This window comes from Zeus faber, assembly GCF_960531495.2.
Source record: "Zeus faber genome assembly, chromosome: 5".
NCBI classification, from domain to species: Eukaryota; Metazoa; Chordata; class Actinopteri; order Zeiformes; family Zeidae; genus Zeus; species Zeus faber.
This window is the reverse complement of record NC_137192.1, coordinates 5,068,845-5,186,431: the sequence shown is the minus strand read 5'-3', so window position 1 is coordinate 5,186,431 and position 117,587 is coordinate 5,068,845. Positions and strand designations below refer to the sequence as shown.

Below are 117,587 nucleotides of genomic sequence, written 5' to 3'. Positions count from 1 at the left end.
CAGAGAGAGAGAGAGAGAGAGCGAGAGAGAGAGAGGAGGGTGGGGGCAATGCCTGCAGACCTGCAGGCCAAAACACACTGACCCTGCTGTCCCTCACATGGGCTTAAAGGATACACTGTTCCCCCATGTCCTGCTCTACCACCACCACCCTCACCACCTTGCCCCCCCCACACACACACACTCCTTCCTCCATTGCTCTACCACTCTTTCACCATCCAATCTGCATGACCCTTACCCCTGTGTTCACCCTTAGCAAGTGTATTGTGCCTGACGGTACAGATGGGTGGGGGTGGAGGGTGGTGTACTAGCTGTATCACCGGCCAAGTATTTGATGAAATAAAGCTATAGAGTGTAGATGTACAGATACAGTAGTTTGTACGACCTTAAATCCTTGTTAACTGTCCACTTAGTATCCTTGTGTTTGTCCCATAAACTACGGAAAGAAATTGGCGTCGTGTCTGCGACATCACCCTTTGGTTTCTGAATAGAGGATTTGAAGCCCCAAATTTGGGTTTACACACACCGCCCTCTTAGCAGGAAAGGGAGCCGGGGGAACATTCTAAATTTGGGCAGGAGTCTTGGTGTGCTGAGGTGGAGAATGAAACCACCAGACAGTCAGAGGAAGGAAGAAACATGCCCACCTTGCTCAAATGTGAATGAGAGACCTTTCAATCAAGACAACCGTGCCCCCAGATATACACATCTTTAAGCTTTAATATCCTCACATTGCAACGAGAATTTTCATCATCACAGTGAAGACATCCATTGGAAGAAGAAAACTTTTAACTTTGATTAGTGAGAAGTTTATCCATATCACCCCGGAATCAGCAATGACTCCCGAAGGAGGCGGGGTAGAAGACGAGGCATTTAACTGCTCTTTAGTCTCGTAGAGTATAATGTAGTATCATCTAATACACACAAACAGCATAACATATTGTGAAGGGATTAACCTGTTTGAGGCAAAATACTCAATAGCGATTCTCCACTATCCACTGGTAGTAGAGGCAGTAACACTGAAAGTGTCTTTATGCTAATCTTTTGTTTTTGTAAAGAAAGTTTGAATGGGATTGTGTGAATGGATGAGGGATGCAAACCAGAAAAAAACGTCTACAAATGAGGCGTCGCCTGCGGAGCTAGTGCTGTCATACAGGCCTCTTTATGCAGCCAAGCCCTCCTACCCTACTTGCTTTGCTGCCTGCTTGCTTGCTTGCTGCATTGCCGTGCTCCCTCCACCTCCCCTGCGTCCACCTGTTGGACTCTACTTTTCTATCCAATGGGGGATGTGAGTTTCTACCCACATGTACAGATTTAGGGAAGGAGACAAAGTCATTGGGGCAGTGGAGCGCTGACATGGCGAGGATTTTATTCAGCTTGGAAACAGAAAGTCTCGCTGGCACAACAGGAAGGTAAACTAAAAGACATTAACAGAGTTCATATGTTGTGATTGTGCACTGGACCAAAGCTGTTTACGCGTCCTACGCCTCAGCCTCCCCACTGAAAGACAGAACAACATATATAAGAAGACTCACCCAGCCGAGTCAGACTAAAGAGGCTGATTGGGCAGACGGGAAAAGCTGCACCGCCACGGCCATGTCAGCCCCGTCCCCCGCAGACATGGCTTTACCACGCCCCCCTCACCTGTCACAGAGGGATTCAAGCTCAAAGATCCTTTTAAAGGGAATCTACGAGTCTGTCAGAAATATCTGTTGTCCTTAAAAGCACATTCAAGTCCAGTCATCTAATTACTGGGAGGGATCATTTTCAAATCAGGCTGGCTGGCCACAATAGGGGTGCCAAGACCAATGATTTGAAGGACATTCATAGACTTTATATTTTTATTTTAGGCAGGGCAAATTATTTGTTTAGCCTTAAAGACATTACATGTCAAGCCAAGTTGAGTCTACTAGTCATATTTAGCCCAAAAAATTATATCAATGAAGGACGCGTCAACGCCTAAATATTTTTGCTTTCATTGTAATACATTTTTTTGCCTTCAATTTGTGTCTCTTTGGATTGAATCAGTTTCAGGAGGTTAATGTTGGAACTGCTAAACACTTATAGCAGTATGTACATATGCAACATATAGCAGTATGTACTCATTTAGCAGGAAGAGTGTGTGTGTGTGTGTGTGCAACGATATGGTGTTTCGTTTTTAAAAGCCCAGCGATTCAGACCAGGCGTGTGTGTGTGTGTGTGTGTGTGTGTGTGCGTGTGTGTGTGTCTGTATGTGTGTGTGTGCGTGTGTGTGTGTGTGTGTGTGTGTGTGTGTGTGTGTGTGTGTGTGTGTGTGTGTGTCTGTGTGTGTGTGTGTTGATTTAAGAGAGCAACATGGAGGAAGAACCTCTCAAGAAGTCTCTGAGTTGCCAGGAGAATCCCAGCCGGCTCATTTTGCGGAGCGGCGAGGTCGGGGGGGGGGGGGGGGTTGATAGAAAGTGAGAGAGGAAGGGAGGGAGAGTGAGAAACAGAGGGAAGTGAGGTGGGAGCCGCTCACCTCGAAGGACCGCCATTGTGCCTGCTTCGCCATGGTGACTTCCCCTATCTTTTTAGTGTCTTCACTTTGACCCTTCTGTTTAAGGTCACATCCTGTCCATTCTTAGCTTCCTGCTGGTTGCCACTTGCTGGGTTAGGGTTAGGGGTGTAAGTTGGTGTTACATGGGGGGGTTAAGGTGTATAGAAAGTGAGTGTGTGTGTATACATGGATGGGAATGTGTGTGTATGTGTGTGTGTGTGTGTGTATGTGTGCGTGCGTACTCACATGTATGCGTGTATGAGCATCCATGCCTTTTAATATACATTATTTGTGTGTGAGCAGTTATTTTAGGCACAGGCACCACACTAGTTTATTTTTAGTCCTGAAAGACGTGTGTGTGTGTGTGTGTGTGTGTGTGTGTGTGTGTGTGTGTGTGTGTGTGTGTGTGTGTGTGTGTGTGTGTGTGTGTGTGTGTGTGTGTGTGTGTGTGTTCTTGGCAGTGGGATGGTGAGCGAGGTTAGGAGGTTGTGGTGAGTTTGTGTGCTCAGGGACTCTGGTGTGAAAGAGCAGTTCAGAGTGCCCCTGGAGAGAGAAAAAGAGAGAAAGACAGAGAGAGGTACAGAGAGAGAGAGGGCGAGAGAGAGAGAGAGCGAGAGAGAGGTTTAGAGTCAGAGAGAGAAAGACACGAGGGGGTTAGAGCAAGAGAGAGTATTTGGAAGTTTAATTTAGAAGTACAGGGCTCTTAACACAAACAAGCACGCACGCACGCACGCATGCATGTACGCACGCGCACGCACGCACACACACACACACACACACACACACACACACACACACACACACACACACACACAACACACACACACACACACACACACACACACACACACACACACACACACACACACATGTTCCTACCCCAAGCTTTCCGGATCCGTCTTTCCACAACTCATCCCTCTCTTCTCCAGCCCTCTCAGCCACTCCATAAAACTCTGGCCATCCATCGTTTGGGTAAACCTCATCCGTGGCCCTCTCTGCCACTCTGGCCCTTTGCTCGCCATGTCGACTAGAAACAAGGTCCTCTCACAGATCCACAGACAAAACACCCATGTGTGGCAGCGGTGCTGGGGGCTACATCTCAACATTCAACATTTAAAGACAAAAACCAAAGGGGCAAAAAAAGACTGACATAACTCCATCCATTAATACTTGAGTCTTCGGGGCAATGTTGTGGTGTTTTGGAGCATGTGGGGGTTCTCACCGGGGTTCTGCGGTTGGGTTTGAGCCCGGTGGCTGTGGCGTGGTCCGCGGCGCTTAGTGCTGTGGCCGTTGGGGGGTCCTGGGCCCCACAGGGGTGTTACAGGGGCCGGGTAGTGGCGCCCGCTCTTAGTGGCTTCTGGCTTCTCTGGTGGAGAGGCCCCGAAGCCACCCCTTCTATCTTTCGTGGCTGCAAGGCGGGGTGCTAGGGGCTTTGCAGCCGTACAGACACCCTGTAGGGCCGCAGAACTCAGGCGTGGCTTAGGGGCCTTTCCGCTGCTTGGAGGCGCAACAATACACCGACCACACACAATACACCTTGTACTCCAGAACCAAGTGGGACAAGTCCCGTACACTCACCAGTGGACACTTCACACGCACACACATCACACATTCTCACACACACACAAACAGCGGGCCTCATCACAGGCGCGCACACACCACCAGCACCTGCTTTGAACACACCCCCAACACCCTCCTGGTTACATCCTTTTCCTTTCCTCCCTCTCCACTCCCATTTACTGTCAAAACTATGACAGGAAGAAGCCACGTGCCGAATTGCTGTTCCAGTTTTCCTGGACTTAATTAACTGTTTTTTCGAAACACGTCTGATGTTTATTTTTTTTCCATGTAAATGTTGTTGTTTGTTTCTATGTTTATGTTTTTTCATGTACATAGTGTTGTTTGGTTCTATGTTTATTTGTTTCACCCGTGGTGATTCTCCTCCTTTTGGAGTTGTGATTAGTTGTTTACAGACCAAAACATGGTAAGATCGTTCTCCAAAGAAGGGGATTGGTGGCAGTTCTGTACAACAAAAACCTGCTCTCTTGTCATCCTACAGGTCATCCACAGGACAGAGTTATTGCAGCAGTTCTTGACGATTTAAGAATTAATAAAGAGTTGCATTGCAGGTTGAGAACTTGAACTCCACTTGCAGGCTAACTCTGTCCCAGATGCAATAGTATACAAATACTCTGTGTTGTATGTCCAGCATGCTGACCCCACAGGTTTAAAAAAAATAAATAAATAAACAAAAGCGCCAATGCATCATAGTGGAATACAGTATGAGGAATGTGCCCTGTGAGTTATTCACAGGTTTGAAAAAAAGTATTGAGTCTGAGTCTGACGAGGGTGACAGTCATAATTTGATTTCAGGGTTTACAATTTCTTACAACACTGACGGATTACTAAACAAAAGGTCACGCAGAGCTCCCTTTACCCTGGCAAACTAAAATACAAAGTTTTGCACCACTCTTAATAGTGAAATTGCACAGATTCAGACGACACCTATCCTAGTGTGAGTATTGTTGATGTGAGAGTCACTATTGATTTAAAAGCCATGATGGTGGCCAAAGTAGAATTGTATAGAATTGTCCATATTCCAGATATACATGTTTCTTGTTTATCTCTCGCTTCCCGATCCTCCCTGGGTCTATCTTGCCGTTGGTCCGTGGTAGTGGGCAGGATTTGGTTCTGACAGGATATTGTTCCAAGAGCGAGCGCTCTCTCGGGGTTGGGAGATAAATCCAGGTAAACCGTTGGAATGCCATCGGTATGCTGTGTGATAAATCTCTGTGGCACTGCCTTGCCAGAGGGCACACACACATACACACACACACACACACACACACACACACACACACACACACACACACACACACACACACGTTCAAAGTCAAGTTCAAAACAACACCATAAGATTCTAGAGGTTGGCCTGGGATAAGATCGGGCTGCACGGGAGGAAGAGTTCTCCATCAGATTCTATCGGACTGTTTCGTTATCCTTTTTCATAATGGCTGTTTTTGTTGCTATATAGTGATAAATCTGGCCCAGACCGCCCTTTAGCTGGTGTCAGTTTCACTCCTCATCCAACACAGATTTATGCACTGAAGAGCTGCCCTGAGGGTCTTGCAGAGAGAGAGAGAAAAAGAGAGTGTGTGTGTGTGTGTGTGTGTGTGTGTGTGTGTGTGTGTGTGTGTGTATGTGTGTGTATGTGGCAGGTGGGTTATGGGTGGTCCCGGGTTGTCAGGGGCATGCAACACGGCAAGGAAAGATAGACTCTCTGTCAAACTCTCATGAAAGTGAAGTTTACTCGCAATAATCAAAGTGCTCTCCTTTTCAAACTTGGCATACCTATCATACCTTCGACACATTAGGCCCAACCTTATTTTGCATGAAGCACACACCATCCTTAACACAATGGGCTTGCGGACATTTTATTATACAAAGGCGACCTCTTGTGGTGAAACTGGTGGTTAGCGACAGTGTTTTACTGGATATATATAATAAATACAAATACAAATGGCAAAAGATGAATAACTACTTCAAACAGCAAATCTTTTTTTTAATGCAAAAAAATAGAAAGATAAATATATTTCTCCATTCACAAATATATAATGTACTGTTTGCGTTGCATCGTGTAAATGATGGCAAATAAATGTAGCATAATTTAAATGTGATTAAAGATAATTGTATATATTTTTGTCACTTTATCATTTAAATGACTGAACATGGATTTAAATGGTTGATTCAAGTGTGGATCCGTTTACATTCGTATTTGTGGTTTGTGACCTGTGGATGCAGAGTTGATTTTGGAGTGGAGTGGACTGTCATTGTGGGGTTGGAGTGGAAGCACGGAGTGGATCCTGGAGTGGAGGGTACTCTCACTGTGGGGTTGGAGTGGAAGCACGGAGTGGATCTAGAATGATCTCATCATTGGGTTGAAATGGATGCACGAATGCATCCCGGAGAGTGTCGTACAGAGCCGCTAAGGAAGGCAGGTGCAAAGAAAAATGAAAAGAAAAGGTACATGGACCTCCAGCTCCATTTCTAGTCATTTTGCAGCTCTGGGCAATCTGTCAATGGGGCCGGGGTAAGAGTGAGTGAGGAAGTGTTCCCGTTACGCACAGTGTTTTGCTTCATTCCATAAGCAAATGGAGCAGCATGGCGGAGTGCAGATCACAGGCGCCCGCGTTGGTAGGCCTGTGATATGCACTCTTCAGTGCGCACATCGCGGGTCCACCGAGGACATGTTCCTCATGAATATGCATTTCTTGCCCAGACAATCCATTACCTCGATGCCCATTCACACAAAATATATATATTTTTTTTTAAACGCGGCATCAAGGGCAAGTGGGCTGGTGCTTGCTCCCCTGCACGTGCCTGGTGTCTTGTTTACAAAGATATATACCCGTCAGACAACTGATAACTAAATATGCATCTCTATTAGCGTAGCAGCTTTCCAACACAGGAGCCCGGCCTGGCCGCACTGGACCCTGATAGGGCCAGCCACGCAACCAGAACACATCCATCATGCCCCGCATATCCCAACAAACATATTATGTACCGACGCAATAATAATAATACCACATCTCCCCTTTCTAGAGAACAAAGGGTAGACTGCCTTTGTCTCATCAGACCTTAGAGGATTATTCTGCCTCTGTTGTTTAAAAGTCTGTTCCTAACCAAATCCTGGAAGGAAGATCAAGAACAGTGTTATTATGGGCACTTTAATGATTATTCAATCTAAGATACCTAAGCAATTACTATTTCTTAAATTCTCACAGTTTTACTCAAAACTATTCCCCCTAAACACTTTTTTTTTTTTTTTTTTTTCATAGAACAGTACCCGTAGCAAACCTAGGTGGAAATTAGGTTAGCTATAATGTTCTGTTTAGTACTTATTGTGCATAATCTCTGGGTGTGTTGCAAAGACATTTCACTGAATATATGTATGAACGTATGTATATGTATGTGACATATAAACCTCTTGAATCTTGAATATTGAACCCTGTAGCCTTTTCTTTCCACCAGTTACATTGTTTTTTTTACATTTTTTTTCAGTTCATAGGTTAAGCCTACTAGGTTTAACTATGGCTCTCCCTGACCTAGTTCTGAGAGTGGAAGCAGGTGAGACTTGTGATACCACAGCAGGTGACATGTGAGCCTGCTTAGGAGTTGGCTCTGGCATTTGTTGCTCTGTCTCGTGCATGTGTGTATAGAGGTATCAGGTGCTGGTGGTTGCATCTCACCAAAAGAAATGTTTCTGGAGCACAGAGTCCAGATGACTTTGTGTCAGTTACCCATACTCGTTCTCCTGGTGAAAAGACACTGACAGTTTTGGCACGGAGACACCTATTGTTTTCAGCATATGACCTCCCCTTCTCCTTTTCCTTCCAAGTGAATGCAATGTAATCAGGCAGTGCAGGGTCCAGCTGAGAGTTGGCACTGTGGGGCAAAGCTCATGAGAAGCTGAGCCCGGCTGTTACCACTCTGGAGAGGTGTGGCTCTTTAAGCGAGTAGATTCAGGTAGTGGTCTCCTGCCTTTTTCAGGAGGTTTTTTAAGGTCTGGGCTGCCCGTTCCTCTTTTCTGTTACTCTGCGGAAACCTCAGGCTGCTGGTGCCAGTGTCTGAACCCATATGAAGCTACAAAGGAAGGGAAGGGTTGCCCAGAAAACCGTGGCCGGTTATCCGACATCAGGACCTCCAGATTGCCATGGCGTAGTGTAGTGTAGATTAGCTAGCATGTTTTTATGCATCGCTGACGGTATTACAAGCCGTGTCTCCTTCAGCAGTAAGGCATCTTTCACTGTGAGTATAGCCTGCTCTGGCCAGTAGCTTTTCAGCACAGGCTCCTGTTTTGCGTGCGCTGGCCATCTGTGCACACCGTCATGACACGTCAATAGACACTGTCAGCTTTGGCTGCTGTCTCAGGTTTTCCATGTATGTGGAACTGACAGGTACGCTTTCCATGACACATTCCATGTAAATGTTGGTGCTCTCAATTGGCTCCTGTTCTCCTGTGGACATGTGCAATTTCACAGGTGAGCGCAAAAGAGTGTTCGCTGTCCAAAGTGACATCCCTGGCACGTGCACAATGGAGTACGTGAAGCGTATCAGCCTCATTCTGAAGCCCCAGAGCCTCCTTCTCTAACTGCGTGTACCATTGTTCAGCTGGAGTAAGCGACCGCGACGCATAAGCCACAGGCTTCCATTCTTCCTCCCACCTCTGAAGAAGGAGGCCTCCCAAGCCATACGATGATGCATCAGCAGACACTTTGGTGTCTCTGTTTGGGTCATAGATGCCCAGCGCAGGAGGAGAAGACATTGCTTTCTTCAGTATTTTAAACGCCATCGCCTGGTCCGCATCCCAGACCCAGCAGTTCTTTCCCAGCTGGTTGACCGTCACGAGAAAACTCCTCAACTGGCCAACATTTGTGGGCTTCTTCATCTCCACGATGGCCTCTGTCTTCCTTGGGTCAGGGCAGATGCCCGCAGTCGTGAAGATGTGACCCAAGAAGACCACCGCGCTCTTGGAGAGTTCACACTTGTCCATAATTAGAGTGATGCCTGCTTTTTCCTGTCTTTGAAACATAGCATGGAGTTGAGCGTCATGCTCTGCCTGGTCCTGCCCCCACACCAATAGATCAGCAATCATCGTTTGAGCAAGGAGTCGGATGGCATTGTGAACAGTTCACACCACACCCTCATCACTCAGGGGAGCGTGCTATGATTTTCCCCCAATTTGGGACTTTGCTTGGCGATCTCCAAATACCTGTTGGTGAGTGGAAAATCAGGCCAGAATCACATAATCTAAGCTTGGCATTAACTCTTACTGATTGAACTTGCTCACCAATCTCTTTCCTTTTCCTTCCAGACAGACTATTTCCATCTCGATTTAGTTTTACAGAACTTCTGACACCATGTTGTGTTTGCAAAGATTTATGCGAGTGAGACAACTCTTAACTAAATATGCAACTATTTGTAGAATAGCAGCTCTCCAGCACAGTAAGCCCTGCCTGGCCACGCTGAATCCTTAATGGGTCAGCCGCACAATCCTAAGACATGCCATCATGCCCCATTATCCCAAACTAGTGTCAACATATTATGTACCAACATATAATAATACCACAGAGAGGGACTCTCACTGTGAGGTTGTAGTGGAGGCACAGGGTGGACCTACAGTAGAGTGATCTCACTGTTGGGTTGGAATGGATGCAAAGAATGGATTCTGGAGTGGAGGTGACTCTCATTGTGACGTTGTAGTGCATGCACAGAGTGGATCCTGGAGTGGACTCTGTGGAGTAGGAGTTGAAGCACGGATTAGATCCTGAAGTGGAGGGGACTCTCACTGTGGAGTTGGAGTGGAGGCACGGTGTGGATCCTGGAGTGGAGGGGACTCTCACTTTGGGGTTGGTGTGGATACAGGGAGTGGATCATGGAGTGGACTCTCACTATGGGTTGGAGTGGAATCAGGGAGTGGTACCTGGAGTGGATCCTGGAGTGGAGAGGACTCTTACTGTGGGGTTGAGTGGAAGCACAGCGGGGATCCGGGAGTGGAGGGGACTCTCACTGTGGATGCGAGTAGATCCTGGGGTGGACTCTCACTGTTGGTTGGAGTGGAATCAGGGAGTGGATCCTGGAGTGGAGAGAACTCTTACTGTGGTGTTCGGTGGAAGCACAGCGTGATTCTTGGAGTGGAGGGGACTCTCACTGTGGGGTTGTGTGGGTGCACGGAGTGGGGTTGGAGTGGAAGCACGGAGTGGATCCTAGCGTGGAGGGGACTTTCACTATAGAGCTAGAGAGGATGCACGAGAGGATGCTGGAATGGAATCGACTCTTACTATGGTGGACAAAGTTATGAACCAAACACAAACGTAGCATGGCGTGGTACGTCTCAAGTTCCGCCACAGTGACAGTCAAGTCCACTCCACGATCCAGTCCAGGATCCACTCCAATACCCCTTTCCTGCCTCAATGTGATATGTGTCACAAAACACGAATAAAAATGCAACCAATCCACATTTGTGAGATCATATCAACGGCGAGAGGATGCAACGGAGCAGGATGCAACCTGCCATAAAAGCCCAAAAAGACAAAGAAGAAGAAGATGACGATGACGATTACAATGATGATGATGATGATGATGATGATGATGATTATGATGAATCAATAAAAACCCCAAAAGAAGGTAAAGAAGGGGACGGTGACACAACGTTACAATTGGACGCGAGCTGCCAAACACCCAAGAAAAAGAAGAAGAAGAAGACAACAAAGAAAAAGAAGAAAAGTTGTAAGTAATAAAACATATAATATATTTAATCACCTACAAATGATGCAACATTTATTTGTAAAATGGTTTACACAACAGAATGAAGACATATACTTGTGGATGGAGAACGTTATGTATGTTTCTGTTTTTTGCATTTAAAATTATTTTTATTTGCGGATTGTAGTATTTTTTCCATTTGTATTTATTTATATTCCTGTTTTTATTGATATTGAAGATAATGTATTTATTTATATTCCTGTTTTTCCTGTTTATATTCCTGTTTTTATTAATATTGAAGATAATGTATTTATTTATTTATTTGAATTGTATTTGGCGTAAAAAAAACTCATTCTGTGAATTGTGAGCCAGAGCCAATTTCATGGGAAGCCACATAAGCTTGCACCACTAAAGGTTTAAAAATTATTTGAACAAATTTCTCAAGTATCGGGGGTAGGAACTGTTCTCACGGCGGAACGTTGCGCGTAGCTCCTGTTTCTAGTCGGATTTGTTTACTGCGGACACCGTCGGAGCAGCTGTTACCAACAGCTGTTGGCTAGCAACATTGCTAGCTAACGTACCGCTGCACCACTGGCTGTTTTCCATCTACCACTAACGAAAGGTGCGCGTACAACACGAGATAAATGGAGGGGTAACTAAGCAGGTTTACTCAAAAAACTGAAGCAACCGTTAGCATTTGACATTTTAGATAGTTACCTACTAAACGGTGGCCATGACGGTGTATGCATTTGAAAACCGATTTAAGTAAGCCTTGTATAGTTATTCATTCAAATGGAACGGTATACATCTATATCAGTATTTAATATACTTAACGCCGGCCAGTATCACTGGCCGGCGCCGCACTCAATAGCACTCAGTAGCACTCAATATTACTCAATTAATATTTCAAAGTTGTTTTACTCTTTAAGCCTTTACCCATTATCTTTGCATCCTGGTACGCGCAATATATGTACGTGATTTTATTTTATGCATCTGAATGTGAATAATTTATACAATGGTTTATTGTTAATTATAAGTTTTATTGAGTATTGCAAATGTTCTATTTTTTAATTTGTTGAAATTTGTTACATATTGCGCCCCCCCCCAAAAAAAAGATTTTATTGTATTACATTATTATTATTATTATTATTATTATTATTATTATTAATATGAACTATTTTCTATCTGTCTACTCACAATCCAGAGTATACCGCACTGGATTCAATGTGTTATCTTCTTTCAATGGGCTTTTGTTGTCTTCGCTTAAATGGTTGGAAAAAGAAAATAGCTTATGGGATAGAGGTGTCACGCCACTGAAGTTTTGCCTAACTACTCGTTGCAGTATTGGCCGACTTCAAAACTCTGGCCATGGAGCCTGCGTGCCGTAAAGACAAGCCAAAGCTGAACTCCACTCCCACCAGAGGGGACCGAGCCAAGCAGAAATCTGCTCAACAGGAGCTGAAGCAGCGACAGAGGGTGGAGGTGACATTACTATCACATTACTACTATGACATAACATGCCTTACCCGTGACTGTTTGTTTTGTTTCTTTAAATGTGCTGTATATCCAATTTTTCTTCAACAGATTTATGCCCTGAACAAGGTGATGACGGAGTTGGAGCAACAGCAATTTGAGGCCTTTTGCAAACAGATGCAGTCTCAAGGAGAATGAGAGGCCTACACCCCATCCTGCTTTGTGCCCTGCCCTGCCCGGGCCAGGACCAGGACCTGGTACCGTGTACAAGTACACCCTGTATGCAACACACACAACCAGTGATCGGTTCTTCTCAAGCCTCAAGAAAAACAAACAGTATTTTACTCCTGTAAACACAGTAATGACTTAGATCCCCCCGAATCATCCCTAGCGTGTTTAATAATTGTATTTCTTTCTGTATCAGACAATCAGCCACCAAAAACACATGCATAACTATGCCCCTTATGTTTCACTGACTAAGCAATCAGATTCTGTATGCGGTGTAACTTGTTGCTAAGGACAGGTGTTACTGGTCTTTACTTGCTTTTTTATTTTTGGAAAAACTACAGAGTTTACTCAGCCTGTTGAGTCACGCGTTACAAAAACATTTTCAAAGCAAAATTCACCTTAAAAGTGGTCGTCCCTCTGCGTGTACATAAGTGCCTTGTTCAAGGGCGTGAGAGAGAGAGAGAGAGAGAGAGAGAGAGAGAGAGAGAGAGAGAGAGAGAGAGAGAGAGAGAGAGAGAGAGAGAGAGAGAGAGAGAGAGAGAGAGAGAGAGAGAGAGAGAGAGAGAGAGAGAGAGAGAGAGAGAGAGAGAGAGAGAGAGAGAGAGACCACTGCTCACTATTTATCATGGGATGTCATTAATACTTGAACAAAACATGTTAAGTCACCGTCAATGGTGCTCACATTCCAAACTATCTTGTAGGTGGATTATGGAAGCAATGCCAAGTGGTCATGTACTTCGCTGAATATTGCATTTTGCTGTTACAATATGTGGTACAAACAAGCAGTTTTCAAACGTAAGCAGCCTAAATGTTCATGTGCTGGGTGCTGCAAGCGTCTGATGTGTCATTTAATCAGTGTGCAGCTACACCATTTTAATTTCAGTAAAGTTTCTAGTGATTTCTAAATGTTTGCGTTTTGTATTTTTTTTAACTTAACTCAGATTAGTAATATGGATTTACATGACAACACAACAGGAAATGAAGATGATTAACATGGCCACTTCTATTTCTGAATGTCTATGCCTCAGCTATATACAAAAATACATTCCACATTCTCTCAAACATATTAAAACTCATTCTCTTGTGAAATCTGCATCCTCCACACAACCTTCACAACATGCCGCTGAAACCAGATAATGAATGTGACCCCGGAAAACAAAAGAGGAATATCTGAATTTCTAACATTCTATATGTACAAGTTTCTCCTTGCATTCCAAGTCAGAATCTATTGTGGGAAAGGAAATGGAGATCTTCAGTATGCTTTTGGGTCTAGTCACAATTTGCTGCCACTGTCCTGCTGCAGTCAGCAGTTAGTTTATGCAGGGCTTAGGATAAAGGGCAAGTCCCCAGACACTTACTTCACCAGTAACCAACAGTGTGTCAGTTTTTCCACATAATTCGGAGGTAATTACATAGTAAATATAAGTATGAAGCTATGTGAATGTAATTGCAGTAGCAGGAATTGTAATTGCATGTAGTCCTTCACAGCAATGCTCATATTACTGAGGTTGGCGCGCGCATATATATATATATATATATATATATATATATTTATATTCATACATACATACACACACACACACACACACACACAACTCACAAAAAGTTAGGGATATTTGGCTTTCGGCTGAAATTTATGGAAAATGTAAAAAGTTCAAGCTACAGTGATATTATATCATGGGAGTAGGGCATTTAAGTAGAAGCATGCAATGATGATTTCCTCATCTCAACCAATGTATTGAAACAAAAGCCAACAACAGTGGTGGGTATACCACAACAAAAAATGTCAATGTCTCAATAACTTGCCATGTGCCCTTGAGCATCAATTACAGCTTGACAACCACGTCTCATGCTGTTCACAAGTCGACTTATTGTCTGCTGAGGCATGGAACCCCACTATTCTTGAAGGGCAGCCCTCAGGTCATTGAGGTTCTGGGGCACAGAGTTACGAGCCTCTACACAGCGATTCAGCTGATCCCATAGGTTTTCTATGGGATTCAGGTCTGGAGAAAGTGCAGGCCACTCCATTTGAGGTGCCCCAGTCTCCAGCAGCCGTTCCCTAATGATGCGACCTCGATGAGCTGGAGCATTGTTGTCCATGAAGATGTAATTAGGCCTGTGTTGTTCATGCAGGGGCACAATGACTGGATTAATGATGTTATTCAGGTAGTATGGTCTTGTTGCTGTACCATTCACATAGTCTAGGGCAGTTCTGTATTGACTAGACACACCTGCCCACACTGTAACACCACCACCACCAAAGGCTTGTCTGGTGACAACAGTGGCTGATGCATAGCGCTCTCCTTGACGTCTCCAACATCGTTGGCGGCCATCATTTCTGCTCAACGTGAATCGACTTTCATCAGAGAACAGCACTGTGGTCCACTGGTCCCTCGTCCAGCGTCAATGCTCCCTGGCCCATGCAAGACGATGATGCCTGTGCCTGGTGGTGTGGTCAGGTACCCTTGCAGGTCGTCTAGCACGCAGACCACGCTGATGTAAACGGTTTCGAATGGTCTGACGTGACACTTGGGTGCCTCTCACCTCCCTTAAATGTGCCTGGAGTTGAGTGGCATTCATCATCCGGTTCCGCAGGGCACTGTTCACAATGAAGCTGTCATCAGTGTGGGATGTGGCCAAAGGACGTCCACTTCTATGCCTTTCTGTGACTCTTCCAGTCTCTCTCTCTGTTGCAAGCTGCTGATGACACTCTGACACTCTAAGCTCAGTGGCCACTTCCCTCTGAGAACATCCTGTTTGAAGCCTCACAATGGCGAGGTACTGTTGATCAGTTGTTAGGTGTCGTCTTGGTCTCATGATGTCAAAATGTGAACAGCATGATGAAGAGGACTGTTTAAATACCAATTCTAATTGAACCAGGAAATGAATTGGTGGATTCCTGGATCAAACACCTGTTGTGAATTTTGCCGTTCAGCTCCTTGTTAGAGAACAGCAAGTTGTGCAAAAAGTACTGAAACATTGAACAGTTGGACATGTGCATTCAAAAGTTTAGAGAAGGTCAAATTAAGTTCACCTGTAAAGGTTATAGTGCATTTTAGGTTCATCCTGAAATTTCACCCGAAAGCCGAATATCCCTAACTTTTTGTTAGGAGTGTATATATATACATATACACACACATACATACATACATACATACATACATACATACATACATACATACATACATGTACACACACAAACATACACACATACACACATATAGATGTATATATACACACACACCTAAATTAAATAACATTGCTCATCTTATTCTAATTGCATCTGTCAAGGGGTGGTATGTATTAGGCATCAAGTGAACAGTGAGTTCTTGAAGTTGATGTGTTGGAAGGAGGAAAAATGGACAAGTGTAAGGATCTGAGCGACTTTGACAAGGGACAAATTGTGATGGCTACACTACTGGGTCAGAGCATCTACAAAACGACAGGTCTTGTGTGGTCTTCCTGGTATGTAGTGGTTAGTACCCACCAAAAGTGGTCCAAGGAAGGACAATCAGTGAACCGGTGACAGGGTCATGGGCGCCCATGAGCTCACTGATGTGCGTGCTGAGCAAAGGCCCGTCTGGTCTGATCCCACAGAAGAGCTACTGTAGCACAAATTGTTCAAAAAGTTAATGTTGGCTATGATAGAAAGATCTCAGAACACACAGTGCATCACAGCTTGCTGTGTTTGGGGCTGTGTAGCCCCAGACCGGTCAGAGTGCCTGTGCTGACCACTGTCCACCACCGAAAATGCCAACAAGGGGCATGTCAGCGTCAGAACTGGACCACGGAGAAATGGAAGAAGAGGCCTGGTGTGATGAATCACATTTTCTTCTAAATCATGTGGATGGCCGGGATTAGGATCCGATCTGATCAAGCATCTGTGTGTGTGTGTGTGTGTGTGTGTGTGTGTGTGTGTGTGTGTGTGTGTGTGTGTGTGTGTGTGTGTGTGTGTGTGTGTGTGTGTGTGTGTGTGTGTGTGTGTGTGTGTGTGTGTACACAACATGAGATCCTTGACATTCACAGATTCAGAAACATCAGATTGAACTTGCTCAATAATTGAGTGGTTAATTGAATTTATTAAGTGTATTTGTCAGGTTGATCATCTAATTTTATTATTTGGTCATTGTAATGTTTAATTCAAATAATGAACCACTCTATTACTTACAAGGCAGTGCACCCCTCCCCAACACCTCCCTCTCCCCAAAAGAAACCCAAACAAACTGTAATGCTACTTAAAAATAGCTCACTAGCAGTAGTAGTTAGCAGAATTTAATCATTATAGCAGAAGCTGTAACCTTTTAAGAAAACTGTAACCATGCAAGTAAAGCCCTTAGGGGATGCACAGTACAGTAGTGGTGTGCAGTTTCATCAGATAATCAGAGAATGAAGGTGGTTATTGCATGGTAGGTAATTAGTCATGCATATTAGCAGTTTGATTTCCACAGTAGGTTCTGACTGAATCACTTGGGTAAGTAGAATATTTATTTTAACTTACCGGGCCTCCTTACTTACCAAAGGTGATCCTTCACCACCTTTGGTCCCTCCCATTCTGACCCCTTCTTTACCACCCCTCACCCCACCATCACTGCTTATGCTTCTCCTTCCTGCCTTTCTTCCTTTCTTCCCTTAAACATTTGCTCAGACGTCCAAAGTGACTAAGCTCCCTGTGACTCGCACCCCAAACGATCCGTCCCAGTACTTGGTGTCTTGTCCCCCATGCTCGAAGGAGATGAACCGCAGTCCGGGGCCGTAGTCTGAGAAGGTGTAGCTCACCTGGAGTTAAAAACACAAACAAAAATCCCAGTTCATTTGTTCAGTGCACAGGTCAAGTGTGTGTGTGTGTGTGTGTGTGTGTGTGTGTGTGTGTGTGTGTGTGTGTGTGTGTGTGTGTGTGTGTGTGTGTGTGTGTGTGTGTGTGTGTGTGTGTGTGTGTGGGTCTGTGTTTGTCTGTACCCGTTTCCACGAGCAGTCGTCCGAGTCGGGGTCGAGAGTCACTGGGTCGGGTTTGAACTCCTGCAGTACTTCCTGGTTTTCGTCCAGCAGACGCACAGTTATTTGGTAGGTGCAGCCGCAGTCGGTTCTCCCGCAGTACCTGTGAGGTAAGGCAAGCTAACAGCTAACCAAAAGTCACATGGAGGCACGGTGGAGGCTCCCTCCCTCCTTCTCACCCACTGCCGCAAACGTCTTATCTCACCAGTCTTCCGCGGTGACGGGGGGCTCCCCATCCAACTCCTCGGGGTTGAAGTCCTCCGCCAGCAAATCAATTACCTGTCTCTTGAGGCACAGCCTGTCGGAAGTATATGAGGCATTTGGCATGAGCCATTTGTTTTTGCGCCATCCTCTTACGATGAATCACCCTTAAGCGCTGCATACTCACTCGAAGGAGGTTGCAAAATACTTGGCGATGCCCTCGTCACAGAAGTCATGGCCGCAGTCTCCCGGCAAGTCCTCCACCTTCCACTGGCTCCCACCATTTTCCGTCAGCTCCCAGAACTCCAACTGTTCTACGAGGGGGCAAGCACCAACTTAAGCCATTTCCAAGCACATGATTGTGTTATGGTATGGAATTTAGGGGAAAAATGTTTCAATAGTAAATTCTGCTGTTGTCAGCCTTGTATTGGACCAGGAATTCAAGCTTCAAGTAACTACAAGAATGCAAGAATGAAGAATACAACAACACACCATCATACCTTCGCCACTGGGATTCTTTAACAGGTTCCTAGCCATGGCTGCTCAGAAATGAGAGAAGGGCCTGGAAAAGAAGACACATTGGCTGGCCTCAATGCTCTCCCCTATCCACTGTTTCAATAAAGCTATCCGACCACCCCAAACCAATGGGGTTGGTCCGGAGTTGTTCTATTTTCTAAGCCTCTGGTCCGCTGGCACACAGCCATTATTCCTGATATATCAGACTAGCACAGACAAGGGTGTGTGTGTGCCTGTGTGTGTGTGTGCGTGTGTGTGTGTGTGTGTGTGTGTGTGTGTGTGTGTGTCCAAACCACTTGTTTAAGCCCAGTTGCCCAGTTACCAGTTTGAAAGACCCACCCCCCCTCCCCCATTTGGCCTTTTCAACTGGCCTCTTATTATTTGGCACTTGATAGTTACGCAGTCCACTAGAAACAGCATGAATTTATTCTTGAAAGTACAAGTAGTGACCAGGAGTAATGGGGACAAACTTCAGTTTTTATTCTTCAGATTGTCATTTGCGTGTCCACACAGTGAAATTGTTTCACAGTTCTCATGGATCACAATGGATTTCACAGAACAACTCACAGGTCAATTCTTTGTAGTATTTCACACTGAAGCCAACATATCACCTTTGAGACTTACGGCAATGTCGTATGTAACTATGAGCTGTGAAGCAAATTGCCCTTAAGACATTTAAGTGTTACTCTACTACAATACTCATCCCTTGATATATGTAGAAACAGTGCTGCTCAACCCAAGCTCCTGTAACTCTGCAGAATTGCACATTAACCAAAACACTAATGCCCTTGTCTGCTGACTCACAGCATAAAGGGGGGGGGGGGGGGGGTATGGAGGGCAATGCTGAATAGGAGGCATCACAGAGAAAGAACCAATAATGGATCAGCAGCAAAAAAAAAAGCACACTACAAAAAAAACACAATAATTAACTGGCAATGGAAAACCACGGCATCCTTTTTTGATCACATTAACACACAGAGGTCAGACCATTTAGAGGAAGTTTGTGTGCTTGGATCCATCCTTGCTGAGTCTTACTGTCTGCACCCCGTCCTTCAAATAAGCCAAATTCAAACAGCTGAGTCATACTGTAGGTCTGTTTCAGACTCTAGGACTGGGGAAAAAAACACCCCCTTAACGGATGCACAAGGAGTATTTTTATAGTTTAACACAAAACATTATTAATTTAAATTTTACTCACGAAGAAATAGCACAGTCCTTGGTGTGTCTGTTCCCTTCCCTGTGCCTCTGACACTTGAGCGCTTCTGCTGCGTGAGCGCCCCTAGGACGAGGTGCTTTATATAGTGGCACACACACACAGGGGTGGGTGGGGAGTGGCAGGGGGTTGGGGGGCAGAGTGAGGGAGAGAACGAGAGGGAGAGGGAGAGTATAAACCCAGCACAACTCAGCAGAGCTACGTATGCACGCACTCAGCACAATGTCAGCTCCAAACACATCAAACATACAAACACACTTTGTGGCAGACGGACGGGATGCATTGAGAGAACATTTTTAAAAGTGTTGATGTCTTTGCACCAAAGCTTTCACCTCTGTCATTCTATGAAGATTGAGCCGACCATCATTCAAACAATCCCCTTTCCAGAATATACAAACCTTTATTAAAAACACTACACTTTACCTACCGAGGAATGGGAAAGAGACCTTGCTGTTTCCACAGATATCAACCTGTGGAAGCTTATTTGTGACAACACCTTTTATTGGTAAGCGTTAGGGTTAGGGCAATTCCAAAATGCAATAAGGTTCTGCACAGAGCTCATATAACGGAACACACAATGTTCAAAATGGGTTTTGTGGCTAAAGACGGTTGTTCTGACTGTTCCCTTTATACTAATACCATTTGGCTCTGCCCACCTATCCAAAAATTCTGGACCAACGTCACAGTTCTAACAGACACCGCTTGGTGCCACTTAGACACATCATCAATCTTTATTTGTCACCCAGCACACCACACTACAACACGTGTGTGTGCAAGCATGTGTTGTAGTGTGGTGTGCTGTGTGACAAATAAAGATTGTTCATTCGTTCATTCATTCAGTGATGTGACCTGGGACCATCGGGTGTTTCGAGTCTTTCAACATCATACACCCTCCTCCAGGGGACCCAGCCGGGGTGATCAGGTCCTGGCTTGTGTCTAAGTAGCATGTGTCCACGGATCACCCCTCTTGATCCACAGCCATCTGGACGCCTTTCTGCAGCATCTGTAATGTTTCTGATGGCTCTTCTGATGTGCAGTCCCTTCACTCCCAGCATCTTCAGTGCTCTGATGAGTGACTGGCTAACAAAACCTCTGCACCCAACCTCGATGGGGTTGCACCAGGTCCACATCCCCTGCTTTGGCAATCGCCTGCCAGCTCCTCATACTTGGCCCTCTTCCTCTCAAAGGCCTCTTTCATCCGGTCTTCCCAGGGGACAGTCTACTCCAGCAGGACTACTTGCTTTGTGGTTTCTCACACCAGGACCATGTCTGGCCTGAGTGTGGTCGCTGCAGTGTTTTCCGGGAACTTGAGTTAAGAACAAGAAGCTATCAACCCTTCTGGGTCACAGCATTCCAGTCTCCCTGACTGTATGTCTCCTCAGTGACCTCTCCTCAGTTGACCCACCACTTAAACACCACCAATCCATTTAGATCTCCTTAACAATTGCCAAGAAATATATAATATAACTCAATTGGAAAAACAGATAATCTCACCACATCTCAATGGTTACATTTATTAATATATTAATTATGATAATAAATAATAATATATTGATCTGGTTGCGCTTTGCCTATCTCTCCCAGTGCCAAAACTCATACTCAGTACATACAGTACGTTCAGGGCTCGCAACCGAGTGAGGCGTCCTGTAGACTGTGGATGGGTGAGCCTCGCTCTTTTGCGCAGGGCATGGATGGGTATGGGGGTCGGCATGGGGGTCGGTCTGTTGGCGCAGGACTTGGCTCTGGGCCTGCAGTCCGTGCCTGGTGCCCGTGGCTGCTCATGGGAGTGGGTTGTTTGGGGATGGTAGCTCAGGAGGTAGAGCTGGTCGTCTAGTAACTAAAGGTTGCTGGTTCGATCCCAGGCTCCTCCTGCTAGCATGCTGTAGTGTCCTTGAGCTAGACACTTAACCCCTTATTGCTCCTGATGGCTGCGTCCGTCGGTGTTTGAATAATTGTAAGTCGCTTTGGATAAAAGCGTCTGCTAAATGCAATGTAATGTAATGTGTGCGCCTCGGGGGTGCAGGGTCTCCTTGTGCCTCCTGGGACTGAGTTATGCTCCTAGTGGTCGACGCTGGGGTTGCTCCGCAGGCTTCCGGCTTCTTTGGGGGCCGGTTGGTATTCTGTGGCTGCAGGGCAGGGTGCTTGTGGCTTTCCTGCAGCCGTGGGGTGTCTGTAAGCTGTGGGACTCTGAGGTGGCTTTGGGGCCTTTTCCGCTGCTTGGAGGTGCCACGACATCATACCCTCAGCCGTAATAATGCTGACAGTATGCTCGTGAGGTGTCACAGTATGCTGGTGAGGTCGGCGATAGTGGCGCCGCCCCTAGCGGTCGCCTGCGCCGGCGCTCCGGTTTCTTTCTTACTCTTTAGTATTTTTTTCCTTTTTTATCACAATGTTCGCCAGAAAAACATCAACAATTAACTCATACGGCCGCTATGCACTCATGGATATAAAAATTTCCCTAAACGAACAACTTTGGGACTTTTTATCCGTGGGAGCAGAGTGGCCGGCGGAAATCCTACGCGGGAACACTCGCAACAACAACAAAAATGGAGTCGCTGTTCCACGAGCCGGCCCACGGAGGAAGCACCGAGGTAAACAAGGCGGCATTCGGGTCAGAATGAGGACGCAACCTTACCGTCCACCTCTGCCAAGCATCCTTCTTGCGAACGTCCAGTCCCTGGAGAACAAGATGGATGAACTTCGAGCGAGGATTCAATTCCAGCGTGACACGAGGAACTGTTGCGTCCTCTGCCTGACGGAAACATGGCTGACCCCACTGGTGCCGGATGAAGCCATACGTCCAGCCGAGGCCTTCTCCGTGTTCCGCGGCGACAGAACGGGAGAGTCGGGGAAATCCAAAGGTGGAGGCGTCTGCCTAATGGTAAACAACCGCTGGTGTAACGCCAACAACACCAAATTCCTCTCCCACTCCTGCTCGCCGAACCTGGAACAGCTGACCATACTATGCCGTCCATTTTATCTCCCCCGGGAATTCAGCACGGTCATCATTACAGCCGTTTATATCCCACCGCAAGCGGACACCGACGCAGCTCTGTCGGTTCTGTACGATGTGCTGTACGACGCGGCTGTGGTGGTGACTGGGGACTTTAACAGGGCCAACCTGAAAAAAGTTCTGCCGAATTTCCACCAACACATCACGTGTGCCACCAGGGGAGACGGAACTCTGGACCATTGTTACACTCCTTACAAGAACGGATACAAGCCCGTGTCGCTCCCTGCTTTCGGGAAATCAGATCACGCCGCGATCTCGCTGCTTCCTGTTTACAGGCCTCTGATCGCGCGGGATCTGGTGATGACGAGGGAAGTGAAGCGGTGGACGGACCAATCAGAGGCTGCGCTTCAGGACGCTCTGACTGACGTAGACTGGGACGTGTTCCAAGCGAGTTCAAGTGACGTCAGCGAGTTTACGGAGGTTGTAGTAAGTTTTGTAACTACGCTCGCGGATGAAATCGTTCCCACGGTGAAAGTTCGGATATTTCCAAACCAGAAACCATGGGTTGATAAATCCATCCGCTGCGCTCTGAATGCGCGCACGGCCGCTTACAACGACGGACTTGTATCTGGTAACATGGACAATTACAAAGCGGCGTCGTACAATCTGCGGAGGGCGGTGAGGGACGCTAAACGGACGTACAGAGACACCGTGGAGCTGCAGATGGAGCGGGGGGACACAAGACGCTTGTGGGAGGGGCTGCGAACAATAACTAACTACAAGAGCAGCTCCTCCCCAGCCACGAGTGTGGACGCCTCCCTGGCCAACCAACTGAACTCCTTTTATGCGCGGTTCGAGTCTGGCAGCAGCACCGCAAGCTCGCCGGCTAATTGGAGTTACACCACTGGGGACGAGCGCGCACTCTCAGTGTCCGTGCACGAGGTCAGGAGGGCTTTGATGCGGGTGAACACCAGGAAAGCTGCGGGCCCAGACGGCATATCTGGACGAGTACTGAAGACCTGTGCTAACCAGCTAGCTCCGGTGTTCACCACAATATTCAACATCTCCCTGGCTGAATCAGTGGTCCCGTCCTGCTTCAAGAGGTCCACCGTCGTTCCTGTCCCGAAGATCGCCTCTCCAACCTGCCTGAATGACTACCGTCCGGTGGCCCTCACCTCGGTGGTCATGAAGTGTTTCGAGAGGCTGATTAAGGATTACATCTGCGCCTCCCTCCCCCGCACCTTGGACCCGTTGCAGTTCGCGTACCGGCAGAACAGATCCACGGATGACGCGGTCTCCCAGGTACTGCACACCACGCTCACGCACCTGGATGGCCAGAAGGGGGCCTATGTGAGAATGCTGTTCATTGATTATAGTTCAGCTTTCAACACCATAGTCCCCACCAGACTGGCTGTCAAGTTGTTGGAGCTAGGATTGAATGGTCCGCTGTGCACCTGGATCCTGGACTTCCTCACAGGCCGCCCCCAGGTGGTCAAGGTGGGGAAGTACATGTCAAGCTCCCTCACCCTGAATACAGGATCCCCCCAGGGTTGCGTCCTCAGCCCCCTACTGTACTCCCTGTACACACACGACTGTGTGGCCAGGTCCAGCTCCAACACCATCATCAAGTTTGCTGACGACACCGTGGTCGTGGGCCTGATCACCGACTGCGATGAGAAGGCCTAATATGAGGAGGTGGCTGACCTGTCATTCTGGTGCCAGGACAACAGCCTCCACCTGAACGTCAGCAAAACCAAGGAGCTGATTGTGGACTTTAGGCGTGGATCACAATCGAGGACGCACGCGCCGTTGTGGATTAATGGGACTTCTGTCGATAGGGTGAGCAGCTTCAGATATCTGGGAGTCCACATCACAGAGGACTTAACATGGACTGTTCACACAGACACTCTGGTGAGAAAGGCGAGGCAGCGTCTCTACCACCTCAGGCAGCTGAGGAAATTCCGGGTCTCGGTGAGGATCCTCAAGTCCTTCTACTCTGGAGCAGTGGAGAGCATCCTGACAGGCAACATCACTGCCTGGTTTGGGAACTGTACTGCCCAGGACAAGCGGGCCCTGCAGAGGGTGGTGCGTTCAGCTGAACGTACCACTGGAACTACCCTCCCCCCCTTGCAGGAGTTATACACCAGGAGGTGTAGTAGCAGAGCCCGTAGGATCATGAAGGATCCTCATCACCCCAACAACGGACTGTTTCAGCTGCTGCGGTCAGGCAAGCGCCTCCGCAGTCACGCAGCGAGAACAGAGAGACTGAGACGGAGTTTCTTCCCTCAAGCCATCAGAACTGTCAATGCTGACCTCACCAGGGGTCCTAACTGAGCCATGCACTAGGCTCCACTACCTACTGTACTGTATGTAGCATACTGTACCGCATACTGTATCACTGTTCAGGGTTGTTCGTGATGCCGTATTGCTGCGCCGTACTGTTGTATACTGTGCTGTATTATCCCAAACACTACCTCACACTATTCACATTCACATGCCACTTTAATTCACATGCCACTTTAAATGCACATATCTGTATATACATAGCCATATTCCTTCAACCTATTCCATTTTATTTCAATTTATTTTTTATTGTATTTTATTCTATATATTTTTTATCTTATTCTATAAGTATTCCACTTACTGTATTACGTTTTAGGAGTCAGTTAGTCGGTCTATTAGAAAGGAATTTTCTACTTTTTATTTTATTTTATTTTTGTACTTTTTCCTAGGACTTCTTGTGTGCTATCACCGGGTGCGTTGCATTACATTTCACTGCATATATGTATGGAAGTATGTATATGTATGTGACAAATAAAAATCTTGAATCTTGAATCTTGAATCTTGGAATGTATGGCGTCCCAAGACAGTACCCATTGTATAAGTTAATTATTAACAGACGGTGCCAGGGTTCTCAAGAGAAAGAGAGAGCCCATTGTCAGGGGTCCCGGTGATAAGGGAGGTGAAATGTGAACGGTGACCTATTTTGGGGAATCAGATGGTCAACGTTGTCTCTGGTTAAGCATAAAAGCACCCGCCCGAGTTTCATTCAACAGAGAATCCATCCGGCTCGGTTCTCTCCTGGACGTCCTAGGATTATTTTACTCAAGTGAGCGTCAGCGGTCACTTCTTCTTCATCAACACATCAAATTCATCAAGAAACTACAAAGTGGCGTCACAAACAGGATCTGTTGGTCCTCACCTGTCGATGCTGCCTGCTCCAGCGAAATACCACATCTCAGGGTGAGTGTTTCCTCACAAAATTGAGCTGTGTGTGGTTCTTGAAGCGGTAGTGTTTTGTGCAGATAGGCTGCACTGACAAGAGTAGATTGTGCGGAGATGGAGATGATGTGTTGATGTGTGAAGTGAGTTTCCATCTAAATTGGGGTTTATTAAGTTGTAAAAGACATAAATAAAGGGAATAAGAATAATAAATGAAGAAAAAGAGAATTAAGTTGAAATAGAGAATAGAGACGAGGGAAATAAAAGATGAAGTTAAAAGTAAAAGTGAAAGGTTAAAAGATGTAGAGAAAGTTAAAGTTAAAAATGAATTGTAGAATGGCAGAACGAGTAGCCAAAAGTTATTTAAATAATCATGCAAGATTATTGAAGACAGGGCCCGTATCTCGTTAAACAGTAAGACGTGTACATAAAATGCTGTGTGAAAGTTGGCCAAATGAAAATATAATATAGTCAAATCTAGGTAGGAAAAACAAAAGGAAATAACCCTGGCCAGGGGAATTGGCTAAATATAAAATGATATGAATGAAGATGAAAAAGATGAAAGTAAAGTCAAAAAGAGATAAAAGTTAAAAGCCTAAAAGTAAGATGAAAAAGATGAAAAGTGAAGTAAAAAGAGTTACAAGTTAGAGGCTTAAAAGATGAAAAATAAAGTTTGAGAAAAAAATGGGGAAAAGCAGGGCTGAACCAACCTAGGAGAATGAGTGAAAATTGAACATGCATGCTGAAAGAATCTGATTAAAAAGATAATTTGTTAAAAGTTTGGCCAAAGTGAAAATTTAAAAGTCTGGCCAAAGTGAAAATCTTGATGAAATTAGAAAAGTATACTTGAGTCGACATTAAAGTATAAAGTTAAGCACTGTTGAAGTTTTTGGATAATCCGATGTCTTTTTCCTTTTGGTGTGTGAGTGTGCCTGTATGTGTGTGTGAGTGTGCCGCGGCTAAAGAGGTGTGAAGAGTTTTGTGTATTGTTTGTGTATATGTATAAATGATATATAGAATACATGGGTTATTAAATAGGAATACATACGTATGTGGTGAGCAGTTAAATAAGACATAAAAAAAAATTTCTTGGCCCTTTAGTGATAAATTTATATGAACCTGTTTACGGACTTTGTAAAGTTGATAATAAAGATTTAAGGACATTTGATAAATATATATGAGCCTTTCTTTAAGGACGTTTGATAAATATATATGAGCATTTTTCCTTCAAGGACGTTTTGTACATTTGATAAAGGATATGAATCTTCACAGGACTTTATATATTTGATAACAAAATGAGCCTTCTTGAGAGAAGTACTAGAGTCACCAGAAACAGTCTGCCTACACATGCATGTACACATTAAATAGAAGGAAAAGCTGGGTTTTTGATTCAAGAGAAGAGGTTTTGTGTTTCGGCTGCTGAGTGAAAGGAACCAGCTTTGATTTATGACTGTGCGTGGCTGCATTAGGCTGGGCTGTTCCACAATGTGCCACAATGTGTCTGAATTGGATCATCCAAGGAGCAGATGACAAGACATCTGGCAGTTCTTCACAGACACCGGGAGCTTGCGGATGACAACGCATAGAAATTCTGAATCCCGTGAATCAGGCCAGTGCAGTTTATTCACAAACTCTTTTCAATAGACACCTGCATTTACCTGAATGTGTGTACATCTAGTTATAACCTGCATAGGCTTACAGTAGTTATTTTTCTTATATTGCGTTTGCAATTAGTTAGTAAGAGACTTTGCAACAGACTGACTACTCAAGGCATTCGCCTAATTAATGGAGTATTATTGATTTGATTGAAGATTCCACCCGGTCACATTCCAACTCTGACAGGTCCCATGCGTGAGTTGTTTGTGGATTTTGTTGACGTGATAAGACCAATAGGAGGTAAAAGATACATGTTAGTCGTCGTGGATAGATTTTCACGGGGGACTGAAGCATGTCCAACAAAGCGTAAAGATGCTCAGTCAGTTGCCAAGTTCTTGTGTCGTGAGGTCATAAGCAGGTGGGGACTTCCAGATCACATATCCTCAGATAATGGGAAAGAGTTTGTGAATAAAACAGTAAAATTAATTCTGCAAAAATTGGGAATTAAACAATGTCTAGGAGCTGTTTATCATCTGCAAAGCCAAAGTGTTTGTGAAATGAATGGTGTGCTGAAAATCGCATTGTTAAAATCTGTCAGCATGCTGTGTAGTTAAGAGCTTACACTAGTAGAGAAATATCTATTCTGAATATTTAATTCTGTCATATACTCAAATCTATTTTTAACTGGAAGAATGCATGGACAAAGGGGGGGAAAGGAAAATGTTAATCATATATTGGAATGATGTTGAAATGTAATGCAAAAGTGAAATTATTATACTGTATTTGATTTGTGTGCAAGATACGGCGGGTGAATTTTTCTTTCAGAACCAGTCAGAGGGTGGCTGTGTCAAGAGATCCTAACAGCCTAATGGACTTGAACACTCAAACATGGACATTCAAAAATGGAGGATGAAAACGGACGACGCACCCTGAATGAGGACATAATGATCAGGAGTGTCGAGTGAAATAGCATTGAAGATTGATGATGTTAAACAGCAACAGTTCAATACATACATATGTGTTATGCAGGTTTTTTATAATATTGGAGTTTGTTTATTACAATGTAACCTGTATTATGGATGGGAAGTCTGTGCTCTACAGTAGATGTTTTTAGCAAGACATATTACTTTGATTTAGTATTGTTTTCTTTGAAGTTTTCTGTAACAGGGTGAAATGAATATATTGGGACCTCAGGTGTTTTCTTTTTCTGCGGGGTTTTGAGGGACATTGATGATAGGCAGGGAAAAGTTCACTGTAAGGTCGGATGGGTCGACCAGCCTGACTTTGGACAACATTTTTGATTTATTTCTGAGGTTCTGAAGGTATGCATTTACGTATATGTAACAGCAGGACTTGGCTCCGGGCCTGCAGTCCGTGCCTGGTGCCCGTGGCGCCACAACATCATACCCTCAGCCGTAATAATGCTGACAGTATGCTGGTGAGGTGTCTTAGGATGTATGGCGTCCCAAGACAGTACTCATTGTATAAGTTAATTATTAACAGACGGTGCCAGGGTTCTCAAGAGAAAGAGAGAGCCCATTGTCAGGGGTCCCGGTGATAAGGGAGGTGAAATGTGAACGGTGACCTATTTTGGGGAATCAGATGGTCAACGTTGTCTCTGGTTAAGCATAAAAGCACCTGCCCGAGTTCTATTCGACAGAGAATCCATCCGGCTTGGTTCTCTCCTGGACGTCCTAGGCAAGTCTGGTCTGATGCTGTTCTTTTGTAATCAACCTATTATTTTACTCAAGTCAGCGTCAGCGGTCACTCCTTCTTTATCAACACATCAAATTCATCAAGAAACTACACTGGGCATACAACACAGTATTTGTATGCTATTGCATCTAGGACAGTCTGCAAATGGAGTTCAAGTTCTCAACCTGCAATGCAACTCTTTATTAATTCTTAAATCATCAAGAACAGCTGCAATAACTCTGTCCTGTGGACGACCTGTAGGATGACAAGAGCACAGTTTTTGTTGTACAGAGTCTGTCTTTGTGTCGGTCTGGTACAACAACCTTTGGGATTTTTTTGTATATGTTCTCACTATTTGGTTGTGTTATTTGTAACTTAGCTTTAACTGTTCTCACAATTTATTTTGTTTCAGTTCTCTTGAAAATATTTTTTTATCCTTATCTCCTTTTATTTTTTAAGTGTGTTGAATCACATGTATTATAATGTACTTTCAATAAATTCAACTTGATTTCCTAGTTCTTTGAAAACAGTTTTGGACTAGGTTTATTGAATTGGCTACTAATACTATGAGTGATCAATCTCCTTCCTGGATTTTGTCCACCATCCAACCATTACATGCATCCAGCAATGCACGTATTTACCCTCTCAGGGGAAATTATATGTTCATTCAGTATTCAGGATATATACGTACATTAAAAGAGATACCATTAATGACAATAAACTAATAGAAAATGAAACACAAACTACAGTTATTTTTGATAGGGCAGGCACAAGAAGGCACTACACAGTAGGCCCAAAAAATATGAAATTTACCACTTTTGTGAATGTGAGATCATCCCATTTACTAAGAAAAGGTCAACTCAAAATACATATTGGGTCGTCAAAGCATCAACCTCAAACCCTCAGCCTCCTGAGGGTTTGAGGTTGAAGAATGAATCTTCAACTGTAGAAGAATCTTCAACTGTACTACGTAAAAACCAAAATCTCTATGTGAAAGATACTTGCAGTGCCATCACTGACCAGACGGGGGTAGTAGCGATCTAGTTGTTTCCATTATTAAAGTTTAGAAAGGTTTAAAAAAAATGTGTAGTTGTAGTTCGATAATGTGAACCTAAACAGCTTGTAGGCCTTTGTAAGTAAAAGAGATGATATATAATAAAAGTGGCCACTATGTGCTGAATACTATCTCATGACCGTATGTATATGTATGTGACAAATAATCTCTCGAACTTGAACTTGCCTCTTGATTTTACCTCCCACATCCTGCCAAGATGCTTCAGTGACGCTGAAAGGGTCCAGTACAAATTAATGAGGAATCCATTCGTGAAATTTAGCTCACGAAAATAATAAGGGCAATCACAGAGACCATGTACGACTTCCTGACGAGACACCACTTCCCGTGCACAGCTAGGACTAGGCCTACAGTATTTCACAATTTCCCACCCCCCAAGAAACTTGATGTGTGGGGTTTCCTGTTTACAAGTTTCGATTGAATTAATAGGTACCATCCATTCCAAAGTTACACAGTGCAGCTATAAACTAAGGGCAAGGGCTTCTAAATACAGAATCAATTCTCATGATCTCCACTACAATGTATAATGTGGCGTAGTATAGTAGTATATTTACTGTGTGATTACTGGTGCATTAATGACATTTCAGCTGAGTGTATAAAATTAGGATTTATTTTGGGTCACAAGGGCTGTGGGACGCAATGCCATGAATACAATACATACACACATTACACCATAAACAAAAATAACCTCCCAATATGGGAGAGGAATAAATTCAAGTTAAATATTGTATTTTCATCTAGATTTTCCTGCAGAAAAGATACCGGGACAACATTGCCAACAATCAAAAGGAAGCGGCGTTGTACATAAATAACGTGTGGTGTAGAGATTAATCAGAAAAAGCAAACATTCCAGAAACGTCCTTAAACTGGGATTGAAGCTGATTCGGTACAGGGGAGGGGAATCTGGAATATTGGCTCCAAAATCCTTCTCTCACTTTGTGGATGTAAAACAAACAAAACAAACAGCACCTAAGTTGTACCTGTAGATACCTGGCCCCTGAACACATTTCTTTGGCATTGTAGTGCAGTGCTAGATATCAAATATTCCAGTGGTAGCCAGACCCATAATTGTCCCTTCATTTAATGGGTTGCCTCCTTTTTCATGAAAAAAACAAGCTGTCCCGTTGTTGGAAATGGGGAACGACTTTCCAGTTTCCCTGTGGAACAGCTGCAGTTTTGAGCCTAGGCCTCGGAAGACGCTTGCGGCCTTAGCTGGGCCTTCTCCATGGTGGTACCATAGGGATCCGCCCTCTTGAAGAAGCCCATCTGAAGAGAGAGCGAGTCAGGTTAGTCTTCACACAGAAAGATCACACTGACCAGAAGGCTATATTGTAAGTAATCAAATGGCTATCATATTTGTTATCATATCCCAGCGTTACTATAGGTGAAGCAGGCTGGTGATTGAAAGTTTGGGTCATGACCCAACCCAGCGGTATTCAAATCTTTTTGCCAAGCCCAGCTCTCTAGGATTTCAGAAAATGTGTCTTATGCAAACTATCATAGTTCATAGTAATCCAGGTCGAGCAGTCACGCTCATTTGTGACTTTTATTGCCTATTTACGCAGGCTAACGGGGGCACGACAAAAAAAAAAAAAAAAAGAAAATTCAAAATTTGATTGTGAGAATTAATAAACTATCCTATTGGATTATGAAACTTGACATAAACATATTCCATGGAGTGTAATTACTCATTAAAATATATATTAAAGGCCTACTTTTTAAACTTTCAATTTTTTTAATCTTTCATATTGTCGCACGCCCTTAGCAATTCCTCCGAGCCCCATTGGGGGGCCGCGCCACACAGTTTGACTATCACCAGCGTTGCCAGATAATTGTCCGACAAATACGATCATTTAGCCCATAAAAGTGAAACATCCGTGTAAGGATTATTGTTGAAAAGAGATTTTTGGAAATGACATTATATAGAATTTCATTAAGTAACTTCACTGTAATTAAGCTACTTCACTTAGTTACAAAAAGTTAAACCCTTGTATACAAGGAATCATGGAATTTTAAGCAACTAAAAAAGCAAAGCTTTTCAAAGCATCTAAGGGCACTTTGATGGGGGTGTGTGCATGTGCAAGCTACCTTGTACAGCAGGTAAATGAGCAGTGCCAGTAGTAGGAGACCAGCTAGGATGGCCAAGATGATGATCCACACTGGAACAGAGTACTGGTTATCGGGCTTGTTCCACAACACGGTGCTCGTAACCTGAACAGTAAAAAAAAAAATAATAATAATAACATAAATAATATTTCTTCTCATGACGGCACATTTACCTTCAACTTCTGTTAAACCATTGTCAACAAGATATTGCAAATAATCTGGCTGACACAGAGTTTGTGGGAATGATTGATTGTGGGATTCATCTGTCTGGAAAAAAAATCATAGACTTTGCCTTTTTGAATCCAGACGGTTTTACTTTAGGAGAGATGGAATAAGGCATGTTCTCCACCCTGTAGTGAACAGAGCACTCCAGAACGTATTGCTTGTAGGCCCTCTGTGGAGAAACATTACAGAAAGAATGGATTCAGTGGATGAGCAGTTGAGTGTGTTACCTGTGGAAACTAGAAGAGGGCGCTATGGTTAAAGAAAACGATAGAACACAACGTACACTGCAAACACCCTTCCACTCTTAACCAGTTCTTGATTCAGTTAAGAGCAGTTAAATTCCTGACTCAGGAATCTGCGCACACAAGCACCAATTACCCAAAAACGAGTGACACAACAGATGACAAACAGAGCAATGATTTGCCGATTTTTCCTGCAAAGAAAATGTCCAAAAAGGCGACTTTTTTTTAAACTTGAATAACAAAAAAAGCCTGGGGTTGAGCTCATGTTCCATCTAAACAGTCCAGGTCTTCAACGTCCTTGGACTCTGGACTGGGTATTAGCATTTGCTAGTATTAGCTCCAGTCTGTCGCTTTCTCCGACAGGCTCACCTCCATGAAGGTTTCGGCCCACAGCCTGGAACGCACCGTCAGGATCACGCTGGCTCCTCGCTCCAGCTGCCCCACACTGCAGCGCAGGCGCCAGCATTCCACCGTGGAACACGACTGCAGTTCGATAAAGAGTCAGACACAGCACGGGGGTGCGGGGGTTGGTCACTGTTTAACGCCACATATACTGTATTAAGTGTCATGTGCTCTGATCGCACACAGAGAGAGGGATGGTGAAAATGGAAGAATTGCTGAGCTGCATAGTGTGAGGGTATGACATGTCCTACGAGTTCAAAATAACATTTTAGGTTTCATAGGGAAATAACCAAGGTGTTCTGAGAGGGCCCCGGGATGATGGGAATAGCAATGAAAGGTTCGGCTGATTTTTGAGACTGAGACGTTCTTGATGAGTCACTCATTAAAAACATTTGTACAATTTTCCAACTGATTCCGTTGGTACAGTGAGGGAGAAATGCCTTTTGAGAGACACTTGGGTCTCAAAGGACTTTAGTAGAGTAAATGTACTTCTCACAGGAATTATTTAATGCGATAATAAATTACATACATTTAAATATTTGTTCATAACAAGGGAATCGGTAGCAGCTTAGATAGGGGCTGGCTTTTGTCAACATGGTTCAAAAAGTAAGGAATATAAACAAGTCGTTGGGAATAGGATCACACTGCTGCTTTCCAAAGCACAGCATCATATAATGCCATTTCAGAAAACTTTATTTAATCTCTTAATTCTTAAACAGTTCTACAAGCGTGCCCAGCAGGTCACTATAGCAATAGTATTTAAAATAAAATTCCCCACTTAATTTTTTGTCTTAAAAGACATTAATACATTTTACTGAATATTTATTCTGTATATAAGATTCAAATGACCATTTTAGGTTAAAGGGAGGAGGTTAAAAAACTGCCAATCTTCATAAGAGCACGAATATGGTTAGAAAGTGCAAAGCTTACTTCACACGAATATGACAAACGTCAAGATCAAACCGGAAGCCCATTTATTCCTACGGAGAGTTGGATTCTGCATGCGAAAAGCTATGACCCGCTGCAATGTGGAATTTCCGCACCTGATCAAGGGTCCACGAGCCAGGAGGAATGTTTGGTACGACTAGAAGTGACGTTGGTAAAGTTTTTTAGTGGAACTGGGCTTACAACTTAGTAAATAAGTCTGATGGGCCTACTAACACATAAACTGTGAAATAAGACAACTCAGTTTATTGTGAGCTGTCTGTTTCAGAAAATGTGCCTTAAACGAGCCATTCAGCTTTGTGTCTCAGTACGACGTAACATTGAGACACATTAGAATTTCAACTGCCCTCCATCTGATTAACTCCACCCATGGCTGGAGCGCGACTGGACCCACTAGCATTGAAGCTCTGTTGGCTGCAGAGACCACCATACATCTTTGAAAAGAGAGAGGAATTAAAACTATCCATGACAAAACTACAGATGGAAATGTAAGTATTTAATACATAATTCTGCTGTGTGTGTGTGTGTGTGTGTGTGTGTGTGTGTGTGTGTGTGTGTGTGTGTGTGTGTGTGTGTGTGTGTGTGTGTGTGTGTGTGTGTGTGTTCACAGAACCCGGAACTTGAGCTTAAACCTTAAGCTTAAATACAAGAGCAGCTCCTCTTCAGCCACGAGTGTGGATGTCTCCCTAGCAAACGAACTGAACTCCTTTTATGCACAGTTTGAGTCTGGCAACAGCACTGCTAGCTCGCCAGCTAATTGGAGTTACACCTCTAGGGATGAGCGCGCACTCTCAGTGTCAGTGCACAAGGTCAGGAATGCTCTCATCACTGGTTCCGTCCTACTTCAAGAAGTCCACTGTCGTTCCTGTCCCGAGGATCGCCTCTCTTGCCTGCCTGAATGACTACCATCTGGTGGCCCTCACCTCGGTGGTCATGAAGTGTTTCCAGAGGCTGATTAAGGATTATATCTGCGCCTCCCTCCCCCGCACCTTGGACCCGTTGCAGTTTGCGTACCAGCAGAACAAATCCACGGATGACGCGGTTTCCCAGGTACTGTACACCATGCTCACCCACCTGGATTTGCTGGAAGGGGGCCTCTGTGAAATTGCTGTTCATCGATTACAGTTCAGCTTTCAACACCATAGTCCTCACCAGATTGGCTGTCAAGCTGAAGGAGCTCGGACTGAATACTCCGCTGTGCGCCTGGATCCTGGACTTCCTCTCAGCCCGGCCCCAGGTGGTTAGGGTGGGGAGGCACATGTCCAGCTCCCTCACCCTGAATACAGGATCCCCCCAGGGTTAGGGTTAGGGTTAGGGTTAGGGTTAGGGTTAGGGTCCAACACCATTATCAAGTTTGCTGACGACACCGTTGTCGTGGGCCTGATCACCGACTGCGATGAGAAGGCCTACCGCCAGGAGGTGGATGACCTGTCACTCTGGTGCCAGGACAACAGCCTACACCTGAACGTCAGCAAAACTATGGAGCCGATTGGGGACTTTAGGCAAGGATTACAATCGAGGATGCACACGCCCTTGGTGATTAATGGGACTCCTGTCGACAGGGTGAGCAGCCTCAAGTACCTGGGAGTCCACATCACAGAGGACTTAACATGGACTTTACAAACAGACACTCTGGTGAGAGAGGCGAGGCAGCGTCTTTACCATCTCAGGCAGCTGAGGAAATTCCGGGTCTCGGTGAGGATCCTCAAGTCCTTCTACTCTGGAGCAGTGGAGAGCATCCTGACAGGCAACATCACTGCCTGGTTTAGGAACTGTACTGCCCAGGACAGGCGGACCCTGCAGAGGGTGTTGGGTTCAGCTGAACGTACCACTGGAACTACCCTCCCCTCACTGCAGGAGTTATACACCAGGAGGTGTAGTAGCAGAGCCCGCAGGATCATGAAGGATCCTCATCACCCCAACAACAGACTGTTCCAGCTGCTGTGGTCAGGAAAGCGCCTCCGCAGTCACACAGCGAGAACAGAGAGACTGAGACGGAGTTTTTTCCCGCAAGCCATAAGAACTGTCAATGCTGAACTCACCAGGGGCCCTCACTGAGCCACACACATCGGCTCCACTACCTTCTGTACTGTATGTAGCATACTGTACCGCATACTGTGTCACTGTTCAGGGTTGTTCGGTGTTACCGTATTGCTGCGCCGTACTGTTGTATACTGTGCTGTATTATCCCACAAACACTATCTCATTTTATTCACATGCCACTTTAATGCACATATCTGTATATACATAATTGCCTATCCCATATACATAAGTCTATTTCCTTTATCTATTCCATTTTATTTTATTTTATTTTATTCTATATATTTTTATTTTATTCTATAAGTATTCGACTTACTGTCCTTTTTCCTAGGACATATTGTGTGTAATCACCGGGTGCGTTCCATTACATTTCACTGCCTATATGTATGGCCCCGAACTAGGGGCATGGCTGCTCATTTACCTTTAAAGCTACACACACAGAAAACAGACGGTTTTGGACTACTACGCGATAAAGCAAACTACGGCCCACGGGCCAGATGTTGTTTAATCCGGCCTGCGACGCATTTACATGAACAACAATCCTATAATATATTTAAATTTGTAGTATTCATTTCACTGTTATTTTCCTGTAATACTTAATGGTACCACCATTGCCGGGCTTTCTCTGATGTCAAGTCACTCTTCTTCACTTTACCTGATCGTCACGTATGCATCACCCATAACAAAATAAGCGGACAAAAAAAGCGCAAAATTGACAGCGAGTGTCAGGTTTTCAGCAAAGATTGGACTGCAAAATATTTTTTTACTGAATTACAATCAAAGGCTGTGTGTTTGATTTGCCAAGAAACCAGAGTTTTTTTGGAGTTAATGGGGAAAGCCGATGATTTTCTCGAGCCGAAAGACGCACACTGGCTTTGTGATTTGGCTTTGCCGTGGACATACTGGCACACATGAAAGAGCTGAACGTGAAGCTACAAGGGAAAGATCAGTTTGTATACAACATGTATTCAAACGTGAAAGCCTTCAAGGTAAAATTGACTTTGTTCTCTAAACAAAATGACAAACAAATCATTTGCCCGTTTCCCCCCACTCTAGCGCCGCTGAAAGAAGCCCCCAAAACACACCACGGAGCCCAGGTTACTGATCAACATCTGAGCAATGTCCCACAAATCTCCACAACGAAAATGGCACCAGATTTTGATGCGCTGGCAAAAAGAGGTGACCAGCAACACTGTTCTCATGAAATCCATCACTGGTGAGTTGTTGTATTTTTTATTTCAGAATTAATTTATTAATTTAAAAATGGGATAAGAGGAAATAGATTTCACATATGTGACACTTTATACTTGCTCATTTTTCACTTTATCTACTAATGGTCTGGCCCGCTGGTCAGTTTTAAAAACTAAATGTGGCCCTCGAGCCAAAAAGTTATCCCACCCCTGGGATAGAGGCATGTTAGAATTGCTCTTAGGCAGGGGTCGGGAACCTTTTTGGCTGGGGGAGCCATAAAAGACAAATATTTCTAAATGTATTTCCTTGTGAGCCATATAATATTTAATAAAATTAAATGCAACTTAATGCATGCATTTTTTAAGTAAGGCATACATTTTTAACATATAACACATCTCTGAGTACTTAAAAAAGCGCTATATATAATACATTTCCCTTTATTCTTCTTCATAATATTGTTGTTATACTGTAGCTAACCAATAATAAATGAAATACTTTTAACCATTAATGCGACTTGTGGTGCTGCATGGTTTTGCTGATGGCCTTGTAGTCTGCTTCATACGTAGTGAGGTTAAGCTTCATGCTGCATTGAGGCTTCCATCAATTAAACGTGAGCGTAGCTTGCTCTTAATGTTTCCATTAAGATGCCAGAAAGACTGCTCACCTGCGTATGTAGAGCCAAACATGGTCAATACGGCAATACTCACACGCTGCATTGTGTGGTATGTGACGGGAAGCTCCTTCCAAGTTTTAAGAATCAGCTGGTCTTCAAGTTCAAGTTCAAGAGATTATTTGTCACATACATATTGAAGTTTTTCCATTTCTGTCCACTTGTGTTCAGCTGATTGGTCCGGCTCGAGGCAGGGAGTTTTCTTAATGTTTGTCTGTCTTACAGAGGGGATCGGCGCACAGGCTCCTAAGCAGCCCAGCAGTGGAACGCCATTCCTCCTGCGCCCAAGAGGATCATTATTATCCAGCATTATTACAATAATCCTCAGTGATATATGTAATCGTGGCCTGCGTGCCTCATATTGAAATGAACAATAAAATTCTCGCCATGTCGGCGCACCACGGCCGGAAAGCCTCCGTCTCCCTCCCTAAACCCTTACCTGTGGCCAGAGACTCCCACAAGTGGCGCCTGAGCAGAAACCCAGGAGGGGCAGGGCGCTGAGTAAAAGGCCCCCGGAGACTTTCTGTGGTGTGCAGCCGGTGCTTGACTACGCCCCTTTGTCCGCCACATTTATATTTTGAATTGTATTTTCAAAATTGTAACTTTTCTTACCTATTTTACTTTGAAATGACACAGAATAATTATTTATTACTTGTTAATTGTGATGAAAAATTTTAGCTCAAAATTGTCTGTGAACCATATACTGTCATCGAAAGAGCCATAATTGGCTCACGAGCCATAGGTTCCCGACCGCTGCTCTAATGCATTATCTGAGGTGGTATTTTCTGCAAAAAACTTCAAAAACATGTTTTGGGGACCTCAGAGATCTATATCAACTTGTGTACGAAGGAGTTCCTCTTTAATTATTATCATATAACATTGGATGTCACCATATTCACGATGAATAAATGCTTCTTTACAAACTGCACTTTGCTGCACTTTACAAACACTAGATGAATGGAGTTTTCATATAGTGTTTGTAAAGTGCATTTCAACTCATTCATGGAATATGGAAATGTCCAGCTGCTCAAACTACTTGCTGTTTTTCTGGAAAAAACGAGCTCATACGTTTTACTTGACATACAGTGTTTTGTGATGCAAACCTCAGACATTCATTCGTCGGCTACATGAGGCGGGGGGGCGACTGTCGGGTGTGATTACACATTCTGTGTGATTCAAGCTTAAATCCAGAAATTATTTTGCATAAATGTATGCAAGTTAACACAGTTTTAAGTTTGAAACGACAAAAAAACGTGAATACATTGTAGCGGTGTTATTGAGCATTTAACTAAAAGACATTACAGATTAAAAAATGAATTAAAGGTAGTTTATATATATATATTTATATATATATATATGTATATATGCATATCATTTATATGGAGAATACGGCAGTCAAAACCTGCTGTGCTTATCCAGAGCCTTAAAGGGATAAACCAGTGACTCACAAACCATAATGAACTCATCTCACAACCAGTTATGTTAACAGTCGTGTGACATGAGCCAGAGCTTGCTCGACATATCACCACTTCCTTTTGTGCAGATTTTAATCCAATCACTGTAACTCGGCTCTCACAGCTGCCTCCGCCTCCGATCCGGCGGGGCTAATGAGGTTTCACAGCACTTTTGAAATTAATTTACTGTACTGCCGAGCCCGCCGGGGAGATTGAAGACACAAAACACAGAAATGAAGAGCCCATTTCGGCCATGCAGTAATTGAGAAAATGCAGAATTTAAAACCGGAACGCCACTACACACAGAGCTCAAAGCACGCTGCTATAAACACTGAAACCCAAGTGGCTTCCACTTAATTTAACAGAGAAAATACACTGCTGTGTGTTTTCTTGTAAACTTCAGAAGCGGTAGAGAACAGTTCAGGTACGAAAATAAGGAAAAAGCAGAAGAATCGGATTGGGGAGACCTAAAGGCTTTGGTGACGTGGAAGCTTCACTTTTAGATTCTGACAGTGCAGTAAAGACTATGTATCAACAAACAAAAAAAACAAATTATGGTCTGTGTCCCCACCCATCCTTGGTGACTCACCAGGTTCCCTTGTTCGTCCAGAAGGTTCTTGTGGACCTCCCTCTTGTGGACATGGTGCTCGGTGACGACCTTCAGCAAAGATGGCTGCTCTGTGGCCGGAGGCAGTAGCTGCACACACATAGGCATTAATAGGCTCATTAGACACTGGACGGCACGCTCAAAATGCTTACAGTATGTGTGTGTGTGTGTGTGTGTGTAAGCATGTCTGTAGTGTAGCGCGTAGTGCCCATTAGCGTGTGTTTGTTTTCTGAGTGTTTGCATGTCTAAACACGTGCTCTGAGGCCAAAGGAAAACTAAAAGCTATTAAAGAATTGAGGAGAACCTGGACCCCAAAAAGACAAAATATATCGCATACAGGCCACCGTGATGTCATATTTTAATACTAATCCCCCAAAACAGAAAGTTTGAATTGTGATACCACTTTTTTTTTGTTCAAAGTATTTTTATTTTGCTTTTCACATTATATAACAGGTCCAAACATGACCAACAGAAAAAGAAGCTTAAACAAATCCCCTAACGCCCACCCTCCAGATACCAGACATAAACACAATGAACATCATATATGGCCAGACATCAAAGAAAGAATTAGAAAAAAACTAGATTAAAATTGGTTAAATTGTTGTGCTGGTAGCATCCATATTCTCAACAATGGTTAAGAAAGGCTGCCAAATAGTATAAAACTTCCGAGTAGACCCTCTGACAGTGTATCTAATCTTTTCCAATTTAAGATGGGACATGACTTCCCTGATCCAATGACTATATGTCAGTGGAGTAGGATCTTCCCATTTAAACAGTATCAGTCTACAGGCCAAGAGAGTAGAAAAGGCCATCATGCTTACCTCCCTCCAACTGGGAGGGATGTCTACCAGGGCCACACCAAAGAGTGCAATGAACGGAGACGGCTCCACTGTTCTTCCCAGTGCCCCAGAGAAAGTGTCGAAGATGGTTTGCCAGAACATGTGAAGTTTTGGGCACATCCAGAACATGTGCCACAGAGTGGCTGGAGCCTGCCTGCAATGATCACACGTGGGGTCTATGTCGGCATTGATCTTAGAAAGTCTGACTTTGGACCAGTGCATGCGGTGTACAATTTTGAATTGGATAACGGCGTGCCTGAGACATATGGAAGAGGAGAAGTTTCCTTGTATTACTTTGGGCCAAGTTTCATCTGAGATTTCTTCATCTAAGTCTGTTTCCCATTTATTTTTAAGGAGGTCCAAGGGTGTCGAAATGTATGTGTCGAGTAATTAATAAATTATGCTTATAGCCCATTTTGTGACTGATTTACAGTTAAAGATTAAGTCTTACAGACAGGTGGGGGGGGCATGATGGAAAGAAATCTGAGTTCGAGGCTTCAAAATTCTGGAGCAAGTACCTATAAAAGTGTGATCTGGGAATTTTACATTTCTGCACCAGCTGCTCAAAGGAGGCAAAGTTGCCATCGATATATACTAGTAGATTGGACAGTGATGTCACACCCCTTCTAGGCCAGGTAGCAAAGGCCTCATCGATCGCAGATGGGATAAACACGTTTTTTTTGTAACTGGCGCAGCTTGCGACAGATCCTTAAGGGAGAAGGACCTTCTTAACTGATTCCATATTTTGATTGAGTGTATAATAACCAGATTCGAAGTGAAGCTAGAAATGTGTGAATGGTAATTTAGAACACAATAAGGCTGCTAGAGAGGTGGACCCAACGCACGCCCCCTCCAGCATTGTCCAGTCGGGATCGTGACATAATTTCTCACCCAGTATGGCAGTGCTCTTATGTTGGATGCCCAATAATAATACAGGAAATTTGGGAGTGTCATCCCTCCCATCGCTTCTTTTGATTCGGGGTGTTTTTTTGTTCCAAATGAAGGTCGATATTTGGTTATTTACTTTGGAGAAAAATTATTTTGTTAGAAAGACCGGGAGACACTGGAATATGTACAGAAATTTAGGCAATATGTTAATCTTTACTGTATTAATTCTTCCGCCCAGAGAAAGAGGCAGGGGGTCCCATTGCTCGATGTCCTGCTTCAGATTAGATAATAGGGGCTAATAGTTGGCTGCATATAGATCTTTATAGTTATGTGTAACCCATACTCCAAGGTACTTAAATTTCTTAGGGCTGATTTTGAAGGGAAACGAGGGTAAAGGCATCCGATCAGCACCAAGAGGCATCAGCTCACTTTTCTGAATGTTAACTTTGTAGCCATATATTTTGCCAAATTTCATAAGTAAGACCATTCATTTGGGGAGACTCAAAAGGGGTTGCGAAATATACAGTAACATATCGTCCGCGTAAACCGATGCAGGAGAGCTCGATTCATTCGTCTCAGCTACCCCCGGTATTCGGATGTTGCATCTCCTCATTCTTCCCTCCTTGTCGTCACATTTCGCTTGAAGCTCTGTCATCCCTGCTTTCAGGTCAGTCACCGTAGTCTGTAAAGTTGCCACCTCGTCTGACCATGTCGACAGTCCGCCTTCCACCTCTTTGATTGTCGTCTTCATTTTGGCTATCTCATAGCAGATCGCACCGTATTGTTTGTTTTTTCTATTTTTACCTCTTGTACTTCACTCTTGAGGAAGAGAAATTCTTCAGTTTTGATTATATCACCGCCGAAATGTCCGCTTTTGTCTAGCAGTGGCAGGGTCCTTTGAGCGGGGGGGCCTGTGGCACTTGATGTCGGGGCGGCGTTGGGCCCAGTACTGGATGGTCAGGTGAATTTATGTTTGCGCAGATTTGACGCCATCAATCCGGGTGGACTATCATCTGACTTTTAGAAATACGGTCGGGGCAGAATTTACAATGTTTTGTAATGAAAAGCGCTTATTAACTTAAAATAAAACATAAGTTCAGCGGGAACTCAAACCAAAGCGTCCTACTCCATGGCCAGCTCAACAACGCCCCTGTGATACCACTTTTTTATAATTTTTTTTACACTTGTGCTCTCAGCATGCTGGGCATACAACACAGGGTATTTCTATACCATTGCATCCAAGACAGAGTTAATCTGCAAGTGGAGTTCAAATTCTCAACCTGCAATGCCACTCTTTGTAAATTCGGGATGGATGCTGGTAGTGTGTGTGCCTGTGATGATACACCTGTGTGTGTGTGTGTGTGTGTGTGTGTGTGTGTGTGTGTGTGTGTGTGTGTGTGTGTGTGTGTGTGTGTGTGTTGTGTGTGTGTGTGTGTGTGTGTGATTGTGTGTGTGTGTGTGTGTGTGTGTGTGTGTGTGTGTGTGTGTGTGTGTGTGTGTGTGTGTGTGTGATGTGTCCACCGGGGACTGCACGGGACTTGTCCCAATGAGAACTGGTGTATGGGGCAGAACTATATTGTAGGGCCTCCAAGCAGTGGAAAAGGCCTCGCAGCCACCCATGAGTCCTGCAGCCGTATAGACACCTTACTAGTGATGGGAGGTTCCACTGTTTTTGCTAACTCAAGTTTGTATTGAGTCACTCACCAAAGAGGGTCACGTTTATGAGTCACTCAAGTCACCAAGTCAGTCACCCAGAGCTTGGGGAATCCCCTACGTGCCCCCATAGTCCATGCGCACCGGAAAAAATATTTAAATCATGCGGCTCTTCTAGACTTCCCAAATGTTATCGGACCGAATGGATCAAATTCTGATAGTGAAACGAGTCATTTCGTGGAGGTTGCGGCGCTCCAAAATACGTATCCACTGTTTTTACAGCCACTCCTTTTCCAATGATTGTGTGCGGGAAAAACGCTTTTTGGGCCTCTGTCGGACCGGGTTGTAATTGTACACGGTGTGACCACTATGTCAATTCAAAAAGCCCGCCACTGTTCCTGGCGCCTTGCTCAGAAGAAGCACTCAACCAATCAGAGCTTCTCTCACTGACTCACGACTCACAAGCAACGAGTCAGACTCAGAGCTGCTCAACTCGAGTTGACAGCCGACTATCAAGTCATCCAGTCACTCACTCGCACCTGCTGAACCATTGAGTTCCATCCACTCCCAGTCCCCACTGAATCACACTATCAGGCCACCGTTTGCTACAGGAAAATGATGCATATCATTGTGATAAAAGACTCAAAGACCAAGAGTTCTCAAAGGCAAAACGTTTATTTTTAAATTTGTTTTAATTTAAATTTAAATGTACGTAATTAAAATTTTATGATCATGAATTTTATTTATTTTATGATTTATGAATTTTATGATTTTATGATGAGTAGTAGTAAACTACTAAAAAGGGAGAAATTTAAATTCATGGATGGTTACTGTCACTGTGGCATGGAACTTGTGAGTGAGTGCGTGATTTTGTGCAGCCCAAGTCAGACCTTCAGCTCTGGGCTGGGAGAATGAGTACTGGGTTAGTGAGTGATTCAGTCACTCAGCTCGGACTCGGAGTCAAACCTTGACTACAGCTCCGGGCCGGGCTGGGAGAGCGAGTGATTCTTGCAGCCCACACCCAGTCGGCTCAGGGCCAATCAGCTCAGGGCATGGGGTGGGCTCCGGGCTGGGAGAGTGAGTACTGAGTTGAAATAAGGGCCAAAATGGTTTATTTTGATCACAGGGCTAGGTTTATACAGTAATTAACTTGGTACATTTCCACACATACAGTTAATATAAGAGTTGCACAATAGTGTGAGTGACATGTTGTCTAGCTAGTAGCAGGTAGGAGGGGCTTGTCAGTGAACGAGTTAGTGGAGACAAGTACTCATCACTCAAAAGTCAGTGAAAACACCTCATTTATAGAGCGCATTTCATACCAGGGCAACACAATGCACTTTACAAAGAAATACAATTAAAGAAAGAGAGAACATAGTTGTCAGCTGGTCATTACAAAAGAATGCCCCTGAAACAACAGCAACAACAAAGACAACAAAAACAACAATAAAAGCGACTCCAACCACAGTGGCAGCAACAGAAAACAACAACAGCAGCAACAACAGCCACAGAAACAACAACGGCGGCAACAACATCAACGCCAGCAGCAACAACAACAGCAGCAACTTACACACAAAGACGTCACCGGAACAGGAAGTGGTAGCTCTCACCCGGAACTGGAAAGGTCACTCAGGTTGGAGATGGTTAAGTCGAGGCATAAGGTTATGTTAAGTTGAGGTCTATGGTAAGCGAGAGCTAAGTTTAGGTATAAGGTTAGCAGCAGCAACGACGACAACACCAGTTAAGGTATAAGGTTAGCAGCACCAACACCAGCAGTGACAATACCAGCAACAGACAACAGCAGCAACAAAAACAGCAACAGCGCACAAGCAAAGATGTCACCGGGACCGGAAGTGGTAGCTCTCACTGGAACTAGAAATCTCCTCATCTGTATTGAGTCAACAGTGTGTACCATCTCATCTCAACGAAGTAAAGCACAGCAAAGACGTCACCGGAACCAGAAGTGGTAGCCCTCACCGGAAACGGAAATTTAAACTGTGTGCACCATCTCATCTTAATCCAGTCACCGTCCTTTAATTAGCGACCCTAAGTTACTGGTCAAGTTTTCAATCAGACCTCAGGGGGGAGATCCTTTTGACTCTCTCTCTCCGAAAACACACCCTTCTTATGATCCTCTAAGTGTAATATCACAACAGAAACAACCACAGCAACAGAAATAGCAGCAACATCAACACCAGCAGCAACAACAGCAAAACCAAAGCAGGAGTAACAACAGCAACGCACACGCAAAGACCTCACCGGAACCGGAAGTGGTAGCTCTCACCGGAATCGGAAAAGTCACTCAGGTTAGAGATGTTAGAGACATTGAGTTGGGGTACAAAGTTAGAGATATTTAAATTCGGGTATAAGGTTAGATATGGTAAAGTTTAGGTATAAGTTTAGGGAATCATGTGTTTAGGTATAATGTTCGAGATGATTAGGTTAAGGAATAAGGTCAGAGATCGTTAAGTTTAGGTATAAGGTTAGCAGCGGCAACAACACCACCAGCAGCAATGACAACACTAGCGGCTACTGCATCAGCAGCAACAATAGCAGCAGCAAAAACAGCAGCAACAGCAGCAGCAACAGCGCACAAGCGAAGAAGTCACCGGAACCGGAAGTGGTAGCTCTCAACAGAACCACACAGCTGGAGCCGGGCCCCGCGGACGACAGGCTGACAGGCCGACACTCCACCACACTAGACACAATAAGGCTGGGGTGAACTGAGCCCTGCCATCGCCAGCAGACAGCCAGATATGCGTCCCCTCCACGACCATTGGCACCCGGGGCGCTCGCCACACCCGCCGCATAGAAGCTGCGCAGCAGGAGTAAGGTCGATCGCCGCCTCCCACACCGCAACTCACATCCACGACAGCAAGCAGCCACCAAGGGGCCCCACGAAAGCACCTGGCGGGGCTGCAGAGAACTCCGCCAGGTCGCAGCAGGAAGCCACCAGGGGCAAGCCAACAAGACCTGAACACAGCCGTCAGGGGGCCCACCCGGTTGCCCCCTTGGCCAATCACAGCCCCACACCAACCCACCAGCGCCCCTCCTGCACCGCAAACCCTGGTCTGGTGGTGTGATGTTTGGAGTAAGATTAGTGTGGATGTGTATGTGTTCTAAGCTGGTATGAGTGGTATTACAAATGCATGATAGTCATGAAGCACGCGTAGGCAGGAGCATGACGGCAAGATCGCAGCCACCGGCCACATCCCTACACACATAGCTCGCACCCCACTCTTCCTGCAAACCACGGAAACAAATATATATATGTGTATATAGATATATAACCATTTGCAGCAATAGAATATAATGCATTTTTCCCATACATGAACATCAGGAACTGCCAGAATCCTATGCAAGACTACAATATGATAATACTATTTCATTTTTTAATTATCAAAAACCAAAATATTATTTTCTGTGATAATAATATTATATAATAACATCATATAATATGAGAATCAGGGCAAGGTGCACAGGGAATTTCTCTTCGTGCAGGTGTAAACATAGACTTTCCCTGTGAATAGACGCCGCAGTAAATGAATCAGTATTGGCATTACAAAAGGAACAGAAGAACAGTCATAACCTGAAGGGGTCAAAAAAACAAACAGTCTCAACCAAAGTAACTTTTTACTTAGGATGGGCAAAATTAGTTGACTAATTGATGAGACGACTCGGGCAGTGACGTCAACTTCTGTGAAACTATTAATGATTAATAAGTGTAGCACAGAGAAGACTGTACTTGTACTGTATGAGAGAATAATGGCAGCAAGAGTCAGTGAAGTGTGGCGTTATTTTACTCAATTTGAGAAAAAAGTAGAGTGCTCGTTGTGTGGGATGAAGCTGTCTTACCACAGTTCTACTACTGTGATGCAAAGTCATTTGCAATTTTCACCATTTTCGTTTTGTCATCTCTGATTGGCATATTTGGAAAAATGAAATAATAATTTTAAATAGCACCTGTTGTACTTACATTATTTATGTACTGGTAACTGTTTTTACGTGTGGTTAATGGTCTATGTTGGGGGGGGTGGGGGCGGGGGCTTATGTCATCGCTAGTCGACTAATCAACGAAAATTGTTGTTAGTCGTCGACCACAAAAAAATAATTAAAATGCCCTTGCTTACAAGACTGTGCGGTCAAGTCGGTTCAACTACTAACTTATTGTAAGTTCCTTTGTGGGTCTGCTAAATGGTGTCATGGTGTCATCTAATGTGCTTGTTTCGTCCTTGCCTTGAGTTTCAGTGCATTGAAGGTTTGGTTGGAGGAGCAGCTGAGCGGCCCCTGGGTGACAACCTCCACAGGGTAGAGCAACTCGTGGCCCTGGGCTCTCAGAGGACACCTGAGCTCCAGTGTGGACTGGCTGATCATACTGGGCCCGTTATTCAACAACTGTGAGAGAACGGTACATAGAGAGAGAGAGAGAGAGAGAGAGAGAGAGAGTAAGTGTGGGTATAGGAGAGAAACACAAACATCTCACTTATTAACTGCAAAACAGAACAACGACAAAATAAACCCGACTCTCACCCACACGCTCTCTCCCACACATGCCCACATCCTCACAAAGCAACAGAACTGTGAAAGACCAAAACACAAAAATGCTGGTAACAAATGTTCAATGGTAAAAATCTGCATATTTTAATATAAAATGTTGGCTATTTGTGTATATTTGGCTATTTTTATTTTATTATTATTATTATTATCATTCCATTTAGTTCTTTTTTTTTTAATAATAATATGAATACAACTTACATGTGTATGTATATATAAACACATACACACACACACACACACACACACACACACACACATACATACATACAAATATACATTTATTTTCCAGACTAAAACAAGTTTAACTTTTTTATGCAAATTGTCCGCACCAATCCTGAACCATGAAAATTCCTTGTATATGAAAATGTACTTACAGTAATAAACTCATTCTGATTCTGACAAATCCAATTGAATAGAGACACATACATTTTTTTTATATTACATGAAATGTAATATAAATTTCATGGAAAAGATGGTTTGTCAGGTTCCCAATATGGTTCTCTGGGATATTAAAAGGTTCTTCATTCATTCCAAGTAGCAGACAATGGCTTAAATTAGGAAAAATACCCAAAACCCTCCATAGTCAGAGATGGGTGGTTACAAGCAGATGTAAGGATGCAGAGAAACAACCATGGTCTGAAACTTTCCATTTGGAACCAAAAATGTTCCTGTGGTGTGGGGATGGCGTGGTTTGAGCAGCCACACCTGTCCTGGGTCTAGGTAATTCGGGCCCAGGATCAGTGTGGCTACATACCTGTTGCTCATTGGTTGATGTGTGGTAGGCGAAACTGCCACACTGGCACCTGAACAGGGACTCTCCAGCACTGGGAAGATACCCAGCACCAGCCCTTTCCCTACTGGCAGCAGCAGCACCCAGGGTGTCCGGCGTCCGGGGGAGAAGCAGCCGCAGCAACCACCATGGGTAACCGCTCAGCAGCCACCGTTTGGACCATGCAGCAGCCAGGCCACCCCTCCAAGCAGCCCCCACAACAGCCAAGCCTGGCCACACCTCCACATGACAACACCTCAGGAGCGGTCTGTTGTCGCCCTGGGGGAAGGTCACCGGTAGACCATACTGTTCCAGGGAACCAGGTCCCCAGGAAAGGAACCAGTTTTTTTTTGGACATTTGTTTGTCCAAGGTATGGGAACCCTTTTTCAGAGTCCAGAGTTGTATTAATTTAAGGTATAGTAACCCTGTGTCAGAGTCTGTCCTTTTTAGATATGGTCACCCTTTTTCTTTTTTTTGTTCTCTGCTTGGTGGAGGCGAGTAGGCTTCCACCAGGGATTCTCCCTGGCCTCAGTTTGGTGTCGGGGATATGTGGTGTGGGGATGGTTTGGTTTGATTAGCCACACCTGTCCTGGGTCTAGGTAATTGGGGCCCAGGATCAGTGTGGCTGCATACTGTTGATTGTTGGTTAGTCTAAGGAGCAACAGGTAAAACCCCCATCAACCACATACACCCTTGTCATGACACGTGGCCATCTGCTCCTGGGCTTATTCCACCTAGCCCACTCTCTACGATAAACTATGTGTCTGAAACCCCGTCGTCTGTGTCTCTGTGCCGGAGGTCTTTCAAAACACCACTTGAGTGGCGTGTGGTAGGCGAAACTGCCACAGTTCCTTTCCTACACATTTTGGGTTGCTGTACCTCATAGACATGCTGGATCTCAGGGCCAACGTCCTGTTCCTCCCGCAAGTTGTGACTGGCTCTCCAATGGGGGAGAGGAAAGAGGACTTTGTCCGGCCGGGAGACTCTGCGATGGAGGCAAATTTAGGTTTTGGACACTTTTATTCTAATGATGGCGGTAACTATTGGTGTATACTGCATTTGCCATGTCCTCCATTGTAGATCATGCTGAGGCCTCACCCCTGTACGATGACATCTGCCACTATGGCCACTCCCAAATTAAGCAGCACCACTTCACTCTGAGAGTTGTTCTCATTTTTGCTGCCATAGAATGAGAAAAATAAATCAGTTTGGAGATTTCTCCCTTACACATCACCTTAGATCCATAAGGGTTACATATTGAGGACATGTACGGTAACTACCTACCTTCGTATTTGGAGCTCAAATTGTACAGTATCGTGAGTATCCTTTAATCGGGGCACGGTGAAGCGGAGACCTGCCCACAACTGGGATTTCACCAGTAGGAAATGGGATGTAAATTAATCAGAAAGGTGCATTTGATTAATTAAATTAATTGAATGAATGAGTTATGATGTAAAATAAAAAGAAAAATAGGATTTCTTGGCATTGAACATTTTGCATTTTTCTACTTGCATGGATAGCAATGATCGATCTACAATGGACATTTTCTGAACACCAGAATCTATAGGAGCTTGACATAAAAGGACCAAGAAAAAACATTTTCCCTTATGAAGGGAAAGAAGCTCCTGGTGAGTAAACACTCATGCTGTACACATCGTAAGCACGTATTTGCTTTGTTAACACCTACACTGGTACCGGACTTCATCGGGTTACCCAGGTCACACACCAGGTAGCGAGTTTGGTTTTCTGCTTCGTAGCTGCACGTCAGCTGTGATAGGCTCTACAAAAGAAAAATAGTGTATCACGATGAATTGAGTCCACTTATACACCTTCTGGTGATCGGTTACTCGCGTTACTCACTGCATTGTTGCGCGCGATGCCACTGTAGTCGGCCTCCGGAGGGAGAACCACGTAGAGCTCCGCCTCATAGGCTCCGCCCTCCCCCTGGTTCCTGGCACTAAAGGTCAGGGCTAGCGGGTTCTCGTCGCCCAGGTACACCTCCGTCCGGTCGCTGGAGACCAGAGTAAAATGGTAATAACTCCAGTGTCAGAAGTTCATCAGATAGCAACTTGAAAGGAAGATAGTATATCGAGTCACACAAACAGTTTCTCTAGTATTGTCACTTTGAATCAAATCGCAAAATGGCAACAAATGGTTCATTTTTAGCTTAGCGCTCAAGCAAGTGGTTTAAAGCTCTTTAGAATGCCGTTTAGGGTGACGTTTTCACAATGTGTCAGTCGTTATTGGTAACTGTTTGACTACACTAGTTCGGTTAGAGATGAAAACATCTACAACAACAGGGAGAGTATGTAAGGGATAATGTGCAGTCAGTGGGTCATTATTGGAAAATAACCCCTGACGGGTTATTATCGCGCTTATTTCATGGCTACTTACTAAATCAAAGAATACAGTGAGACAGAATATTGATTTGAAATGATTTTATAACTAGTATGCCAATCTTTATAAAAATAAATCCCTTTGCCCTACATATGACATATGTTAACCTGTTTACTGTTATTAATGTGAAATTGGACATAACCGCATTCAACTCTTCAAGTCTTCTGTAGTTTCTATGTAGTGTTATGGTCATCCAGCTGCAAGGGGCGGAGTGGCGACCAGCGACGAGCTGACGGCTTCACAGCGACAAGGAAGCATCTTTTTAAGCAACTTTATGCAAATGAGCAGCACTGAGCGCGGGGCGACAGCCAATAGAAAGGAAGATACGCTTTCAATGGCACTGGTCCTTGGAAAATGGACGCTCGGACCACTGCATTGTTCCAATTTTTCAAATGAAAAACGTCCCTTAAACTATCGATAAAATGAGGACCAACAATTCTTTATTTTAAAGGACGGCTGGCCAGATTATTAACGTAGGTAGTTTTTTTTCTAAACAGCTCCACCATTTTTATAAAAAAAAAGTACACATGGCACTATCTACCTATATAATGTATATTACATATAGAAAAGGAGAGAGGTTTGAAATATTTGGCGCGCCCACAACAGCCAGTCGATTTTGAGCTGACATGCCCACAAACGGCAGAGAAGCCCCGTCGCCGGCAGTGTTGCCGTATGGTGACGAGACGAGAGCTGCTTGGCTTCGCACTGCAGCCCTGTGGCCGGCAGTGTGACCCTTGCATTGCTGCTCGCGAGCTAATGTTAGCATTAGCATGTGGGCGGAGTGATAAGAGTGATACGAGGGACGTGAATCCAGATGGAGAGGTGGTTGCCCGTGACAATGGTCTTTATACTATAAACAGACAGCTGTCAATACTCAGAAATAACTGGCGGCTGATTCCCGATATTGACCAATCAGAACCGAGTATTCCACAGAGCCATTTAATAAATAATCAAGGGGATCAATGATGCTTCAGACAAGCGTCTGCTAAATGATGGAATATGTCATGAGATGTGAAGGAATGACAGACAAAATCATGTTTTAAAATGTAGCGAGTACAGACGTAACTAATAAGTATGTAAGAATAATGATGTAATGATGTAGTGTAAAAGTGCTTTACTTCCGATAAAGAATATATACTCAGGTCAAAGCAAAGTATAGTAAATTAATCTAAAGGCGACTTTCAAAAGTAGAATTTCTTGAAAAGCTTACTTGAGTACATCTAACTGAATATAATTCTGCTGCAGATGGGAACAAAAATGAGTGATTAGAAAATTCATACTTATGCAGAAGTACCATCACATGCATATTTTACCTAATTACAAGTAAAAGTATTGATGAAATTAATCACTGAGTGAGTAAAAGCTAGAGCACTAAACTAAAGAAACTGTATAGCGGTATTAGTTACACCTGCGTTTTTTGAAGCACTTAGATGGACATGGTCTCAATATTAGATAACCATTCAAATAGCGACATATAATGCAAAATAAAACGTGACTCAACTCTAAATATTACATTTTCAATACTTTCCACATTATACAATAAATACGACCACAGAAACAGCAAATTAACCCCAGAAAATTCTATCATACACTCAAAAATACCAAAAAAAAAAAGATTCAAATACAAATACTGAAAGAAATCGATTGAATTACCATAACATCAATAGTTGTAACCCAGTTGGCCTCAACTGATATTCCTTTGTCTCAAAATGACATGCATTTTCCATTAGTTCTAAACGTGAAATCCAATCTCACATTCTTATTCAATCTTTGGCCCATGATTGATTGTAAATTTTTTTTTTTTTTTTTTGTTCTTCTGTTTCGAAAGCACAATCAATCAGTCATCCCCAGAGATTGAGCGAAAGCCAATTTCACAACATTTGGAAGGTAATAGAAACATTTTGGGACTTGGGAATATTGCATGCTCCTCTTCGCTCTGAGATTGGTTTCTATTACACTGTAGTTACACGGCGCTTATTACAGCATGTTTATTACACATCAAATGTACATACGCTTAACACTGTTACTTAATCCAAAGAATTAACTTTATTGCTAAAACACAAAGACACCAGCGGTGTTTTGAGTATCGCATCGATCTTTATTCAAGTCCGCCCACTCTGAATAACAGTCTCTGTTACATGCCTGTAATGTTTGGATCCAACTAGATATTTCCTTATTCTACTTTCCCTATTTGAGCGCAGACCGAACCTCCAACATGTAAACAGCGTTTTACATTGCTTATTAGGGAATATGCACCGAGGACGTTTGTTTGTGTGTGTGTGTGTGTGTGTGCGTGTGTGTGTGTGTGTGTGTGTGTGTGTGTGTGTGTGTGTGTGCGTGCTTCCAGAAAAAGCATCTTGTGTTTCGATATTCCCAAGGGCGGCCTTTCCTACCACATATCTGTCTGTTTGTGGGTGGTGGGGGGCGGGGGTTGCAATTGGGGGGGCGTTCGCAAATCACATCTGGCCCTAAATGATTTGTCTCAGGAAACCGTCACCCCAACACCCCATCACCCCCAAATACCAAGAGTTGTGATAAATCCTCTCGGCACCAGTCTCACCCACTTCCTACATTTCTGTGGCCGCTGATAAATTCATTTTTCTATTGAGGGCAGAAGTGAGGTTGAGGGTCAGGGGAAACGCTGGAAGTCTCGGCACAATGACCCCCCCGCGCTTGCTCTCTAGATACCCGATCGCCAAAGCACCACGCGCTACCAGCCGGGCCCAGATGTGAAAGAATATATTAAAAATAAAAGGGGTTTGGTTTTGCGAATGCTAAACGTCGAGTGGATTTTTACCAAAACAAAAGAACCGCGGTAAAGCCACTTTCTTTAATACGCGACATGGATGAGTTAGTTTGAAAGTGCTGACTCATTCAACTTTTGGTTCTGCGGCGACAACAGGATTCCGTTTCATTTTTTTCTTCTTTTTTTATTGGGAGGGTTGTTTCCAGTCTTTTTTTTTTATAAACACTGATTGTCTTTCTGCAGCTAACAAAGATCACATGTTCAGTGTAATGCAAAACATTTCCTTCAAGCAGAGTTGGCTGGAGGAGGGGGGCTGGAAGGAGCATTGTGTGTGTGTGTGTGTGTGTGTGTGTGTGTGTGTGTGTGTGTGTGTGTGTGTGTGTGTGTGTGTGTGTGTGTGTGTGTGTGTGTGTGTGTGTGTGTATGTGTGTGTGTGTGTGTGTGTGTGTGTGTGTGTGTGTGTGTGTGTATGTGTGTGTGTGTGTGTGTGTGTGTGTTCTGCAAATCGACAGACAAAGACGCATGATTGACGAGCACTAATAACTGTGAGAAATAAGAACAGCTCAAGTCAGGTGACGGTCCTATTAACGGGGAGCGGCTGGAGAAAAACAGCGCCTGATGTCGCCAGTTGTAAACAAAGTCGTCTAATTCCACCCATATACACGCTGTTCCGTGTCAGACAACTACAGTTATGAATAGCGTTTCTAAACGTTAGATGTAGGTAGAGTACACAAAAAGGTACTATACTAAAAGTACTTTAAAGTTACTTATAATAATAAATATTATTATTATTATAATTATAATAATGATAATAAATATAGCTGCAGGCAGCAATACACGGGATCCAGTTTAGTCATGTTAGGTACGTGTTACAGGTTTCTGAGGTTCAGTAATCCAAGGTTCCCAAATCCGCACAATGTGATTATATGCGGGGACGTTTGGAGGGGATCAAGGGACGCTCTCGTCAGACCAGACGTCACTGAAAATCACAGATTCTTTCTTTAATCACTCTTCTTTTGCAGGGATGCGGATCTCACTTGGCTCGTGTTGGGAGAAGGGCGAGTTTGAGTTCAAATTGGCATTTGAGGAAGACGCGCCGCGTCAGCTCCGGGGGGGGCCTCATCCCCGCTGCGCAGGGGTTTAGCGGTTTTTGAGTGCCATTCACTTAAACTTAAAATTTTCTTTTGAAAAAAAACAATAGAGAAATATAATAATAATATCTGGTTTAGTCGTGTTGCGTGCGTTTTACAGTTTCCTGGGTTCTCTGAAACGCAGGACGAATTTCCAAGTTTACTTGAACGCAGCTTGGGCTCCCCTGGTCTGTCTCCTGGTTGCTTGTCTTGTTTCTTTAGTACTTGTTTTTTTTTTATATTGGGACTGACCTTGACAACTGGATATTTAAATTGTTAGTTTTATTTCTGTGGATAATTACCATTGAACTGCCTATTTTTCCAACGCCACCTTGTATTTTGAACTCATCATTTAGTCGCACATTACAGTGTTTTCGAGGGACGCTCAGACGACAGTTCAAGGCTTATTTCCAATAAATGTTTCCATTAATCCGCCAGACTCATGTGGACCACAGATTTTAAATATCAATCTAACAGATCTACTGACATCTACCAGGTAAGACGCTATATAAATATACACATAAATCTAAAGTTTGGTAACGTTGAACAAGTACAGAATGATTCGGACCATTCCGCATCCTGGACACGGTCTAACTGGACATTTTAAATCAGAATCTGTACATTTCTAGTAAATAATATGATGACGTCATTATGTGTCTTACTGTTAATCAAATCTCGTTCAATTTTGAACGACACGTGTGATGTGTCAGTTAACCAGACCAACTGAATATTTCGGACAAATTTGGAACACCTTAACCGTGTTTCTAGCTTACACTGAAGTATGTCTTCCAGATGGTCTTACTCAGTTGGACATTTTTTAGACTGGCAAGGCGCTCAATTTTTAGTCGGTTTTTTGCTATTATCTGCTCCGTATGGGGACCGATTTAGATGAAACTTCAACCACGAGGTTGAACAAGATGGCACCATGTTCGTGTGTTATGCAGAAGTTGGTTTTCCAGATAGTTTTAGGCTTCAAAATTCAGAGAATTTTTAGTTGTTTTCCTCTTACAATAACATCAAGGGGCTGCCATATAATTACAATTGTATGGCAGCAGGGCTGGACCCTTAATAATTTTGATTCAAGCAAAAGTAAAAGTAATTTTCAAGTTTGCAACTTGAGTAGGAAGACATTGGGTCACAATGAAGGTAATTAGTACTCAAATACTAGCTACCTTCAGTAACCCCGAGTAATAACTCCAGTAGTTATTTTCATAGTAGCATGAAGTTTAAAAATGTGCTACTTCAATAAAATTACGGCATGCAGCATTTTCTAAGGGATCTCATTTCTCCTACTTCGACAATCACATTCACTGTATTTGTGTGTGTGTGTGCTTGTGTTCTTGACAAAGAGTAAGGAGCAGCTGTTACTGGTAAAAGTTCCAACCTGATGGAGGAAGGCGGGAGGGAAAGGGAGGATGCGAAAAAACCGAAATCAAAAACATGTTTTTCTAAACGCGTGAGAAGAGGCCGACCACAATGTAACTGAGTGAAAGGCAAAAACGACCATACCATCAAAATCCACTCAGAGACGTGCACTTTCTTCAGAAGATCATTAAAGTACTGCACATATAACTATTGACTACCCACCTGCTTCTCTCTACTGTAAGGAAAAAGAAACAGACTCGGAATGATTGAGGACCTATCCAGGAGAAAAGCAAGCCAGCTGGGGGGGATTTGGAGTTTGTTGACATGAGGTAAAGCACATTTGAATAACACTTGATTTCCGGCCCTCACCCGAACACAGCCAGCTTCAGGTCAGGGACACAGATGTTGTCCTCACCGCAGTCCAACTGAATCTGGGTCTGGGAGGAAAACGAAAAGGAGAATGAAATGCAAGGACAGGGAAAAATACAAGTTACAGAAGAGAGAGAGAGAGAGAGAGAGAGAGAGAGAGAGAGAGAGATTGCGCTGTGTGTATTGTGTATCCCGGGCCCTATTTGAGTGGCCAAAACGCCCTCCCTCTTTGAAATTATGAACATTTGCAAGTTAGCGGTGAACTGAAAAACATAACCGCAAAAAGGGTATCAGTGCTCGGGAGCATGACTGATGTTGTCCAATAGGAAGAGTCCATTTTCCCTACTTCTGCTGTCCCAATAAATCACAAGTTTCTCTCTCACGTTCTGTTAAACCACTGTGAATCTGTGAGTCCACATCCTTTATTTAGCTAGTTAGTAAAAATACATGGTCTTCGTACATACATTTCTCGTTCGTAGTTAGATTTATCATACATAATTACCCGTACGGCTGAAAGTAATTCAACAACAATAACAGACATGTGACTATGCAGAAGCAGTATGTACATAATACATAACTGAAAGAAAATAATAAGTCAAAATGCATTTTTGTGAATTCATTTAGATATACGGCATATGTGACTCAAGAGGTATTCACAAACATCTCCGAGAGAAGCTACCCACCAGCTGTGCAGCACTTCTGACATGGATGTTAGACGTCGAGATGAGAGGGAAGAAAATGAGAGAAAAGACGCCGACTGTTTAGGGAGTGAATGACGGGTTTAGGAGGAACGGTGGGTGCCAGAGTGTTTTGGTTTTTTGCGTGAATAAAAGAGCCTTGATCAAAAAGGGCTGTGGGATGAAAAGAGAGACTGTCTGTAGACTCTCTACAGTATACAACACAAGACGCCACAGGGTCTTGATCCCTTCCGAAGTGCTACGAGACGGGACAGATAACTCGGGGTGAGGAGGTGGGGCAGGGTTGTATGTGTCTCCTTTCCTCATTCCCCTCCTCCTCTACCTTTTTTTCCTAGCCTTTCCCTCCATTTTTCTTCCTCCTATGTAGCCTGGCGAATCGTGCTGCCATTGTTACCATACTTCCATTTCCCAAACATATGGTAAAGATTACGCTCGTCGCCCCCCAACCACCCCAAAAGAATGCAATGTAGCTGAGAGAGAGCGAGAGAGAGCGAGAGAGAGCGAGAGAGAGAGAGAGAGAGAGAGCGAGAACCATCCCCAGCTCCATGGTTCTACTATTTTCTATGGAGCGGGGGGTTGGGTCAATCTCTTGCTTTATCGTCCCACCCTGTGCTGTGAGAGCTATCGGTCAGTCGACACCGAGAGTCTGTAATGTGCGCACTGACACCCGGAGGGTCCATCATGGCTTATCTGCTCTCCTTCATCATCTTCACCTCACTTTCTGCCCACTCAATCACCAAGAGTAGACGCTAGACCTTTTTCCCATTTATTTCCCTGCCAATTCAGGAAACAATCCATATATTACACTCACTCAAATACACACACACACACACACACACACACACCTTCGATGTACACTCCCATAAACATATGCACGTGCTTAGGGGCTCTGGCTCTGGGTCTGGCCTGGCGGAGCGAGACCACTGGCAACATACATAAACAAACCACAACCAGATGTCTGCTCTCGGTGCTCCACCCTAATGGGAGCCGTGAGTCCTCCCTCTGTGTTTTTGCACAGCCATGACTCGCCGGTCAACCACACAAACCCCCCTCCTTCTTTATGTATGAGGGAAAAAAAACATGCTGTGGTGACCGAGGGCTGCTATAGTTTAGTAATTCCCTTATAGCTCTTATTAGGGTGGAACGTCTACCTCGATGACCATACTTTTTTGCTTACGCTGTTTGACGTAGATTGGGCTACTTCATTCCCTTGTACTTTTGCATCATAAGTTTCGTAACTGCACCTCAACTATGTAAATGAAGTTCACAAATCGCTCCAATTGCCAACACGTACAGTATATGAGGTACATATTAAAGTGGGTGCCTCTGGCCTTCTCTGTCTTCATTCAAGTAAATGTTTCTATTGCGGACTCTCTGGTGCGATGCCCTCGGCAAACACTGTGAAGTGAGCGGTTAACTCGGAGGCGTCTGGTGAACCACAGTATGCGTATAAACTGCCACCACTCGTTGAGTTCTGATGGGTGCTTTTTTTTACAACCTTCTGAAAATGATTTGACACTCATTGTGTTTGATGACTCAATGTTGCAGTGTAGAGTGTGGACAAATATACTGTGTGCTTAATGAGATCATATGGTCGACAAGTTTAGTAGGGGCGATAACGTACTTTAATGAATTCTACATTGTTTGCACAGCATTTTGCTTTATGAGCCTCAAAGTCAAGTATCTGTTTCATTTTGGTCAGCGTGCATACCTTCTGCTCTATCAGTTGTGCGGTCTGATAGTTCAGCACGGGACGGAGGCTGTGGGCGTCCCGCGGGGCGACAGGATCCAGGCTAAAGTTGAGACTGACATAAATGGGAGACAGTTTGTCCCGAAACTCCTCTTCACTCTATGACACAGGGAGTGGTATATGTGTCAGATGATGTTGCCAACTGGTTTTCAGGGGAAAGTAAAAGGGCGTTGCAAGTAAAACCAACACTCCTGACTCATTTAAAACATACATATGCAGTTAGCTCACTGGTTTGGCGTCATAGCTTTGGCCACTTACTGCCAGTGGACAGTCAGCAGTTCAGTAGATAAGTGAAGACAACAGGTAAATACCAGTGTATTACCAGTGGGTATAACCCTTTATTCAAATTACATATTGCTGGAAAATTCACAAAGAAGTGAGCATAAAGGCAATGTTTTGATATTCTACAACCAAAATTAAAAAAAATTAAAAAGCAGTTAATAGTGATCTAATCAAATGTAAATTCCTCCAGCATGTAATATTCGGACTGAGCCAATGAAAAAGCCAAGCAAGAAATGCATGTATGCATGGAGGATGGATGGATAGATAGTTGATAGATGGATGGATGAAGAAATATATTGACAGAAAGTTGGATGGATGGATGGATGGATGGATAGAGAAATAGATCAACAGAAAATTGGGTGGATGGAGATATAAATTCACTGAAAGTTGGATGAGGGATGGATGGATGACAAATACATATAGGGAATGTTGGATGGATGGATGGAGAAATAGATTTGCGGAAATTTGAATCATGGCTGGATGGAGAAATAGATTGACGGAAATTTGGATGATGGATGAAGAAATAGATTAATCAAAGGTTGGTTGGATGGATGATGGGTGCATGGATGAATGGACGGATGGAGAAATAGATTGGTGGAAAGTTGGGATGGAGGGATGGATGGACGGATAACAAATAAATTGAGGCAAGGTTGGACAGACGCAGAAATAGATTGCAGAAAAAGTTGGGTGGATAATGGATGGATGGGTAAATAGATCAATGAAAAGTTGGATGGATGGAGATATACTGTAGATTGACTTCTTAAAGTAGTCAAACGTACCCTGCAAGTTCAATTAAGTAGCTTCAACACTACATCCCAATACTCATTGAATGGCGAAACATGAATGAAGAACCTCGAACATCATTATTTCCAGGTGTTTTACTCACACGGAGGTAGATCTTTGTGTCGTGGCACATGCGTCCTCCGTTGCTCAGGCTGAACATCACGGTCAGGCCGGGCTGCTGGCTGTCCAGGAAGAGCGCCCTCCTCACCGCCTCTCTGTGCGTCCGCTTCAGGCTGTCGAGCTGCACCTCCACTACAAAGCCTTCCAACACACAGTGTACACACATCAAGGCAAACACGCAAAGAAAAATATGTGGTACACACTCAAAAGTGTATGTATGAGCGTAAACTTACGCATATGGGTGTCAAATACCTATAGAGTACACACACGAGCACAATCGTATCTAGACGATAAATATAGTAAATCCAAATCCACTTCTCTGCTATTGCTGTAATGTGTAGTATACAGACACACCATCACCCACATGACAACAAAGTATGCAAGGAACGTACACAAAAGGCATCCGCAGGCCCAAACACAAACAAACTTTCTCCTTTGAACTCGTGCGGCCCGCCACATTCCCCTGTATTCACCTGATTGTTCTTTAACCTTAATCGCCGCTGCCAAATTGACCACAGTCGGTCCCAGCATATTTGTGGCCACACAAAGAAAGCAAGGTAATAGGGACCAGCTGTCTGTGTGTGTGTGAGTATGTGTGTGTGTGTGTGTGTGTGTGTGTGTGTGTGTGTGTGTGTGTGTGTGTGTGTGTGTGTGTCTCTCACCTAGATCAGAGGGGAGGTGCTTTCCATCAGCCGTCAGGCAAAAACTGAGGCTAACACTATAGATGAAAGACAGATAGCCGGACAAAGGGGGAGGGGGGCATTATGGAGCGTTTCTCAGTGAAGACGGCAAGCAACTCAAGGAAATGAAACACACACGCACACATACATAAACATTCAAAGAGTAAATAATCTGTGTTTTCACTCAGTGCGATATTTGGTGTGAACATATAAATTCACAGTAAAGCAATGGTGCTAGGGTTGCCCCGGACTGAAGATTTTCCTAGCGGACTATTAATTTTCAGTTCAATCATTTGTAGTTGCACGTTTATGATATTAATATATTTATTTAAATATATGTTTTTGGGGAATCAGAAAATGGTATGAGTTCAAGGGCTGAGAAAGAATGTTACTGTGTTAACTATCATTAACACTGTTCTACATTAATTACACAGGTTAAATATGACATTGGTTGAACTTATTAGGCTCAATTATTATTTTATTAATATACACATCTACACTACATATTGAAATAATTTGCACTGAAATGTGGCGTACAGAAGATCCTTTTCCTGATGTCGCCGTCCCCTGATTAGGGGCCACGGACTCTGATACTCGCTGCACCCTTCTGAGATCCCAGCTAGGACTACAGGCGGCCGCCGGCTTTACAGCACCCCTCCGGCCACGGACTTGCTGTACCTTCCCCATGCCCGGCCCCCCGGGTCTCGGGTGCACCACCGGCCGGCCTCCCCCCAGTCCGTCGGAACATTTGAAATACGGTTTGGTTATTGAAGAATGTGATCAACAGTTTCAAATGGCAATTATAATATATGCAATATTTTTTCAGACTTTTAGACTAGTCTAAGTTTAAACTTCCATTTAAACGTCAGGGACAATAGGGTCGTTAGGAACATCCCTATTTTGAATGTGTTCGAAACAACCAGCAAGGGTACTGAACATTTTGTTAATTTTTCAGTAACACCAACACATTAACTTATAACCAGCCATAAAAATATAACTTTAATTTACAAGCGCTGCGCCGCACATGCATGTAGTGAGCTGCCCGTTAAACTGGCAAAAGCTCAGTAAAAGTTGTAATTATTCTTCTGAATGTGTCTGAACCACCAGCAAGGAGACTGAACATTTATTTTTTGTTAAAATTTGTTTCAAATCAAAAGCCCTCGAGCGTTTCCTACATGTTTCCAGCCATAAACTGTAGGTTGTATGGTTCATTTTTACAAGGCACAGCTCCTGAATGGTGGGATTTTTTTCCTGCGATATAAAACTTGGTTGACTAAGACTCCTCTTGTCGACTAACGTTTGGTCGACTATTTGGGGGCAGCCCTAAATGGTGCTATGGAATATTTTGGTAAACCAGTTACGTCTCAGGTTTTACGTATCCATCCCACTCCGTTCAACCCCGGGGGGGTTGCACTTCCTTCCCAATTTCCCTCCACCTTTTCTTCTTTCTGTTGCTTCTCCACAACTCCTCCAATTCCCCAAATTGTTCTCTCCTGTCCGTGCCACCTCTCGCTTCCAAGGCAACATCAACAACACACACACACACACACACACACACACACACACACACACTCAAAAACAATACTTGCTTGTATGAACCGACAGGCATGTACCAAAATACCAGCCATTTGGCCAGCTGCCTGTCTAAAAATAAAAAAAAGTTCCATACTTAATATGACGTCCAAATTGAGGTTGCGGAAAGAGCTTTATTGGGAGCTCTTTCCGCTCTGAGAGAAGGCAAATGTTTTTTTTTAAAAACTGGCTTTAGGGATATGGAGTGTGTACTATACTTTAGAGCCACTTGGACAAGAGGCTGGAAAGGCTACGCCAACATGAACCCCTTTGACTCTCAAATGAGGTAAACCTTGGAAAGTAGAAATTAAACAGACGTGGATTGCGTAATATTGTCATGTTGTGTTCTGCAATGTTTCATTATAGTGAACTATGAACCTACCCTGGCTGTGTCAAACCATGCAGAATTTTTTTTAAAAAACACTTTTCCCAGGAAATATTGCATGGTCTCTCAAGAGTGCTGAGCACAACAAGATTTTCTTAAGCATTAAAATATATGTTGAAAAAAAATGTTTTACCAGGACACGGCGATGCTGTAATTCTTGTTGGACATTTCACAGGTCCTCTCTTCAGGGTTGAACATGGTGGGATACACTGTGAGAGACGCACTGGCGTTCACTATCGGCCGCGCCCTTTGAAAAAAAATGTTTTTTTTTCAGAAGATGGGTAAGAGTTTTTTCAATCTGTTTATTAAGTGTGCTGGCAGTGCTGCACGCTTACTATTAATTGCACATCTTATTATTATAATAGCAAAAATTCACTGCAGTATTTATTCCACAGTTTTCAAGCCACATACACACAAAATCTATCATAATAACCGGATCGACCCCGACAGGCACTATAACTTTGTGGAAGGCTCCAGCCAGTCGTTTATGGAATACTCCACTCAGGGCTCAACACAAATTTTTAATAGTGGTTGCCAGGCTGGGAACCAGGAATCAGCTCTGGTTGCCGAATCTGACAATATGGTTGCCATTTTTAGTCACCTTATATTTTTGAGTAATTAAGATACTAGGCAGTTATATGGCAGCTTAATAATGAAAACGTGACATAAAATAATGTTTAAAAGCTTTAATACAGTAACCGTATGTGGTGTGGGGATGGTGTGGTTTGAGCAGCCACACCTGTCCTGGGTCTAGGTAATTGGGGCCCAGGATCAGTTAGTGTGGTTGTACCTGTTGCTTGTCGGTTGGGCTAACGAGCAACAGGTAAAACCTTTATCCCAACCAACAACTTATGATAGGAGCCTTTATCATGACTTGCTGTCCATCTAAAACCCCATAGTCTGTGTCTCTATGCCGGAGGGCCCTGAATACGCCACTCGGGTGGCGTGTGGCAGGTGGAACTGCCACAGTGGCACCTGAACAGGGACTCTACGGCACAGGGAAGGGACACAGAAGGGCCGTCCGAAGACACCCTGGAGTCACCAGCGGGTCAATGGGTAGCCCCAGCACCAACCCTCTCCCGACAGCACACAGGGGTCCAGGGGATGACCAGGGGAGAACCAGCCGCAGTAACCACCACGGGTAACCACCTGCAGCTAGCTCCTCCGCCCAGCAGCAACCGCCAGGACCTTCCAGCAGCCCAGCAGCCAGGCCATCCCTCCAAGCAGCCCCCGCAATAACCAGGCCCAAAAACACTTCCACCAGCCAACACAGCAGCTCGAGGTCCCCTGCTCCGGAAGGGAAGAGGGGAGGCTGCAATGTCGCTCTGGGGTGGGGTCACCGTGGGCAGTGCTGTTCCGGGGACCCTGTTTCAGAGTCTGTCCTTTTTAGGTGTGGGAACCCTGTGTCAGAGTCTGTATTTCTAGGTATGGGAAACTAATATAATAATATAACACACATCACAGTCAGCCTGGGTCTCTCTTATACCCAAATGTACAGTATATGTTCACCACACAGACAATATGAATCTCAACAATCCTGCTTGTCCCCTCATTGTAAACAATAGTAAATAAAAATTTGCATCTTTCCATTTAAAAGTAGCTCTCCACCAGATAAGGTCTGAGCCATGGTCATTATTAATGCTGTCTGTCTACAAAGATAAGAACTGGTTATTGTATTGCAACGGCTATATGTTGACAAATTGACCAAATTGATGAGAAAACAGGCAAAAAATAAAAACATTTCCTGTATTTTATTTTAGTTAGTTAACTTTAACAGTTAAGTACACAATATTGTTTCAGTTAATTTTTATCTGTTTTTATCTGTATAGTTTAAACTAAAATGTTTTTTCACACCTAGTTTTTAGTTTAGTTTTAGTTAACTGTACAGGGATGCAAACACCTGTGAAAAAAGATCTGAAATATACTTAAGGTGGTAGCCAACGGTTTTCTGGGTTCCCAAGGCATCACGCATAATGGAGCCCTTGAACGCAGCATCGTTTTGGAGCGCTTTTAACCGGAGATGAGAGCCTTTTTAGTTGTAACGTAATATCTGTAATATGGTGGCGCGGTGGCGCAGTGCATTGCACTGCTGCCTCACAGCAAGAAGGTCCTGGGTTCGATTCCCGCCTGGGGCGCTGTTGGCACGGTGCTCCGGCGGGTTATCTCCCAAATAGGAGCCTTTCTGTGTGGAGTTTGCATTTTCTCCCTGTGCTCACATGGGGTTTCCTCCACCTCACGTCAGTAAGGACCCCGCTCAAAAACATGCACCCATCATTGTCTGACCAGCGATGGACACTTATCACCTGGTCCCCAGGCGTGTCCACGTATGCTGCCCAATGCTCCTGGCTGTGCCCCCAGAGGAAGGACAAGCCAGGATGGGTCAAATGCAGAGGATCCATTTCACCGGCCACCATCAAAAAGCGTGTATGTGCAAGCATGTGGTGTGTTGCGTGACAAATAAAGACTGTTTCTTCTTTCTTTTTTCTTCTTCAGAGAATGAGTCCTCCACCCCCCCCCCCCCCCCCCCCCAAAAAAAAATAAAATAAAAAAAACCCTTCTTCGTATCGGTTTGGACGATTGACACAAGTCACCTGATTCACACAAGCAACATTCCCCGAAAAGCGAGTTGTTTGCATCCCTGACTATAATAACCTTGCACTGGTGCCTGGTACCCGCACAAACGCACGTACAGTATTCTGGTTCCGAGTGTAAGAACAGAAGAAGAAGAAGAAGAATATTTAAATATAACTAATGCAACAAATGTATTTAATTTGGTTTGCAATCCTTATTTTTTATGTTAAAAAGTGGTTGCTAAAGGGGGCAACCAGAGGTCACAAAATGGTTGCCAATTTACTCAATCTGGTTGCAGAGGGCAACCGGGCAACTGTAACTGTTGAGCCCTAATTCCACTTTTTGTGTCACAACCTTGGTTTCCTATGGGAAAAAAAGTGCTGCAAAGAAATGCATTCATCATGGAAACATGTGTAAACATAACAGTACTTGTCTACTTGATATTATAATGTGCTACACTACCAATTTAACATACCTGTACAACACTGCTTTGTCCACTCCAAAAGCACCAACAATAAGATCTGAAGAAGGTTAAGCGGAAATATTTTAATAAAAAATAAAAAATTTGGCCGAAACATCTTGTATTAAGACGAACAACCTTTTTGCAGTACCTGGGTAGCCATTTTGGTCCAAGTCTTTGTTTCCACGGATGGCGTAGCCAAAGCTGGCTGGGAAGGAACCGGAAGCCCATTGGCCAGAGAGAGTTTGCGTGGGCATGTCCCTCAGCCCCGCAGCATGTCCGTTGTAAATGAGAACCAACCCCTGTTGGTCGTTTCCTCCGTAGGGACAGCCGACAGCCATGTCTGTAAACAAGAGCATGCAGGGTGAACAGCTACCTGATGACCGTATCTTAAGAGTATACAAAACTATGTTTACAATTATAATCCTAAATCTGTCCTATATCCTCATCCGCCTCCTCCTACCATTGAAGCCGTCTTGGTTGAGATCGCCCAGCGGGGCCAGGGAGCTGCCGAAGCGGCCGAAGGGCTGGGGGCCGCTCAGGTGAGGCAAGGTGAGTTCCAGCAGCAGAGGACCCTTCTGCAGGTAGACATAGACACGCCCCAGCTCCTCCAGACGTCCGTCGGGGCCCCGGCGCATGAACATGGGAGCCCCGACAACCAGGTCGTCCAGGCTGAGGAGGAGAGTCAAGGAGAGGGGTTAGGATTGAAATGAAATGAGAATGGGTCACTAGGCACTTGTTTTAGACTTGGACTTGTAACTCACTAGTGTTAGCTTGTTGGCAAAGTAATTTAGGAAATAATGTTTATGCTATATTGTATATATTAATGCTATGAGTTCCTTTCCCACAGAAAGCAAATGAGAAAGACAAATAATCACCTCTCATCATCTTATAAACTTCTTTGCCAGAACCCTAGGAGCCAGTCTCAACCAGGCCAACACAAATGTAAAACAGAGTTAGGAGTGAGAATGGTTCCATGGTTCAAGTCTCCTGTCTGGGAACATTATCCTATGCCCAGTAACGCTGGGCTACAAAGCATTGCTCGTTTTAAAGATCGAGACCCATCAACTACGGTTTACAATTAAAAAAAAAAATACTGCATTTACATGATAGAAACTTAGATCTGGAATGTTCTACGGTTCCTCTTGAGGGTGCGAGGCACACAGCTCTTACAGGCAAAGGAAGGGAAACTGGCTGAAGAGGAACCTACAGAGGAAGGGGAACTGCAGAGATGATCAGGTTATTTCTCGTCATGAGTCAGTCATGAGTTTTTTTCTCATCAAGACACATGAGGGGAAGATGGAATGACTGGCCGAGCAGCGGACGTTAAAACGAAAGCTCTGTTTTATATGGCATGACACTTTCACCATGTCTCACCATCCCTCTTTGGTAAAACTATGTTTTTATACTGCACCTCTCCCAAAAAAAAGACTCCTGTTCTGTTCTGATCTGGCCCCCGCCGCCCCATCGAACCCCGGTTCACTCACTCACCCATCATTATTGATGTCGGTGACCGCCACTGCGCAGCCAAAGTAGGACCCCATCTGGAACGCATTGAAATGGGATAAAGTTAGACAACCCCGTGTTCAGCCTGTAATCAAAGCGTGGCAGTGCTTTGAGCGTAGACTCTGTTTCCCTAATTCCTGATTTTTATTTCCGCCGTCTTTGTACTCGCGTTTCTCTGTTTAGATTTTTATTTTGTATTTAAATACATTTCATTGGAATAATAGTGCGGTAATCTAACAGTTCACTTTTCATGTTCGCAATTAATTGTCCAAATTTAAAATACAAACACAGATCACCCAAATACCAAAACATATAAAAAGTACTAAAATTCATCAGCATGTCACCTGTTGACGTTCTGCCATATATACATATTTGTCGGTACTAAAAAATTATAATTAATAGATAAATAAATAGATACACAAACAAATAAACAACCAAATAAATGAATAACTAAATTAATACATAAAAATACAATAAAAGCATTGTGTACTAGCGTCCACAAGACTGCAAAACTATTCCCAATAACATGTGCACACACACCATAGTGCATATTCTTTAAAGGAACTGGCCAATAAAACTGACTATTAATAATAATGCCATATTCAATAAGGAGACTAGTTTTTATTTTGGAAAATATCAATCTCTCCCGGGCTCCCCTCTACTCCCTTTAGACATAGCTTAGCGAATTGTGTGTGTGTGTGTGTGTGTGTGTGTGTGTGTGTGTGTGTGTGTGTGTGTGTGTGTGTGTGTGTGTGTGTGTGTGTGTGTGTGTGTGTGTGTGTGTGTGTGTGTGTGTGTGTGGCACTCCATATACCTCTCAATATCTGGGAGATGGAGACGTTCAGCTAAATGAAAGAAGGGGGAAAAAAAACAAGTGTCTGGCTTCAATTGCCAGACCTGCAGGGGCCTCTTGGGTAAGTACAGAGACTCTCTCTCTCTCTCTCTCTCTCTCTCTCTCTCTCTCTCTCTCTCTTTCTCTCTTTCTGGCCGGCCCTTTGGCGTGTTTATGCAGCTGACTTAGACAACACAAGTCAGAGCACCCGTGGAGGGCCGTCTCTTCGCCCACTGGGAGCGTGGCATGCCGGCAGCTTCACCTCCAAACAGTTTCACCGGGCTCCTGACAGTTTACGCAGTGCCCTCGGTCCCCAGAGACAAGAGGCTCTTTCTGGGCGAACCATCGATTACCTCTCATAACAGATGTGCGTCAGTGTCTCTGTGTGTGTGCAAAAACTAAGCCTTGGAAGTCCCATACAAACACACACACATGCAATATGCAAATGCAGCTCAAAAATAGTAAGAGAGTTGGTGAGTCGATTCCATACAAAAAGAAGAAAAACAATAACTCCACCTTGCGATTTCTCCAGAATCTCCACCTCCAAGGCACAATACAAAGGATCGATAGAGTGATCACAGCGCTGTACATCGTGGTATGCCACGGGCTACCGTTTCTGCTTGATACACCACTTATCGAAACTATAAGCTGTGGATAAGATCACCTCTCACCCGTGAACAGGCCTCTTCACCACGAGGTGGATTCCAACACTTCACCTCCCCCCGCACTCTTTATGACACACACTTAAGGCGTGTCACTTGAGTTGAGAATGTGTGTGGATGTGTAAACACCGGGTCTGGCAGGTATCACTGAGAACCCCACCGTCCCCACCGGGAGCGGGCTGTACCTGTTCTCCGGTCAGGTTGATTGTGGGCTTCAGGTCTCTCCCGTTTAAAATGGACACCTGCGTTGAAAAGGTGAGAGGAGACGGTAAGAGCCTGGGGACATCTAGCACCAAAAATCTTTTTTTTGTTAATATATACACTTTTTTACCTTTTCAATGTCTTTTTTTTCTAATTTCTTGTGTCCACAATCAGAATCAGAAGCTTATTTATGCTTATGCTTATTTGGCCAATTGCATTTTCATATACAATAAATTTTTCGTGGTGAGAATTGCTGTACAGTTAAATAGCATTAAAAACTTAAAAGAGAAAACAAGAAAATAAAATATCATATACAAAAATATACAGAATAAACAAAATCCAGTTCTATGCACAGGATAAATTACGTTAAAATGCAACAGCTGGGGCTTAGTAGTGATGGTATGGTTTGGCTAGTATGGCTGTGGGTATAACTATAAATATAGATGGGATTGTGGCAGTTCCGCCTGCCACACGCCACAGGAGTGGCATTTTCAGGGCCCACCAACATAGAGACACAGGCGACGGAGCTGAAAACACACCAGTTTATTCCAGAGAGTGGGCAATACACGTCATGACAAGGCCTCCTCTCCTGTGTGTGTGGGAGGGTGGGGGTTTTACCTGTTGCTTTTTGATTACTCTAATGAGCAACAGGCATACAGCCACCCTGATCCTGGGCCCAATTACCTAGACCCAGGACAGGTGTGGCTGCTCAAACCACACCATCCCCACACTACAGGGATATTCTGTACAGAATGAATACATATGTATACAATAATACGGGCATGAATAACAATCGCTAATCAGGTATTATACTCATATGTGTTGTTGCTGTGTTGTTGTGAAACAAGGAAATGTGATGATTCCTTACTAAGCCATGTAGCATCAGTCCTTTGGGAACTCCCGTGACAAAATCTGTAACAAAGTTGAAAAGGGCAAAAGTAAGGCAGATATTAATAGCAAAATAGCCAAACAGAGAAGTGAAAAAAAATGTTATTTACGCAATTACATTGCATAACAATAACACACTAAAGTTGGTCCCCGATTTAGAATTTACTCTTAATAAAAGCTGACTGACTTCTAACTGTGGACTGAGCTGTGAGTTCAAAGCTGTGGGGTAAACAAAGCCCTCTACTCAGCCATGCGTTATGGCACCCACCACTGTATTGTAAATATCACCCTCACCTTCCTCATCATCGCCCGTGAACTCTCCGCCAGCCACAGAGTAACCTGGAGAGCAGACATACGCAAAAAAATATATGTAGTGTGTAGTTGGAGGTGGTTGGGTACAACCTCATTCTTTAAAAGATATATGGTGTGTGTGTGTGTGTGTGGGCAGCTGAATGATCCCAATCATACAGTAAGTCATCAAAATTGCATGCAAAATTGAGTCTCCAAAAAAACAGATGCTTTATTACCTTCACCGAGAGGTTGATGGTTATTTATAACAGTTTATCTGCGGAGTTAGTCTAGTCTCAAAACTATTTGCAAGTGTGCATGGATTTGCCAAAGTTGAAAATGAAGACACAAATGTTAGGGTACCCTTTTATTTGTTTACTAGTTTTGAGAGCGACTTGCCATCGTAGAGACATGTAGGCACACAACCAAACACTGGTTTGAGCGGAATCGGGCCCGGTTTTCCATTCACAAATCAAGTGTCTTAAAAAAAGTAAATTAATGAGGTTTTGTCAGATTTTCCTAGGTGGAAGAATGAGCTTCATCGGGGTTGTTGCATTTGTTGTTATACAACATAACAACGGCATTAAGCTGATTTTTCCATGATACGTATCAGTGTGTGCTGTTAGCTTACGAAGACACAAGCTAGCTACACGAACCAGGTTCTCTGTTTAACAAAATAAATTGAAATTAAATCCATTCCCATTCGGGATTTCATATTCATTATCCTAATGTTGCTTGTACACGCAAGCAACATTTTTTCGGGGGGGCGTGTACCCCCCCAAATAAAAACATGAAATTACATAAATAAAGACATTTCCACCATTAATTGATGCAGAAAAGGTACAAATTGGTGCATAAAAATTCACCTGAATGCAGGAAATGAAGTGTTTGATGGTCAAAATTTTCTTGGGGAGAGCCCCCCCAGACCCCCCACTTAATGTGTCACTTCCAATGTTCAAACGAGTCATACGCCAATAGTGTTATATTTGTTTTTAATCTCACCTTGATAACTGTCATCATAGTTTGCCTGGGACTGTTGAGTCTGAATCTGCCCGGCGACCGAGAGGAGGAAGTACGAGGGGTAGTAGGCCTTGACGATTTCCTCTGTTGTGGCTGAGATCAACTGACCTACAGTGGGAGGGGTCAGAGGTCAAGGGTTAAAACAAGGGTCATGACTGCTGAACTGCGCCATTGATGTTGGACCCACGTTGTAGCAACGAGTCAAGGGGACTTAATGAGCCGTGCTGGACGATCCCATTCAAAAATGTGTCTTAAATATCTCATGTAGCATAATATAGTGCGTCCTTTTTCCCCGCTCACCTTGCCAGTAAAAGCTTCCTGGTCCTCCAAGCACAACTTTTCCGTCCTGGAACAGAGAACGATAGTCAGCTTATTCTGCATACTATAAATGCACCAAACTGTGACTATGTCTGTGAAAGGCGCTGGGACATAATTATATTATCTTACCTTGGTGAACTCTGCACTGAATCCCCCCTGACAGTAGCCCTGTCCTGCAGGTCCATGTCTCTCTGAGATGAACGACATCAAATAACAACAAAAAGTACAGACGTCCATTCGTTTTTTCCATCTCTGGAAGGTACATATGGGGTTCCCCGCCCCTTTTCCCAAGTATTTTGGGGTTGAGGAGTCCAATACTATTTTTACAGATTTGGAGACAGATTTGGGACGGATGTGGTTTTTCAAGTCAAATTAAATTCAGTATTTGTATCAAGCAACCTTGCCGCATTTTGTTGTAAATCTGTGTGATCAGAAATGCCGACATGCCATCCAAAACTGTATTTAGGTGTCAGTATCGTACATTAATATTTTCTCGCATCTTTACTTTAAAGTCATTTTTGTTGCGAAGTGTCCGCCGAGAGTCTTTTCTTTCCTGAATACACTAAACCAAAACCGCATTCAAACTTGCATAGAATTGTTCGACACTGTTATAAGAACTTTATATGTCTATGTTTTGATGTGCTTTTTACATGAACTTTTGTACAAGGTATGTGTACTTTGCTTTTCTTATAAAGGCTAAATAGAGTTCATGTCTTAAAAAAGACATGAACTAGTCACTTTCTGTGGCTTAATGTGAAGAGGAGAAAGGCAATATGTCTCGACCATCAGATAAGGTAACTTCAACAGATGATCTGTCTCAACGAAATTGCCCCATCAGCGAAACTGTTTCATCAGCAGGACCCATTCGGAGGTGTCACAACATCAGCTGACCGACATCACAACGACTCGTCAGCTTCGCCACTCCTAGAAAACTGTATAAAAAAACTCAGATCTCCAGTGAGAATTGAGCACTTGGTCCCTGTGGCACTCTGTTGTGTTGTTACACTGAAACTGCTCTTCTGTTACAAGATTAAATACTTTATTAACATAAAGTATATGTCTCTGATTTCCTCTGTAACGATTAGTCCGTCCACGAACAAAGTTTATAACAATTTAACTTTCACAGACACCAACGTACAATGTGTCAGACTAAGGAAAGGAGAAGTGTGACTTTTCTCTGGTTGGCTCGGACCAAATCAAGGAACCAAAGTGCGCCACAGAAAAGTATGTTTACAAATTGTGATCGTCCAAGTTATTTTGACAGATGTGGACAATTCCAGGTTCAGAAAGTGAAAGTTCTCACTCTAGCCTCACGCTGAACCAGCTGATTTCCCTTAGCTGTACCTATGGGTTATGCTAATCAGCAAATCCAGATGGTCTCCTCAACATACTGAATAGGATGTTTAATTTCGGAAACCCGGAATGTCCACCTCTGATTTTTAACAACCGAACCAAGGGTCTAATCACCAGTACTGTGTTGTATGAAAAGCAAGCCTTGCTCAGTCACTCTGTGATACAGTTTGTTAAGGACTCTGACAAGGACTCCCGACTCTTGCCCGGGTACTCTTGTTCAGTGACCTCACCTGTCCGACAGGGGGCGTACTCCACAAAGGTTTTGAGGCTGTCTACGGAGAGGTAGCAGGTTCCTGTGACATCTGCAAAGGGCATGTCGTGTTCCGTCCTCCAGTAGTAACTGGGAGCACAAGCCTGTGGTGGTGCAGCACATTTTGGCATCTCACTTACAAAATTGTACAGCAACATATTGGAGTGCAGCTAGCTTAGCTGTCGGCTTACCAGGACGGCGTTGCCATGAGAACGCACGGTGGCCCCAAACCACTGGTGGGACTTAAACTCAACCTGAGTGTCGACGTCGTTGATGTCGAAGTGCCGATCGCCTAGGGAGACCCAAAATAAGAGAAGCACATTCAAATTCACAGCGCCATTTCGAAGCAACATGAGAGCCAGCGTTTCCTCGTACAACCCTACAGCCTACGTTGAGAAAGGTCAGAACAACACTGGCTTACTGGCTGTGCGCCCCCCGCCACATCACCACCAGCCATCAAAATCCGAGCGGAGTTGAGTGGCCGTCCGCACTTCGCTTGCAGTCGCCAAATTTGACTCACTAACACGCCAGTTCAAAATGGAACGTTTGGTAGCTCACATCTGCTCTCCTCGTTCTCATTCACACTACTCACTCGCTTGGGGGAGTTTCTAATTAGTACATATTCGTCAGGTCATTCCTGACGAAATAAGTAATTCCTGACTTCTTAGAAAGGGGACTTTAAAAAGAAACGGCTATTTTAACTTTCCCGGCCTCCTCTGTGTTTTGCCGAGGGGTGGGATGGGGGGTGGGATTTCGTCCTTGGCTTTTTTTTGTGCATGGATATTTTACAGCGTGGCTCTCTGGCTCTGCCGTCCTAATCCATCCTCCATGCTCCAGGTCAGACATCAAACAGCCACACATGGACTACAGTATGTTGTTACTGTAACCCAAACGGCTGTACCTCATTGTCAGCGACCTGCTTTAGGGAGTGAGCGGGGGAGTGGGGTGCCTGTTAATTTTAAAACAAGGCAAAAGATGGGAATGTGGGGGTTCAGCTGACAAATAGTAAAAAAAAATGTAACGCTCTGCTGAAGCATAGGCGCTCTGTAGTTTCAGGCATTTAACAACCTTTTTAACCGACAGTTATCACCGGTGATACCAAACTGCACATCTGACTTTTTTGTTAGTAACTCCTGGCTCGTAGCACATAGAGACAACCTGTTTAAAGTGAATATTTTGAACTTGTGAAAACACACTTGAAAGGCTCCACACATAACAACATATCATGATCACTTAAACAGTTTTGTTCCTTTAGTGTGTGGAGAGCAAGGATTTGCCCAAACAGCACACCAATACACTACACCAGCCAGGTGCCAGTTAAACCCAGGTCAACCCGCGAAAAATATGCATTTGACACGTTTACCATTGCCAGGAGAAATGCCGTTTTTTTCTGGTGCATCACGTTCGACGTCACAAACATGTATTGCCCACAAAAGGAGTGTGTCATTGTTCCTGTGTGATTGGGAACAAAACAACTTAAACGAACAGTGACATACAACTGTAAATATTTTGAGCCGGTCAAAAGAATCGGATCATTCATGAACGACACAACACTACAGTAGAAGACTCCATGCCACCAGTGTGCGCACCAGTCCTTCGGCGGCGGGGAGTGTGGCGGGTTCTCCGCTGTAGTCTGTACGGTGCAATCCCCACACTCCCACACACAACATTTCACGTTCCCCCATACGGAAAAAGATTTTGATTTTGGATTCTAAATGGGATATGAAATGTTGGAATGATCTTCCTCTCTATTTATGCCTCAGCGTCCGGAATTTCAACCCGCGTCACATCGTGCAGGTAGAAGGGCCAAAATTAGTGTCCCGACTCTCAACACCCAAAATCTTGCAAATCTTGCAAATCTTGCAAATCTTGCGTGATAAAACGTGACTTTAGAGTAATCAAACATGGTGGACAACAGACAGGAAGAACTAGCTATGCTATTTCCAAAAGGAAAAAAGAAAAAACAATGGATGAAGTCATGGAGACGGCGTGGACATGAACTGTACGTGTTGCAGCCAAGTTTTATGCTTCGCAGCATTCGCATTTGCCACAATGGCTGCTGTTGTGTTCATGACTTCTTCCGTTTCACTCGGCTTGGCTCGCAATTGGCGCTTTCCCACATGACAATCCACTGACCCTTGTCCCCAGGGTTCCCCCCGTACAACAGGTTATGTTTAATATTTCTTATTCGCGATCACTGCCTCCAGGACGGACTCCCGAGCAGCTCGGAAGTAAAACGTAACAACTCTCACACCACAGGATAATCTGGCAGAATAATCTTTAGAACCATGAAAAAATCGTGACTTTGCTCACGGTCGTCAGAAGGGGGAAATCTGGCTCAAAATCGGCTTGATTATCTTGTAGTGTGTTTCCCCCTTATGTGGCAGAGATTCTATCATATTCATTTGATCCCAAATTGTTGCTGTGCGTAAAATCTCGTGGAACCCATTCATCAACATCCCTTATGAGTTCAGCCATAACTCTGTCATTTGTTGAAATAGAAAAGACTCCGATGTTGTCGATAGATTTACTTCACCTCTGCTAGTATTTTGGCTGTGGGCAGATACAGATTTTGTTGAATTGATAAAATTATAAATCGGACTAAATGCTGAGTTACTACTGGAAAAATATGGTTCCAGTGTTTTCGGGGTAAGACAGGTGACTTTGCTAAACAAAGGCAAAGGTACTAGAAAATGGCAAAAGAAAAGACTCCAGATCAAAGATGGACTGCCCATTCCTGGTCAAATACTACACCTAGATTAATGTAATTGGGCTGTTTTCACATCATATTGAGTTATCAGGTCAAATGTTTATAAATAAACTTGAAAATGTCGGTTGAAGTATTTATGAACAACAACCTCAGAAAATAAATATATATTTAAATTCCATATTAATGAAATTGACCAAGATAAAACTAAGACTACAATATATTTTACTATCTTCCTCAATATATATACTCCTCATCATTTGTCCACTAGTTCACCCACGCCATCTCCAGCCAAAGTTACGTGTGAGAACGCAGCCAGAGATAAACTGCACCCCCGTCCCCCAAAAAAGCGATTGGTTTACTGTAATGAATCATCTGCCTGCTGCTCTCTGCTGAGCGCCGACATGAACCTCTCCTCGCCACAGCTCAGTGCGGCTGTCTGCTGTCGTGGTGTTTGGACAGAGTCCTCAGACACACACGCACACACATACATCCTGTTTCACGTGTTTGCATTCGTACGTTTGCGTACCTGCTTTCTACACTACGTATATTGCGTTTCAGATGCTGCCTGCACACACAGTTTGTGTTTGCACGCTGACGTTGTGCAGTTGTAACCTCTAGCGTGTATATTTACAGAGCCAGATATCTGGGCTGTGTGCCCCCTGCGCGTGAGCACACGATAACGCTGGACCCTGTGATCCCCTCAAACGGTGGTCCCTTATCTCTTCCTGTATATCTTACAGTGGTTGTTTTCATTTTTCCTCGGGCAGAGCGAGGGCCAGTCTGGGGTCTGGGTCCTTGAGGGAGGAGGACTGGGTTCTATGACTCTGTTCTAATTAAAGAATGCTTATATGACGGGGCCCGAGTCCAGCAGGAAATCAAGGCTCTGTGGAAAAAGCTGGCGAACACTGGGTCATGTCCCAAAATGGAGGCTTTTGCACAGGGGTGGAGTGGTAGGTTTGGCGGGGCGGGTCCTGGGGGGGGGGGGATGTCAGAAGAAAACATCAAAGGCTGGCTTCCATCAAAACGGAACACGAAGTTAGATTAAGAACTGGAAGCCACCCCCGGCCCCCTTCCAACCCACTGGCCACCACCCAAGCGTACATCTGACACAGGGGTCAAAGGCACAGCGGTGCTCAGCTTCAGACATTTCAACTACTTTTACGGGTGCTTAGAAACAGGAACGTGTTAACTATACTGTCATGTCAAACCCGCTTAAAGGGGATGGGGAAAGCGATAGTTTAACGCTGATGCTATGAAAAGAAAAAAACCCTTTCTTTAAAAAAAACCAGCAAAGTTTTCAAGTGAGACACCCCTACCTTCCTCGTCAAAGCCGATGGCCGTGCAATTTGCTTGGTTCCAGGGGCACAAGAACACGGCTCCTCCCTCGATGATGTGGGGCTGGCTGGTGTTGGCTTTGGGAGCCCCAATCAAAATACTGACGCTGCGGAGTGGCGAAAAAGACAACAACGGTAAAGATGTGAGGGTGGAGAACGGTCACTATGAGAAGAATCAACGTTTTGAAAGTAAACCAGTACAGTAACCAGCACCCAAGTATTTGAATGAAAATACGTTCAACTTTGTGAAGCTGAACAGGCCGAAAAATGAGTTGGGTTGACTGCACAAATTCAGAAAATCTATTTGGATCAGGCCGAAGGACATGTTAAAAACTTTGATCTGATATAGGAATGTTGGACAGAATTGGGGAAAGTTGGGGATTATTCGGGGTGATAGTGACAGTAGAGAGAAAACAAAATTGGCACCTCCACTAGTTTTAGTTATAAGTTATACCACTGTGAAACTAGAACAACCTTCGCTGAAACCTGCCTGGAAATAAGCAAAAGTGGCTGTGCCTCATACAGCAAAATAATAATACAGTGATTTGGGCTGGACTCTACAATAAAACAGATGTCTCATGAGGGTATTTAAAGAACGTGTGTCGTTGGTCAGCATATTTCCATGGTTCCCTCTCACCGTCACCCACTTCTGTCAATGGCGGTCGATATTACTGTAAGTCAGTTTCTGGAAATAGACATGGGCAAGATTGTCCCTGTGACGGAAGTTAAGTGATGACAGCGCTGCCAAATCTCACTCTCAGATAAGAAACTGAATCACGGCAAAACGTATCACAATAACTAGAGAGGGCAGAGACATAAAGAGTGGAAGAGAGAAAATTGGAGATGGACAGGGTACCTACTCTATACAGTTATTTTAAACTCGTCTGTATTTACTTCTGAATCCAGAACCAAGGTAGAAAGTGGAACCTTTTAATGGGTGCCAAACCCAAATATATGGTTCTTCCAGTTGCCAAGTTGGTAGTACGGTAGTGTCGTATAGGCCTCATAAGACACATCATCAGATATGACATCATCTAAGGGCATAACTTTGGTTTGAGAAGTGGGGGGGAACACAATAAAACGGGGGTAATGAGGTTGTCCTCCAGAAAAAAAATTGCGATTCGAAGCCATTCCCTGATTTTTTAAACATACATGCATTAGGAGAGATGGCTGCCCCGCACCAATATGGCAGCCCCGTTGATGCACAAGATTTAACCACAAGGTAATGAAGGGAACAAAATGCAATCTGTTCCAGACAATTATAAATGTGTTTTATTCTACTGAGTGGTAGAAGCAAAGAAACATGTCTGACAAATCCTTTGTTTTAAGGTAACCTTGCAAAGTAGCTGGAGGTCAACCACCACTTCCAGAGATTGCTCCACAGACACTGTGGTGTGTGTGGGGTTTTCGGGAAGGCAGTGGACCAAACCGCTGTGAGGCTTATGGAGGTGGACGCAATCTTTCAAAACTTAAAAACGCATTGTTTTGCTTTCAAAGCATATAATTATATTATTTTAATTTATATAATTACATTTACAATGATATATTGAGGGGGACAACTCTCTGTTTTTCCCAGGAAGGGTGACCCGTCTATTCCCCCCCCTAATTTCCGCCCCTGACATCATCATGCCCAAATATAGACTTACAGTATGGGGAAATTGAATGGAAGTTTTTGTGTAATTGCCCCTGTCACAGTCTGCGTTCAATGCAGGCTTTCCAAGCTTGGAGATTCTTTATATATGTGTATTTGTCCTTTTCAATGAGAGGGACACAGATTATTGACCATTATTATTGTCCATAGTGGAGCGATACTGGTGTCCAAATATGAGTTGCAACAAGGTCAACTGTACAGCCGTATTACATTCCCTGAACTTTGTTTTGGGATCCAGATGAGATCGGATCCAGGTCCACCGATTAAGACCTAACCAACCTTGGTGATCAGGTGTACACAGAAAAGTAAATTGATGAATGTGGTCAAATGAATAAACCACAAGAAAGAAAATTCAAACCATGAAACATTGCGTTACTGGATCAAACCACATGCAAAATGTAGACACAAGAGCTGTCGAATATGGCTATGAAACAGGTTTCAATTAAATATTTCTGAGGAAACGGGTATAGATATAATTGAACCCTTTTTTAAAGTGCTGTGTGAGGCCAAAGAGTGAGAGACTACAGAGGGAGAGTCTTGGATGATATTGTTACTACTCCTGCAGTTGTTCTGTTCGATCGAGGCAAATGGCAATAAGTTGCAAGACAGAGAATAAAAGCAAAAAAAAAAACACTTAAAAACTGGGCCACTTTCTATCAGCACGGACACTGGTGTTTTTGTGTGCGAGTGTATGTATGTATGACGAGTGCGTGTTTTGTGTGTGTACCCAACAAACCGGCGGGCCTTTCAAGGCCTTCACATCAAAGGCCACAGCCTGATCCGTGGGGAAATGGCACAACTCGAGACACTGATGACTGATGACATTAGCAGGGATCAGACACACTTGCGCAGTAGCCACACACGCAAAATGTCTGGAGAGCGTAAGAGGAATATTTACTTGCCAGGATTAGTTTTCCTTCCGATACGCTTACTCTCCGCAGCCACTTTCCTTAAAAGGGTGCAGGCCTTACTTTGATGTGCTTTTGATGGGCCACAAAACAAATTCAGCATCAATCCTATCAATCTGTATCAATTGTATATACCCAGATCCAGAGATATGAAATGTAAAATCATCATTCTTATTCATCCAGAGATGAATGGACGGAAAACGCTCAACGTGTTACTGTCATGTGCGCAGTAGGATTTACAGCATGAGCTGACACGCATTATCGTGGACGCACTATTCACAAGATGAGAGAGAGTGAGAGAACAGAATCTGAGATTAATGTACACACATATAGCTGTCCGTTTTAAACAGAAAATAGGATTGGGCACGATTGATCTATATCAGAGCCAACTCTTGAACTTCAAGGGTTTTTGTGTTCACGGGCCTCAGTGCCTAATGCATGTATGTGGTCAGAATATCTTGCTTGACACTATGTTATTTCTTTTTTTCTTTCTTGAGCTATATCCACTTATGTGGTATTGTTTTTTTATCTCCTGACTGCTGCGCTTGTGTCCAAGAGGAAATGGCAGAAAATGACATTTCAGCAAATCCCCATTCTCGTTCAGAATTGACCCTGTACAACCTCTACCACACACTAGGGGTCTTGTCTCTTAAACAGGGCCTATTGGCTTATTGCTTTGACAGAGAGAGAGCGTGACGGAGGGATGGAAGGAGGTATATGGTGTGTGTATAGAAACAGGGGCCGCTGTAACAACTCTGAGTAAAGCTAAACAATCTTGTAATTGTCAGAATGTGTGGCATGCTGTGGGGAAATTCTAGACAAGGGAGAGAAGAAAAACATCCTTGTTTCGCAATGAATTGTGCAGCCGAAGTGTACAAAAAAAACCCCAACCTGCTCGGAAAACATTAGCAGTTGCAAGGAAATTAAAAACATTAATTTGTCCAAAGTACAAATCCAAGCAATCCCAGCGGGTTAGGCCTAGATCAACATGTTGATAAGAGTTCCACATCACACATTCAGCCTCCAAACGCTTAGCTAAGCAAACAGAGAAAACCTAAAGCAATTTCCTGCCTGCTGGAGCTAGGAAAATACATCCACAGTATTAAACCAACACCACTACACCTGAGGAGGTTAGACGGGGTAACAGAGGAGCACAGATCAATGATAATGGGTATCTATATATTTTTTAGATCACACATTATATTACATTCCCTGTTTCCCAGAGCTTTTCACAGTTGGAACTTCATAAGAGCAAATTTGTTCACATATACTGATATGATATGGAGGGAGCCTAAAACAGGTTGTGTTGGAACAGCAGCCATTCTCAAATTGCCGCTCTCAAATGCATGATGGTGATTATACTAATGCAAAGAATTCAGGTTCAGAAAATAAAAATCCACTCCAATATTTTGAGTCAACCATGTGGATTTGTTAGCTACAGTAGCATCAACCCTGTAGTTAATGTTTGGTATTTGGGATTTGGCGCCCCTACAGTTTCTGAGTGCAACTGCCGTTTTACACCACTGTCGTAAAACCCGACTTTCACTCTGACATAAGAAAACATTTGTTGTAAACATGTCCCTGGTATTGGTATAGGTGGGGCAGCATCACTGCTGTATGACTTCACCGCTGTGGTCGTTGCTCTCCAACGCGCTGCTCTAGTTGTCACTCTCTGGGACATGCCTGTGCTTGTTCAGTAGCAATGCTGCAAAGATTTTACTTTACACGGGCGATGTTGCCAGGTCTCCATGACAAACCCAACCATCCCCCAACCAGCGGACAAACAATACAACCCGCTTCAACATTTGAAAAGTTGCCCAAATCCGCAGGAAAACCACGGACCTGGCAACTTGGAAAAAAAGGCTTGAGAGTGTTTGTTTACGCTTAGCTTGCTGGCTGGATGCAACCCTTGATTCGCTAATATCACATTTGTGATAACTGGCTTTCACTAACATCATTGGCTCCCAGTTTTCCTCCGATTTCATTTTTCTAAAAAAAAAGGCGATTGACGCCTTTCCCATTGCCAGGAGAAATGCAGTTCTTTTTTTTGTTTCTGGTGTGTCACATTCACGTCACGAACACACCGGGGGAAAAAAGGGGGGCGTGTCATGTTTCCAGTGTGATTGGGAAATAAACAGTAGAGGAGACAGCAACTTAAATGAACAACGACATAAAACTGTAAAAGCTGGGAGAGAAAAAACGGCTCATCCCCCAGCGAGACTCGGTTCCCTTCGTTCCTACAAAAGAGCCGTTCAAGACAATCGGATCGTTTGTGAACGACCCAACACTACAGTAGAAGCAGCATGCCCACACCCGAGCATCGGCAGTGCCCGATGGCGGTCCTTCGGTGGCAGGGAGTAGAGATGCTCCTCCGGTTCGGAGACCGGCTTGGGGCAGTGCTGGAGTCCAGTGCTTGGGGCTTCTCTGCTGTGGAGCTTTCCCCACACTCAAAACATTTCATGGCCCCGCATGCAGGAAAAAAGTCAGTAACTTTTGATTTCGTTTTGGATTCAAAATTGGATATGAAATGATCGAATGACACACAGATATTCCTGTCTATTTATGTCAATGTCCAGAACTTCAATGCATGTCACATCGCGCCGGTAAAGGGGCGAAAATCAGCAGGTCGACCCGGGTGTCCTGTTTCCATCAGAGCCGATCGGAGCTGGAGCCGATAAATACCCGTGTCTATTGCAGGGTCATTTGTCCCGGGCCTGACACCCGGGTGTAACCTTTCCCACTTATGACAAATGCCAGATGTTAGCGGTGTTTGCAGGTTATTGGCGCAATGGGGAAGGGGTATAAGTTAAAATAAAAGTGGACAGAAATATAACAACTCAAGTAATGAGCTTGAACTTGAAAGTACAGATAGACAGACTATTTTTGCTTTGTTACTTTACACCACTGTGTGTTTGCAATATCAAATATTTGCCAACTAGTATATGTTACGATTGTTACTCATATCTATTTACATTTTACTAGTCACTATTAATTGAGTACTAGTACTTATTTACTAGTGACTAGTGCATTTTCCTGTTGTTACTAGTAACGTTTTTTTACTAGTAACATTTTAAATGACGGGTCAAGAACACATTGTAATTGGTAAAACAAAAAATGTTACTAGTAACAAGAAAGGGCACTAGTTACTCATGAATAAGTACTTTAACTTAATTAATAGATACTAGTAACAATGGGAATATATACTAGTTAGAGGCAAATATTTAATAGGTGAAACATGGAGCCCCATAGGATTAAATTGTCCAAATAGTTACATGTAACAATTGGAATAGTTACTAGTATCTGTCAGCAAGAGCTTTACAAATATCTAATAAGCCAATAAATGCTAATAAATTAATAATACCTAATACATTTTGACTAGTTAAACTAAAATATTTACTAGTAACTGTTGGAATAGCAACTAGTAACTAAAATATGAATACGATAAAATATAAACTTTTAAAAAGTGACTATATTTTGTGTAATGGACTAAATGTTAAACGGCTGCCCACGATAAAAGTCCAACGAGTAGCGAGTGAAATCAGCTGGATCGGTGCACGGCTGGAACAAAAAGATGGCAGGATTTAAGGATTCTGGACCTGGAATTGTCCACCTTTGCTGAATTCTATGGCACTCTATCCATGAAAAAACAAAGTGTGATGACGACCACAAGATCCGTTCGGGCAGCGCTAGAGGTGCAGTGAAAGCGCACGTTTGAATGTTTGAATTGTGTCAAAAGCCTATCACCTATCAATGACAGGTTTTAGTCATATTTCTTTAGTCTGAAACCTCTCCACTAAAACCACAGACATGATTTGGACGCCTGTTTCTCCTCATCATAATAAAAGAAGACTCTTTTCATTAATCTGTGACTATAATCCAAATAACAAACACTGAATGAACGCATCAACGAAATCAAATTTTAAAAAAAGAACAACACAATATACATATATACACGCTCTAACAACAGTATGAATGGAGGATTATTTTTGACAATTTTTTGACTATTTTTATACGACGGTTTTAACATTACAATTGCGGCACAATGAAGAAAAGAAGGAAGAAAAAAAAAAAACGACCTGAGCGGATTGCTGAAAAACTCCACGGAGTAGCCGAAGTGACTCCCCGCGGGTCCGGTGAAAACCACGCGTGTCTCCGCGTCCAGGTTAAAAGCCGCGCACAGCCGCGCCAGAGTCAGCGCGGACAGAAGCAGCACGGCGCAGCGGGCGCGAAACGGCGGCGGCAGCGCGGTCCCCATCTCTCCTGTGCGTCTTTCTCTCTGTCATGGAGCAGCCGGAGCGCAGAAGGCGCATCATCCGTGCGGTTCGTGCGGGGCTGGGGGGGGGGGGGGGGGTCGTCTATAGGATCGTAGTCGTGATGGTTTATCAGCGGAATGGCCCTTTTAAAACGCCCTGGAAGCCTCCTCTCTCCGTCCACTCCAGCGTCCTGGTCCAACGCGGATGGGGGAGAACAGCCGAGAGAGAGGCGGGGGTCCTGGTAATCATTTTGGGTGGAGCTTGAGATATTACACGAGATTTGGCTGGTCTGCGCAGAGAGAAGCAGAAACTTAGGGGGCAGAGAGAGAAAATATATCCATACAGTATAAACGTATATCATAAGTTAATTTTGCCAATTTATATTTCTATTTTAAAGTGCAATGTTTCTGTCTGTATTCTAGTCTATATCCTTATTTGTATTTATGCTGTATATCTACATGTTTTTAACTGACATGTCCACATTTATCGATGTATATTTTAGGCTATTTTCACTTGTTTATACGTTTGCTGTTTATACATTTTCGGGAATGTTGTCCATTTTTTGTTTCCCAAAGAGGATGCTCAATGTGTGCAACTTCCTTTCCCCCTTTTTTTGGAACGTGTCCTGAGGTTTCTTCAAAGGCAAAATCTAAAATTAATTTGTGAAATGTGTCGTCATACTCATTGCCCCATTCCGACCATTGGAAACTGTTGATTTCAATCAAAGGAATACCTGTCTTTAGGTGAAAGTCCATGTCTGGCTTTCCTTTAATATATTTATTATTATTTTTTTTTTAATTTATTTACTTACTTACTTTTAACATTGTTTGTATAGTTCTGTTCAATCATTGAGGCGTAATATTTGAGTTTTTGAATGTTATATATATATATATATATATATATATATATATATATATATATATATATATATATATATATATATATTAGGTGGGTATACCTACAGTCATAATGTAAACTCACATTCGATTTTGCAATACATACATGTCAAGGCAGAATTGAGTGTTGGAAAGCCGTGTCGTCTGTCATCACTATGTAAGACAGGATATGTTGTTAGGAGATGGGGAGGGAGGCTCTAGGCTCTGGGATCACATCATACAGTATGTGATCATATAGTATCTAGCCTATGGAAAGAAAGAAGGGATCCCTGCAGGTTTGAACAACTGCAGTGAGGCGTGACGCTCTAACCTGCCAAAAGCAATAGAACTAGAACAAACAGAGTTTTTCCTCCTTTACAGGCCTCAGGAACCATGGGTTACCAACCATGTTTAACCAGATGGCCCCTGAAAGATGTTACTGTTACCCTAACTGTAGCGGCCATTGAGTGAGCATCGCATTTTATTCTGATTACGGCCTTTTAGGTGAACTTGGCTGAACTCCTTTTTTTTTTTAATTTTATTTTTTTAGGTGAACTAGGCTTGCTCACTCCTGGCGGAAATACTTTCTCCACGATATCCAACTCGAGGTTGAGGTCTTTATTTGTGTAGCTGGGGGGGCAACCCATGACTCAGGGTCTGAGATGGATTCACCTGAGCTCACGAGTGCAAATTACAGCCTGAAACCGGAAAGGTGGTGGAAGGGAGACGTCGCTTTTTTTGAGGGGAACTAGCCTAGCTTCAATACCAAGGTCAATATCAATTTCACTCTTGTGCGTCCAGTGCCAAGATAGCAATGGGCTGCCAGCTGACTGTGTTAGCCTAACACAAGGCTGCAGAGGGAAGCAACTACCGAGCTCCAGTGAAACGAGGGAAACATGGCCCCCGGCATCGAAAAAGCTGTGTTATTCAAGAGATACTTCTTGATCATCACTGAACCCAGCAGATGGATACGGTACATTGTTATCGGTAAAAAGAGCTACAAACGTGGCTACATTACAACAGCTAGGATCTTTTCATTTAGCAGGTTTTCATTTTTTACTCATCATAAAGACACAATATAACGTTTAAATAACCAATCTTTTCAAGATGCTGTAAGGAGTATTACCTGAATTTCACGGAAGCGAGGCTAGCTGCTTCCCTCTGCAGCCCTGCTTTAGCTGCTTACACAGCTACAGTGGTGGAAAAAAGTACAGGAAAGCCACACACAGATATCTTACTAACAAAGGACTCTAGTAAAAGTGAAAGGCACTCATTGGAATACAACTTGAAGTAGCTGATATTAAATGTACTTAAATATCAAAAGTAAAAGTAAAGGCTGTGGTCTGTGTGACACAACCAGCGTAATGGCCAATCAAAACCATCCCAAAACCAGTCCAAGGAGATCATTGTGGTGCGCACAGATCGGTTTCGTTCCATACATCATCCCCAGCCCCATTTCTTTTTCTTTTTCTTTTTATTTCTAGATATTATTCATGTGAGTAGCATACAAAATAGGTCTACCCAACCCGCAGACAACAAATTCAACCCGCAGCAACACTTCAAAAGTAGCCCAATTCCATGGGAAAACTGTGGACCCGACAACACCGCTGTGAGCTTATGCTGCATTTCATTTGAACTGGGAAGTCAGAATTCCGGAGTTCCCAGTCCGAAATGTTAACTGAAATGCCCCCTGATGTCAGATTTATGGCTCGGAAATTCAGAAGAACCTCACCAACCCAGGTAGGTGAAAGCTGTACGAACAGCTGTGATGTTAACATTGTTTGTTTGTTTGTCTGTTTGTCTTTATTAAGTCTATTTGGATGTGAACATGGGCATCTTCGTGGACCCCCAGGGGAGCGCAACATTCCCAGGTCCCATATTTGTTCTGTAGTTGTCTGTATTCCAAAAGAGCAACCACAACAAGGAGGCGTCCATCTTGGTTTTCCAACTTGTTGTACACAGGATGGATGTGACATCATTCCCTGCTCCGACCCGCTTTGACACTTAGAAAGTAGCCCAATTCCGCTGGAAAACTGTGGACCTGGCAACTCTGAACACGGGCTCGAGAGTGTTTGTTTACACTTTGCCGGAAAGGCCCTAAAGACGAACCTTGTGATAACTGGCTTCTCCGATTTTACTTTGTAGGGAGTACTGAAGGTGTTCAGGGGAAATGTATACTTTTTTAGGGCTCAATGTGGCTAAGTAAAAGAAAAAGTCAACAGAAATAAATGAACTAAAGTAAAGTACAGATACTCCCAAAAAATACTGCAGTTAGTATGCAGCCCGTCACTATCACGGTGCTAGACACAGGGATGAAATTGGTGTTGACCATATCGTATTAATCCGAGTGACAGGCAAAAAGCTAATTCCCCAAAAAAAAGAAAATTGTTCCCTTTTATCCAGAGACAACATGCGGTGATACTGCAGTCTAAGCAAATAAAATGGAGTTGGTTGGACCTTGGACGACGACCTCATACAAGAAGCAGCAATCAGGTCTCCCAAGACATAAGACTCAATTGGACTTTAGAGCCTTTTGTTGGGGGTGATAACGGTGTGGTCTCGGTACAATGGCAGTGGTGTTTCTCCGCTGGTGTTGTGTGGAATGGGAAGAGGAAAAGAATTGGCGCGCAACTGTGGAAAAATAGAATACTCTGCGCTGCGCGGGCCAAGTCGCAGCGAGCGTGGCGAAACGAAAGACAGGCGGGGAAAGGCGCCACTGTTTACACCTACATCGAACAGGCTAATTTGAAGAAAGAAAAAAAAAAAGGCCTGAACAATAAACATGGTTATTTCTGCATCGGCTACGATTATTTCGAAAAGTAGAGTGAACACTTGTAAAAAAAAAGAAAAAATACCTTTGACACTGACTTGGGTTTTTCCATTGTGGTGAACTCACCCTACGCCTTGACATCTTGTGATGTTCTGAAGGCATTGGGGATTTTTTTTGTAAATATTCCCTTCCATGGCTAAAAGTGCCCTTATAAATTAGTTTTTACTTCTCGCTTACTATTTATAACACACACACACACCTATCTGTACTGTGTTCCAACAAAGGTGCTAAGACGATCACACAATACAAACACAAAGGGATATTTATCTCGATCTCAAACACACACACACACACACGGTGCACTGCAGGATTACCGACATCTAACGCAAGACCACTCTGGGCTTTTCATTTGGTTCACTGATGTCACTGTCTGGATATTTACAGAGCTCGAAAGGGACCACTTGATGACAGGGGAAGTGATGTCAATCACAACAACATCCCACCCAATGTTCGGTCAAATTGTGACCGTCCCTGCTCCTTTTAGCCTTGGCCAAAAAAAGTGCCCTTTTCAAATGTTGCCTGTATCCATCATCAGCCGTTACTTAGGAAAACCATCAGGAACAGCAGCATGTTTTGGACACGTTACTTGATAGTCTATGTCTCCGAAAACCCAAGCCTTCTCTGTGGGCTTTCACCCCCGCCCCTGTCCGTGCACCCCCGTTGGCAAGGATGAACATTCAAAGGCCATCGTGTATTTGCACATTAACGTCAAATATTGAGTTACATGGGTGTACATGCAATGCAGAAAATGTACTTTGATAGATCAAACTTTAAACACGGTTGAAGCTCCATGGGCGGTTCAATAGATCTGAAAAAAAATCAGAGCAGCAACGTTTGCGAGAGGGCAAGAAATAGTCCCAACGCAAACAAGTATAACAGCACAGGACTAGCAGAGTAAACCGGGCTGTGAGAGGGTTTTATTGTTTTGTTTTTTTCCCCAGAAAAGGCCCCTCATTGAGTAAAAAGTAACAATTCATTCTATTCATATTGGGAGCGGAATCCAGAAAATACTATCTTCTCGAGAGGAATAGCCCTTTTCAGTATTGTGCAATGGGGTAATGAGAAAGACAAAAAAAAAAAAATACTTTGTTACTGTTTCAAGAAAAAACAACAATAATAATGCACCTGGTGTAACCTGGAAGTGGAAGTGTGTACTTCTGTTCATAACTTAACATATTGCTCCGAAACTAACAAAAACATCCGCCATCCAGATAAATATGTTTAAATAGCAACTTTTATGAACCTTTGAGGCCTCAATAAAATAGATAATTATGGAAGACTTGGTCAGGGCGGGGAGGGCTAAACTAAAAGCAAATGTAGAACAATTTATATTAATATGCCATGTATGGGGGCAGTGGGGCGGGTAGAACGCAAATCAAATTATAAATCATACTCAAAGACAACGATGTACATAAAGCACTTGAAAAGGGGTATGCATTTCTCGACGTGTGACCAAGTGTGACCTCCAGAGTTTGAACTGAAGGTCGTGAAACCCCATGATACCAACGTTGTCCGGAAGTTACTCCTTGACTTCAACCCTGATGCAAAGGAATCAAGATGTCGGAGCTCTCTGTGACTCGGTCTCATGACGGGTGACTTCATTGGACAGGAATGGAGGAGAGAAGCCATTTTATTCCAACGGGAGGAACGGTGACAGAGCGCTGTACTTCTGCATGACCCCCGAGGCACTTTTTCAGCTCTCTCAAGACATGATTACAATTATGATGATGGTTTAGGACTCGCCGAAGCCTTTCTCGGACAGGCACTTTCTGACATCTTCTGTTGTGCTTGGGCAGGTCGTTTTGAGACAATTTAAAAAAATAAATAATAAATAAAAAACAATTACGATAACGAACTGGCTCCACCAACATCAACAATCATATCACAACCGAATCATGCAATGACTGTAAGAAACGTCTTACTTCAGCAAGAAGCTTACAACTTTATTACCGATCTTAAAAACAAAAGGAAAAAAAAAGTGTTCTTTTTTTGTTTCACAGCACTCTTTTGTATCACAGACACAGGGGAAAACTACAAGAACAACAAAATAACATAACACTGCAACACTTCTAAAAAGCAAACATTTGATAACAATTGAAACCATGAGGCTCCAAAACAGTTTTTTTTCTTTTCTTTATAAAAAGGTCCATGCCGTTAGGTTTCGACATCACAGCATGTGAAAAAGCATGTGGGACTTGTTCTTCTCTGTCTGTACAGCCTCTGCACCCAAAACATGTGTGTTCACTCCCTTTGACTTTGAGAGAGAGAGTGTGTGTGTGTGTGTGTGTGTGTGTGTGTGTGTGTGTGTGTGTGTGTGTGTGTGTGTGAGAATCACAAACAGTTTCATGGGAGGTTCGAGGCAGGGAGTGTGGATTATGTTGCCTCATTCAAGCTGGATGAGTTTCTCCATGAAGATCCCAGAGTGGTTTTCTACATCCCTGTGCTGGTTCCAGGTCTCCTCCCTGATCCCCTTCAGCATGCCTTCCTGGTTTGAGATGAGAAGTAAAAAAAAAAAAAAAAAGGGGGAAAAGAAAAAAAAAAAAAAAAGAATGTTGAAAATTCTACACTCAAAATACACATATTTGAGGTTCTATTACAAAACATGCAAAGTAACAAAAACAATACAAAACAAACCACTGATTTATGGTGAGAAGCGTACGTAGCTTTTACAAATAAGGAGAGCACAAACCTCTGTGGAGTCCTGGAGCACCAGGATGACATCTCCCTGGTCAAACCGTAGCAGGCCTTCTTCTTCAGGAGCATGCTTCTCTAGCGCCACCCCCTGGTGGAAAGCAGGTAAAAAATACCTCAAAATAAATTGGGGAATTCTTCCACCTCAGTTGAAAACAAAAAACGAATTATCAACAAATAATATTTCTATTAATAAGCTTAATTGCACTCATTCCTCATGTTACTGTTTATCAATATCAAACTTCATTTATAGGGCACTCTTCAGGAAAGCAAATGCAATTCAAATTGCTTTACATAAAATAGACAGATCACAATATAGCAATTAAGAAGCTGCTTACAAACATGGATATACTTAAGTCATCACTTCCTGTGTTGGATTTCCTGCCTCCATTTGTAATCAACTAAACAAACTTCTAGTGGTGAAACCCCTAGGTTGTTTTTTATTCATGTTAAAATTAATGCGTTATGTTATTGTTTTACCTTGAAAAGGAGACCAGGTGGATTCTGGGAGGGGGAGGAGTCAGTTTCTGATCCGTGCGGCTCCGGGTTTGATGAGGTTCCTTCTTCCTCAGCCGCCACCTCCTCTTCTTCTTCTTCTTCTTCTTCTCCTCCTCCATCTTCTTCCCCCTGGCTGCGCTTGCCAGAGTGGAGGGCGTGTCTGTCTGTGGAGCGGAAGGAGAGGCGTGGCGCAGGAATCGGCGGGGGCTTCATCTTCGGATGCGATGCCTGCGGCAGTGCGGCAGCTGTGACCTCCTCCGGGTCAGGACTCTGGGAGGAGGTGGCGGCGATGCTCTCCGGCAACTCGGGAGGACACGCCGCCTTCTGCCCCTCAACCTCCGACTTCGGGACCCCCACACCGGAGTCGTCCGACTGGATCGACCCAAGCTCCGCCTCCAGCCCCTGCTCCGCCTCCTCGGTGCTGTGACTCAACCGGCTCTTGGGAGTGTTGGTGCCACTGGAGCCAAGCTCATCTGAGTCAAACGAGGCGCCGTCCTCGAAGGGAACGCTGGCGGCCTCCTCCAGCAGGCGGTCGCCCTCCCCCAGGCGGTCGCCCTCCCCCAGGCCGTCGCCCTCCCCCAGGCCGTCGCCCTCCCCCAGGCCGTCGCCCTCCCCCAGGCCGTCGCCCTCCCCCAGGCCGTCGCCCTCCGAGGTGCTTGGTGGGAACGAGCCGGGAGCTGTGGGCATGGCCTCGCTACCGTTTTCAGCGGCAGACGAGTAGAGGGACACGTGGTCTTCTGGGAATGCAGTGTTGCAGGGGATGGGGTTGGAGATGATCAGCGACTTCCTCTTCTTGGACTTGGCGCTGTGAGGGTATAGATAAAGAGTCGAAAGCATCTGATTAGACACCTCCTGCCTAGAGCGCAAAACAAGATCAGATTTAACACAAAATTTCAACATGAAGTACAGTAATTCTATATAAGACACATTTGGCGCTGAAGGATCGGACTCTTAATAGAGAAGTGACTTGAAGTGACTTGACCCAGGGAGAAGAGCGGAGTATCGTGTGTACCAATACCAGGGTTCATTCTGGCATTATTACATATAACATGAAATTCAAGGACTTTCAACATTACGGCAAGAACTCTACAATACAGATAACCCTGACTCAACACCGGTTAAAAATAAATAAAAGGGAAGAGTTTCAAAATGTCAGTACTATTCATTTAATTCTAATTCAAAGTGTATTTTCTGTAGTTTCCATGTTTTCGCTCGTTGTATAAATATGCTTCTGGGTCTGTGCTCCACCTGCCTACCTGTTGAGCCCCTTGATGATGAACTCTTTTGCCGAGTGCTGGGTCTCCAGTTTCTTCATCACATTGTACAGCTCGCGGTTCAACTAACATGAAAAACAAACAAACAAACAAAACCCATGTTTATCCAAACTATATAAAATCTCATTGATACAACTGCATCGCTTGCATATCTTACCACGCTCATTTCCTTGTAGAAGACGTCCCTCAGGTTGGATATGTTTTGGAACACGGTCACATAGCAACCTATCCGGCTATTGGGGGGGGGGGGGACCAAATGTGACCAAATATTCCAAGACACATCTATGGTATCTCAACTGAATTCATGGACGGGACGTCATGTTTATGAAACTGTACCTCTGATAGAGAACAGGCAGCTCCTCTCTCAGCTCATTGTTTATTTCCTCAAAGACGTTCTGGGCTTTGTTGAACTCTTCCTCCGCCTGTGTTTATAAAAAAAACAACCCAAAAAAACAAAAAAAAAAAAAAAAAAAAAAAAAAAAAGTAGATTGGACCGGGGACAGGAGAAGTTAAATCTCATCATTCAAACTGTGTTTCAATATGCAATACTTAAACAGTGTGTTATGGATAACCCAATCCAGACATAGCATTAATGCAAGTTTCGTGACACACGCAGTACCTTGGACACCTTGCCGTCATCTTTTTTCTTGGCACTCTGGATCGCCTCCAAGTGGTGACGCGCAGAATCGTAGTCCACAAGTTTGCGCCCGCGTTTGGCCACTCTCTCCTGAGAGGGAAGGAAGGGGGATATTCATATGATGTTCATCTATATGTTTGGATTTGATCGGGATTTAAATCACAGCTATCTTCTGTCAAGGTAGTAAAAATGGCTGAACTGTTACAGTCTAAATGTGATTAAGCCTTAGTTCATCTCACTTATACCCATTGCTGCCTATTCAAATTTTACATTTTTTACCTTGAGCTCAATGTATTTCAACTGGAGCTTACTTTTTGTTATCTTGCATTGCGTTGCAAACGTCACAGGGCGTAAGCAATTGGCAACATGACACTCTTAAAGTAGCATTTTAGATTCAAAACAATGTAAACAATAGGAGAAAGGTTTAAAGCCAGAGGGAGTGGACTTGGCTTTTATGAGTTTCCTGGCCTTAATCGTTTTTTAGTTTTTGCCTGCGTAAGGAAGCAGTTGGCTTTACCTTGACCTCAGGAAACTGGCTAGTGTAGTTCTCCATGGTGCGGACAATCTGATCAGACAGCTTCTCCTCGTAGTCATTCCACAGCAGGTCCTGACTCTAAGAGGGAGGGTTTACGGTGCTTGGTCACTTTAACGGAGCTCATGAAGACCAAGAGAACACACACACACACACACACACACACACACACACACACACACACACACACACACACACACACTTACTTCAATAATAACAGACAGGTCTTCTCCTCCGTTCCAGTCCGACTCGTAGACATCTTTCAGCGTGTGGGATAGGCGCTTGGACGACTCGTGCATCGCTGCAAAAAGAAGCAGAGGAAATTGTATAATAATAATACAGCTGCAGGCAGCAACACACAGGGTCCAGTTTATTCCTTTTAGGTACGTGTTACATTTTTTGTAATGCAGCGAAATCTACTGAACTTATAAACATAAGGTAGTTACATCCATGTAATTCCACAAATTCAACTTTCATGTCATCACGTACGAAGCATTTCCATTTCAACCAGATGTCAATCATTGATTTTAAGTTGTAATGTGACATAAGTAAATAACAGTTCTAAATAGTAGAGTAATTAGGAATTTGGTTGAAGATTCATCCAAATCGATTCGCATACGGAGCAGAAATTAGCGGAAAACCAACCAAATTTGATCGACATTGAACACATGTAACAACTTCATAATGACAGTCATTGGTATGTTTCAAGTAAATTGCTGTTTCTATTTTTTAAATTGTGGCTTTAATGTCCAATACTTCAACTATTTGTTTTGACTATATGTGAATATATGTACACCTAGTACATTTGATGCTGCTGGTATGTCAACTTCAGTAGCCCAACTTCCAACATATTTCATTTGTGATAATTGTAAATAATTTTAAACAGATAACCAGTCATGTCTTAAATAATAACTGTACAAATTGCAGTTCTTTCACTATCATAAGATTTGATTTTCTTTGTTTTCACTTATTGAAAATGATAATGCTCTAAAGAAGCGATTACCATTAGACATAATGGATTGTTTCACAAGGGTCACTTATTGCTATGGCTTTCTGTATTTTAAAATTCTTGTTTGAATGTGAAATGTTACATTTTAAATATTGTTACATTTGATATATTGTCAAAGGTAGGAATTTAATTGTTCACTTTTTTTCTTGGATTACATTTTCAGCAAGTTATGTTTACATAGAATAAGAAAAACGTTGCAGTATTTCTGTGAGTAGTTACCAATTTACAGCTTCTGTTTTTCTCAGATGCACATTCCAGTGGATTGTGGACTACTTCTTGTATTTTTCATTAATCTGGCAAAGTAATAGGGACCACGGAGATACATATCAATCGAATAGATCTACTGACCAGGTCTGACCAGATCTACCAGGTAAGAAGCCACACATACATACTAATATATATATATATATATATATATATATATATATATATATATATATATATATACATACATACATACATACATATATACATATATACATACACACACACACACACACACACACACACACACACACACACACACACACACACACACACACACACACACACACACACACACACACACACACACACACACACACACACACACACACACAATGACGTCCTAAAGCCTCTTACTGTAAATCTCATCTCATTCATTTTGTTTACAAATAGTGCATGTCAGTTAAGCAAGACCAGCTAAATTTTTTCAGTCAAAATTGTTCGGTTTTTCACTAATATCTGCTCCGTATGTGGATCGATTTGGATGAAATTTAAACCAAGAGATCCTTGTGACATACCAGTTTAAACAACACCTTAACTGTATTGCTTCGATTCTGTTAATATTGTGTTCCAGATACTTGGGTTGGACCTATTTTGGCGAAATGCATTGGACCGCGTCTGTGATATCGATCAAATATTGTCGGTTTTTCGCTAATTTGCGCTCATCCCCGCTGCCTGCCGCCGGGGAGAGGTGGGAGGAAGCGCTGGTGGGACTGCTGTACAACTGGCTGTTCATGTCACATGGTAGTTTCTCTGCTCGATTGGCTATTTGTGTGGCATGTTTTGTAAAATGCTGCACGTGTTACAGTTTTCCAAGTTTGCTTTAAAGGCAACACCAGCTCAAGTTGTTTGTCTAGACGTCGCACTCGCAAGTGCCTGGAGGGGAATGACTTCCGAGAGACGAATCTTGGACTAATAAATAACTTTGGATGATGATGTCACAAAGCGCCCCGCTCCTTAAACTAATTAAATTATGACCGTTTTACACAGATTTTTGCTCCAAATGAAGATCAATATTGATCAAACTCGAACGACAAGACACCTGAAACGTCCCCGTTCTAAAGAGACCTCATCCATGATACATGTTTCAGATACTTTCAGTCCTAAAAACGTCAAGACTAAAAATAATAAAAAAGGCAGAGCAATAACAGGCTGGACCCTTAATTACCACCAATTTGAATGACACGACACTTTTCTGAATAAACAGGAGAAGCAGACAGGGCAGCTGGGCTTGTGGTCAGCTGTGGTTGATGTCGACCTGGCATGGGTGCCAACGGTGCAGTACTACTACCGTGGGACTTTGTGGCTAGGAGTCTGCACCTACAGTATATGTTGAGAAAGGTCAAAACAACACTGGCTTCCTGGCTGTGGCCACCCACGTACACGTGCAATGTAGCAGCGAAAGGCGGTCAACCGAGAAGAAAATACATTTGAAAAGTAAAAACTGCCATCTCTTATTTCAGTGAATTGCAAAATAGGGCGGCAGCAGCTTGGACACGGCCTCTAAAAACAGATAACATTCACTTCCCTCTCCTCTTTGCTGGACTGGGCAAAAAAAAAGTAAGGTTTCAAACATTTCAGGAAATAGTAACGTACGTGGTCAGCAGAATTATCAATGGCACAGCTGCAAATCTTACTCCCAGTTCTTTCGACGCATGCACTGATATCGCTATCTATTGTGCTGTATTGTTCGATGTGTCACTGGCCTACCTTTAACTGCTGTGTAGTAGTTCTTGACGTCTTTGAATAACCTGACTCCATCGCTCTGGGTGTGGGGGAAACAAACAAAAGGCAGGGATTTGAGATTAGCTATAGTTGGGTTCCATGATGACCATCCTTGTAAATTACTAGTCAGCCTTGTGTCGCTCCCTTTAGTGTTATTCACACACACACACACACACACACACACACACCCACACACCCACACACACACACACACACACACACACACACACACACACACACACACACACACACACACACACACACACACACACACTATTAGGAGCATTTGTTTGGTTTAGAAATTCAAGTCTTGTTGTTAGGCGGAGATGCTTTTATCAGATTATATCCAATTTGCTGAATGAGAAGAAAGTAATTTGCAGCTCGGCCTCATACTGTACTTTAATACTCGCTAAAACACTCGTCTAGAGGAGACAAAACTAGGGGCCATCCTTGCACCAATCATCTTGACCTTGAGCAGCAGGTCTCACCGTGGCCAAGAACAGCACGAGACAAAAACACAGTTTTGAAGACCAAGCCGACGCTCGGTGAAATTCAGGACTTGATAAGGATATTTTGACTTTATAAGCAGAGAGCGAGAATTGCGCAGAGCATGACTGAAAGGTACGATATGGGAGAGAAAGGCTCTCACGTCAGGCTGCTGGTTGTACCTGTTGTTTGTTGACGCTCTGGGAACACTGTTCAAACTGTTCATCCTTCGTCTCCATCGTTTTCCCCAGCTTCTGAAGAACCTGTTTCAAAAGAAACCCCATTTCTTCAAAGTTTGCAACTATGTCACCGCCCATTACATGGTGTAGTGGGTTGCATAGCATACAACATACATGGACACATTCCACTGTGCTTGCAACTGTTTTGGAGATCAGAAGAGACAGTTTGGTCTATAAAATCTGATTATCACTAATAATCTCCTTAGATTATCAGTGACTTCCACTTTCCATGATACACGTCCATGGATTTCTAGAACTTTCGACAGGCCTACGAGCTTTGAGCTGAAAAGTACATACAAGCACGTTGCATTTAGTGTCAAGCATTTAAATGAAACTAGTGAAACCGCAAACGGATGAGTCTGTAGCAAGCAAGAGGAACTGCGCAGCCAGGAAGTGGCAGCTTTTGTTTCTACGAGCAGCTGTACTGTAAGTGGGTTAATAACTGTTTAGATGGTGCCTGAGGGAAAGTCCATGACATTATATTAGTCTGCCGATTCAAAGGGGTAAACAACGACCCATTCAGGTAAACGTCCAAAGAGACAAAAAAAATAACCACACATTGTATCCTACAGGTGAATACTTGATGTGAATGGCAATATCAAAGACTCTCCCTAATAAACTGGAGAGGTAACAAAAGTTTAGACCTGATTCGGTTCTTGAAGGGTCACTCGATAAAAAGAGTCATTCGATTCTCTGGTGCTTCGTTCGTTATATTCAGTTGAGAGTAAATCACGGTGAGCGAGGGAGGACATCCTGAAAGATGAACAAGTGTCAGTCAGCTCGGAGCTGTGAATGGGGAAGCCAGGGGCAGCCTTTAATTCTGTCAAAAAATAGTTTGTGTGAATGACATTAGAAGTTAACTTCTGTCAAAAGATTTATTTTGGCGCAATGCAAATTCAAAATGATTTACGCCAAATGCCTTTGGCTTAGCTGCCTCAGACTTAAAGGTCATTCTCAGCGGCTGTTTTCAGTCTGAGAGTCGATGATTCACTCTTTCGCCAGAGCGACTCCCGACGCCTGAGTCACTTCAGTTTCGTTCGCTACGAACGAATCGTTCGATCTTGCATCACCAATTCCCAACGGAAGACGTTCAGCGTAAAAAGAACAAAATGCCGTGGGTTATTATTACAATTTTGGTTATTACTTATCCCCTACCCCAAAAAAACCCACTTGGTTCGGGTAGCACACGCCCTGACATCTTAATGACACGTAAAGAAAGACAGCACACTTTTTATTAATCCTCCCCGAAAGTGTCCCTGGTATGTTTTTGAGACAACGAACACCTGCGGTGACAAACTGATTGACGGCATAATCAACAGTAAAACACGGGGTGTCGTAAAAAAAAAACACGAATTTTGACTAACAATAGACACAGACATTAACGTCACAATAAATTTGGGGGGAAAAGGGGGGAAAAGGGGGGACCGGGATATTGTGGCTCTCACCTTCTCTTGTGCTCGATTCAAGGACTTCTGGACCCGTTTGGCCAGGAATCCGGCTCCAGCCTGGAGGTTCGGACCCATCTTGTTCTCTGCCATCCTGACTCTGACCTTCTTCTTCCTCTGCCTCTTGTGAAACTGCCGCTGCGCCGAGTGGTTGGAGTGTGTCTGATAGGGGAGAGATGGGGTGGGGTGGAACGCACGCACGCACGCACACACACACACACGCACACGCACACGCACACGCACACACACACACACACACACACGCACAACTTCTGCTGAGTGGCGTTTCAGTCTCTTTGGACCAACGTCAGACTGACATAGTTTGCCAGCAACATTCTCCTCGTGTTCCAACTTGTTCGCTTTACTTGAGGTTCTGAAAATTCGGGCTTGGTCTCTGTGACTCTGTGACTCTGTGACTGTGTGTGTGTGTGTGTGTGACGACTCTTCGTTTCCGTTAGAGTTATGAATGACGTCACGGAAGTTTTTTTTTTTTTGGTTTTTTTTTCAACGGGACTTAAAAACAAATACTACTACACGTGTTAATCGAACCTGTTTCGCAACCCTTCTTATCCATTAATTGGTATATGTTAGTCTTTTACAATCTTTTTTTTTTTTTTCATTTTTTTAACATCATTTATTGTTTTTATTTGAAGCAAAACACATAATATGCAAACAGAACAGGCCCATTCGACGAAAAACAATAGAATGACGTGGCACTTGGTTCATGGCCCAGCTGATGCGTCACTGCGTACAGAAATCTGACGTAGAGGCGTGACGGATGGAGTGGTGGTTGTTTTGCAATCGTGTTTGGCGCTCGACTAAACAGCGACTCCTGGCAGTAGCGCGGTGGTGGGGCCAAAAATCACATATTTCACAGTCCGACTCTTCCACTCCCAGTTGAGTGGCTGAATTAATTTGCTCGCTTACGTCCCTCAAAAAAATGGCTACATAAATGTCTGAGGGCAGCCAGCAAATGATATAAGCAGTTTATTTTATTCTGGGGTTCAATATTTTTTTTTCTCTTTCTGATTTATGTTTTGATGTGTCGGTTGAGTCACCCTCAACAACAATATGCGTTAAAGCGATGCGACTGAGGAGCAGCAGCAGCGTGTCGTTATTTATCCCTTTTGAATGTATTTATTTTTCATGTATTTTTATTCCAGTTTTATGCAAGTCTGGCAGCTCTCAAGTCAGCTGTGTTTTTGTGGAGCCTCCAGTCCCTCCCCTTCAATCTGCATTAACGTTGCGTTCCAGTTCCCTCGGAAGTTCCTCATCAGACGGTGAGATGAGGGCGGTGATCAATTTTTCCACAATAAACCACTATACAAACATGAGTTACTGTCTCTGTGATAATTTAGTTGCAATTAAACAAATATCAATGTATATTGTGTTGTTTTAGGGGTCAGGTAATGTATTAGTATAGGAATAGTGAGGCTGATAACGCACATAAACATAAGCCAGTCAAACAAGTTTGAACATCACACTGGATCTGATGTTCAATACACTTTTAATTCAACAATTTCCCCATTTCACAGTGTTAATAATAGGGTTTGACTTGGCTACAACTTGTATGATTGTTTTGGGGGGTTTGGGGTTGTTGTTTTTTTTTGCCAAAGAGATTGAAATGATGAATTTTAAAAATTCAGGATTTAAGAGGTTGATTTGTCACATACATATACATACGTTCATACATATATGCGGTGAAATGTCTTTGCAACGCACCCGGAGATTATGCACAATAGTTACAAAACCGAACATAATAGCTTACCTAATTCCTACCGAGCTAACTCACTGAAACGAACTGATTCTTCAAACGTAATGCAGTTAGTGAATGGAATAACATCAATAAAATGCAATAAAAATGAGACTCAAAAAGATAATACAAAGTGGGGGTACAAAATAGAAGGGAATAGAGTTACAGTATGTATGGGACCGGCTATTTGTATATACAGAGATGTGCAGTAGAGTGGCATGTGAATAAAGTGACGTAGTGTGTGTTGAGTTATACAGTACAGTATACAACAGTACAACACAGCAATACAGTAACCCAGAACAGAACAGCAATACAGTACAGTATGCAGTACAGTATGCTACATACAGTACAGTATGCTACATACAGTACAGTAAGGTAGTGGAGCCTATGTGTGTGACTCGGTGAGGGCCCCTGGTGAGGTCAGCGTTGACAGTTCTTATGGCTTGCGGGAAGAAACTCCGTCTGTCTCTGTCCTCGCTGTGTGACTGTGGAGGCGCTTGCCTGACCGCAGCAAATGTGCGATAACATATATTTTTATAATTTGTCAAATACTGATTTGGTGGAATATATAGTGCGATGAGCTCCACATTAACATGTCACCAAATGTTTACTTAAGCATTCACCTCCATTTAATATTCAGTTCGATATGAGCAATATTCATATTTACCATTTTGCCATCAAATTCTAATATAACAATTATTGTGTACTTTTCACACATTTACGCTTAACGTAAGGATGGGGGTTAAGTAGCACGTAAAGGCTGCACCATTAAAAAAATAGCAGCTAAATGTGGGGAAAGTGGGGTTACCGTGGACGCCCTAAAGACGACATACTCCACGTCACATGAAGGCGACACGACAAATCGCACTTTGACAAGCAGAGGGCGCCACGGCACTAATCATTTGAGCCGCTGTTTTGAAAGGCACTTGAAAACGAGGAGCAAAGAATGGCACAGACGGGACATTGTCAAGGACCGAGGCTTGATCGAGCCTTGGACTTACTGCCACTGGGGAGCTCTACCATCACTATCACTTTGAAACCTCGCCGAAGGGCCCTGACCTCCCTTCTCGCCACCGCGCTGCGATCCTAGCGTCAGAATTAGCTGTCTGTTACTAGTGCCCCGTAGGTCCCCTGCGATCCCAAACGTAAGCCTCCCTATTCAACGTCGTGTGCTCGAATGCCCGCACGTCGGCGCGTAAACGCTATGATTCAACTTGCAACGTTTCAGGAAAACATTTCCGCAATCCCGTAGCGCCCTGCCCCAAAAAACGCCCCTTGGGAGTTTTTGTGTGGAGGCGCTCGATTTCATACACCAGATAAGAGAAATAGGCGGTGCTTCTCTCGTCACAGGGGACCGAAACGGTAAAACCGGGGCGCCGCGGGCACCATAACGAGCGCTCCCAGAGCGGCGCGCTCAAGGTGTACGGTAAGACGTTTCGCGGGGTTGGCGGATTGGGCCAGTCTTCGCCAGCAGCAGGGGGTGGCGGGTCGGCGCGTCTCCGTGCTTTGTGTCAGAACCGAGCATTAAATGATATTGTCCCCCCGCCGGTTGCTACAGTTGAACTCGTCGCGGTTAACCCAGGGGGGGGTGCTCTGCAGTCCTTCTCTCTGGTCAAGCTCGGCCAGGAGGGCAAGCCCGACGGAAGCAATGCCTCCCATCGAGAACGACACCGGCAGGAGTGAGCTCAAATGTCGAATACAGCAGCTCATCGATTCCAACCAGGTTGTGGTCTTCAGCAAAAGCTACTGTCCGTTCTGTGTGAAGGTGAGCCCAGCATTGTGATAACGCTTCTGGTTTTCGTGGTAAAGATACGTTGCCTAAAACGAGGTTACTCTCTCGTTCAACTGTGGTGCGGTGAACAATGTATGTCGAAGTGTTCGCCTCGTTTGGGCCGATTCGCTCATCGACGAGTCGCCCGGTAAAGAGACTCGCTCGGTTTGTCCAGCGCTCGGTTCATTGAAGGCAGTCGCTTGCCCGGTGAGCGAGGGAGGACTTCCGGTGAACGACGAGTCAGAAGCGTCGCTGGGCTTTACTGGAGACGCGAATCACTTCATTCTGACAAAACGAATTTATTCGGTGGAATAAGAAGGCGCAAATCACAACGAATATGAATTACGACGAATGCCTTGTCGTCTCTTATTTTTATTTTTATTTTTTTTACCTTCGATTTAAATGTAGTCCCCTGTAATTTGACTCTTCTGCCAGAGTCCATTTGACCGAATCGTTCGCGACTCGCGTCACTAGAACAATGTCGCAGTGGAAGCCCCGTCTCCCGCGAAGGAGACCCCGCCGGGCTCCGGCTATTTGCTGAGCGACGAGCGTCGTGGCTGGTGCGTGAGGAATGGAAAGAATACACTTATGACCGGCGCAAACAAGCACAAAGCGCAAGACACCAACACCCACCAACTTGTGCAAGTACTAATGTTGTAATAACATTGTAATTGACATTATAACATTGTAACTTATACTTCAGACATTTTAATGATTTAGTGACAACATCGTTCTAATCATCCAAACATTATAATACATCTTTGTTCGTCATTTACATAATCTCCAGTTTCTGTCGGGTTGTTGCGAAAAAACTAAATGTGCAAAAAGTGATGCTCTTTTTTAGAATTGTGTGTTTTGCTTTTTACACTGTAGCGTTTTGAATGCTTTTTATATCTACAACAATTGCACATATCTGTATATACAAAGGCATATTCCCTCTATCTATTCCATTTTATTTCATTTTATTTTTATTGTATTTTATTCTATATATTTTTATCTTATTCTATAAGTATTCAACTTACTGTATTACGTTTTAGGAGTCAGTTAGTCGGTCTATTAGAAAGGAATTCTTTACTTTTATTTCTTTTTTTCCTAGGACATATTGTGTGCTATCACCGGGTGCGTTGCATTACATTTCACTGCATATATGTATGAAAGTATGTATATGTATGTGACAAAAAATCTTGAATCTTGAAACACAAACTCCTTGTACTGTATAAGAAAATGTACTTGGCCGAATAAACAGATTCGGATCTGTCACACTGTACATGTCAAGATATTAAGCTAGACCACTGATAAGGTGATCACAAACATTTAGGGTTTGAATTACATTAAAATACTGGTCACAGCTGTTGAGAAATAAAAGTACTAACTACTGTATTCCTTTTTTTTTTTTAAGGTGAAAGATCTGTTTAAAGAGCTTAACATCACGTGCAACGTTGTGGAGTTGGATCTAATTGGTACGATAAGTATTTTTTTGATATAAAGGTACTCCATACAAAGTGTTTTATTTACTGCTCTGATATTATTTGCGCAATTCTGATGATGGAATGTGTTGCAGTAGAATACTCCCATCTTTCCTGTTAGGTAATTTCCATCAAATATTGCTACATGTCTTGTCTTCCTACTGCATAAGCTTCTTGTGTTTTGAATTGACTGCAGGTTTGAAGGGCAATTGTTTTTTATGTCCCTTATTATCTGACACTTATTTTTCATTGCTTTAAGCCTAACTGACGACACATGCTTATCTCATGACAATGCTGATATTTTTGTGCAGAGGATGGATCCAACTACCAGGAGCTGCTGCTGGAGATGACTGGGCAGAAAACAGTTCCCAATGTTTTCATCAACAAGACACACATTGGTGGCTGTGACAAAACTATGCAGGTAGGCAACATAAATGTAAAATATAATATTTATTTATCCTAAATAAATAAAACGTAAATAAAATAAAACCACACAATCAAAACAATAAATAAAATAGATTATCAGGCTGGTCTGTCTGTCTGAGCCCCACCCACAGTGAAACTCCCAACACAGAGCAGACGAGAAGACAAGCAGCGCGACCAAAAATGACGGCAAAATATGTCTCGGCATAGTGTTTATGTTTATTTTTTCTGTTTATTCGGCTTTGTTACATTCATTTTTAAAATGGTTTTAAAAATATATATAGAGAAATGATACATTATTTATTCGTGGATACAAGGTACTGTTAAGGTTTTGTCACGTTGATACTTGGAGTAGTGGCGTCGCTCTCTGGTGCTGTGAAAAAATGCTTAGGTGTTGCGCTCAAGTCTTATAATGGTAGGGAAAACCTTACTTTTTATTCTGGCATCACGTTGGCTGAAATGTTGCTGACATTCTTATGTAAACAATGACGCATGTAAATATAGCGGGCCATTATTAAGGTTGTGTCTGTATATCGTACGATACATCAATAAAGTAATTATCACGACAGGCCTTTCATCAGATATTGCAGTAAATGTTGCGAATCTCAAACTGATTGCTCAACACAATCAAGATGCTTGTTCAGATGCTACAAAAGGGTTTGAAGGGACCTATTTGGTTCAAGTGGCCTTTTGGTAGGCAGACCGACATCTATTATCATAAAAATTGCTCATATCTAAATTCAGTGTTTTCTCTGTATGCTGTGGGATTTTGTCCCCCTTTATTGTTGGGTTGGTGGTCTGATGTGGGGGGGGTCTCAGTAATAAATGTTTTTTAAGTTGCATTGTAAAAAAAATAAAAATAAAAATATTATTCTGGTCAAGGCGGAAAATATCGTAAGTGTTCACAGCCCCTCAAACAAAAGTGGCTGTGGCAAATAATGCTTGTGATTGTGTAAACTATGGACAAGAGAGATAGATAGATATGTTATTCCAGGGCAGCAGAAAGTATTAATGAGTTGTACCCCTTCCAGAATACAGTTACTATTCTTAAAAGGCAATTCATAAATACATCAGAAGCGTAATATCTTTGTAAAATTTGATCAGATCCTTTATATATAATTTAACACCATAAAGTTCTTATTTCAGACAAAAGGCAGATATAGCTTCCCAACTCAAATAGTCTGTTTCCATTGGTCTGGATCTCCTTCTATGAAATACATTTGATTGGGATTCATTCCGCAGTAATGGATTACCTCCACTCACTAATTTGAACAAATAAAACTAAAAACTTTGTTTGGGTTCTGAAAACTAGTTCTATAAATAGTGATTTTAAATAGCAGATTTAAAACCACTTTGTTTCCAAAGACCGTAAAAATCTCCATGTTTCCGTTGGCAGGCCCACAAAGATGGCATTCTCCAGCAGCTACTGAGCGGCGACAACGAGACATATGAGTACGACCTCATTGTCATCGGAGGAGGCTCTGGAGGCCTGGCCTGCTCAAAGGTGAGGGACTCGTGACAGAAAAGCATTTTTTTTCCAATGTGTTCCTTACATTGAAAATGAAAACATTTACTCTACATTGATTTTGAAATTGCTTCTATTTGCAACAGGAAGCAGCCATGCTTGGTAATAAGGTGATGGTACTGGACTTCGTTGTGCCCACTCCAAAGGGGACCACATGGGGTAAGCAGTTTATGCTCCTCTGCAACACTGCCGCACCTGTCGGAGTGAATCTCTTTGGATGATCTGGACCCCTTCATCTGTTAATTTTCTTCTCTGTGGTTGGTCAGGTCTGGGCGGTACTTGTGTGAACGTGGGCTGCATCCCCAAGAAGCTGATGCACCAGACAGCCCTGCTGGGCACAGCCATGCAGGATGCCCGCAAGTTTGGCTGGGAGATTGACGAGAAAGGTGAGGGGTCAGAGGTCAGCCACAGGCCCAGGAGGTCACGGCGGGGGGAAATCGGGACATCATGGCGTGGTAAATCCGAGACCGTCCTTACGGAGTATATCAGATCAGTTCTTAAAAGATAGGTTTGCTACTTTTCAACCCAGGCCTTTATTAAAACGTTGGCTCCCATCATTTCTAACTGTTCATAGCTTCATGGAACGCGACAAAATGGCTCACATTTTGAAAGCCTCACTAATACCCTGGTGTTGAGGAAAGGCCTGACAGTTCTGACAGATTGTTCTTCTCATGACCAGTGAAACACAACTGGGAGACAATGAAGACGGCAATCAACGACTACATCGGCTCGTTGAACTGGGGCTACAGGGTGGCGCTGAGAGACAAGAACGTCAACTATGTCAACGCCTACGCAGAGTTCATCGAACCACACAAAATCAAGGTGGGTGGTTCAGTGGGTGTGAGTCACAGAAAGCCAAAAATCAGTGTACCGCGTCCTGTCACACCTCTTGCAACCGCTAGCAAATCAATTTTGCTGTTGGTGTGTTTCACCTGATGAGACAGGAATGGAATGGCGGTTTTGCTAGCATCACCGCTCTCACAGTTGCCATTTCAGGGATTTCCCAACATCCTTCCAGTTATGCAGTTTTTTTCTATCACACTATCAATTTGTCACCAGTCTTTTTTTAAATTGTATTTATTTTTTTTATTATATTGTTTTGATATTAGGCAACAAACAAGCGTGGGAAGGAGACCGTTCACACTGCGGCCAAGTTTGTCCTGGCCACTGGTGAAAGGCCGCGCTACCTGGGGATCCCGGGAGACAAGGAGTACTGCATCACCAGGTCAGAGCAGCACACCAAAGTGGCTCACTGCTGCCGCCAAAGCAACATCTTTTGATGATTCCGCTGTGTTTATTCTCCTCGGGACTTTTATTTTTATTTATTATTATTTTTAAAAAAAAGTTTTATTTATTTTTTATTTTTTATGGCTTCTGGTTAATAGGTGTGCAATCTCCTAAATGGCAGGTCAGATTGCTGCACACCAGCTTGGCATCCTTCATGACAAAGTAGTTTAGTTAATGACTGCAATTTGTATGTTTTTAATTTTTTTTATTCTCTGCCAATGTTTAAGTTGGCACCTTGTGAAATTGACACATTACAACGATTGTAATTTAATAACTTGATTTTAATGCACAGCAAGAAGATTCTACTAAAATGTAGACACACATGTTGGTGTTCTGACTCCTCTGAATCTTTGTGTATGTTTGCCCCCCCCCCCCCCCCCCCCCCCAGTGATGACCTGTTCTCCTTGCCGTACTGCCCTGGTAAGACCCTGGTGATTGGGGCGTCCTACGTGGCTCTGGAGTGCGGTGGCTTCCTGGCGGGTCTGGGCCTGGATATCACCATCATGGTTCGCTCCATCCTGCTGCGAGGCTTCGACCAGGACATGGCCAACCGAGCCGGCGAGCACATGGAGGAGCACGGAGTCAAGTTCCTCCGCAAGTTCATCCCTGTAAAGGTGTGGTATTCTCAGTGGCTTTTTTTGTCCTTTATTAAATGCATTAGGTCAAAGGCGATTTTGATTCATATGTTCATGTGACTCACACCTCAATAATGCACCCAAGTAGTATAGACTGCCGCTTACTACCGACTTGAAATGTTTTCAAAATGGACCTGATGCTATCCAGTTTCACCATGTGGCTGTTGAGTGTATAGCCAAACCCTGAGCTGTAATTGGATGTCATTGTAGTGTTGATCTTCTCCACTGGACATGAGTTTAACATTGAGGTGGTGCACTCATCTGCCTGTGTCAGGTGGAGGAGCTGGAAGCGGGCACTCCTGGCAGGCTGAAGGTGACAGCCAAGTCCACAGAAAGCGACGAGGTCATTGAGGGAGAGTACAACACTGTACGTAAGGACCGGCAGCCATTACGCCCTCTTGCTACTTTCATGTTGATCCAGGTTCAGCCACTTTCAGTTACAGATTGTCCACTTTTTCATTTCTGTAGGGATACCGCAGCCTTAAGTATCTACAAATTCTGATCCCATATTTATTTTTTTCTCAAACAACTAAGTTGTTAATTTTCTTATGATAGCCATCTAAAAAAATAATCATTATAAAAATACAAAGCTCACAACGTGACTTGTACAATTATGCTGCCTCCTTTATTGAGGTACTCTTTTAAATTAAATAAAAAGTTGAAAGCAGCTTTCAAGTATATTCAAATATTGCTTCAAGTGCACCTTTACAGAGCTTACACAAGCTTCAACACATTAAGATAACAAATCTACAAGTGCTTCATGTTTGTGTTGAAATATTCACGTTGCATATATTCCATTCCTCGCTGTGTTGCTTTAAGCTAAGAATACCTTAGTGTCTTGTGAAATAAACTGTCAGTGGCATTCCGACCAGTGTGACTTTTTTCCATTAGTGCTTTTGCCAAAACTGAAGAAGCCACTTTCTTGTCATTCAGGTTTTAATCGCAGTGGGCCGAAACGCGTGCACAGACAAACTCGGCCTTGACATCGCAGGGGTCAATGTCAACCCCAAGTAAGTTCTCTATCCCCCTTCTCCTCTCTCACACTGACTGTGCCTTTTTTCCATGCTTTAATCCTTTTGTCATTTCCACATGTCAGTGTCACATCAGGAGAGGTGTGTGTCTCTTTAAGACTTTCCACAGTCACAGTGATTCAGCATTTTTGCCGCCCCATGGCTCTCGGCTGGGGGCGTGTGTGTGTTCAGTTTGTGTTCAGTTTAAGTGTAGCAGTGTTGGCTTTGCAAGTACCGAAGGTTGTGTTGCTCTTCATAATGTATTCTATTTTCATTAAGTTGTTTTATTTGTATCTTTTCCCCACTATGTGATGAGCCACTGTGAATAGCTAACCTGTCAAGGCTGCGAGGGCCACTGTGGATTAAGGCAGCATGAAGGCAGTTTTAAGACGGCACTTAGTCATATGCTCCAGTCCCATGACCATAGTTTTTTTTTCATACTTTCAGCCAGAGGGGCGGCTGGGTTCATGGGCTGTTTATTAGTTGGCCTCATTATGTAATGCAGTTTTTAAGATGCAGGCACATAGGTACAATCATTCTTAAAGGTTCTTGTGTTTAATGTAACCTTGGACCCAATAATTCTCAGGACAGCCTGATGGGTGCTAAATAAGGACTCGTCCACACATATATGGATATTTCTGAAAGCCCATTGGTTTAAAAAAAAAAAAAAAAATGAATGTCCACACGAGAGCACAAAAATGATTTTAAAACTCTCACATAAGCCCGCCAGGCCAGTAGGGGACGATAATGTCATAAAACTTGATCTCATACACCACAGAAGAACATGAGGAGCATCCGTAGTGAGCTTCTTCTTGAGCGCCACGGTAGTCAAATAGTGTCTGGACTAACATAATTCCGAAGGTAAGAGACTTAAGCTTTTAATGAACACAGCAAATTAAGCAATGGTCATCGGCCATCACTCATAGATTCCTGATGCTTGTGCAAGTTGAGCTCCTGACATCTGCATTTTCAAAAAGCTCCATTTAACTTTGTTAACACGAATGCATGGAAAACAAAAGTTTTGAAAAATCTCCACCCTGGAAGGCATTTTCCAAAAGCTTAGAACATAAATGCAGAGAAAACATTTTTCAAAAACTTTAATCCCAGAATGCAACCCCACCCCCGTTAATGATGTTTTTTTTTTTTTTTCTACTGTTGTTTGTTCACCTCCCTGGTTGGTAGGTGTGGTGTGGGGATGGTCTGGGTTGGGCAGCCACATCTGATCTGGATCTAGGTGATTGGGATCAGAGTGGCTGCATACCTGTTGCTTGGTCTAACGAGCAACAGGTAAACCCATCACCAAACACTCAGGAGAGGAGCCCTGTCATGACATGTTCTATCTGCTCCTGTCTAATTCCAACTGGCCAACTCTCTACAATAAACAGAGACGGGGTTGTTCACGACCCCGTCTCTGTGCCAGAGGGCCCTGAAAGTGTGTGTGTGTGTGTGTGTGTGTGTGTGTGTGTGTGTGTGTGTGTGTGTGTGTGTGTGTGTGTGTGTGTGTGTGTGTGTGTGTGTGTGTGTGTGTTTCCTTCCTTCCCCAGATATGATTTGAAATGTTTAATAGTTTATCTTTTCTACTCTGTCCAGGAATGGAAAAATCCCAGTGAACGATGAGGAGCAGTCCAATGTGCCACACATTTACGCCATTGGCGACATCCTGGAGGGCAAGTGGGAGCTCACACCCGTAGCCATCCAGGCCGGCAAGCTTCTGGCACGACGCCTTTACGGGGGCTCGGCGGTCAAGGTGAACACACTAAAATCAGGAAGTAGTATTGTACCACAGTGTTAAATTCTAGTGCTAAATGCTAGAGACATTTTGTTTATTTTTTAGGTTCAAGTCGAGTGCTGACGTAGCTAACTACCTCCCTCCTTTTTCCTTGCAGTGCGACTACGTAAACGTCCCCACCACAGTTTTCACCCCCCTGGAGTACGGTTCCTGCGGGCTGTCAGAGGAGAGGGCCTTAGAGCTGTATGGGCAGGAAAACCTTGAGGCAAGTCACACACAGGCACATGTGAATCGTTGATTAGCATCAGATATCAGGTTCACCCTACACCAAATAGTAAAACGAGCCTCTGAGTGGCTGTGTCTCGAAAAGCACTCAGAATGACTTGCACTTTTCGAATGACTGACGTGACTCAGGATCTGCGTCCTGCTGTCGATACCAACTTAACTACAGTGACAAATAGAAGCATGTCGGATGTCTCTAACCAGGGTTCTTACCAGGTCCTTGAGGCGCTTGAATTATGTCCTCAGAAATGTAAGTACTGGAGTGCCTTGAAAATAGCCCCCTTTGTACTGAAGTGCTTAAAGTCCTTGAAGCTCCCTTTCTTATTCAAATCATAATGAAATAAAATAAAAATATTCCAGAATGCCTTTTATGACAGATTATGCCAGGGAAATATACATTTAATTTATAATAACACTTATAATTTGGGCTCCGTATTGGTACTCAATACCTTGAATGTATTACGTCAGAAATAACCCAATACCAAGTAGTATCGAAACTTCTTCAGTCAAACAATACCTGCATTTGATTATTTTTGTACCCAGATCTAGAAAAAAATACTATTTGTATGGTTTTGCTTGCAGCCAATCACAGCAAGCACTCTTAGATTTAATGTGACATGTAATTGGCCCACTACCACAGCAGCTACAAGCCAGCCAATCACTGCAAGCGTTTTTCTATTTAATGCAACGTGTGATTGGCTCATTACTGCAGGAGCAGCAACAACAGTCTGTTAAAGGAATGGCTCACCATTTTTTAAGTCTGTCTTAAAACAACAGTCAGGTGTCCATATGGACAGGGAAAGAGGTTTTCCTCGCTGTAATCATTACCCTTGTACTGGCTATTTGTTTAAAATTACACTGCCCAAATACTTTATTGTACAGTTATTTAATAAATATTTAAAGATATAGTCGTATAAAAATAATTTGGATGGGAGGAGTGGTAGCATTTTAGCCAACAAAATGCTGTTTTTTGTATTTATACTACTATCTCCTTATAATAGTAGATGACAATGAGATTAATTTTATATATATATATATATATATATATATATATATATATATATATATATATATGAGACAGTGAGATGAAATCCTTGTAAATGGAAAAAATAGTGCTTAAAACGTACTTGAAAGTCCTTGAATTTCATTTTGTAATACCAGAGTCCCTGCTCTTACGGAAAACAAAAATAATCACTTTGATTTCATCAGAGGCTTCATCAGGCTGATGTGTAGGTCTTAACCTGTTAAAACTTGAGAACACAGTACAGGTGGCGTGCTTAACCATTGAAAAAGAAATGTATTTCGGTCTAAATTTAAGTATATTGTTTGTAAAATATATCAATTTGATCAATACACTGTACTGAATCTTTATTGGTGGTTTTAAAGAGGGAAAAAAAAAGAAAGGGAAAAAGGTTGTTCTAATGTACGTGCATTTCCCCTTTTGTAGGTGTACCACAGCCTTTTCTGGCCCCTGGAGTTCACTGTGCCCAACAGGGACAACAACAGATGCTACTCCAAGCTCATCTGCAATAAGCTGGACAATGTAGGTTGAACCTACCTCTGTCATTACCTGCCTTTTTGTCTGGGTGATGGGTGTGACAGATCTATTTTAGAGAATGGTTAAGTTTGCAGTAGACCTGGTTGGTACCATTGGGAGTTTTGGTAATACGCCGTCTTTGCATAGGATCGAGTGATCGGCTTCCACTACCTGGGGCCAAATGCCGGGGAGGTGACGCAGGGCTTCGGCGCCGCCATCAAGTGCGGTGTCACCAAAGAGCAGCTGGACAACACCATCGGCATCCACCCCACCTGCGCAGAGGTAAGACGCAGCACTGACGGCAGACCCCCCACGGTGCTACGATAACACTGCAGCCTTGTAGAGCTCCATGATTGTATTAGTTATTGTCTGAAATTATTTGTCATTTAAAGCTGCGAGATTGGCAAAGGCAGTGATCTTCTCATTTGTGTTGCAACTTTTAATTTTATTGTAAATATTGTTTATGTATATAGCTGCTTTGCTATTGACATTGCAAAAAGAACATTAATGTGAAAGTGGCATTAACCTACAGTCGTAACTGAGCAGAAAATGTCTGTTAAACGTGGTAAACAAATTTCCGCTTTCACGACATTTCTTGGGTGCCTATTTAGAATAATAACACAGATATCCTCGTGAAATAATAGAGCCATGGGTTAACTGTGCAAAAGGTTTGCATTTTTATTTTATTTTATTTTTTAAATGGAGCTCCCTCGTCTGTGTCTGCAGGTCTTCACCACCCTGGATGTGACCAAGAGCTCTGGTGGAGACATCACCCAGGCTGGATGCTGAGGTTAAACCCTGCTCGTTTAGCGGGCTGCCCCTCCTCCTAGCCCTCTCCACCACTCACCTCCATCTCGGTTCTGGAGCCAGCCGCGAGCCTCTCCAAAGGAAGCGACTGCGACGGCTCGGAACCAGTGTGCGGCGAGAGATAAGGCCAGTGTCGGGCAGCCTGCTGAACAGCGGGGTTACTCTGCTCCCTTCCTTGGCTCCCTTCGGTGTGTCGTCTCGAGAGGAGCACAACACACACTGTCCCCCAAAGAGTGTGTGTGTGCTGTTTGTGAAATCCTGCCCCGTAACCCCAACACTGAGGTGGGTCAGGATTGATGTCCTCCTGTAGACACTTCTGGAGGGACCATAACCCCTTCGTCCAATCGCCCCCAACTGAATCCACTTCCCATACACAGATATGACTTTGGCATTACACTCTGGAATATGTAATCTCATCTCTTCTGTCTACATTTGAATGTTTTCACACACCTCTATGGAAAAAGAGAAAATCGTTTCATATTGGGTGACTCTTCCTTCAATGTTTACTGATTACATTTTGATATTGCTGCTTCAGTTTTACCCCCGCCCCATGACTATTCTGGTGTAAACCAGATAGATCAATTTGCACAGAGCTTCAGCCTGTGTAAACCAACACCCACATTTGAATCTTTCAAACTGTAGTGCCGTTGCAGAACATGGATGGATGACAACGCCCATGAAATGTCTTGGACTTTTGTCGTCTAACATCCTCCTCCGGCTCCTTTCGAGCCGGATTACATGAATGCTTGTCATGTTTTTTTTTTTTTGTTTCGTTTTTTTCTTCCTCTTTATCTCTGAATTCTGTATATGTCAAAAACAACTAAGATGTATAGAATATTCTAAGACAGTATTCAACTAACTTCTGTCATTTAATGACATTGGTTGGATGTATATACTTATATCCCACCACTGTTTGTAGATGAATTATCTTTGAAGGCTTAATAAACTACTAGGACATGCCTGTTCAAAATGTGAGACTTTGTACATTGTAATGACACAATGTAATGAAATGTCAATGATTGAGTCCTGTGTTTTACAACGGAAGATGAAACTGCTGGGGCTCACAACCTTTGTCCCTAGAACCCTGAATCAAACCAGACTCACTCAGGTCTCAGACTGAACTAGATCTAGTTAAAAGACTGCATTTATTTTATCATGTATTTATTAGCTTTTGTCTGAGCGGTTTCTATTTTCATGGTTGAGAGCAAAGCTTTTAGGCCATAAACACATTCTAACATATAGTCATGGATTTTGGACCAATATTTGACTGTTGGGGAAAGCTTATGCCACGAATCCTGTTAGAAATCTGGCACCCCAGGTTGGGAATAAGTTATTTTGATTTTGTTTTATTCTCAGGAAGAAATGCCCTGGTTCACTTACATTTGAAAGTAATTTGAGTAAGTAGTTACAAGTAAATGGTAATTTAAAAAAAAAAGTACACTTCTAGTTGTTCTAGATTAGTAGTAGATGTAATAACCTAATCGTAAAAGCATCCTTCTAATAGCTCCTTCAGATTAAAATGATAAGAATGGTAAAGACGTCCCTCAATAGTCTTGTTTGCATATAACAGGGCCACACTCAAACGTCCCTTAACTGTGTAAAGACAAAACCACTGTCGGTTTTGCACAGAAGCCACTTTACCACAAGCATTTCTCAAGTCTGTTTCGCTGTTGCAACACTGTTGAGATATGGGAACACAAATGTTGAAACTTAACAGTTTTCCACCGAAGAGCTGGTTGCCAGTCGTGTTTGTTAGTCATGTAAAGAGACGGTGGATGGGTTATTTTTAAGCACTTGGCAAGTACAGTAGATCAAAATCTGTGTGGACAAAGCAAACCACCTACTTTGCATCCCCCCACATCAGAGACGTGTGGTCATAAAACGCTAGTTTTGTGATCAATGCTGGTGTGAAGCCTTTGTTTAGCGTCAGCGGCCCGCATCCCAAATGACCGTCACCTGTACCGGTTGCCGTGACGACCTGATGAATTATAGATTTAATTTAGTTGATGCTGTATGCAGAGGACAATCCATCTGCTCATATTCTTATCAAGGGGTGAGATCAGATATTTATCAACTAAATAATTAGATTTTACTACATGGAAATGTTGGACTGAAGTGAATACAACTCCCTTAGATATTTCACACATTCATGGGAAATGCTTGGTCATAATAAACCTTAAACCTTAATTTATTAATTCTAAAATAAAATAGAAATGGGAGTCTTTTAATATTAACATTTTAATATAATAAGAAATATAGCCGCAGGGTGTTCTGACTTCCTGTAAAACAACTTTGTATTGATGCCAATTACACATATTAGAGTTCCCATGGAACGCAGCATCAGTTGGTGCTGTGGCTCATCTTTACATCAGCATTACTGCTAAAATGAGTTGTCATTTTTTTCAGCATCGGCTCATCTTTAGTCTCGAACCAGCGCAAATTCTGCATGACGCAACCGCTACACACCAACGGGGTCTACACCGCACACCTGTAGTCGTTTATATACATATAATATATATATATATAGATTTTTTTATTTTGAAATTCTCAACCACTGAAACTCAAGTACAAAACTTATTTCATATGTATATAATTTTTATTTTATTCTTCCCAACACCCTGCATAAGCCTAAGCAGACCTGGAGTTAATGAGTTTCTTTCTGCTTGGTGGCTGTAATCTGCCTTGTGGAGCATTAAGGTGTTATTGAAAACCGCAGTGGGGGGGGGGGGGGTCAAAGGTCATCCCCTTGTCTCACCATGACTTGCTGCTTTCAGATCGGCCCCAGTTCACGGGGAAAAATCCCGCCCTATTATGAGGAAGTTGTCAAATCACTGGCGTGGACACCGTACAGTCTGGGTTTGTTCTTGGATTTGTGGAGAAATAATAATGATGATTTACCGAAAATAATAAGGACAAGTCGTTTGCAGAGCCTACTCCAAGAGGCCTCGTTATTCCCGCATTAATGCCGCTCACTTTGCTTCGGCCAAAACGATTAAAGCGCATTGACCCGTTGACGTCAATCAATGCTCACTTTATGGTGGGCCGCGACAGTAGGCGGTTGACGGACGTTTACATAAAAATAGGTTGGAATTGATAGATTGGAATTGATAGATTCACGATGATTATGGTGTGGAACTTAACACACATGCAGCACAGCACACTGTCTGTTTGCCTAAAATGTGGATCGTGTGTGACTCGAAAGTAAACTCTGACAAAATGTGTTTCTTCTGTCGTCTCGCGCGTGAGCGGCCTCTGCTCCAAAGCGCCCTCTGCTGTTCATTTTTCACGTTGCGCCTGAAATAAGTAGAAGTTGTTATTAATTGTTAATTGTATTTTCCATACTTGTAGTGCTTCAATCGGCGGCCACCTGCTCAAAAAATAGGGAATATATTTTTTATATATATATAACTGAATTTATTGCATATGAAATCAATATGGTAACTTTTGGCTGGAAATGCCAGGACTGAACTTTGTCTTACATCTTTTTCTAATTTAGAACTTGTCTTTTATTAATATCTTTATTCATACTTCCTTTTTCGCAGCTCACACCCTTTATTATTTGAACATCTTCATTTTCCAGTAGAGGGCAGCTCCATCTCACAAATCCCAACCTCTCTGTAATTCTTCTTTAGCTTGGTGTACTTTCTCTGTGCGATTTCACTTAATTCAGAAAGAGGTTAAGGTACATATTATACATAACAAAAATCATATTTACTACTAATATTTATATTAATTTTTATTGTTTTGTATTATATATTAAAACAAAAAATATATGTCATGATTTCTTTCTCAAATTAAGTGCTGCCAAATTACATTTTTGAATTCAGATAATTAAAGAACAAGTTAGAAGCAAAATTGTAATGGGTCACCCAATTGCAATTGAGTGACCCACCAGGGACCAATACTATACTAATAATCTCAGCCTGCAGATGACAAAATTGTTATTGTAACTAAAAAATATATTTACTTTACTTTTTTCTATTATGTATTAATATTTTTATTTATATTTTTTTTATTTATATTTTTACCCATGTTTATTATTTTACATTCATGTTTTATGTTCATGGTTTCATATGAATATTTTTCTTACATTTTGCATTACTTCCTTTTTACAATCTTTATTTGTTCTGGTATGTGTAAGTGCACTTGGCCAATAAAGCCTGATTCTGATTGTTGAATGTATTCTTCATATACTGTATATCCTCATAGAATTAGCACATAGATCTGTTGTTTTTCTTAAAATCCACATCCTGCCTCATGTGGCATCCTTTGTGTCTCCACTTAAAATAATAGTCAGTATCAACTCCAAGACAGTGAACCTAGATAGCATCTATTGACTCCCGCTGCTGGAAGCCGTCTCGGCTGGTCGGCTGAGGAGAATAATGCTCTCCGGCCTTCGGCCTCCCCGGAGTGCTCGCGTTCAAACCGCTACCTTTCCACTCCCAGACGGTAAACACGCCGCCGCAGGCTTTAACACCACCGTGCGACCGAGCTTGGGGTCTGACCTGTCGCGTGGTGGGTCCTAACCTGGCCGGCTGCTCTGGGGAACTCCTGACACCCGGAGCCGGAAGAAGACGTGTGCCTGAGGCGGAGGAAGGGGCCAACTCACCTTTCGCCCTCATTAACTTGGAAGCGAAGCGCCTTTGCAGCCAGATGTGGACAGGGGGCACCGGTTGACCGTTCCACCCGTCTAACCCTGAAAGTGTGGAGGCTGTGAGCAGTCGCATCACATGAGGGATTACGGGTGAACTTTGGAACCCTCTCCAAAGTCATGTGCCAACCCCCCCCCCCCTCTTCTTCCCATTGTACTCCCATCACTCCCACCAAACAACCTCTTGACTTGAAGCAATC

At 43.4% G+C, this 117,587-nt stretch overlaps 5 protein-coding genes across 6 annotated transcripts; 2 read left to right on the top strand and 3 right to left on the bottom strand.

The window, feature by feature from the left end:
* The first annotated feature begins 11,284 nt into the window (after positions 1-11,284).
* Positions 11,285-13,691, top strand: svbp (small vasohibin binding protein). The gene is made up of 3 exons (XM_080000087.1): positions 11,285-11,396; positions 12,117-12,256; positions 12,359-13,691. The coding sequence occupies exons 2-3, from the start codon at positions 12,143-12,145 to the stop codon at positions 12,443-12,445; spliced, it is 201 nt and encodes a 66-aa protein (XP_079856213.1). The 5' UTR covers positions 11,285-11,396; positions 12,117-12,142; the 3' UTR covers positions 12,446-13,691.
* Positions 13,692-16,674: 2,983 nt separating this feature from the next.
* Positions 16,675-19,464, bottom strand: fbxo2 (F-box protein 2). The gene is made up of 6 exons (XM_080000604.1): positions 19,383-19,464; positions 18,169-18,230; positions 17,856-17,982; positions 17,673-17,765; positions 17,432-17,570; positions 16,675-17,251 (listed from the first exon to the last, which is right to left on the bottom strand). Exons 2-6 carry the CDS (start codon positions 18,203-18,205, stop codon positions 17,117-17,119), a joined length of 531 nt encoding a protein of 176 aa, XP_079856730.1. The 5' UTR covers positions 18,206-18,230; positions 19,383-19,464; the 3' UTR covers positions 16,675-17,116.
* Positions 19,465-30,527: 11,063 nt separating this feature from the next.
* LOC307230003 (integrin alpha-5-like) lies at positions 30,528-84,195 on the bottom strand. 2 transcript variants are annotated; one of them, XM_080000162.1, is made up of 30 exons: positions 83,830-84,195; positions 77,177-77,301; positions 73,342-73,442; positions 73,131-73,254; positions 71,677-71,738; positions 71,530-71,575; positions 71,212-71,337; positions 70,216-70,260; positions 69,902-69,945; positions 69,018-69,074; positions 67,324-67,376; positions 66,296-66,504; positions 65,984-66,175; positions 65,848-65,893; positions 62,935-63,048; positions 60,827-60,882; positions 60,148-60,305; positions 58,941-59,078; positions 56,532-56,599; positions 50,385-50,535; positions 50,212-50,304; positions 49,809-49,888; positions 49,623-49,703; positions 49,404-49,509; positions 47,434-47,592; positions 39,800-39,907; positions 32,878-32,991; positions 32,334-32,435; positions 32,024-32,146; positions 30,528-31,201 (listed from the first exon to the last, which is right to left on the bottom strand). In XM_080000162.1, exons 1-30 carry the CDS (start codon positions 84,006-84,008, stop codon positions 31,118-31,120), a joined length of 3,144 nt encoding a protein of 1,047 aa, XP_079856288.1. In that variant the 5' UTR covers positions 84,009-84,195; the 3' UTR covers positions 30,528-31,117. The 2 variants fall into 2 exon arrangements, with proteins under 2 accessions (XP_079856288.1, XP_079856289.1); XM_080000163.1 differs by lacking the exons at positions 30,528-31,201; positions 32,024-32,146; positions 32,334-32,435; positions 32,878-32,991 and adding an exon at positions 35,014-35,131.
* Positions 84,196-88,606: 4,411 nt separating this feature from the next.
* Positions 88,607-98,875, bottom strand: bin2b (bridging integrator 2b). The gene is made up of 12 exons (XM_080000422.1): positions 98,512-98,875; positions 97,010-97,090; positions 96,327-96,381; positions 93,550-93,644; positions 93,329-93,424; positions 92,794-92,901; positions 92,511-92,596; positions 92,332-92,407; positions 92,157-92,239; positions 90,883-91,705; positions 90,401-90,493; positions 88,607-90,196 (listed from the first exon to the last, which is right to left on the bottom strand). The coding sequence occupies exons 1-12, from the start codon at positions 98,602-98,604 to the stop codon at positions 90,095-90,097; spliced, it is 1,791 nt and encodes a 596-aa protein (XP_079856548.1). The 5' UTR covers positions 98,605-98,875; the 3' UTR covers positions 88,607-90,094.
* Positions 98,876-101,340: 2,465 nt separating this feature from the next.
* Positions 101,341-113,706, top strand: txnrd3 (thioredoxin reductase 3). The gene is made up of 16 exons (XM_080000641.1): positions 101,341-102,029; positions 103,435-103,495; positions 103,813-103,922; positions 105,321-105,428; positions 105,536-105,608; positions 105,716-105,835; positions 106,129-106,271; positions 106,559-106,674; positions 107,125-107,350; positions 107,646-107,738; positions 108,305-108,381; positions 109,972-110,128; positions 110,268-110,375; positions 111,840-111,935; positions 112,077-112,211; positions 112,656-113,706. Exons 1-16 carry the CDS (start codon positions 101,793-101,795, stop codon positions 112,716-112,718), a joined length of 1,923 nt encoding a protein of 640 aa, XP_079856767.1. The 5' UTR covers positions 101,341-101,792; the 3' UTR covers positions 112,719-113,706.
* The last annotated feature ends 3,881 nt before the right edge of the window (positions 113,707-117,587 follow it).

What these genes read in the sequence shown, in the direction of transcription:
- bin2b (XM_080000422.1), bottom strand. Translation starts at nt 98,604, where the DNA reads ATGGCAGAGAACAAGATGGGTCCGAACCTCCAGGCTGGAGCCGGATTC. An exon ending in TGAATCGAGCACAAGAGAAG is followed by an intron (nt 97,091 to 98,511) that starts GTGAGAGCCACA and finishes CTTTTGAAACAG; the next exon opens with GTTCTTCAGAAGCTGGGGAA. An exon ending in CTACTACACAGCAGTTAAAG is followed by an intron (nt 93,645 to 96,326) that starts GTAGGCCAGTGA and finishes TTCTTTTTGCAG; the next exon opens with CGATGCACGAGTCGTCCAAG.
- txnrd3 (XM_080000641.1), top strand. Translation starts at nt 101,793, where the DNA reads ATGATATTGTCCCCCCGCCGGTTGCTACAGTTGAACTCGTCGCGGTTA. An exon ending in CTGGGAGATTGACGAGAAAG is followed by an intron (nt 105,836 to 106,128) that starts GTGAGGGGTCAG and finishes TCTCATGACCAG; the next exon opens with TGAAACACAACTGGGAGACA. An exon ending in TTGAGGGAGAGTACAACACT is followed by an intron (nt 107,739 to 108,304) that starts GTACGTAAGGAC and finishes CTTGTCATTCAG; the next exon opens with GTTTTAATCGCAGTGGGCCG.
- LOC307230003 (XM_080000162.1), bottom strand. Translation starts at nt 84,008, where the DNA reads ATGGGGACCGCGCTGCCGCCGCCGTTTCGCGCCCGCTGCGCCGTGCTG. An exon ending in AGATCCAGCATGTCTATGAG is followed by an intron (nt 47,593 to 49,403) that starts GTACAGCAACCC and finishes GTTCTCTCACAG; the next exon opens with TTGTTGAATAACGGGCCCAG. An exon ending in TCATTTACCTGCTGTACAAG is followed by an intron (nt 31,202 to 32,023) that starts GTAGCTTGCACA and finishes CTCTCTCTTCAG; the next exon opens with ATGGGCTTCTTCAAGAGGGC.
- svbp (XM_080000087.1), top strand. Translation starts at nt 12,143, where the DNA reads ATGGAGCCTGCGTGCCGTAAAGACAAGCCAAAGCTGAACTCCACTCCC. An exon ending in AGCAGCGACAGAGGGTGGAG is followed by an intron (nt 12,257 to 12,358) that starts GTGACATTACTA and finishes TTTCTTCAACAG; the next exon opens with ATTTATGCCCTGAACAAGGT.
- fbxo2 (XM_080000604.1), bottom strand. Translation starts at nt 18,205, where the DNA reads ATGGCTAGGAACCTGTTAAAGAATCCCAGTGGCGAAG. An exon ending in CCCGTCACCGCGGAAGACTG is followed by an intron (nt 17,571 to 17,672) that starts GTGAGATAAGAC and finishes CTTACCTCACAG; the next exon opens with GTACTGCGGGAGAACCGACT. An exon ending in ACGACTGCTCGTGGAAACGG is followed by an intron (nt 17,252 to 17,431) that starts GTACAGACAAAC and finishes TTTTAACTCCAG; the next exon opens with GTGAGCTACACCTTCTCAGA.